The following is a 106,602-nucleotide window of genomic DNA, read 5'->3' on the forward strand; positions in this document are numbered from 1 at the left end:
AGAGGCAATTTAGGCCATTGCCTTTGAGTGGCTGTGTGGTCACTTGTTTTTACGACGAGTCTGAAGCAGTGAAATAGTACATAATGATGTCTGGTTTGAGTAACAAACAAACACACACACACACACACACACACACACACACACACACACACACACACACACACACACACACACACACACACACACACACACACACACACACACACACACACACACACACACACACACACACACACCAGTAAGAGCCAAGTCCTGAGTGAAGTGAAGTGAAACACTACTACTGGACTCCTGATCAGACGACCGGACCTCACCTGCGTTTGAAAACTCACCAAGTCTGCCAACGCCTGTTCCTGTTCAAACAACTTCTCTCTCATTTTCCACCCAGATCGTCTTGTCCCAATTTGACACATTACTTGTGATTTCACTTTGAGGTTGGTCCCATACTGGCAGTTGTTTTTTCTGGGCCAAATCAAACAATAGCCTGATCTGCACTTTGTAACGCAATAGGGGCAGGGTTTTTAAAAACGTTTTGTGTGGTGCTAGTGAAGTTCTCCACCTAATTTATTGCCTTCAGCAAGCTTATAAAACTTAAAGCATTTTGACTAATTTAACACTAAGAGGATACAGGTCTAAAATGAAACATAGAGGCCTTTGACTTCTTAAGATGACCCAGAAGATGACTCTTTGGCTCTCTAGGACTCTAGGAATCTTTGGCTCCTATAAGGAGCATAGCAGACCATTGATAAATGTCCTTCATCTCACTCAGTTTTGAGTGAGATGTTCTTCCAGGTCACACCAGTTGAGGCCGCTCTCAGTCATTTCTACCTGGATGTCTCTCTATGAGAGAATCTCAATTGCATACTTCTCGAGTCCTCTCTCATCTCTCCTCACCTCCTTCTCAAAACCCATTGGAGGAGAAGGTCATAGGGGAGGGACCTCTGGCTTTCTCATCCATTGGTTTGTGAGAAGGAGGTGAGAAGAGAGGAGAGAGGATGCGAGGGGTATGCAATTGAGATTCTCTCCAAGCCTTTCTGGGTCGAGAAGATACAGAAAGACAGTTAAAAAATACCACTCAAACATTTCATAGCTCTACATGCTTTCAGAAAGAATAAAAATCACTGTCTCTGAGCAAGTTTATGAAATGTGTTTCACATTAGGGTTATATGAGTGTTTACAGCAGGCTTAGTGCCAAATTAGATTTACAGAACTATTCATAATCGAAAGCTGTTAAAAAGTGAGCTAAGTACATAATTGAGCAAACACTGTAAAGCTGAGGATGCATCAATGGAACATTCATCCACACCTGGACTACCACCAGAGAAACTGTCTGAGAAGTGTTTCTCTCTCTCTCTCTCTCTCTCTGATTGGTTAAGTGACAGAGGTTATAAGGGCACCTCTGGCCACCTAGAGAGACAGAGGCACGATTCAATAAACGTCTTCCTCAATTTGTTAAATAGTCAGCAGTAGGCTACATGCCAAATTCAACTGGGCTAACCCAAATAGCTAGCTACACTCGTAAAAAAAAAGTGTTCCAAAAGGGTTATTCGGCTGTGCCGATAGGAGAACCCTTTTTGGTTCCAGGTAAAACCTTTTTGGTTTCAAATAGAACTCGTTTCGTGTAGAACCCTGTTCTACCTGGAACCAAAAATGGTTTTTCAAATGGTTCTCCTATGGAGACATCCGAAGAACACGTTTAGGTTCTAGATAGCACCTTTTTTCTAAGTGTATAATAGCTTGTTAAATAAGAGGCCAAACATTTCATGAAATATTGTTACATACAGCATTTCATATATCTTCTCCATTTTACCAATATTTTTCTTGCTTTTACCTGTTCGAGGTTGGCTCACTGCCGCTCTCCCTGAAAACTCCAGTCAGGTTTTGGGCGATTTCACATTTGAATTCACTGTTGTCACACGACTTCCGGTAATGACCGTCTTTGGCTTTACCTTGAAGACCGCCTCCTAGACGTTGAACTGATGTGCCCAGTGGGTAGCTAACTCAGCTTGCTAGCTGTGTTGATGGACGTATACAGAAAGTAAACAAAGAACTGTAAAGTAAGTTAAGGACAGATAAGCAAACACACAAAGAAATTATTGAAAACACGGTACATAAAAATTTATGCTTTTGGCTCAGTATATGGAGGGCCAAAATGTATTTTCTCTCTAACATGATCGATATTATGAAATGACGATCAGCCCTTTTAAGAGAGAGGGTTTTTGTTTAACAGCTGTGTGTCTAATCTAGTAGTTCCCTCTTCCTCCTCTTTTTCAGCACAAATAGTTTCAACATGCTCATTATTGGCTAAGTCTATTGCAACCATTATTCAGTATATATTGCCTCATTAATCTAATGTATCCAACCCTTTGAAAATTTGAATAAATTGTTAAATATCCAGTTAAATCAGAAGAAGACATATTTCCCATATATTAAGAGTAGTGATAGAATGTGGGATATCCAAAATCCAATTGTAAATTGACCTCAGAATTTGTTTTGCAATTTAGGCCCACACCGTGCCTCTCTACACATACCCAGCTGGCTTTCATCCCTCTAAGAGAAAAGAGGGGAAAGACTGCCAAGAAAAGCACGGCCTAACCATAATTCACCCTCTGCATTGAACAATGTGATGGTTGATTAACATTTGACTTTTACAAGTCTGTGTGTTAAACAGCGGTCCTATGCGTGTGAGTTTTGGGAAAAAATGGACATGAGCAAGTGTTCAGTGATGCAAAGGGAAGGGCCAATGGAAATGGAAACTGTCGTGTTTCCAGGAAAAATATTTCCCAGTCAGCGACCATAGTCCCATCCATTGAAATGCATGGATGAAGCCAATGGGCATAGAGAGAGAGCAAGAGAGTGCAGGTCTTTAGCGAGGAATTTGCACTTTAACTCACACGTCTTATCAGATCAATTTAAGCAACTAAAGTAAAATAATGACATCCACTGATTAATTATGAGACTGTATCTTTACATAATGTTGCTGTCTGAGAACATCATAACAAAAAATGTGCCAATTGTAATTTTGTACATTTATTAAAAGCATAAATTCCCCTCAATGTACTTAGAACATTTCATAACTAGGACCAAGATTTAAAATGTATTCAAAATAGCTTCTGAAGTTTAATGGGGAAATATGCTAATTTTTCATTTCCTGAAAACTTTTTGTATTGGAGATAAGACATTTTCATCAGACAGTGACGTAATGAAAACCAAGGTTAAATACCCAAAGGAAACAAAATGTGACATTCTAAAAAAAAACTAGGCTATATTTCCACATATTGTAGGTATAATGTATTTACTGTAAAATGTTTTCGACAAGGATGCTGTTATTGGATGCAACAGGAAGTGTCAGCTCCTTGCTTGTCCCGTTGTGTTTTTTGACAGGTACTCAAAGCCACATGGTATAGTGTAGCAGCTGACTATGGCATTGTACCACATGCTTGCTACTGTAACACAACCTCAGTTATCAAATCCATCCCCTATCAAACCAATAATGACAAAATACATCAACAAATATGACAGACAGCCTCGTATACAACAACATTAGCATTAACAGGGATCTTTTATCGCTCTCTGTTCTGCTTGAAGTGAGTGTTAACTGCTAGTTCTAAAGTGTTTGATTTTTTCATTCACTACAAGGGGATGCATGAGTTCATGGGAAGCCGTCATGTTTATCGTTGTGAGTGTAGCCTGGGCCTCGCTAGGCCCATACCTCATGTCAGCGCTGGGGAATCAGGGAGAAACCAACCGACCGACCGATGCCCTAATCAACTACAGATGAGTGGAGGGACAGAGCCCGGCCAAGAGCAGAGGAGGCCCCACTCTTCAATAACACTAGAAAAAGCAGACGGGCTGGGAGGCTGTGGATGGCGGGTCCCAATGGGCCAGAGAGGCCTGGCCCACTCTCAGTTTTTCAGCTCCAGCGTCACAGTCTTCTCCTGAAGTCACCACCTGAGAATGCTGGGACGCGGGGCCCCACAGCCCCTCGCGTGTGAACACAGTTTTTCCGAAGGAAGGGGCTCACTCTACCCACATAGAGTCAGGTAGCCCGAGCCGAGACAGCCTCAACACCAAGAATCTGCTGTTGACTCAATGCAGTCGCCTCTCCTCTCGTGTCCAGGCTACAGTAGGCCACAATGCAGTGAGGCACTGCAACACACTCATATATGAAAAGGCAAAGCCGCAGAGGTTAGGAACTTTGACTTTGTGCTGGTCACAAATAACACAACCACATGTTTGTGTTCTCAGTATAGAGTAGTATACTACTATCCAAACTCCAAAAGAGACATAATTATTCAGAGAATTTTCTCAAAACAGGTCACATTGACATTGGTCCCACAAAATCAAAACATATCAAAATCAAAACATCCCACAAAATCAAAAGTATAGACATTGGTCCCACAAAATCAAAACAGTAATGACTTCCTGTACAAAACGGGTCTTGATCTGAGTTCTTGTAGATGTGTTACGAAACACACTGAAACACCACACATGTCCATTAAAACGCATAAGGCAAACCCACATAATAGATCCTTAAGTAGTCGGACGGAAAGTGTGGCGTGTAGAAAGCCCCCAAACACAAGTGTTCCCCTTTTGGAGTGTTCCCATCTGTTGGTCAGGCTGAGGGGGAGAGAATTCCTTCACACGTATTTATTTGTGCTGGCTTTTCCAACTTCTGATTAGCCATACTGATTACTGGGCTTATGTGAATGAATGGAAAACAAGGCGTTGTTTCGACTGTAGCTACCAGCGTTAAACAGTAGGCCTAGTCTTCGATGGCACTGCTGCTGCATGCTAATAGAACAAACATGACATTTAAGTGACATTTGCAGATATTGTTTGACATTTTTTCTCTCTGTAAATATATTTGATGTAGTTGCGGTTGATCCTTAGGGGCCTCCTTAATTGCATTCTTCGTTGGAAACATTTACATGATTCTGTAAGGTGATGTCCATGCCTTTCGTTGCACCACAGCATACAGTATCTGTGCCTATGCTACTTGTCCAGAGTGAGTGGTGGTCATCAGTTTGGAAAACCCAAAGGTTGGGGATCTAGGCCAGACCCAGGTGTCATAAACCCGATGCCCTAGGACCCAAGGTGAGCTGTTTGTCTCCCTCCAAGATCACTGTAGTGCCCCACCTGCTGGATGCCACAGTTATCAGACGGTCAAGTTGAGGAAAGTAGATGTCTGAAGACTGCTGGATTATATATTACTCTGTTATTTATGTCTGGGAGATAACTGCTTTCAATTTTTTTACCGAAATTCCAACTCCGATCTTGAAAACACTTCCAGTCAGATAAACATGAGAGAAGAACATTCCTCATAAATCCCATCATCCTATCTCTCCAAGTTGTGCCAGCCAGGTAGACGTGATATTCAATATAATGAATCATTACACAGCGGAGCTTGGCAGTAGGATCAAGTGGAGTTTATTATGGGAGTTCATTATTTTGGGAACTGGGAAAAGAAGATAGGCCTATCCCACTGGGCACACACTGGTTGAATCAACGTGGAATAGACGTTGAATTGACGTCTGTGCCCAGTGGGATGTTGTTGCCCTTAAATTCTGATAGTGAAGAAAACTATGCATCTTTTCTTCATAATTCATGTGAGTCCATCAGAACTTTTATGGAGTTGAGTGAAGGAAGAAAGGGGACTTTCAAATCAAATCAAATGTTTTTGATCACGTACACATATTTTGCAGATGTTATCACGGGTGTAGTAAAATGCTTACATTCCTAGCTCCACCTAACAATACAAAACAATACACACAAATCCCAAAATGAAAAAGAAAGAAATTAACAAATATAGAAATATTAGAACGAGCAATGTCAGAGTCCGGAATATAAATATATAGTATTAGGATGTGGTGTATAGATGGTATGAACAGTATATGAATAGAAAAGGTGTTTACAGTCATGGCCAAAAGTTTTGAGAATGACACAAATATACATTTTCACAAAGTCTGCTGCCTCAGTGTCTTTAGATATTTTTGGCAGATGTTACTATGGAATACTGAAGTATAATTACAAGCATTTCTTAAGTGTCAAAGGCTTTTATTGACAATTACATGAAGTTGATGCAAAGAGTCAATATTTGCAGTGTTGACCCTTCTTTTTCAAGACCTCTGCAATCCGCTCTGGCATGCTGTCAATTAACTTCTGGGCCACGTCCTGACTGATGGCAGCCCATTCTTGCATAATCAATGCTTGGAGTTTGTCAGAATTTGTGGGGTTTTGTTTGTCCACCGCCTCTTGAGGATTGACCACAAGTTCTCAATGGGATTAAGGTCTGGGGAGTTTCCTGGCCATGGACCCAAAATATCGATGTTTTGTTCCCCGAGCCACTTAGTTATCACTTTTGCCTTATGGCAAGGTGCTCCATCATGCTGGAAAAGGCATTGTTCGTCACCAAACTGTTCCTGGATGGCTGGGAGAAGTTGCTCTCGGAGGATGTGTTGGTACCATTCTTTATTCATGGCTGTGTTCTTAGGCAAAATTGTGAGTGACTCTTGGCTGAGGAGCAACTCCACACATGAATGGTCTCAGGATGCTTTACTGTTGGCATGACACAGGACTAATGGTAGCGATCACCTTGTCTTCTCCGGACAAGATTTTTTCCAGATGCACCAAACAATCGGAAAGGGGATTCAGAAAAAATTACTTTACCCCAGTCCTCAGCAGTCCAATCCCTGTACCTTTTGCAGAATATCAGTCTGTCCCTGATGTTTTTCCTGGAGAGAAGTGGCTTCTTTGCGGCCCTTCTTGACACCAGGCGATCCTCCAAAGGTCTTTGCCTCACTGTGCGTGTAGATGCACTCACACCTGCCTGCTGCCATTCCTGAGCAAGCTCTGTACTGGTGGTGCCCCGATCCCGCAGCTGAAGCAACTTTAGGAGACGTCCTGGTGCTTGCTGGACTTTCTTGGGCGCCCTGCAGTTTTCTTCACAACAATTGAACCGCTCTCCTTGAAGTTCTTGATGATCCGATAAATGGTTGATTTAGGTGCAATCTTACTGGAACCAATATCCTTGCCTGTGAAGCCCTTTTTGTGCAAAGCAATGATGACGGCATGTGTTTCCTTGCAGGTAACCATGGTTGACGGAGGAAAAACAATGATTCCAAGCACCACCCTCCTTTTGAAGCTTCCAGTCTGTTATTCAAACTCAATCAGCATGACAGAGTGATCTCCAGCCTTGTCCTCGTCAACACTCACACCTGTGTTAACGAGAGAATCATTGACATGATGTCAGCTGGTCCTTTTGTGGCAGGGCTGAAATGCAGTTGTCACGGCCGTCGTAAGCAGGAGACCAAGGCGCAGCGTGGTAAGCGTACATTCTTCTTTATTTAAAGAACGAACACTGAACAAAACGAACAAAATAACAAAATGAACCGTGAAGCTAATATGGATAGTGCAGACAGGCAACTAAACATAGAATGAGAACCCACAAAACCAAAAGGGAAAATGGCAACCTAAATATGATCCCCAATCAGAGACAACGATAAACAGCTGCCTCTGATTGGGAACCAATTCAGGCCACCATAGACTTACAAATACCTAGACCTACTAAACCCCTAGACTTACAAAAAGCCCTAGACAATACAAAACAAGCATACCCACCCTCGTCACACCCTGACCTAACCAAAATAATAAAGAAAACAGAGATAACTAAGGTCAGGGCGTGACAGCAGTGGAAATGTTTTTGGGGGATTCAGTTCACTTTGCAATTAATTGCAATTCATCTGATCACTCTTCATAACATTCTGGAGTATATGAAAATTGCCATCATACAAACTGAGGCAGCAGACTTTGTGAAAATGTATATTTGTGTAATTCTCAAAACTTTTGGCCATGACTGTACAGCAGTAGTTATATAGGATGAGCCTCAACTAGAATACAGTATATACATATTGAGTCAAAAAGTATTACTATTGTTATTAAAGTGACCAGTTGTTTAATGACTATGTAAAGTACACTGCTCAAAAAAATAAAGGGAACACTTAAACAACACAATGTAACTCCAAGTCAATCACACTTCTGTGAAATCAAACTGTCCACTTAGGAAGCAACACTGATTGACAATAAATTTCACATGCTGTTGTGCAAATGGAATAGACAAAAGGTGGAAATTATAGGCAATTAGCAAGACACCCCCAATAAAAGAGTGATTCTGCAGGTGGTGACCACACACCACTTCTCTTCCTATGCTTCCTGGCTGATGTTTTGGTCACTTTTGAATGCTGGCGGTGCTCTCACTCTAGTGGTAGCATGAGACGGAGTCTTCCACCCACACAAGTGGCTCAGGTAGTGCAGCTCATCCAGGATGGCACATCAATGCGAGCTGTGGCAAGAAGGTTTGCTGTGTCTGTCAGCGTAGTGTCCAGAGCATGGAGGCGCTACCAGGAGACAGGCCAGTACATCAGGAGACGTGGAGGAGGCCGTAGGAGGGCAACAACCCAGCAGCAGGACCGCTACCTCCGCCTTTGTGCAAGGAGTAGCACTGCCAGAGCCCTGCAAAATGACCTCCAGCAGGCCACAAATGTGCATGTGTCAGCATATGGTCTCACAAGGGCTCTGTGAGAAAAAACTTTAAAATACTTCTTAAGTAATTTCTGGGGGTATCTGTACTTTACTATTTTTAATCTTTGCCAACTTTTACTTTTACTTCACTACATTCCTAAAGAAAATAATGTACTTTTTACTCCATGCATTTCCCTGACACCCAAAAAGTACTCATTACATTTTGACAGGAAAATGGTCCAATTCACACTCTTATCAAGAGAACATCCCTGGTCATCCCTACTGCCTCTGATCTGGCAGATTCACTAAGCACAATTTTTTTTATAAATTAGTTTGAGTGTACCCCTGGCTATTTGTCAATAAAAATATTTAATCGTGCCGTCTGGTTTGCTTAATAAGGAATATTAAATAATTTGTACTTTTACTTTACTTTTGATACTTAAAAGTACATTTTAGAAATTCCATTTACTTTTGATACTTAAGTACATTTTACTCAAATTGTCACGTTCCTGACCTGTTTTATGTTATTTTTGTATGTGTTTAGTTGGTCAGGGCGTGAGTTGGGGTGGGCATTCTATGTTTTGTGTTTCTATGTTTAGGTCACTTGTAATTAGCCTTATATGGTTCTCAATCAGGGACAGGTGTTTGACGTTTCCTCTGATTGAGAACCATATATAGGTTGGCTGTTCACACTGTTTGTTTGTGGGTGATTGTCTTCTGTGTTTGTGTATGTTGCACCACACGGGACTGTTTTGGTTTGTTTGTTCGTTTGTGTCGTCTGTACCAGTTCATGCGTTCTTCGTGTTATGTAAGTTCCATGTTCAGGTCTGTCTACATCGGTTTTGTTATTTTGTAAATTCTCAAGTTTGTTTAGTTTTCGTCTTGTTTAAATAAATATTCATGTCGTATCACAACGCTGCGTTTTGGTCAAATCCCTACTCCTCCTCTTCGAACGAAGAGGAGGAGGAAAACCGTTACACAAATAGTATTTTACTGGGTGACTTTCACTTTTACTCGAGTCATTTTCTATTAAGGTACTGTTTCTTTACTTTTACTCAAGTATGACAATCAAGTACTTTTTCACTTGATTCACAAAACTTACCCCTGCCCTTATACCTGTGGGGTACAGACTGGAGTTTACAATTAGTTGGCCCGCCATTTCCCAGTAGGTTGGACAGCAGAGATATCCCTTAGATCCCAAACCAACTCCTATCTCCTACCTCCTTGGCACTTGTAGAGATCTGAGATGACTGGATCCGTGCCCACTTCTACCGTCAGGAGACCCAGTGTGTGCGCCCATAATCTACTCACAGGAGAGAAACGTACTTTAGAGCCCTTCCATCTACACTGTAGAGGACAAATAACACACCCGAGCCTGACTATTCAAAACATGTCAGCTAGGTAGGCACTTAGGAGTACTCTACCTCACACACTGTTTAAATAAATGGTGGTCTTCAGTTTCTGTTGAAAGTATAGAGGCAAGGCTAAAGTGAAGGCTGACTTCAGTGTTTGATACAAACAAATCGTTTCCTGAGTAGGAATGAAGACTACAGTCCTAAAGCCAACTCAGTGCTCTGCGTGACAGTGAGCATAACTCACTACCCTCGCCTCCTTTAAAAAGTTCACAGCTAATAATCCCTCAATATAAAAAACAAGATGAGAAATGGTACCAATTTGTCTTCCAAAAGGCCAACCTAACGCCCACAAGGGTTAAGTCCCTTCCAATAAACCCAGTTGTGATTCATTGGGCTGGAGAGAGAAAGAGTTAGAGCTGCCATGGAAAAAGCCATGACCAGACGGTAAGGTAAAGTTTATACAATGACCTGACCGACCAACTCTTCCCCACCCTCCACCTTGTTTTGCACACACACACTATGTCGACTATGCCAACATCTGTCCGCAATCACAGGTCTCTCAAATCAAATTCAAATTCAGGATGACTATATGACTGGAAGTGTGTGTGTGTGTGTGTGTGTGTGTGTGTGCGCGTGTGCACGCGTATGCGTGTGTTGGTCCAGGGTCCAGGCCTGGACTGAGTTTGAAGAATGAGTCTCTATCAGGTTTGATACTTTAAGGTGGAGATAGTGTGTCATTTTCATCATGTTTCATACATCTATACAAGACTAAGAGGAACATTGAGAGGAACATTGCAAGGTCCACCACCGGGCTGAGTGCAGAGAGAGTGCAATACTTTATGATTTACAGCACCAGAATGACGACAGATATCCTCTAAGCATATACTCATAATATATTCAATATTATGTACAATGATACATTACTGTACCCATAAATATAACGATGAGAGCGCAGAGAGATGAAAGAACTTCACTGGGGAGAAGACTTGTATTTCCTTGTACACTCTTTATTTTCTTCTTCCACAGGTCAAGTGCTTGGCTAGATATGGCTACTCGGATCTGAGTAAAGGGTAAGGGCCACTTCTGGATTTAACAATGAATTTAATCCCTTCCTTTCTCTGTGAACCAGACAACCCCAGACTTCCCCTCTCTGCTTCAAAGAGAGGTAAACACAAACAACTTGTAGCAAATGAAACAATGCCAAATCGCAACCTTCGGCAGCCATTTTGATTGGAGGTAAGCTCCTGTAACTGTTCCCAGACCTATGTGATAGTATCAGATTTAGCTAGGTTGTTGCTGTTTTTCCACCAGTTCTGCACCCTTATAAGTACAGCACAAATTGATGGCTGGACAGGGTGGCCATCCAACAGCTTGAGTTTTGAACTTCGAGCCGGTTCAGTCTTTTGAAGATCCAGTGCTTTATTCCGTGTTTTCGTCAAATGAAGGGCGAGAGCAGAGAGAGACATTATGCTCAATTCAAAACAGCATCATCCACGCCAACTCGTCCGACTAGACTCCAACACTGTCAGACGGCATCAGTATCAGGAAAACAGCAATGCTGTGAACATGAATAACCATGGTCAGTGATTTTCAGATATACATATAAATGGATTGTGTAGAATGGTCATAGCGCCAAATTCCTCGGCCTGTGTTCTTGTAAATTGCCGACCTATCCTACAAGGGTTCTGGTTTTCACCACTAGGGGCAGAATTCCTTGCTCTAATAAGAATGTAATATCAGTCAATAACTGCAGGGTGAGCAGAGGGGACCAGGGTGGTAGCTATTACTTGAGGGTAGAGACCAGGCAGCGAAGGTACATTTTCCATCCACTTCATGCCTCAAACCTATTCAATCTGAGTATCGTACTGGATACCCTCCCTCAGCAAATCTGTTTACATTTCCCATTGTGCAACCTAAACTGTCCTTGGTTACGAAACTCACAAACAAGTATATCTTAGTCCCTTCATGCCAACAAATACTTTGAGAAGGCAGATGACATATAAATGGTATTTTCGTTTGTTTTTCCTTAAAAGCACATCAGTTTTCTGAAGCGCTATATCATGGATTCAGGTACAGAAAGATGTGATAATTGAGAAGAATGCAAAATGACACAGCGCTCATTTCACTTTATGAAGCTGGTTATAGAACTAAATGCTACCCAGTAAAAGTTCAATGGGTAACATTTAAAACTGTTTTCAACAGATTTAATAGTGTATTAAAATCATTTCTGCGTGTCTTGTGAAACACTATGGTAACAATCTTTGATTTGCCATCTAGAACTGGGAACTAACCGCAGTTTCACCCTGTCCCTGCCAAACAATATAAACATCTCTGAATTGTATAACTCTAAATATGTAATTCTTTGATTAGCTCATGTTAAGAGTGCAGTTTTGTTAATGTTGCATGTTTATTTCTTGACATGTCAGATAGAGCTAAACTGAATTCTACCTTCACAATAACCCTATAATTTGTATCATACTACAGCTATTTTAACAGCATTTTATAAATCATATTTCAGATTGAAGTAGAATTTCAGATCTGAACTCCATCATGACAATAATGGCACCGTGCTTCAAATGAATGTCAAAACAGAGAGGGTTTTTATAAACTCCATTTGTTCTCACTACAAACAGTTGATTCTTCATTTTAATTCATACAATTTACACTCCCTCTGCAATCTACATAATTACAGTGCTACCAAGACAACTTCACTAACTAAGGTCTGTGTGTCAGTTTCCTGTATGTTATCCGGACAGATTTTCTTTATTTCAAGTCAAACTTTAATTTAACTGGATGTATTTTTGACCGTAAAAGTAATTTAATGGTGCCAGATTGTGGTATATCATAAATAGCTGCTTACTTGTTACTGGTTTGTTTATAAGCACCAACAACAGTGGCTCTATGGTAACGAAATAGGTTTTCCCATGTGTTCATTTGTTCTTCGCTATGGCAGAGACTTTCCCTCCAGTGGCTATGACGGTGATTTCAAATACTTGCTTGGATAGGACACTTTAATAGGCAGCTATGCCAAATGATTTCTGGTGAGTGTTGTTAATAGGGGGGAAACAGACGCAAAAAAACAGGCACAAAATAACCAACTGGTGTTAGTTCTGGAATTGCACTCAATTTAGGCTCTGTGTTTATATCACTGTATTTCTCAACATACATTTGTCACAATTTGTATTCAATTCAGCTTTAGTACTACAGTAATGTTGACTGATATCATGTGTTAAAAGTTTCCATTATAGTGTAAACCCCAATACATTGCTTCAGTTGACAATTGGGAAAATACTTTGTCGATATGTGGATCCACACATAAACAGTGGTTATGAAATCTGTAGGAACGCTATGTCATTGCCAGCAGCTGAATATATGACGCCAAAATACATTGTGATTGACTGGTTAATCAACAAGAACAAGAGAACAGAGAGACCTTTCAACCCCAATCCTCCATTCAGTGTTTACTGACAGGGTGTAGGAGTAAAGGGTGACAGATTGAACAATAATTGAACTCCTACTTTTTCAAAGAAGTTAACTTGCGACCATGGCCTGTTGTCGTATGGGGACCTACTTTGTGGAGTGTTGATTAAGTTGATTTTACAGATTGCATATCACTCCTCTTTGCCAGCCAAGTCAAAGCTGTCAGCTATTCTGTGGTGTGCTTTACTGTCCTTTCTGTGACTGTTTGTTTTTACTGACACTGTTTCAATATGTGTGCTGCAGATAGTTCATGCTCCGTGGTCAATGTGGTCGGTCAGAGGTTGTGTGTGTCTTTCCACTCCCTGTCAGACAGCAACACCTGGGCGACCCAACCAAACCAATCACAGTCTGGGGTGTCTACATCCCTGCAGCCTGAGTACAGAACATATCAACGTGTTAGCAAACATTGGCCTCCCTGGCCCAGTCCACATGATTGGTAGTAACAAAGTCATGATACAGTGAGGCTCTATTTTATTCTATCCTATTCTATTAGTTTCTATTCCATGTGATTATAATCCTGTCCATTGTGTCTCCTTGAAGTTGTTGAATCTTTACCAGTAAGTCCCTATTGGGAGCGTTAATCATTCACTTCAGTTTCCTTCAGAATTTAATTATCCAATATTATCATGTGCTGGAAATACTGTCCTACTACTAGGATCCATTGGCCAAGCTAAGCCATCACAGAGAAAGAGGAGATGGAATAAAACAAGGCCTTGTACAGTAACTGTCCATATTTTGCAAGTGTATTTAATGGATTGTGGTTTGGGGAATTTCAAAAGCCCATGGACATAACAGCATTTCTTTGTTGAAATCAACAAAAAACTCTTCAAGACAACCCTAGGCAACCATTACCACATTCATCATTGAACCAGCAGCAATAAGTCATCTTTATGGGAAGAGTGTCTGAAAAGTTCCCAGCATCATTGAACCATGCGCAACCACATGGTAACAGGGTTATGGTAGAGCCCCGCAGCCCGGGAATACCTGGCTATCTATTATATACTATTGCATGGGAGAAAGTGGCTTTGGAAATGTTTGGTTGCCAAAGTGCATGCACTAACATAAAATTATCTGAAATTGTGTATATTAAAAATGTTTTAATCTAGCATTCAAGTATAAGATTAGAGGCCCAGGACAATAGCCAGTATTTAAATTGAAATTCGTTATTGCACATAGCTCTGAGGGCGTTCTCCATGATATCAAAGGTTGCAAACGATTATGTAAGTACAATATGTACAGTTTGTCCTCGTTGTATATATCATAAACAACTCCACTTTTAAAGGGGCAGTCTGCAATTTTTTAAATGTAAATTAATGATACTGTGTATATACCCATTGATTCTTGAATAATGTAACCTCTTGAGCTTAGTTCAACTGTCGTACTCCATCAGACCCAAAATATAAGCTTGTTTTACTCTTTTGTTTGTTAACAATGTAATTAGAAACGATCACTGTATAACCTCAAAACATGGTTACAGCTATAATTTTGATATCATGGATACTCAGTCCTTGCATCCAAAGCTCTGTGCCTCTGTCTATGAATTTCAGAGTGGATACATTTCTCCAGCCCCATCCCTCAGATGTTTACCAAAATAGTGGCGTGGTCAACCTCTTCATTATTGTTAGAAATGCAGATTGCCCCTTTAAAGGTATATCTCTCAATTCAATTCAAGGGGCTTTATTGGCATGGGCAACATATGTTAACACTGCCAAATCAAGTGAAGTAGATAATAAATAAAAGAGAAATAAACAATAAAAATGAACAGTAGACATTACACTAACCAAAGTCTCTCTCTCTTTCTCTCTCTCTCTCTCTCTCTCTCTCTGTGTGTGTTATATTTCCTGAAAGCTCTTTGCACCAATAGCGAGCAGCCCCACTGTACTTGGTGCGCGAGCTACAGTGAACCAGCGCTCTGGATTGGTTCGAGTAGCAGAAAACGCAGCCTTTATGTTCGCCCAACTGGAGGAGTGTACAGTATGTTAATGTATTAGGAATGACAGCATTTTTTAAAAAAAAAGAAAAAAAAGGAAGGAGTCAAATGTGTTCGGTTCACGCACGACATTTCTAGCTGCTGTGCAGTTTGAAAAGTTTGTTTAAACTTTTACAATCAAAAAGCTATTTTGGATTTATCGGTCTGGTCTACGAAGAGGAATAGTTTCTGCGCATATTTGGAGCTTCGACGTATGAGACGTTCTGTACATTGGCGGACTCCTTGTGGATATTTACATGATACAGAGCTTTATCTAGTCGTGTGTCTTCGAAAACTATCTGCAAGAATAAGAGGGAAACGTATTGGATAGTCTTATTCTATAGACTTTCTTAGTGAGATAGATATACATCATGTTGGGGAGTACGGCGCAGTACGCCGCTAAGAAACGGAAGAAGCCTGTTCAGAAAATGTAAGCAACTCTGAATATAATTTTCAAGTTAAAAGATACGGCTACTTTGTGTAAAAGGAATGGTTACATTGTCTTACAGGTCAACCAATGCTACTATTAAAGGTTATAACGACACAAAACAATAAACCAAATGTTTAATTTCAAGGTTATTCTACTATTATGTGTATAGTAGACTTTGTGTAGCCTATCGTATGGCACTTATTTTCACTATAGGCTATGGGTTCTGAGCTTCACTAAATCAAGTTACGCAAATAAGACCTTTTGTCATAATTTTATGGGTGAATGCATGACTGCATTTTTACGATACACACATTGATTGACGTGTTATGTATCAATCTATAATTGATCATATTCTATGAATAATATGCATATTATGATACTGGTTTTGTGTTTAAGTTGTGTTTAAGTTGGTATAGCTCAGGATATCTGCAGTGATTCTGCAGATACAACGATGCCCAGCTGATTTAGCCTACTGTCTCGTTCCAAACCATTTTCATTCGATTTGTTATCTATACAATCTCTATTTAAGTTCTCAGTATTTTCCACAGTAGCCTGCTATAAATTCTTCCTCAAGTCTTTAGGGTTACCTTAAGATTGAGTTTTGGTGTGTAGTTATGGTCTGGCATGGAAATGGTAGTCTTGCGTTAGTCATAATCAAGTTGAAAATTGGCTGCGCTCTCACTCAATGCTTACATGGGGGAGGGAGAGCAGGGAAAACTGGGTCGAAATTTTGTAATTTAATAGACCTGCGGTTTTTTTCCAATCATGAGGAACAAACTTTTTTGCATTCCAAAACTTTTTCCTCTGCAAATTACCATATTTCGAAGTCACACAAAGTTATACAGTTGTATTCTCTGGCAAAAAAAAAATACTTGAACAAATCGTTTTTTTAAAATGTTTCAATATATTGCACTATTCAGAACATTTTGGTCCCAAGATTCCAGCAAAAATCTTATTGTCGTTTATCTGACTTTCATTAATCTGCATGTCCGGTCCTTATATTTACATAAAGAGTTGCGTTCATGAGATGTCAATAAAAAAAATAAGGTCCGTCTAAGCGTAAACTTGATAAAAAAATGAATTTATATGAAAGCTGTAAGTACATCAATTGTTTGCTCACTGGGAAATGAATATCCAACTTGTCAGTGACAACTGTGTTGAGTTTGGAGTTTGTGTCAGCAATTCATTGACCATATTACAGTGTTATTGACACACGTCCTGGGATTTCCAACGATCTTCTATATTGAAGAACCCCTTACCTTCTAATGACTCTTACGTAGCTTGTGAGCAACATAGATTTTTTTTAAAAACACATGTGCGTGTTCGTGGGAGTCTTGGCGTTTCATAGAAAGCACCATTCGGACTCTACAGACATTTTTGTATAAAAAAAACTGCCTTTGGGTTCCGCCCTTGTCTCACAAATACTGCTCGAGCTCAGCCACCGGTAATCAAGCAGACTAATGGTTGGTATTTACGGATGCAGAAGAAATAGACGATTCCAATGGTACAAGAAGACTGTACCTCAGACGCACAATGTTCTAAAGTTAGAAGAGTTAGAAGTCCGAAACGCACCAGCGATACGGTGGGACTCATTGAGTTAATACGTATGAGTAATTACTTTATTATTACCTAGTTATAACCTTATGGCCCTATTCAGCAAGTATTTTACTCAATTTTGAAAAGGTATTTTCTTTCTCCAATCTCCACACGTTCTACCAGACCTATATGTAAACATGATCTTTTCATTGCTCTCTCCCTCTATCAGATTTCCAGAAGGTTGGAACAATGGCACAGGGTAACCTGTTGGCCTTTTAAAAAGAGAAGATTGATGATATTACATTACCTACAGCAGGAGACAGTGTCTACAGTTCTAGTGTCCAATAGAGTGAGCTTTTTCTACCTCCACAATGATATCATTGTGTGGCTGCTGTGTGCAGACCAGGCTTAGTCTGCCTCTTAAATGGCACTCTATTCCGTATATAGTATAGTGCACTACTTTTGACCAGGGATCATAGGGCTCCCTGGTAAAATGTAGTGCACTATATATGGAATAGGATGCCATTTGGGATGCATCGCTAGTGTTTTAGTAGACATTCCTCTGAGTATGATACTCAGTCAGCCACTATCACTAGGTCACTGACTTTTAGTTGGTGATTTTCCCGCTGGGAACAATCCCTTTCAGAACAGAAAATGCATGACTCTTTGTGATTTCTCTGTGAATCAAATGAGAGTGATCCAAAAATTCAACAAACATTTAACTTTTTATCTAAGAGACTCATAGACAGACAGACAGACAGACAGACAGACAGACAGACAGACAGACAGACAGACAGACAGACAGACAGACAGACAGACAGACAGACAGACAGACAGACAGACAGACAGACAGACAGACAGACAGACAGACAGACAGACAGACAGACAGACAGACAGACAGACAGACAGACAGACATGGAACCCGACAGGCAGACAGACACACACAGACAGACAGGCTAGACCCTGGCTCTCCAGTCCACACCAGACCCTCGGCCACCCCTCCACCCCTGGCTTGCCACTTGTCAGTGATGTCACATGGCTACATTAACTGTAACGGACCTCACCAGAAGCTCATTACGGTAACACTTGAGCCAGAAGTGACTCGGCTATTTTCGGCAGCAAATATGTCAATGGATTAATATGACTTTGATGGTGATGACCATGCATTCACATTCCCACATTTTAAAGCTTTACTTTAAGGGACCCCTATTCCCCATCCACAGGTGTGGCTACTACCTTCCCCATTACTTCACAGACAGTGTCCTGACTGTTTGGAAAGAATGTTAGACAGTATTTACCTTGTCTTTTTTTCTTCTTTACCAAACAGTTTGGAAAGAATGCTAGACAGTTTTGATGTACTTGTTATTTTAGACATATAACCTAATCTTATTCAGGGGTTGTTGCTACACTGACTCAGACAAAGTACCTTTGTTTGGGAGTCTGGGAAAGCAGTCTTGCAATAAGATGGTAAAACTGCCAAGATAGATAACACTACACATCCATTGTTTTAAGAATTGGACCTACAGTATGAGTCATGGTGAGAGAGCCAGCGAGGTGGGCAAGACGAACGCTGCAGGTTAAGCCATCTGAGTTTAATTCCAGTCTTGTTTTGTTGTGGTGGACCAGAGACAGATAGAGTTCTACTGGAGGTTATCAGGGTGGGAATGACCTTACCAGAGCCGGGCTCAAATAGTATTTGTGCACTTTCAAATACTTTAGCTGCCCTTGGTTGAGCTTGCCTGGTGCAAAATAACCAATAGAATAGGCCCAAAAGGCAAAACCCTGTCCATCTGGCACTCCGTGATGGCTATGTCAAATGTTGAAAGTATTTGCTGGAAAACAAATACTATTTGAATCCAGGCCTGGGCCCCGCTATTTCCAAATGTGCACAGGCCTCTCGTGTCATGTGTCGGTTACAACACTCAAAATCAGATTACCTAGATCTGGTTCCTCTATCACTCCTCCTCTGTTCAGCCATCAGGTTGACCTTTGGAAGACTGGCCTGTTATCTATTTTGGTTCAGATCTAGGCCGACTGGTTTGAACTGTTTATGGAAAGGTTGGCCATTTTAATGATGTACGCCAAAATGCTACAAGAAGCTAGCACCTATCTTATTATAAATACATAAGTATGTAAACATCACTGTGTGGCCCTTGCAGTGGTTAAGAATACACTACTGTAACATTGAACTACGTGCACCCGTATCAAAACATGCTAATGTCACTTGGAATTTGTCATTAACTTGTGATATCACCTGTGCTACAACAATGAAGGTGCCTCCGTCTGTGTGAGGTATCCAAGATGGAATCCAAGATGGTGGACTGACAGAGATGGTCTGAATGAAGGGCCTATTGTCCCCAAGGCCAGTCTCTGGTGTCATCACTTTCCCTTGTTTTCTGGGAATGTATAATTTGGTTCCAAACCTCTGGCTTGAGTTACTGTTGAAATCCCTTCGGGTAAGCCCTTGCTGGTGAAAATACAGTGTTGGGTTACAACAGACCTCCATTTGACAACAATGGCTTGGTTTCTCAAGACAAGGTTCTCCCAAACATTGAACCAGGAAATTCAGAAGTGGGAGAACTTGTTGCTTTTAATGATTGGTAAGAGTAGACAATGACACACTATGTTAACAACATTAATAAGGTTTAGGGTTTGACATGTCATCTATGTCTATGACAATTCATTTCTAATACATTTTTCAGTTTTTCTTCTATGTCTGAAAGTTCATTTCCAATAACATTTTTCACATCGTTTTTTTTTGGAATAGATGATTGTGATGTACAGTATATTTGACACACAAAGCTAATATTGCCTTGCTTATCAAATGCCTAAAACAACTCTGACCAGCCTAATATAAGCTCTTGGACTTAAGGCCTTTTGTAGTTAGTTGAACATTATAATGGATTAATTATGCTATTTGACAGTTTACAAAGAGAGTTAAGTACATTTCTAGGAATATGCCAGAGAGAGTGCAGTAGCTGTGACCCAAAGGTGCTTGGTGAGACTTACTCTAAGACAAAATACCTGGTACACAGAGGCCTGTATTTGTGAGGAATCAGGATGACCTGGTTCTTTACTTGAGGTTGAGAATCACATCTGCTTCAGCTACTCTTCAACTATCAAACGGGATCGAGTCTCTGTATGTATCTGAAATGACAGCGTATTCCCTATAGTTCACTACTTTTGATGCTATAGGCCCGGGGGGGTGTCATACAAATGTTCCACGCGGGCTGCATTCAATCTTCACCGAGGTCCGGAGGGCCGCAGTTAAAATTGAGCTTGCCGTCAAAATGTGCAAAAAACGTGTCCTCTACCTATCGCTTTCGGAATGTTCGATGCTTATTGACTGTCAAGCTTTCGTTTCGATGACTGTTAGCTAGCTGGACAGAGTGAAGAGACTATTCTGTGTGTACTGAGCAAAAATGTTTCATGAGCTGAAATAAAAGATCCCAGAAATTGTCCATATGCACAAAATGTTTTTTTCTCTCAAGTTCTGTGCACAAATTTGTTTGTATCCCTGTTGGTGAGGATTTCTCCTTTGCCAAAATAATCCATTCACCTGACAAGTGTTGCATATCAAGAAGCTGATTAAACAGCATGATCATTACACAGGTGCACCTTGTGCTGGGGGACAATAAAAGGCCACGCACAACACAATGCCACAGATGTCTCAAGTTTTGAGGGGACGTGCAATTGGCATGCTGACTGCAGGAATGTCCACCTGAGCTGTTAACAGAGAATTTAATGTTCATTTCCCTACCATAAATCGCCTCCAACGTTTAATTTTTTTGGGGAGGGCAGTATGTCCAACCGGCCTTACAACCGCAGACCACGTGTAACAACGCCAACCCCAGACCTCCACATCCGGCTTCTTCACCTGTGGGATCGTCCGAGACCAGCCACCCGGACAGCTGATAAAAATGAGGAGTATTTCTGTCTGTAATAAAGCCCTTTTGTGGGAGAAAAAACTAATTCTGATTGGCTGCGCTCCTGCCCAGTCATGTGAAATCCATAGTTTAGGGCCTAATTCATTTATTTAAATTGACTGATTTCCTTATATGAACTGAAACTCAGTAAAATCGTCGAAGTTGTTGCATGTTGCGTTTATATTTTTGTTCAGTAAATATATTTATTTACTCAAACCGCCCGCTGGCCTTGAGTTTGACAGGTGTGATAGGGAATAGGGTGCCATTTTGTACATTTGTGAACTTGAGACATCTCTGTAAAAGACAATTGTTCTTGGAGGTTTTTGGGTCTGGATCACATTTCCTGAAGTGGCCCTATGTATGTTTTTTAACAGCCTTAGAGTCTTCTTTAGTGCCCGAATTCACTTCAACAGAAACCCAACAGTGGACAGGGGAATACCCTAACATGAATAGCACACGGCTAAAATCATAGAGTAGATCCATAGAGTAGATCCAACTTCATTAAGGACTAAATTGATCAGGCATTTTCACATTACAATAAAAGGAAATCAGATTCCATGAAAGATATGCACTACTATTCCATTCTCTTCTTTACCAAAATATTTCTTACAAGGTGGTTTCATCATCACCAGAGAAACCAGGCTGTTTAGCAGAGACCGGGGCTGCTTGTCACACTTTCTACTTTTGTGTTTAGTTCTCAGCACCAGTATATCTTAGAAGACTCTTTTCAACAATAATAGAAAGACCAAGTTCTTGGGTTGAAACGGGGACCATAAAAAAAAAACTGCATCAATTTCAAACCCCCATCATCGAACCGTAACTTATTTTTCTCTCTTTTTCAGTCCTAAACCCCCTCCTACAGATGGCATCAAGTCGAACCCATCAAAGCGCCACAGGGATCGGCTGAACGGAGAGCTGGACAAGTTGACCGGGCTGTTGCCGTTCTCAGAGGATGTACGTGCGAGGCTGGACAAGCTGTCTGTGCTTCGGCTCAGTGTGGGATACCTCAAGGTCAAGAGCTTCTTCAGTGGTGGGTGGCACATACTCTGACTCATAGATAAACCAACACTTTAGCTGCCTCATAGGGCACATTGTAGCGAACTCTTACGACAGAGGTGAAGACTGTTGGATTGAGATCTGTAGTTTTTGGTTTGAGGCTTCTTTTTCTCCCTTCGTTTCGCCTCGCTTCTCAACTCTTGACTGCTAGTCTCTCTCTCTCTCTCTCTCTCTCTCTCTCTCTCTCTCTCTCTCTCTCTCTCTCTTTCTCTATCTCTGTCTCTCTCTCTCTATTTCTCTCTCTCTCTCTCGCTCTCTCTCTCTCTATTTCTCTCTCTCTCTCTCTCTCTATTTCTCTCAGGAAACGGTTTATATCTGTGTTGCCGTGTTAATTGCACTTTGAGTCTCTGAGGCCGATTGTTGAGTAGAGGGCAGACAGAAATATGGTACCTCAGAGTGTCACATGGCCAGACGCAAGCTTCCTTTTCCTGTCGAGCAGCAACACATGTTCTAAATATCATCACACACACACCCCCGTCCCCCCAACGCCCGGCCCCTCTTAACTCCCAAAACAGCAGAGGATGTTCTTGTGGTCGGAGATGTTAGCTAGCACTGCACATGTACGCACGCACATACACACCAGAAGGATTGACTGTCCTTGCTAGTTTCTGCCACACATAACTTTTCCTCAAATAGTTCCTGCCCTGTCCAAAATAGCATCAATTAGAAGAAGACTGCAGCCTCGTTGCAAGCTAGGCCACGACGAGAGCTAACAGACACTCCGACAATTTTTTTTTTGTTGGTCTGGGCATCCACCGACATAGCAGTTAGCTATACACACTCTGCATCAACAACAAAGGCAAATCAGACAAGGCCCTTTGCATATTGTATGTTTTGGACCTAACTTCCTTGGCAACCAAAGATGTTAATGTAACGAATGGAGACATGCGTTTATTGCGTTACTAAGTAAACGTTGCCAGGGCGATGGCCATACACAGTGCGAGTAGTCATGAGCTGCAAGCCCCAAAGCGGTTAGGAGATCCCGTTTTGTTTCCATCCTCTTTTACACCACAACACACACAGCAGCAGCAGCAGAGCCTCTCTCCCTCACCCTCTCTCTCTTTCTCCCCCTCACTCTCTATCCCCCCCCCCTCTCTTTCTCTTATGGAGCAACAGAGAGGGTCAGAAGGACAGAGAGGGTGTGTGAAGGGAGTTGGAAATCAGGCGTTGAACTCTGACTACACCCACACTCTACTTCCTTTGCAACCCCTTACCCTCCTTTCCTTCTTTTGTTCCCTCCCTTCCTCCTTCCTCATCGGCCTGTGTGAAGTTCAAGTTCACAAACTCCCCCTCCCCTCAAACAAACGCAACAGGATCCTAGTAGAGTGGTGTACTGTGCTTGCACGGCATGGTCCGAAAATGAATTGTCTTATACATTATATATTAGCATTTTTACATTATTAGTTGCTATTAAAGAAACTAGAACTTTAGTTCAACTCTATTTAAAGTGGGCTTTGTATATTTTATGCACACATTTTCTCAGTGATGCAATTTTGGTCAACCTCAAACATGCTGTGGTGGTCAACTCCCCTTGTCCGCTTTTATTTTCATGACCACAAAACGCTTTGGTCATGCCTGAGCTATGTAGATGTATGGAGAGCTCAGAGTAGGTTGAAGTGGCTGGATGTTTGGCTCAGGAGAAAGAGACCTCTGTACTCTGAGGTCCAAGCTGGACCTGCTCTTTTATTTTTTTATTTAACCTTTATTTAACTTGGCAAGTCAGTTAAGAACAAATTCTTATTTACAATGACGACCCACCCCTGGGGCCCCACAAGGGTGCGTTCTCAGCCCTCTCCTGTACTCCCTGTTCACCCATGACTGCGTGGCCATGCACGCCTCCAATTCAATCATCAAGTTTGCAGACGACACTACAGTGGTAGGCTTGAATACCAACAACGACGAGACGGCCTACAGGGAGGAGGTGAGGGCCCTCGGAGTGTGGTGTCAGGAAAATAACCTCACACTCAACATCAACAAAACAAAGGAGATGATCGTGGACTTCAGGAAACAGCAGAGGAAGCAACCCCCTATCCACATCGACGGGACAGTAGTGGAGAAGGTGTAAAGATTTAAGTTCCCCGGCGTACACATCACAGACAAACTGAAATGGTTCACTCACACAGACAGCGTGGTGAAGAAGGCGCAACAGCGCCTCTTCAACCTCAGGAGACTGAAGAAATTTGGCTTGTCACCAAAAACACTCACAAACGTTTACAGATCCACAATCGAGAGCATCCTATCGGGCTGTATCACCGCCTGGTACGGCAAATGCTCCGCCCACAACCGTAGGGCTCTCCAGAGGGTAGTGAGGTCTGCACAACGCATCACCGGTGGCAAACTACCTGCCCTCCAGGACACTTACACCACCCGATGTCACAGGAAGGCCAAAAAGATCCTCAAGGACAACTACCACCGGAGCCACTGCCTGTTCACCCTGCTATCATATAGAAGGCGAGGTCAGTACAGGTGCATCAAAGCTGGGACTGAGAGACTGAAAAACAGCTTCTATCTCAAGGCCATCAGACTGTTAAACAACCATCACTAACGTTGAGTGGCTGCTGCCAACATACAAACTCAATCTCTAGCCACTTTAATAATTAATAATTGGATGTAATAAATGTATCACTAGTCACTTAAACAATGCCACTTTATATAATGTTTACATACCCTACATTACTCATCTCATATGTGTATACTGTACTCTATACCATCTACTGCATCTTGCCTATGCCGTTCGGCCATCGCTCATCTATATATTTATATGTACATATTCTTAATCATTCCTTTACACTTGTGTGCAATGTCATACTTTTTAAGCTCGCTGCTTGTGAAAGCATATTTTGATTTGCTTTATAGACTTTTGTTAATCTTGACAGTTTAAAAAGCTCAGGCACTTTAATTGAAGTCGCTTTACAGTTTTTTAAGGTAGTTGTTGTGAAATTGTTCGATTACTTGTTAGCTATTACTGCACGGTCGGAACTAGAAGCACAAGCATTTCGCAACACTCGCATTGACATCTGCTAACCATGTGTATGTGACCAATACAATTCGATTTGATTTGATTTGGTCTCACCATGGTGGTTATCTTTAGTGTGGGACCCCAGTTCAGAGTAGAAGTGTCAACCAACCATTTCCACACTTGATATCGCTCAGATATCTTCTGATTGAGAATGAATCAGAATATGCATGACCTCACAAAACAGCTTGTAGTTGCAACATTATTCCCATATCAACAATATCCACACATGGGGAATAACAGTGCATGTTAATAGATGTGTGTGGCTGAGCTCACCATGCGTTCCCTGCTGCAATATGAACAGTGGTCCTTCAAGGCCTTCTTCGTACCATGCGGTTCCTATCTCTGTGTTTGACTCGGCTGACCCTGTAACGTAAGGGAGTGTCAGTGATAGTGTGGGAATGGAGGTTTGACACTGTACGAATCTGAACTGGGGTCAGTAAAGTCGAAAGATCACCACCGTGAATCCATGTGACTCCATGGTGAGACAAGAGACAGACTCTGTAGCAGTGGGGCCCATGCAGAGTGCAGAAACCCGGGGGAGATAAATACTGCGTGTGTGTGTGTGTGTGTGTGTGTGTGTGTGTGTGTGTGTGTGTGTGTGTGTGTGTGTGTGTGTGTGTGTGTGTGTGTGTGTGTGTGTGTGTGTGTGTGTGTGTGTGTGTGTGTGTGTGTGTGTGTGTGTCCATGTCCGTGTGTGTACTGTCAGCAGACAGGGAGAAGGCATACTGGGAACTAGTGGGCCAGTAATGCTGATCATGTTGGATCACTGGATCTATGGTTCCTGACAGTGGTCTGTGTCGATGACGAACAGCACTTCATCCAGACAATAACTCAGAGACACGGTCATGATTGTCGACCTAAAAGACACACTGAAGCACGGCTTCACCTTCATCCGTCACACACAACACACACGTCCATCTTTCCACCTCCTCCCTGTGCGTTGTCTCCCTGCCTAGCTCTGGCCTTTGTCTCTGTGAAGCCTGTTTATCATCTCTGGGATCTGAGGCTGCCTGCCTGCTGGGCATGGAAGGGTGGAGGGGCACGTTTGGGGAGGGAAGCTCTGGAGCATTGCTGGCGCTGGCTGCACAACCACAACACGAGGGACTGCTGTCGGAGTCAGCTGTGTTTGCCTAGTGATAGATCTGACATATATATATTATTGGTAGGCCTAACCCCTGTCACATTCCAGCTCTACTTATTAGAGCAGTGTTTAAATAAAAAAACGATGGATAGGCCGTGTCCCATTATAACTGAAATATACAGTACCTGTCGTGTTCTTCATGTTCCTGTGGACCTGCAAGGTGTGCAGGTTTCTGTAGTCCTAGCATAGTACTACTAACATGTCAGATTCAACTCTTCATTATAAGTTGTATTTTAGTTGAATTTGTGTTGGTGCTGGGCTAGAACAAAAGCCTGCACACCTTGTGGGTTCCTAGGAAACAGGCTTGAAGAGCACTCCTCCCCCCCCCCTTCGCTGAATCCTGTCTTGGGCCTCTGTGGTGATTTCACACACCTTCCCCCACCACCGTCCATGGCTTTCCCAGATGTTTTTCCAGCGTTGGGATTTTGCTTTGGGGAATAGGGAGGTCGGGTCGCTAGCATGCCCCAACAGAGAGAGGCTGTAAAACAGGCTAAACAAGCTACTGAGAGTCACCTTTGACCCCTCCATTCAAACCAATCTCACATTCTCCTGGGGTCATGGTAAGGTTGTACTGAGGTTGTACTGAGGTTGTACTGAGGTTGTAATAAGGTTGGACTATGGCAACTATGATTCATTTCACTTCCCGTGTGACATACATTTGGTCGTATTTGTTATTATTCTGAACTGAAACCTTCTTTGAATGGATCTCTTTCAGTTACTGTTGTTTGTTACGAAGTGCTGACAGAGTGACATGGAGCAGCTTGGCACTCAGGGATGGTGTTGAGTGTTGTGGGTGTTACTGTTGGTGCGATAGATACAACACAGGGTTGGACTCAACATTAGTGCATGTGTAGGTCAAACAAAAAGTAGAGGGACAGGGCTGCCATTTTGCTGAGAAACAAATGCTCCCGCTGAGACTAAACACACACTAAACGCTAAATCCTAAAACCAAACAGAACAATATTGACCAATGTTGGGATAATGCAGCTTTTCCTAATCAGTGCAGAGAGAAATCATGGCACAGATTCAGTATTTACACAGTTGTGATGTCACAGGCCCGGGTTAGAGAAGTATGTGTTTACATGTTCATACACTCAAATGACTGTTATGCATGTCATCTCAACATTGACCTTGTATCCCTTTGTTGATTTTGAAGTCATCCAGTCATAAATAGCTGCCTGAAGGATGGATGCAATTTGTAAAGTGCATGATCACACACCAGATCAATTTGCATTGTTATTGCCATTCTGCTTGTCGGTCGCCATTGTAACTGCAGTGAGTAAGCGGTGTTAGTGAATGGGATGGTGTCTGGACATGTTCAGCTGGGTAGTGTTTGACATTGTAGACACATTGAGGGCTACGCGCACACACACACACACACACACACACACACACACACACACACACACACACACACACACACACACACACACACACACACACACACACACACACACACACACACACACACACACACACACACACACACACACACACACACACACACACACAAATGCAAACACTGCTCCAGGACATAACATGATGAAATGGAGTGAGGAGAAGCCACAGAGACAGAGAGGAATGTTCCCTGTCACCATTAGCAGTGACCTCTAACCCCTGACCTCCCAGAACAACCTCACAGGCTTTGGCAGGCTCAAGGTTTTGACATGTTGTTGTTGTCTACCTAGACACCAGGGTTTCCCAAACTCGGTCCTGGGGCCCCACTGGGTGCATGTTTTGTTTTTCTGCCCTAGCACTACACAGATGATTCAAATAACCAACTCATCAGGGGGGGCCCAAGGACCGAGTTTGGAAAACCCTAACCTAGACCAAGGACAGGTACAGTCATTACTAAGCTTTAGTTCAAATACCTGTTTGAGAGGGATAACAGTCACTGCTAGTCTAACTCTATGACAGAATGAGGCCCCAGTCTTCGGACTGACGGTGTGTACTGAGTTTTACCTTAGATGACTAGTGCTCTCTCTGTTTCTCCCTCCTACCGCTCTCTTTCTCATTCATTTTTCTCCCCCTTTTTTCTTCCGCTCACCCCCTCCGACCCGCTCTTTACTGAGCAAAGTATGAAAGCAGACCAATACCTGAAGCATTATAATGGGACTTCTATAACCGATTCAGGCAACGGTAAGACACACCATCCTTTTTCAGATGGGTAAATATCCTAGGACATATGACAGCGACGAAGCTGTTGATGTGAATCACACTCACCTAGTGGTCGATGAGCCTCTAATGTCACAACCTGACTAAAACACGAGTCACTCTGTAAAAGTTGAAATCTGTTTTTGAAGAACTGGACTCGTCACATGAATTCTTTCACTCTGACACGTAGTTATAGTGTTCTAGGAATGTCCCCGTGGACACCGCAATAAGAACAACAACAATGGTGATAATTTAACCACAGTGATATTACCAACCCCCACCCATTTAACACAACGATGTCAAGACCGGCTTGTGATTTACAGCCCAGTACACACTGAGTAAATCAAAAAAGACATATCGCCATAAAAGCCAAATTTTAATGACATGCTCTTTTTCTCTCTTTTTTTCCTACTACAGGTGTTTTCTTCTCTCCGTTTTCTTCTCTCCGTTTTCTTCTCTCCGTTTTCTTCTCTCCGTTTTCTTCTCTCCGTTTTCTTCTCTCCGTTTTCTTGGGGCACGGTGGGTCTTTAGCGGGTGCTTGGGCATGTTCCTACTTGAGCAGCTAGCCGCTCGCTGCTGTGTTTTGACTGGGGTTGTGCTGAAGAGGGTAAGCCAATAGCCATGGCCCTGTGCTCGCTGAGATGGCTAGGAGGGAGTCCTGCATTGGGTGGGTTGGGTGGACCCGGGAAAGACCCGGAAAAATCTAGCTCTGTACAGGAGTGCAGTTCAGTGGCTGCCACAGACCAAGTGTAATTTACTCCAGTGTTGCTTCATGCCCATCTTAATCATCTCGCTGGCTTGCATGCTCAATAATTGGGCAAAGATTGGGCAAAGTGTGAACAGGCCCTGCCATTTAAAAAAAATAATTAAGTTCCAACTTATTGAGCAGCGCCCTCTCTGTAATGGCTATCAACCACAATGCCAAACAGTTGGTACATGTACAATATCTGTGACTGGTTAGCGTGAGCTCCTCTACTTTCCAGATGGTGTCAAGGTCCTGTGTTTGAGTTATGATCAAGTTCCATTGCAGGCGAAGTGCCAAGACTGAGGAATCTGCCACATGCCTACTAAGCCATATCACAAACCCAGCGGATTCCTCCAGGTATACCGACCGCTAGCTAGCTCTGAAATACTAGCCATGTGCTGTATTTGAACTAAAATGTCACCGGGGTCTCTACCCGTAGTTGGGATTGAGTTTGACAAGAGATTTCTATCTTAAAATTCCCCAAATAAAGAGTTATGCATTGTAAGGCATTGATTGCTACAACGCCTAAATATTACATTTTTGAGTAAACAGTGGTCAGAGATGAGTAAGGGAAGGGTTACTGTTAGGGTTAACCTCTTTTGGGTAGGGGGCAGTATTTTCACGTCCAGATGAAAAGCTTGCCCAAAGTAAACTGCCTGTTACTCAGGCCCAGAAGCTAGGATATGCATATAATTTGGATAGAAAACACTCTAAGGTTTCTAAAACTGTTAAAATTATGTCTGTGGGTATAACAGAACTGATATGGCAGGCGAAACCCAGAGGACAAACCATCCCTCCCAAAAAATGTTTTCAATGGCTGTCACTTTTATTATAAGGCAAAATCCTCCCAGATTGCAGTTCCTAGGGCTTCCACTAGATGTCAACAGTCTTTAGAAAGAGTTTCATGCTGGTTTTTGGGAAAATGAGCCAGGAATTGTCGTTTTTCTATGTGGCTCCCATTTTGGCTGTAGTGTTTCCAAGCGCGTGGAAGAGAGCGCATTCTTTGGTATTTTTCTCCGGTAAAGACAATAACGATTCTCTGTCTTAAATTTGATCGTTTATTTACGTATTAGGGTACCTAAGGTTTGATTATAAACGTTGTTTGGTTTGTTTGGAAACGTTTATTAGTAACGTTTGGGATTCTGTTTGTATGCATTTTGATGGAGGGAAACTGGGTGGATTATTGACTGAAGCCAGCTAAACTGAGTTTTTATGGATATAAAGAAGGACATTATCGAACAAAAGGACCATTTGTGATGTAACTTTTGGACCTTTTGGAGTGCCAACAGAAGACGATCATCAAAGGTAAGGCATTTATTATATCGCTATTTCTGACTTTCATGGCGCACCTGCCTGGTGGAAATATGTTTTTCATGCTTTTGTCTGCGGGGCGCTGTCCTCAGATAATCACATGGTGTGCTTTCGCCGTAAAGCCTTTTTGAAATCTGACACCGCGGCTGGATTAACAAGAAGTTAAGCTTTATTTTGCTGTATTACACTTGTGATTTTAGGAAAGTTAAATATTTATAATTCTGTAGTTTGAATTTTGTGCTCTGCAATTTCACCGGATGTTGGCAAGGTGCTCATAAGAAGTTAAGGTGTGCATTGAACCAATCACAGCGGTTGAGAGGTTTGTAGAACCAATCACAGGATGACCACAGGGGTCATAATGTCAGACAGAGGTCAGCAGCAGTCGAGTAAAGCTGTCTCAATCAGGCCAGGTTAAAGGTCACCATGCAGGACAGGTTGAGACTGGCCCTAATGACCTACAGCTTTCAATCTCTTTCAATCAATGTTCCTCGTAGAGCTCAAGCCCTTTTGTGTGTGTGTGAGTGTGTGTGTGTGTGTGTGTGTGTGTGTGTGTGTGTGTGTGTGTGTGTGTGTGTGTGTGTGTGTGTGTGTGTGTGTGTGTGTGTGTGTGTGTGTGTTTGTGTTTGTGTGTGTATTTGTGTGTGAGAGAGTGGAATTTCCTTTTTTTTCCCACATAAGAAATTACTGTAAGAACTTTACAAAGACCATATCCACGTCCCAAAATAACACCCTATTCCCCACCAGCCTTGATCAAAAGTAGTGCACTATGTAGGGAATACGGTGCTATTTTGGGACACCACCCATTACGTTAGAATGAATGACTCCAGCCAAAACAAATATTGATGTTCTGTCTCCCTCTGAAACAAACTGCCTCTTTTTTCCCTACCAACAATGGAGAAGCCGTCGAACTTTCTCTCGGTGGAAGAATACAATGGTTGGAAAACAAATAGTACCAGGAAAATCAATGCTTGGGGAAGACAATGTCAAAAGTTGCGATTGTAATTTGAAAAGTAAGTAAAAGAAAAAGGGGTTTTCGTAATAGTTTCCCCGCACTAGTTGAAAAGGAGTCGTCAGTTGAGAGTGAAAGTCAAAAGGGGTTCTCGTGGAGCAAGGGACTTGTAGGCCTACTCATGTTTCTTTCTGTAGGCCCTACTCCTGTTTCTTTCTGTAGGCCCTACTCCTGTTTCTTTCTGTAGACCTACTCCTGTTTCTTTCTGTAGGCCCTACTCCTGTTTCTTTCTGTAGGCCCTACTCCTGTTTCTTTCTGTAGGCCCTACTCCTGTTTCTTTCTGTAGGCCCTACTCCTGTTTCTTTCTGTAGACCTACTCCTGTTTCTTTCTGTAGACCTACTCCTGTTTCTTTCTGTAGACCTACTCCTGTTTCTTTCTGTAGACCTACTCCTGTTTCTTTCTGTAGGCCCTACTCCTGTTTCTTTCTGTAGACCTACTCCTGTTTCTTTCTGTAGGCCCTACTCCTGTTTCTTTCTGTAGGCCCTACTCCTGTTTCTTTCTGTAGGCCCTACTCCTGTTTCTTTCTGTAGGCCCTACTCCTGTTTCTTTCTGTAGGCCCTACTCCTGTTTCTTTCTGTAGGCCCTACTCCTGTTTCTTTCTGTAGGCCCTACTCCTGTTTCTTTCTGTAGGCCCTACTCCTGTTTCTTTCTGTAGGCCCTACTCCTGTTTCTTTCTGTAGGCCCTACTCCTGTTTCTTTCTGTAGGCCCTACTCCTGTTTCTTTCTGTAGGCCTACTCCTGTTTCTTTCTGTAGGCCTACTCCTGTTTCTTTCTGTAGGCCCTACTCCTGTTTCTTTCTGTAGGCCTACTCATGTTTCTTTCTGTAGGCCCTACTCCTGTTTCTTTCTGTAGGCCTACTCCTGTTTCTCCCTGAGTAACAACAGAAGCAGCTGCATGATGAGAACAAGAAAAGAGCAGCAGCCAATAGGGCACTGTAGCCTCCTATTACTTTGTTCTCTTTAGCAGACCTACACCATCCTGAAAGGTATCGGCTGGTCCATTACGTCCAGTTGAGTTGTTTTGGTGCTTTTTCTTATTATTGAGAGATCAGATTGAGATTGGTGGGAACAGAGGGAATTAGGGGTTGTTGGGTTTTATAAGGGGGGGAGAGGGGTTTGGTGAATCATCACTTCTCGTTTCTGATGCATGAGTTCAACTTTTGGCGAGGCGAGAGGAAACGGAGAGAAACTTCATCTCTCTGAAGGACAGCTGTTATGATTTCGCCCTTTTTTTTAATAAACCTCCAGTGTTATTCAGCTGTCACTGAGTCACACACTCTGAAACTAACAACCCCACAACAGAAGAGATAGTCTAGGAGGGGGGAAAAAAACGATTCCTATATTTTCATTGAATACACAGAGGATGTATAATAGAGTTCTCCTTTTACAATGTGTCATGAGAACGGTGCAAGTTAACAAAAGAAAGACCACGAGGGAACCCCCCCCTTCAAGTCAAAACTAGTCTAATAAATACATTTCATATATGCTATCGGAAAAATACTCCTTTGGTTGTGTTTATGAAGGTCTTGGGTAACATTAGAATATGAAAAAAGTAATTATTTCAAAGAACACTATATAATTTTCATTTGTTTATGTTACTGTAGGCTATCTGTTGCCGCATGCTCAAGTGTGGAGCTCATGAAACAGTGGTTATTCTTGGAAAAGGTGTATTGTGAAATAAAGCTCATCGCTTACATTTTGTAAGAGTTATTTGGCAATGTTAAGTGTTTTGGAAACTTCAGAATCTGCTCTTTCTGATACTATATAGAAATCAAAATGTCTTACCAGCATGCGACTCTGTAGGAGGATTTGAAAAAGTCCTCTTCAACTGGTTAGAACACAAATTCTGTTTGTGATATCGAAATGCTAACAACATATGTGTCTTAAATATACTTATTTCGGAAAAGTTAAGGATGGAAGTGGGTCATGACTTTAAGACATGGCAGAGATATTTCAATTTTAAATTCATATTAAGTCAAAATGACTCACTTGGCTTGTCTGGTGTTAAAGGAATTTGTTATAATATTTACATTTCTCGCAGTGCAAACTTTAATGTGCTGCACTTGTTCTCGATGAAGGCACTGAACAGAGTGGTGTGTGTGTGTGTGGGCTTGTATTACTACCCTCGTGGGTACAGGAAATCAAAAGTCCCCACAAGAATAGTAAAACAAAGATAATGCTCCCTCGTAGGGACATTTCCCACATCCACATGAGGACAGAGGCTATTTTAAGCCCAGGGGTTAGGTTTAGGGTTAGAATTAGTTTAAGGGGCCCTCCCGAGTGGCGCGGCGGTCTAAGATGCTGCATCGCAGTGCTTGAGGCGTCACTACAACCCTTGGTTTGATCCCAGGCTGTGTCACAGGGGATGATTTGGCCGGCCTGGATTTCCTTGTCCCATCGTGCTCTAGCGACTCCTTGTGGCGGGCCGGGTGCCTTCAAGCTGACATGGTCACCAGTTGGATGGTGTTTCCTCCGACACATTGGTGCGGCTGGCTTCCTGGTTAAGCAAGCATTGCGGCTTTTCAGGTTCGTGTTTTGGAGGACGCATGGCTCTCGACCTTCGCCTCTCCCGAGTCCGTAGGGAAGTTGCAGCGATGGGACAAGGCCATAACTACCAATTGGGGAGAATTGTTTATATTTTTTATAATTAGTGTAAGGATTAGATTTAGGGTTTTGAATGGAAATACATTTTAGTTCCCCACAAGGATAGTAAAACGTGTGTGTGTGTGTGTGCGAGCGTTTGCGCAAGCGTCTGTGCTAGTATGTGTTTGTTCATTCGTGCATATGTGGGCTTCCGAGTGGCACAGGGGTTTAAGGCACTGCATCTCAGTGCAAGAGGCGTCAGTACAGTCCTTGGTTCGAATCCAGGCTGAAACACATCTGGCTGTGATTGGGAGTCCCATAGGGTGGTGCACAATTGGCCTGGGTTTTTTTGTGGTAGGCTGTCATTGTAAATATGAATTTGTTCTTAGCTGGCTTGCCTAGTTAAATACATTTTAAAAAGTGTGTGTGCTCCTCAGTCAGTTATCAGGGGAAACCTGTTGAGTAATCTCCTTTATGTATACAGGAAGCTCTCTTTGTTCAGACTGAGTGGATCAACATAAGTCAGGCTGAATAGGAATGCCTCACTGTGGCCTGATGCCTGGTGTCTCAGAGCAGCAAGGTGTCTGCTAACCTCCGCTCCAACCCTTCACCTCTAGCGCTGGCTCTCTCCCTGCTCTTCTGGCTGCTGGCGAGAGACGGGGATTAGATGCAGGATGTTGGATGGTCATCCGGCTGGACTGGACAAGCCTGGATAGGACTGGACTGTGACGTTATTGTTCGGTTAGCGGCAGTTCTAATTGTATCCCTCAGGTGATGACATGCCTCAGGAAGGGAATATCCATTTCCAACAGTCCACTTCCCTGAGTTTGTACAAACAGCTGAGTGTGTTCCTATGCTGTTGAATAAGAATGTGCATCAGGATACATACCTGCAATGATGATTCATAAGAGCAGCGATGATCTAGTGTTTCTGGGAGGAAAATATGTTTCCTGACTATGGCTGTATCACATCCAGACATCTAGGCTGTATCACAACCGGCCGTGATTGGGAGTCCCATAGGGCGGTGCACAATTGACCCAGCATCATCCGGTTTTGGCCGGTGAAATTGCAGAGCGCCAAATTCAAAATACAGAAATAGTCATAATAAACATTCATAAAAAATACAAGTGTTATACATCGGCTTAAAGATTAACTTCTTGTTAATCCAGCCGCTTTGTCAGATTTCAAAAAGGCTTTACGGCGAAAGCATACCATGCGATTATCTGAGGACAGCGCCCCACTTACAAAAGCATACAAACATTTTACAACCAAGTAAATGAATGACAAAAGTCAGAAATAGCACTAAAATGAATCACTCACCTATGAAGATCTTCATATGGCTGCAGTCACAAGAGTCCCAGCTACACAATAAATGTTTGTTTTGTTCGATAAAGTCCCTCTTTATATCCCAAAAAATGTTTCGACCTCCAAGGCGGTCAAAACATGCAGACGAATACATCCTAATAGTACTGTTAAAGTTCGTCGAAACATGTCAAACAATGTTTATAATTAATCCTCAGGTTGTCAATTGTCTAAATAATCGATAATATTTCAACCGGAGAATAGCATATTCAATAGAAAGGAAAAACAACGAAGGGCGCGCACTCGGTCACATGCGCAAACCAGCTCTGCATTCTTCCTCAGTCCACTGACAAAAAGGTCTCATTCTTCTTCATTTTTCGGGAAAACAAGCATGAAACAATGTCTAAAGACTGACATCTAGTGGAAGCCATAGGAACTGCAATCTGGGACCTAACCCATTCGATAGTCTATAGGCATTCAATTGAAAATACCCACATCAAAAAAATCCCACTTCCTGGATGGATTTTCCTCAGGTTTTTGCCTGCCATATCAGTTATATATCATATCATATCTGTTATACTCACAGACATTATTTTAACAGTTTCGGAAACTTTAGAGTGTTTTCTATACCAATCTACCAATTATATGCATATCCTAGCTTCTGGGCCTGAGTAACAGGCAGTTTACTTTGGGCACGCTTCTCATCCAGGCGTCGAAATACTGCCCCCAAGCCATAAGAAGTGTGCTTAATTTTAAGAAGTTATTTGGCCACTTTAGTTGTGATACAAACCTTATCAAAACATATAGGCCTATGGGCTAGGCTACATGAGGTGTGCTACTATGATTCCAAAAAATAGGCAGATTCTTATGCTGGGCATTATTCACAAGTGATAGCCTAATATTGTCACCCATCAGACTATTCTTGATTTAATGTTGTCTTTACATATACAAAGTAATATATGTGTGAAATTTGTTTTGATTTAGAATGGACCATTATTATGCACCTGTCTCGAAAAAACAAGGGCAGCGGGGAAAAATACATGTCAACTATAAGCTTAAATATCGAATGGAGGACGCTTTTCCCGTGGTTCATTTTCATGCCTGCCAGGTAGGCTATACTCCTGTTGTTAAGATAAACAATGTGCTTAATATTAGGAAAGTTGAGAAATAAATATAGTAGGCCAAGCCTATAGAAAGCTGATGGGATCCTCCTCTTTTTAGTAGAGGCATCACTGTTTTCTTGCGCAATTGCATAGCCTATAGAAATGTTGCGCAACATGAGCTGTTTGATTAGATTTTTTAATACATTTGCATTGATGTCAGAATGATTAGAGGGACAATAGAGTGCAGAGTACCAGGCAGTTAGTAAGTTTGGTAGGCTACTAATGACCATCAGCAGCATCAGAGCTTGGAGAAGTCTAATTATCGTAACTAAACGGTAACATGGAATTTGACTGCCTTCATGACTCGTGACTGCTGGTGTTGCGGTAATACGGTCACCGCAACAGCCCTATTCCTGATTCAACTTCTTTTATTTAATAAGAAGTGTTTGCCTCTTCGGATTTTCTGAGTTTCTGAGAATTTTTTTCTGAGTTTCTTCCATGAAGACTTCCTTCTGAAACTCAAACTCAGGGTCTAGGGTTGCAAACGGTTGGAAACTTTCCGGAATATTTCCAGAAATTTTCCATTGGAATTATGCTTAAATTCAAAAAAGTTAGCTTATAACAGTGAACCTTTTTTGTGGGAGACACATAAGGCAATTATAGGTCTTGTGGCATCATTTGGTTAAACTATCCCCAATTCAATGGAATTGCAACCCTCTGCATGCACAGTGCATTCTTCCATCACATGCACAGCTGATTCTCAAGATCTTGCACACTAATGAGATGCTATTAAGCCCACACTACTACGCTGTCTGAGCCAAGGACTACATGCTTTCTGGTAAGTTTTGATTACCATACTGGGTGGGGTGAATATATTTTATATGACATACATGATTAAAAAAAAAAAGTAAATAGTAGCCTAAAGAAAAGTGTGTTTAAATCATTTCTAACTTGTTGACAATTTCTGCTAGTTAGTTTTTGCTACCATGTGGGTTTTAGCTCGCTTGAGCCTGCTAACTGAGGAGTGTTAATTCACCTGTTTCCATATATGTTTAATCTTAAAACATTTATCTTACAAAGGAGTTGTTAATCTAACTATTTATCTGTACATGGAATTGTATTTGTTGTTTTTTTACAAATTTGTTTCTAATCTTTACAGGAAAATGCCACGGTGTGGAGACATTTCACTGCAGCTAATGTAGAAGGAAAAGCTGTGTACATTTGCAATGCAACAGAGATGCAGAATCGGCTTCCGGTGACGCAACTTAGGAAATGACTGCCTAGTTTTTCGTACTGCACATCGGTTGGGAATTTCCCCCCCAAATTCAAGTATTTACTCTGAGCATTATAATAACTTACGCAAAATGGAAAAGGGGAAAATAGGAAAAGGTCGCGGAGCTACAACAACAGCCCGTAACAAGACAGCAGAAGATATAATCGTCGATGAACCCGAAATGGCTAATGCTAGCGCAAATAAGATAGCAGCAGCAAAAGAACCCTCATTTCGTGAGGTGATGAAGGAGGAATTGCGCGAAGATGTAAGAAAATAACTAAATGAGTTCAAGAAGGACATTAACCAGAAACTGGAAGAAAACAAATTAGAACTTCACAGCATATCTACAAGAATGGGGGACGTAGAACAGCGCATTGGGGAAACGGACACATGGAACTTCGCAGTCAAGGAAATACTTGAACAGTCACTGAAAAGCCAACACGCACTACAGGTAAAAGTGACAGAACTCGAAGGTTTCTCACGTCGAAACAACATTAGACTTTATAACGTAGTAGAGGGCGCAGAAAAAGACTCTATGCCCAACTTCGTGGAGGGTCTATTCAAGGACATACTTGACGACGACACTGACCTAGGAATCGAGAGAGCACACCGAGCTCTGGCCTCAAAACCCCCCAGCGGCACCCCACCAAGATCCATAGTAGTACGGTTCGTAAAATTCTCAGAGATGCAGAATCATCTGGCCAAGTGCATAAAGTTCCCTCAGCGTTCACAACAAGCAACCTCTGACAAAAGTCACTCTACTTCTATTTGAGGTGAAAATGATGAATCAGACACCTTATCGATAGCAACAGCTCATGGTTTTTTTTACTCAATGGAGGAACGTAGTCAGAGAAATGCTGATGAATGTCTTGCTCGAGCTGTGTATGCAGCTGGTTCACATCTGATGCTCACAGACAATGTGTATTGGAAGAGATTTCTGAATGTTCTTCGCCCAGCATACACCCCTCCAACCAGACATGCTTTATCTACTCATTTGCTGGATGCAGAGTTCAACAGAGTTCAAGTGAAGGTCGAGCAAATCATAGAGAAAGCAGACTCTATTGCAATCATCTCTGATGGGTGGTCGAATGGTGCGCATGGAATACTTAACTACATCAGCTCCACCCCTCAACTAGTATTCTTCAAGAGCACAGACACAAGGGACAACAGACACACCGGCAATACATTGCAGATGAGCTGAAGGCAGTCACCAATGACCTTGGACCACAGAAGGTATTTGCACTGATGACAGACAATGCTGCAAACATGAAGGCTGCTTGGTCTAAAGTGGAGGACTCCTACCCTCAGATCACACCCATTGGATGTGCTGCTCATGCATTGAATCTGCTCCTCAAGGACATCATGGCACTGAAAACAATGGATACACTCTACAACAGAGCCAAGGAAATAGTTAGGCATGTTAAGGGTCATCAAGTTATAGCAGCAATCTACCTCACCAAGCAAAGTGAGAAGAATAAGAGCACCACATTGAAGCTGCCCAGCAACACCCGTTGGGCTGGTGTTGTCATCATGTTTGACAGTCTCCTGGAGGGGAATGAGTCTCTCCAAGAAATGGCCATATCACAGTCTGCCGATATGGACAGCCCCATCAAGAGGATCCTCCTGGATGATGTATTTTGGGAGAGAGTGGTAAGCAGCCTGAAACTCCTGAAACCTATAGCAGTAGCCATTGCACGGATTGAGGGAGACAATGCCATCCTGTCTGATGTTCAGACTCTGCTTGCAGATGTAAGAGAAGTTATCCGTACTGCTCTGCCCACTTCAATGTTGCTCCAAGCAGAGAATACTGCAGATCTGAAATACATCAAAAAGCGTGAAGACTTCTGCCTGAAACCCATACACGCCGCAGTGTACATGTTGGACCCCAAGTATGCTGGCAAGAGCATCCTGTCTGGTGCAGAGATCAACAAGGCCTATGGTGTCATCACTACCGTGTCTCACTAGCGTGTCTTGCCACCTTTGTTTTTGGCAGTCTGGCGAAGTACACTTCCAAGCAAGGGCTTTGGGATAGCAAGGGCAAGGGCTTTGGGATGCAATATGGCAGTGTGCCAACATATCTTATCAGCCAACTGGTGGAAGGGACTTTGTGGATCTGAGGCTCTTTCCCCTGTTGCCTCCATCATCCTCCAAATCCCACCAACATCAGCCGCCTCAGAGCGCAAACATCCTTGTTTGAGAACACACACACCAAAGCACGCAACAGGCTAACCAATACAATGGTTGAAAAATTGGTGGCCATCCGGGCAAATTTGAGGCTTTTTGAGCCTGACAGCGAGCCATCGTCAACAAGGTTGGAAAGTGACAGTGAAGATGGGGCCTCAGAGTCTGATGTTCAAGAGGTGGACATTGAGGCGGTCCAGGGAGAAGACAAGCCTGAGAGAAAGACAACCAAAGCTTTAGTTTCTAGACTATCATTTTACAGATGTATGTTGAAAACGTTTTTGGGAGATGCAATGGATCATTGGGATCATTCAATATTCCCTTTCTTTTGTGGTTCTGTGAAATCATCCCATGTGAAGAGTCAACTCATTTAATTCAAGTTCAATTCGTAACTAAATGTTTAACTAAATTTTCATATTTTTATTTTATTTCTATTGGAAGGATTTAATCATTTGCAATTATATATACTTATGATAAGGTAAAAGGTTTATGTTTCTGTCTCCATAAGATATGGTAAATATTTCCAAAGCAAAAAAAACATCTACATTTAAATTGTATTAATATCAATTCCCATATATTCCCATTAATTCCCACAGGAAGTTTCCACCTCTGAATATTCCCCAAAATGTGCAAACCTACTCAGTTCATCCTTTATTTGAGATTTAAAGGCCTAATATTTGACAATGTGTCATGAGCAAACATGAGCCTCGAGCCTGTATGTTCTTCCAATGACACAAAATGACGCAACAGTTTCACCCACTGTCATGGCACAGACCACTAAACATGTTGCACCAGACTGCACGTATCCCCTGAATGACTGTATACAGTACACTTCGAGCTCACCTGACACATCGTCAAGACACAGGGAGGTGATTTGGATTAACATCATGGTGGTGGAAAATTACTGTCAGGCATTCCCCTCCCCCAGCGTTATGAATGAACATTTACATAGGCAGAGCCCCATGTGGGTTATTAGAATAAAGAGGTGGAGAAGTGGAAATCTATCAGCAAGGTAAGAAGTAAAACATAACAAACCAGCCTGCATGTCTTGTCAGAATCCAATGTTTATTCTACCCTCTTCTACCTCTCTCTAATCTACACCTCGCTCTCTTTGTTTGTCACTCTCTTTTGCTCGCTCTCCCCTTTCTCCCTCTATCTCTCTCTCTCCTCCATTCTCGCTCTCTCTTTTTCTCTGTCTTTCTTTCTCTCCCTTATCAAATATTTGCACCTCTTTCACCCTCTTCTGCTCGGTGTAAATAACATCTTTGAAGTGAACACACTGACACTGAAAAGCCTGTTGGAGCAGATTACAGAATTCCCCAGTGGAGTGTGATAGCTGTTTCCCGACATATCCTTAATCTGTGTAATCAAAGTCATAATTCATGGGGAAATGTACTTCTGTGGAAATAACACAGTATGGGCTTGTTGGGCAAAGATAATAGTTTATATTTCACTACCAAGCTCGTGTAAATGTATTGCGGTTACCTGGTCTTGTTACAGTACTATATATATCTCTTTTAAAAAGCAGAAGTTTGAATTTTGGCTACCAATGACATTTTGAACTTGAACTGAAAACAACTTTTCCCCTTGCAAGAGTTGTGTAAAATAAACTTGAGGCAAACTTGAAGTAGAGAAATTAACTCCAGCAGCTACAATATGTGCAATGTAAGAAGTGACAGACGGATACTTAGAATGTCTGTTCTGCCAGAGAGAGACGTTTGCTTTGGCTCTGGCCATCGCTTCCTCAGCAGAATCACTCTGGACACCCGGTCATGTCCGCTCTCCACTCTTCTCTTGCTGTCTTCCGCAAACTCTACCCCCCGCCCTCCTCAGTTTAATATACCCTTCAGACCAAGTCATAGTCGTACTGTGCTGTAGTGTTGTGGGGTGGGTTTTATTGGCGCTGCAGTGAGCGAGGCACACAGGAAGAGATAGGGCTCTCTTTCCTCTTGGCAGCCGTGGGTCCTCAGGGAGGCATGCTTGCGTGAGAGCAGGGCCCGGGATCTGTCAGTGGAGCAGGGCCCGGGATCTGTCAGTGGAGCAGGGGCTGGGATCTGTCAGTGGAGCAGGGGCTGGGAGGGGGGCGAGGAGGTGGGTGGGCTCTCTCAATCAGTTCTCTCTCTCTGCCTCTCAAGGTCTCCTGTGTTAGTGCTGGGAAGACACACAGACGAGGTGCCCTTGTCTGTCAGCGAACCTCAAGAACACACACGAATGCACACACACTCGCGCGCACGCACGCGCGCACACACACACATCACAACACAGGGTGTTGATGTCAGAAATCCAGGAGGCCCTTTTCAGCAGGGGTTCTTGGTGTTGCTGGGATGTGGCGGCAGGGAGGGTGTGTGTTATTTCCAGGGCTCCCTTCTTCTTCTTCTTCCTCATGGATAGGTCCTGTTGGCGCTCACTGGAGGATGAGGGGTAGTGTACGCCCCCCCCCCCAACAGAAAACACACACATAGAGGGAGAGACTGAGGGAGAGAGGGAGGCAGAGAGAGCGAGGGAGAGAGATATTACAGGCCTTATTTTAGCTATTGAGCACCACCGCCACCACCTTATCAAATGACAGGGGTCTGGAAAGACAGATCCAGTGGCAGAGAATGAGGCAGGAGTGTCCATTGGCCTGGTTGCCTGGCCTTGATGTTGAGACAAACTGTCGCCAACGTTTTATCACTTAGTTAATTTTGCCCCTGTTGATTGGTGCAGGCATCCCCTGGCTGTGGTTACGGGATGATAATGATTACTCAGGACACCTCCTATAACGAGAGCATTACATTACCCAGATGCATATCTGATTTATTTCTGCGTTTCAAATGGCACCCTATTCCCTACGTAGTGCACTGCATGGTGTCATTTGGGACGTAGCTCAGATCGTTTTTTTAGTTTATTGGAGATGAGGAATCTTTTTCTTTGTCTTTTGATATGAAGATTAAACAGACACGTTTAACCCTTTACACTCGCGGGAATTGGCCTATATGGATAGGGTTAAAATGAAACGTTTCTTACAAAAGAAGTATGCATAAGCACGGTAGCAATTATAAGGGATGAGTTTGAAGGTTATGGGGAAATGATTATCGTATGTTTTGTGATATGGAATGCGATGTTCACATTTGGACTGGTGTTTGGGTTCGCTTGTATGACATCAAAGCGGTATTTATTAAAATCCTCAACGTCTCATCTTTTAAAATACCTCGAGTCCTCTTAAAATGCAGCATTTCCCTCACTCAGACAGCAAAACATTAGCAAAAGTTGCCCAATTAGCAGGAGGGATGGGGGCAGCTCCCTGTCGCGTGCAGTGCTCAAGTTCAGAGTGGCTGTCAGTCAAAACCCGTACAGCGCTGTGAAGCACAGAGCTGTGACGTCATGTACAGAATGTTAGTGTACATCCACGCGTTCCAATTTAGGCACTTATCAGTGGCCAAATCTGCCATTTTCAACACTTATACAGGTAAGAGTGTAAAGGGCTACGACAAGTTGGACAAGAATGAGTGGGTCGGGCAGAGAACACGGAGATGTATTGACACGTAAGTAGCCAGAGCCATGCCTAGGTAGGCCTGCAGACATGGCATTAGTGTGTGTGTGTGTATTTCTGCATAACCTCTCAAGGTTAACCATTAACCAGGCCAAACCAAAACCAAAACCCTAACCAACAACCACAACCTCATCTCAACCTCTCTCTCACCCCAGTGGTGAACACCAGTCGTCTGTGGTCCCGTGTAGTTCAGTTAGTGGAGCATGGAGCTTGTAACACCAGGGTTGTGGGATCAATTCCCGTTGGGGACCAGTATGAAAAAGCATATGGTAAATGAAAAGACTGTCTATCAAGGCTCATGACTATTGGGCTATATATAGTGACTCAGCGATAATGTACATGTCTTCATTTCCTGCATTGATTAAGACTTCCTACATACAGGATATTTGATTCTCTCTAACTGCTATGATCTTTTTGAACAAAGACATACGCTGTGAACGTGTGCTGTGGGTTATCTTACAAACAAACACACACACACACTCCATGCAGGTGCCTTACAGTAAAGTCAAGTCTACCCTATCATACTGTAATCAGACAGGACAGGCTTCGTTCCGTTGTGTTGCAATTACACAAACCCATCCATTTCTGTTTATTTTTTTGCCGGCGGGCGGGCGCGGAGAAGGGCTAGTGCGAGCAGTTCCCCAACATGTCTGTGCAGGGAAGGCGCAGGCCCCGCTTTCAAGTACAGCCCCAAGTATGTAAACAGGATACCCTGCGCTGCCGGAGAAGAAAGGCAAGGCATGGAATCATTAAAAGTTAAAAGACAAAACTGGGGCCTAGAAATAAGCAGCATCTCCTTTTCTACCTCCCCTCCTCATCTCCTCCCTCGTTCTTTCTTCTGTATTACTACAGGACATTAGATATCAACCCCTGTGCTCTTGCAACAGAGTGAAGCTAATTGCTGGTTTTAATTACGTTCTGTTTGCGTCCCCTATGGGCCCTGGTCAAAAGTAGTGTACTATATAGGGAATAGGGTGACATTTTGGATATATCTCTGTCTTTTTTTTTACTACTAATTCATGCAGCAGCTGAGAGAGACTGAATCTTCTTGAATCAATAAATGAACAGCTGTTCCAAAATTGTAAGCCAGAGTAGAAACATATTTAGACTCGTGTTTATTTTTAGGGAGAGCAATTTAGAAATACCAAATAAAACATTTTGGGAATGTGTTATGTGTTGCATTCCTGAAGCAACAGAAATAGATTGCGGACTAGTCCTTGAATTCATTTTACTGTAAGTCTAAATTGCTGTGAATAGTTGTTATATGCATATGACATGTTGTTAAACATACTGTATGTATGTAATTCATGGATTGGTTAGCATACTGTTTACTTGGTTAGCATACTTTTACTGTATGTCGGGCTTTGTGCTTACACTACGTGTGCTTCTAGTAAAAATAGGTTCTCTTTTGTGCAATGTGCAGCACTTCCTGGTGAAATGAAGCTGTTGAACACGGTCAATCAGTCACCTCCATAATGTCTGGTTTGTTTTCTCTCCAGTCACTTAGTTTATGCAAAACTCAGAGCAAAAACAAACAGTTCATTGACACAAAGGCGCCGGTCGATATGGGTCAGGTGTTGGACTGCTGGAGAGTAGGGTTATTGCGCTCTCTCTCTCTCTCTCTCTCTCTCTCTCTCTCTCTCTCTCTCTCTCTCTCTCTCTCTCTCTCTCTCAATTCTATTCATAGGGCTTTATTGGCATGGGAAACATATGTTTACATTGTCAAAGTAAGTGAATGAGGTAATAAACAAAAGTGAAATAAACAATCAGAAATGAGGAGAGCGAGGGAAGGAGGATGGAGGCAGGGGGAGTCAGGATCATTTTCTTTGGTTGTGTTGTGAGTGCGTCATCCCCCAACCGATTGGTTCCTTTATCTCTGACTCTGGCTACTTCCCAAGACCCTGCGTGCAAGGACAAATCTATAGTCTGGCTCTAGTGGAACTAAATGTCTTCAGATTACGATAATATCCCTACTGAATATCTGGCGTGTTTTATTTTCTACACCCCCCCCCCCCCCCCCCCCCCCGCCTCTCGCTTCACCCTTCGTTCCTCTATTACTCTCTTTCGATCTTCCTTCTTTTCACCTCACTCCTCCTCAACCCTCTTCTCTCGTCACGTCTTTCTCACTTTCTCTCTCTGCCTCTCTCCCGCTTCCATTCCCTCAAAGCAAAAACAAACATGACTCTTTGGCACGGACTTGACTGTGGAGGCAAGGCTGTGTCAGAGTAGTCTTCCACTTCCAGATGTGCGCTCGCTGCTCGCCGGGGTTTTATTTCACTTTAAGATCTATGTGGTTTCCTCACTGTCTAGTCTCCTCTTATTTTATTTCCCCCTGTTTAATTTAAAAGTGCTGAACGAGTAGAAAGCCAGCAGCATACCAACTTGCATCCCACTGCTGGTTTGCTTCTGAAGCTAAGCAGGGTTGGTCCCTGTGTTAGACCAGATGCTGCTGGAAGTGGTGTTGGAAGGCCAGTAGGAGGCACCCTTTCCTCTGGTCTAAAATAATATCCCATTACCCCAGGGCAGTGTTTGGGGACATTGCCCTGTCTTTTGGATGGGATGTTAATTGGGTGTGCTGACTCTCTGTGGTCACTAAAGATCCCATGGCACTTCTTGTAAGAGTAGAGGTGTTAACCTGGGCTAAATTCCCTGTTCACTTAATCATCCCCCAGCTTACAATTGGCTCATTCTTCCTCTCCCCTGTAACTATTCCACAGGTTGTTGATGAGAATGTGTTCTCAGTCAACTTACCTGGTATAATAAGGGTAAAAAAAAAAACTGCGATTTCTTATGCTTGGAGACCATACAATTCCATCAAGTAGTCATGCGATCCACTGCCTTATGTGATGTCTGTCCAAGTGATTTAGACTGGTGCAAGTAATGTATTACCACATGTATTTAGCCCAGTGTAAGGAGGAGAGGCCATTGTGGTCTGACCAAAGACTCTAGTTAATGAGGTACATGTGTGTCCATGGAGACATGGGAGAGTTGCTGTGATCTATGTCTGTTTAACATAGCGGCCTGTGATGCATCATCCTTTGATACGTAGCACAACATACAACTTTATTGTTCGTCGAAACGTAAACGGATACGTGCGGTCTGTTGTCATCATCAACCCATTGAGGCGGCTAGAAAAGAGAGTCACATTTGATGATATGAATTGAATATGTATTTTTTTACATTTTCTTTATGTCCTTGGTTCCATTCTCTGCAACAACAGGTACGCCTTTGTAAACGAATAACACACACACACACTGTCGTAGGAAAGGAGAGGGGGAAGTGGAGGAGAGGAGAGGAGAGGAGAGGAGAGGAGAGGAGAGGAGAGGAGAGGAGAGGAGAGGAGAGGAGAGGAGAGGAGAGGAGAGGAGAGGAGAGGAGAGGAGAGGAGGAAGTGGATGAGAGGAGAGGAGCGGGGGAAGTGGATGAGAGGTGAGGGGAAAGTGGAGGAGAGGAGAGGTGAGAGTGAAGTGGAGGAGAGGAGAGGAGAGGTAGAGGAGTGGAGAGGTGAGAGTGAAGTGGAGGAGAGGAGAGGGGGAAGTGGAGGAGAGGAGAGGGGGAAGGGGTGAGGCCAGTCATCCAGAAACGGAATAAACATCCCAGCAGCTGCTTCATTAGTCTATAGCCAACGATAATTTTCCATGGCTCCCTCCGCCACCATGGCAACCTGTTGTGTGGCACACACACCCCACACACTCACACGTGCACACACACACACACACACACACACACACACACACACACACACACACACACACACACACACACACACACACACACACACACACACACACACACACACACAGTGTACGCACATCCCCTCCAGTCATTGTGGCATGCAAAAGCAGTCGGCCACTCAGGTTATATCTCCATCTCATCTTCTCTCTTTCTCTATCGTTCCCTTCATATTCCTCTCTGTCTCTCTCTTCCTCTCTCTCATCCTCTTCCTCTGCTTTTCGATTGGATTCATCACGTCAAGGCATCACTTCTTATTTCCATGTTATTGAACTCTGCTCCAAGAAGACAGGGGTGGGTGGATGGGAGGGTGATTCGGGCCTAGCTGCTAAAAACAGCCCAGCCTGTTAGATCACATTCACTACCTTCTTCCCTGAGAGGAGACCCGGGGGGAGGTGGGATGGAGAAACGAACGGGGGAGAAAGGGGAGTATGTGCAGTATGTAGACTACTATTTGCATTCCCACACTGTATTTAAAACAGGCTGGATATGAATGCCTGGGAATCCGGAGCAAGAAGGCCTTATGAAGTCATGTGTGGCTCAGTTGGTAGAGCATGGCACTTGCAATGGTTGTGGGTTCGAGGCCTGCCGGTGCCACTCATATGTACAATGTAAGCATGCATGACTCTAAGCCGGTTTGTGTGTCTGCTAAATGGTGTATGTTATTGTTATATGATGGTCTTTCGAAAGGAGAGGAATGAGATGCCTACACTTAAAAAAAAAAAACGATGCTATCTAGAACCCCAAAAAGTCTTCTTCGGCTGTCCCTATAGAAGAACCCTTTGTAGAACCCTTTTTCGTACTAGGTAGAACCCTTTTGGTTCCAGGTAGAAACCTTTTGGGTTCCATGTAGAACCATTTCCACAAAGGTTTCTACATGGAACCCAAAAGGGTTCTACCTGGATCCAAAAAGGGTTATCCTATGGGGACAGCCAAATAACCTTTTAGGAACCCTTTTTTTCTAAGATTGTACAGTTCAGGAATGTCTAGAAACACAATCACTCACGGAGTGCCTCCTATGAGGCCCATGGTAACCTGAGGAACACGTCATTGGTTATGTCTATGTGACATTGTCATAGAAATGACAAATGGCCGCCTGCTTCCGGTTGTTGGATGACCCAGTTTGTGGCTTAACCTTTCACCGCAGTGGGCTAAATCAGGGTCACCCAGAGTGATTCTTAGTAGTCTTAAACAAATCTACTTTGAAACAGAAGTATACACCTCACACACATGGTTATGGGCTTAAACAAAGAAGACACCTGTATCATATCAGATATAGAGTTGAAAGGTATTTCATTTTGAGTTTGCATCCCAATATTACACTTTATATACATCACAGAAGACTGAAATATAAAGAAAACTTTTGACATAGAAACACCGGATTTTCATTGGGATCTTTGTAATAGTCTTGATTAATTATCAAATTAGGAAATATATTGATAACATTCCACACATGAGGCCAAAGAGGGCGCTCTTGGTCATTGACTGCAGGAAAGGGCTACACATCAACCAACATCACACTTCCTGGTTTGAATCAATATGTGTTGTTGTCGAGAATCTGATTAGGAATGAATGGACAACTGGATATGATGAATGTTGAATTGAATTGAATCAACTTTATTGAGAGGGTAAACTGTCACGACAGAAGTTACATCCTTCAGCTGCTGGTTTATACTGTGTTATGTTCTGTTATCTCTGCCTTCTCCAAGCCCTCTTGTTTTATGTAACCACCACTACAAACCAGGAAACCAGTGTGTGAGGAAATAAGTACTGGTAAGTATGCTGCTTTTGGAGGATGGAATGTTGTATGGAATAGATTTGACAAGACCGTTAGCTGTGTTTAATGTGTTGTGTACACACACACACACACACACACACACACACACACACACACACACACACACACACACACACACACACACACACACACACACACACACACAATGCGTTGTGTAATCTGATACAGTGAGTCTGTCTTGTGTTGTTTTTTTTTTACTTTCTCTCACTGCCCTGAAATTAGGCCTGTTTGTGACATCGTTAAAGAAAAGCTGCTGATTGGACAACTCAGAGGCAGCTGCTGATCTCCCATGATCCTTCACACACTCACCTGTGTGTGTGTGTGTGTGCGTTAGGGCTGGGAATTGACAGGGGCCGCGCGATACGATATAATCATGATATTTAGGTGCCCATGTGTATTGCGATTCTCACGATTTTCACGATTCTATTTGTCTTATGCGATTTGATATTGCGATTTGATGTTCCGAACATATTGCTCACTATATGTCTGCTGCAGAGAGACAAGAGAGAGTGTGATAAAATGAGTTTTGATCAGTCAGGGAAATAAAACTACTGAAAACATGTTGGCTCACTATTTTAAAAGAAAACAAGCTATAGGATGAAAAGTATAGGATGAAAAGTTCTGGCGCAAGTACAGCTGGCTAGCGCTAGCCAACTCTACCTAGCAAAACATGTATCAAATCGATACTTGTAGTCAACGTTTCAATATAATTTCCCCCAAAACAAGTGTGTGCCTGCCTGCCTGCCTGCCTGCCTGCCTGACTGCCTGCGTGCGTGCGTGCGTGCGTGCGTGCGTGCGTGCGTGCGTGCGTGCGTGCGTGCGTGCGTGCGTGTGTGTGTGCAGGTTCACTGCGTCAGCTGCAGCGGTGCTGTGGCTACAGGCTTCACACACACACACACACACACACAGCTGTTTCAGCCCCATTGACTTTATGGATAGCTATAAACAACCTGTTGCATTTCTCAATACACTGATACACTACAGGACCGAAAGTATGTGGACACCTGCTTGTCAAACATCTCATTCCAATATCATAAATATCATGGGCATTAATATGGACTTGGTCCCCCTTTGCTCTTATAACAGCCTCCACTGTTCTGGGAAGGCTTTCCACTAGACGTTGGAACATTGCTGCGGGGACTTGCTTCCATTCAGCCACAAGAGCATTATTGAGGTCGGCACTGATGTTGGGCGATTAGGCCTGGCTCGCAGTTGGCGTTTCAATTCATCCCTAAGGTGTTCAATGGGGTTGAGGTCAGTGCTTTGTACAGGCCAGTAAAGTTCTTCCACACCAATCTCGACAAACCATTTCTGTATGGACCTCGTGCATGGGGGCATTGTCATGCTAAAATTGGAAAGGGCCTTCCCCAAACTGTTGCCACAGAGTTGGAAGCACAGAATCGTCTAGAATGTCATTGTATGCTGTAGCATTAAGATTTCCCTTCACTGGAACTAAGGAGCCTAGCCCGAACCATGAAAAACTGCCCCAGACCATTATTCCTCATCCACCAAACTGTACAGATGTCACTATGCAGATTCGTCCATCAGACTGCCAGATGGTGAAGCGTGATTCATCACTCCAGAGAGCGTGTTTCCACTGCTCCAGAGTCCAATAGCGGCGAGCTTTACGCCACTCCAGACGACGCTTGGCATTGTGCATGGTGATGTTAGCGTTGTGTGCGGCTGCTCGGCTATGTAAACCCATTTCATAACGAACAGTTATTGTGCTGACGTTGCTTCGAGAGGCGGTTTGGAACCCGGCAGTGAGTTTTGCAACTGAGGGCAAACAATTTTTACGCGCTTCATCACTCGGCGGTCCCGTTCTCGGGAGCTTGTGTGGCCTAACACTAGGCGGCTGAGCCGTTGTTGCTCCTAGAGGTTTCCACAATAACAGCACTTACAGTTGACCGGGGCAGCTCTAGCAGTGCAGACCAACTGACTTGTTGGAAAGGTGGCATCCATTGACGGTGCCACTTTGAAAGTCACTGAGCTCTTCAGTAAGGCCATTCTAATGCCAATGTTTGTCTATGGAGATTGCATGGCTGTGTGCTCGATTTTATACACTTGTCAGCAACGGGTGAAGCTGAAATAGCCAAATCCGCTAAGTTGAAGGGGTGTCCACATACTTTTGTATATATAGTGTATATATAGTGTGTCTATAGTGCGTCTATAGTGCGTCTATAGTTGTCACGACTTCCGCCGAAGTCGGCTCCTCTCCTTGTTCGGGCGGCGTTCGGCGGTCGACGTCATCGGTTTTCTAGCCATCGCCGCTCCATTTTTCATTTATCCATTTGTTTTGTCTTGTTCCCTGCACACCTGGTTTTCATTCCCAATCACACATCATGTATTTATTCCTCTGTTCCCCCTCATGTCTTTGTGTGAAATTGTTTGTTTGTTACGTGTAGCCCGTATTAGGCTGGTTAGCACCGGGTCTGTGTTTGGCCCGTGTGTGTTGGTTATTTTGTACCATTTCATGTACTTTGGGCGTATATTGCTATTTTCATTGGATATGAATAAAGTGCGCCTATTATCACCCATCTCTGCTCTCCTGCACCTGACTTTCCTTCAACCAGTAGCGCACACCGTGACAATAGTGTGTCTATAGTATCTATATAGTGTATCTATAGTGTGCCTATAGTGTGTCTATAGTGTGTCTATAGTGTGTCTATATAGTGTGTTTATATAGTGATGTCTATATAGTGTGTGTCACGCCCTGGCCTTAGTATTCTTTGTTTTCTTTATTATTTTAGTTAGGTCAGGGTGTGACATGGGTATTTATGTGGGTTTTGTAGTGTCCAGGGTGATTGTAAGGTTTAGGGGGTTTATTTAGAGTAGTTGGGTTTATGTTTAGTATAGTTGTCTAGCTGTGTCTATGTTGGGTATAGTTGTCTAGGAAAGTCTATGGTTGCCTGAAGGGGTTCCCAATTAGAGACAGCTGGTTTCTGTTGTCTCTGATTGGGAGCCATATTTAGGGTAGCCATAGGCTTTAGTTTGTTGTGGGGAATTGTCTATGGTGAACGTTTGTAGCATGTATGTGTGCACTACGTCTATTAGCTTCACGGTCGTTTATTGTTTTGTTATGTTGTAAGTGTTTTTGTTTCGTTTTGCCTTCTTTTCAAATAAAAGGAAGATGGCTTATTTTCCTCATGCTGTGTTTTGGTCCGTCTCTCCTCCACACGATCGTGACAGAATTCCCCACCAACATTGGATCAAGCAGCATGAGCGGAACCAACAACAGCGGCAAAGTAACCAGGACTCATGGACATGGGAGGAAATATTGGATGGAAAGGGACCATGGGCTCAACCAGGAGAATATCGCCGCCCTAAAGCTGAGCTGGAGGCAGCGAAGGCAGAGAGGCGGAGATATGAGGAGGCAGCAAGGAGACGTGGCTGGAAGCCTGAAAAGCCCGTGAGTACTACCCAAAAATTTCTTGGGGGGGGGCTAAGAGGTAGTGGGCCAAGGGCAGGTAGGAGACCTGCGCCCACTTCCCAGGCTAACCGTGGAGAGCGGGAGTACGGGCAGACGCCGTGTTACGCAGTAGAGCGCACGGTGTCTCCTGTACGGGTGCATAGCCCAGTGCGGGTTATTCCACCTCCCCGCACTGGTAGGGCTAGATTGGGCATTGAGCCAAATGTCATGAAGCCGGCCCTACATATCTGGCCACCAGTACGTCTTCTTGGGCCGGCTTACATGGCACCAGCCTTACGCATGGTGTCCCCGGTTCGCCTACATAGACCGGTGCGGGTTATTCCACCTCCCCGCACTGGTCGGGCGACGGGGAGCATTCAGCCAGGTAAGGTTGGGCAGGCTCGGTGCTCAAGGGAGCCAATACGCCTGCACGGTCCGGTATTTCCGGCGCCACCTCCTCGCCCCAGCCTAGTACCACCAGTGCCTACACCACGCACCAGGCTTCCAGTGCGTTTTCAGAGCCCTGTTCCTCTTCCACGCACTCTCCCTATGGTGCGTGTCTCCAGCCCAGTGCCTCCAGTTCCGGCACCACGCACTAAGCCACCTGTGCGTCTCCTGAGTCCTGTACACACTGTTATTTCTCCCCGCACTCGTCCTGAGGTGCGTGCCATCAGTCCGGTACCACGCACCAGGCATATAGTGCGCCTTGAGAACTCAGTGTGCCCTGTTGTTGTTCCCCGCACTAGCCTGAAGGTGCGTGTCCTTAGCCCGGTACCTCCAGTTCCGGCACCACGCACCAGGCCTACAGTGCGTCTCAGCCGGCCAGAGTCTGCCGTCTGCCCAACGGTGACTGAACTGCCCGTCTGTATTGAGCCTTCAAAGCCGCCCGTCTGCCATGAGCCTGCAAAGCCGCCCGTCTGCCATGAGCCTACAGAGCCTTCCGCCAGACAGGAGCCGCTAGAGCCTTCCGCCAGACAGGAGCCGCTAAAGCCTTCCGCCAGACAGGATCAGTCTGGGCCATCCGTCTCCTCAGCGCCATCTGAGCCATCCGTCTCCCCAGCGCCGTCTGAGCCATCCGTCTCCCCAGCGCCGTCTGAGCCATCCGTCTCCCCAGCGCCGTCTGAGCCATCCGTCTCCCCAGCGCCGTCTGAGCCATCCGTCTCCCCAGCGCCGTCTGAGCCATCCGTCTCCCCAGCGCCGTCTGAGCCATCCGTCTGTCCCGAGCCAGTAGAGCCGCCCGTCTGTACAGAGCCGTCAGAGCCGTTAGTCAGTCAGGAGCCGCTAGAGCCATTCATCAGTCAGGATCTGCCAGAGCCGCCAACCAGACAGGATCTGCCAGAGCCGCCAACCAGACAGGATCTGCCAGAGCCGCCAACCAGACAGGATCTGCCAGAACCGCCAACCAGACAGGATCTGCCAGAGCCGCCAACCAGACAGGATCTGCCAGAGCCGCCAACCAGACAGGATCTGCCAGAGCCGTCAGTGAGCCATGAGCGTCCAGAGCCGTCAGCCAGCCATGAGCGTCCAGAGCCGTCAGCCAGCCATGAGCGTCCAGAGCCGTCAGCCAGCCATGAGCGTCCAGAGCCGTCAGCTAGCCATGAGCGTCCAGAGCCGTCAGCCAGCCATGAGCGTCCAGAGCCGTCAGCCAGTCATGAGCTGTCCCTCAGCCCAGAGCGGCTATTTCTCCAGAACTGCCCCTCAGTCCAGAGCTGTCTCTCTGTCCGGAGCTGCCTTTCAGTCCGGAGCTACCTCTCTATCCTGAGCTACCTCTCTATCCTGAGCTACCTCTCTATCCTGAGCTATCCCTCTGTCCTGAGCTATCCCTCTGTCCTGAGCTATTTCTCTATCCCGGTGCTGCCCCTTGTGTCGATGTTACCCAAAAGATTAAGTGGGGGTAATATGAGGGTGGTCATTTGTAGGGGGAGATATAAGCTGGGATTGACTATGGTGGGGTGGGGACCTCGCCCTGAGCCTGAGCCACCACCGTGGTCAGATGCCCACCCAGACCCTCCCCTAGACTTTGTGCTGGTGCGTCCGGAGTTCGCACCTTAAGGGGGGGGCTATGTCACGCCCTGGCCTTAGTATTCTTTGTTTTCTTTATTATTTTAGTTAGGTCAGGGTGTGACATGGGTATTTATGTGGGTTTTGTAGTGTCCAGGGTGATTGTAAGGTTTAGGGGGTTTATTTAGAGTAGTTGGGTTTATGTTTAGTATAGTTGTCTAGCTGTGTCTATGTTGGGTATAGTTGTCTAGGAAAGCCTATGGTTGCCTGAAGGGGTTCCCAATTAGAGACAGCTGGTTTCTGTTGTCTCTGATTGGGAGCCATATTTAGGGTAGCCATAGGCTTTAGTTTGTTGTGGGGAATTGTCTATGGTGAACGTTTGTAGCCTGTATGTGTGCACTACGTCTATTAGCTTCACGGTCGTTTATTGTTTTGTTATGTTGTAAGTGTTTTTGTTTCGTTTTGCCTTCTTTTCAAATAAAAGGAAGATGGCTTATTTTCCTCATGCTGCGTTTTGGTCCGTCTCTCCTCCACACGATCGTGACAGTGTGTTTATATAGTGTGTTTATATAGTGATGTCTCTATAGTGTGTCTATAGTGTCTCTATAGTGTGTCTCTATAGTGTGTCTATATAGTGTGTCTATAGTGTGTCTCTATAGTGTTTTTATATAGTGATGTCTCTATAGTGTGTCTATATAGTGTCTATATAGTGTCTCTATAGTGTATCTATTAGAGGTTGACCGATTATGATTTTTCAACGCCGATACCGTTTATTGGAGGACCAAAAAAAGACGATATCGATTAATCGGCTGATTTCTATATATATATTTGTAATAATGACAATTACAACAATACTGAATGAACAATGAACACTTATTTTAGCTTAATATAATACATCAATAAAATCTATTTAGTCTCAAATAAATAATGAAACATGTTCAATTTGGTTTAAATAATGCAAAAACAAAGTGTTGGAGAAGAAAGTAAAAGTGCAATATGTGCCATGTAAAAAAGCTAATGTTTAAGTTCCTTGCTCAGAACATGAGAACATATGAAAGCTGGTGGTTCCTTTTAACATGAGTCTTCAATATTCCCAGGTAATAAGTTTTAGGTTGTAGTTATTATAGGACTATTTCTCTCTATACCATTTGTATTTCATGTACCTTTGACTATTGGATGTTCTAATAGGTACTTTAGTATTGCCAGCCTAATCTCGGGAGTTGATAGGCTTGAAGTCATAAACAGCACAACGCTTGAAGCATTGTGAAGAGCTGCTGGCAAATGCAGTAAAGTGCTGTTTGAATGAATGCTTACGAGCCTGCTGTTGCCTACCACCGCTCAGTCAGACTGATCTATCAAATCATAGACTTAATTATAATATAATAACACACAGAAATACGAGCCTTAGGTCATTAATATGGTCAAATCCGGAAACTGTCATTTCGAAAACAAAACTTTTATTCTTTCAGTGAAATACGGAACTGTTCCGTTGCTGTTAGATTGCACAACCTTCAATGTTATGTCATAATTACGTAAAATTCTGGCAAATTAGTTCGCAACGAGCCAGGCGGCCCAAACTGCTGCATATACCCTGACTCTGCGTGCAATGAACGCAAGAGAAGTGACACAATTTCCCTAGTTTAATATTGCCTGCTAACCTGAATTTCTTTTAACTAAATATGCAGGTTTTAAGAAATATACTTCTGTGTATTGTGTGTATTGATTTTAAGAAAGGCATTGATGTTTATGGTTAGGTACATTCGTGCAACGATTGTGCTTTTTTCGCAAATGCGCTTTTGTTAAATCATCCCCCGTTTGGCGAAGTTGGCTGTCTTTGTTAGGAAGAAATAGTCTTCACAGAGTTCGCAACGAGCCAGGCGGCCCAAACTGCTGCATATACCCTGACTCTGTTGCACGGAACGCAAGCGAAGTGACACAATTTCCCTTGTTGAAAGAAATTCATGTTTGCAGGCAATATTAACTAAATATGCAGGTTTAAAAATATATACTTGTGTATTGATTTTAAGAAAGGCGTTGATGTTTATGGTTAGGTACACATTGGTGCAACGACAGTGCTTTTTTCGCGAATGCGCTTGTTAAATCACCCGTTTGGCAAAGTAGGCTATGATTCAATGATAAATTAACAGGCACCGCATCGATTATATGCAACGCAGGACAAGCTAGATAAACTAGTAATATCATCAACCATGTGTAGTTAACTAGTGATTATGTTAAGATTGATTGTTTTTTATAAGATACGTTTAATGCTAGCTAGCACCTTACCTTGGCTCCTTGCTGCACTCGCATAACAGGTAGTCAGCCTGCCACGCAGTCTCCTCATGGAGTGCAATGTAATCGGCCATGATCGGTGTCCAAAAATGCAGATTACCGATTGTTATGAAAACTTGAAATCGGCCCTAATTAATCGGCCATTCCGATTAATCGGTCAACCTCTAGTATCTATATAGTGTCTCTATAGTGTGTCTCTATATAGTGTGTCTCTATATAGTGTGTTTCTCTATAGTGTGTTTCTCTATAGTGTGTTTCTCTATAGTGTGTCTCTATAGTGTGTCTCTATATAGTGTGTCTCTATATAGTGTGTCTCTATATAGTGTGTCTCCATGTAGTCTGTCTATAGTGTGTCTCTATAGTGTGTCTCTATAGTGTGTCTATATAGTGTGTCTGTAGTGTGTCTATATAGTGTATCTCTATATAGTGTCTCTATAGTGTATCTACAGATGAAGCCACTTGAAGCAACTGTATGTGGATCATAGAATAAAATCCAAGCCCTTTCTATGGGTTCTATTTCTATGATATGGATCCCTATTTCTACTTTCTACCATTTGCCTGACATGGCCTTTTTTCCTTCCGTTTCCTTGCTTCTGTCATTAGAATATTGTATGAGAAAATATGGCGTGGGCCTTTCTGATGCGGTGTGATAGGTGTGAAGTTTGAAACGTAGTCAAATGTATGAGTCACCACACCGCCAGGGAAGTCCCTCAGAAGCCCGCATGCAGCCACCTCTATCCAGCAGTGTCACTAGAGAGAGTGCCATGCTTACCACAGGGCCATGCAGCCACCTCTACCCAGCAGTGTCACTAGAGAGAGTGGAATGCTTACCACAGGCCCAGCCTGGTACCACTACAACTGAGCACTATGCCCTACTTTTCCTCTTTCTATTGTCTCTGTTTCACATCCTCCTCTCTTTGCCTGAAAGTCCACATTTCATTGTTTTGTGTAATGACAATTTCGGGGGAATCGAAATCAGTGATACCATTGCTTCAGACTTGTAGAGTTGCAAATTGGAAATGGTCCTTCTCTGTCTGTGGGAGGTAGGTAGCTTAGCGTTTAACGTGCGTGGATTTCCCCTCTATGCTGATCAAGGTCTGAAATCACCTACTGACTCACGTCACAGTACACACCCACCGCACTGATGATTATGGGAACTTTACCTTAACTTTACCCATGGCAAAATTAAAAGTGTAAAAAAAATATTTTGAAACTCCCCTGTGAGTGCTTATTTGAAATGCAGTCAGCATGCCCTGAGGTTTGCAGAATGTGAGGATATGTTTCTGAATGAACCAGAGGAGTACAATCTCAGTTTGGAGAGCAATAATAACTTTTTTATATAGTATAACAAACTAGCCACACCTTGTCCTTACTTTAACTGTCATGATACAATAACATGAATTAGTCTCGTCAGCCGTGAAAGCCTCTTACAATGTGCTTCGGTGACTTCAAAATGGCCGAAGCTTAAGAAGAGGAAGTACAGTATGTGATGAACTGCTTTGTCAGAGAAGCGTGGGTGACACTGTCCTGCACATGCTGCTGCTGCTGCTATATAAACCAAGAGCAGATGGCTATCAAACACGGACGTGTTGGCGCTGCGCGGAACCGATGCAGTTCAGTTAGATCAGTCAATGTGTACTCCTGTTCTCGATTTCACAATCTCCGGAGTAGCTCTGTTGTCCTCAGGGTTTATTAAGGGGTTTTTCTAACTCTCTCCCCCCCACGGTCTCTTTGGGATGTGAAATGCGTCTTTTGCACCTCAGTCTGGCTGGCACAAGCCTCTCTCTCTCTCTCTCTCTCTCTCTCTCGCTCTCTCGCTCTCTCTCGCTCTCTCTCTCTCTCTCTCATCTCAGCCACACAGCGACCTGAAATGTCTTTTGTATACTTTTGTTTTCTTAGCACCGGCGTCCGTCCTGGTCGCGACGCTGAGTGAAACTGCCTGGCCCTCTATCAGGTGCCAGCTCGAACTCACACCTGGGTTCATCAACGATTCAGTCTTTTTAATACGTTGAGTGTTTTCTCTAGCCTGCCTGGAGTTTCAGATGTAAGGGGTTTGCAGTTTGGGACCACTCTATTTGTCCATTAAGCCAGGCAAGCGCAATCAAGCACAGATAAAGTATCTGAAATCATTGAAAATATGTAATTGAACATAGGTCTGCTGGTGTACATTGCATGCTAGAGTTGAGCTGGGTTATTTGGGCTAGGAGGGGTAGGTTGGAGATAGAGAGGAGAAGTACAGTATAACAGGTCTGCTCGACCCGCACTCCTGTCCAAACAAGGAAATGATGAACTATATTTATTTACACTAATAGATTGGCAATTGCATTATTATATGTTCTGTTGCCTGTAACAACCCAGAAAAACAAATGTATTCAAACTGAAAGTAACAGTTTTGAATTTGTGCTGTCCTTTGCAGGAGAAGGAAGTTGTTGTTGTCGTTGCTGTTGTTGTTTATCTCTCAGCTTGTAAACTGGTCTGCCACAGAGTAGACTGTTTTTTGCATGGTTCCATGGAGGTTTGGAGTCAGTCATGGCAGCCAGAGCCAGGCAGAGGCCTCACGACAGACAGGGGGTTAGAGGGATGGAGGGTTGGCGGTTTGGAGGGTTACCAGACGGTTCGGGGGAGCCGAGGCAGTGGCAGGCAGGGCAGGGCGTGGAGGTGGGAGAGAGAGAAGGAGAGAAGGAGGGAGGGGAGTCAACCAAGGTTCCATGTTGCATTCTGGGAACGTCAGCATCATATTAATGGTCTATTCGGTCCCTCCAGCTCCAGAGGCCCAGTAGCTCTCCCAGTCCAAACCACCAGCCCCTAAAGGCCCCAACCACTCATAACAAACCTCCCCAACCCTTCCCTCCAATCTGTTATTTTCCTTCCACTCTCTGGCCGCGTCCCACATAGCACCCTGTTTCCGATATAGTGCACTACTGATATGGATCTGTTCAAAAGTAGTGCACTAAATGGGAACAGGGTGCAGTTTGGGATGCTGCATCTCTCTCTCGCTGCCTTTCTCTCACATAGTTTTTGCGATATCCAATTTTAGCTGACCACTTGGCCCTCCTTTCCTCCTCCTTCTCCTGGCCTCTCCCCACATGTCCCCCTGACTCATAGGAACTAGTAGAGGTTTTTAAAGGGGGCGGCAGTATTTAGGCTGGGCCAGCCCACCCGGCGGTTGGCCTGCTCGAGCCCTGCTTTCTTCCCAAAAGGCCTCTTGGAGCTGTTGACTGACAGTAATTGGCAGAAGAAATGGCGTTGCGTGTAAAGAGTTTGTTTAGCGAAAGAGAAAGAGGGAGAAGGGGGGGGGGGGGGGGGGGTGGAAAGAGAGGATAGGGTTTAGAAAGTGAGCTGTGCTGCAGTAGTAGAGAGGGATCATTCTATGTCATATACACCAAATAGGTGCAGTGAAATGTTTTTTTATTTTTTATAGGGTCAGACATAGTAGTACGGAGCCCCCGGAGCAAATGATAGTTAAATGCCTTAACCAAGGGCACGTCGAGTTGTTTCACCTTGTCAGCTCAGGTATTCAAACCAGCGAACTTTCGGTTACTGGCCCAATGGTCTAACCGCTAGGCTACCTGCCCTGTCTATGGTGTCAGTAAACCTGGCTGTTATCCAGCCGTAATCTATACTCTTGTCAAACAGCATTTGGACTGTAAGTCCCTCTAGTCTGCTCCACACTATCATTAACTCAGTACCTTCAGTACCTACAGTACCTACAGTACCTACAGTACCTACAGTACCTACAGTACCTACAGTACCTACAGTACCTACAGTACCTACAGTACCTACAGTACCTACAGTACCTACAGTACCAGTACCGGGTGCACAACTTGTTGTACTCCAGATCAGATCAGATGGCTGGCATGCCCTGCCTGGCGTGACCTTGTGTTGTTATCCTCGTCATACCAGTGTCTCCATTGGCGTGAGAGCATAGCTAACAGCCTTCATTAATGGGCTCTGCCCCGATGAATTCAAAATCACCCTGCAGAATGGATGGCTTGTTCAGACTCACTACATCCCTTGTGTAAACCATGCGGTACTTTGGTAAAGTACCCGCAGCCATTATTGAAGTATTCAACTACCTTTTTTAAGTGCCTGGCTGGCTGGCACAGTGGCAGAGGTTGAATAGGTGTGTGGGTGTACAGTTGGGGGTCTCTCGTCTGCGCGCGCGTGTACGTGTTTTACTGTACTTGTGAGTACCAGGAGTCCTCACAAGAATTATAAACCAACAAAAATGTGACTTTTTGCCGGTCCTCACTTGTAAAAAGGCTATTTTTAGGGGTTAGGCTTATGGTTAGGGTTTGAATTAGGGTTAGGTTTAGAATTAGAGTTTAGAGTTCGAGTTAGGGGTTAAGGTTTTATTAGTCGACAATGCAACAACAGTAAGAAATAGTAAAAGATAAGAATACGAACATAAAGTAAATGGCAGTAGAATAGAATACACATTTTATTCAAGTGTAATATGGCATATAAACTGAGCAGTATAATAAGAGTTTGGTAGCAGCAGTTACTACATACATATTTCACACGTCCCATTGGTGTGTCTTGGCCCATGGTGTGGTGACGGGCAGTTCACTCCTTCCCCTGTGTGTGTGTGTGTGTGTGTGTGTGTGTGTGTGTGTGTGTGTGTGTGTGTGTGTGTGTGTGTGTGTGTGTGTGTGTGTGTGTGTGTGTGTGTGTGTGTGTGTGCTAAGGTGCAGAGAATCAGAGCAGGTGGTCAGTCCAGTTCAAGCGTTCAGCAGTGATGGCTTGAAGATAGAAACGGTCTCTGAGCCTGTTGGTATCAGACCTCATGCTCTGAGGCCTTCTGCCCGGCGGTAAGGTAGAGAACAGCTTGTGGCTGGGGTGTGTAGGGTTAAGGTTAGCGTAAGGTTGAGGGTTAGGGGTTAGGGAAAATAGGATTTTGAATGGGAATCAATTGTCGGTCCCCAAAAAGTCCTCACAAGTATAGTAAGACATAGTTGTGTGTGTGTGTGTGTGCCCGCTTGAGTGCATGCATGCATGCTTGTGTGTGTGCCTGTGTCTTAGCATGTGTCTGGTGTTTCTCAGTAATCTTCCTCTTCCTCCCTTCCTCTGAGTCCTGCAGAGATCGGTTTGAAGTCCCAAGCCCCCCAGCTTTGGTTGTCCCTTTCTCAGCTCTGTGTGCAGCTGGTGCTGCAGCTAGTCTGCATCCCAAATGGCACCCTATTCCCTATATAGTGCACTACTTTTGACCAGCCATGCAGCCGAAACGCGTCCGTTTTTAAAAACTTTGTTTCTATTGAACATGTCATACTAATAAAGGCATTTTAATTAATTATACGAAGAGTGCCTTGGTCCTCCTTTCTTTTTGATGACCAATTTACCCCTTTTACCAAAGAGCACCTTCTATCTACCAAAATGTACTATTGTGTACCTTAGTAGCGCTTCCCATCCTCCTCTTTCTACTAGTAGTATATTATGTATATATATATATATATATATATATATATATATAGGGAAGCTGGTCAAAAGTAGTACACGCTATAGGGAATAGGGCGCCATTTGGGACGCAGGTCTACAGTATCAGTCAGAAGCCAGCTGCTCTCCTCTGTACTGTAGGAAACCAAGCAGCCCTCAGCACAGAGCAGCACTCCCCTGGCACAGCACCAGCATTTACCTAACCTTATGGAGATGAATCAAGAAACCCAGCCATGTTTACATAAGCTAAGTGTCTTCAGGCACAGATCCACCATCCACAAGAAAACACCCTTCAGGTTAGAGGTAGAGAGGAGACTCAGTGACATTAAGAAAACATTGGCTTCGTCCCAAATGGCACCCTATTCCCTATATAGTGCAGTGTGCACTACTTGTGACCAGGGGCAATACGGCTCTGGCAAAAAGTTGTGCACTATGTAGGCAATAGACGTAGCCAAAGAAACATTCTCCTCTTGGCTGGCTGGAAGAAGAAGGGTGTTGCGTGATGCTTCGTACTGTTACATGAGCGAGATGAAGAGAATGGAATCCTCTGAGTTCACTGACTGGTTACATGTGAAGTGGTGTGGTCTGTACATGAAGCCCAGGGAGAAGTGACAGATGGATGGATGATGGATGGATGGCTGGCTGGCTGGCTGGCTGGCTGGCTGGCTGGCTGGCTGGCTGGCTGGCTGGCTGGCTGGGTTAGTGTTGTAATACAAGGTGCTAGTGTGAGTGTATCTTGGTTGGGTTGCAAATAAGAGAGAGAGAGATAGAGAGTGAGAGTGGGAGGGAGAGAGAAATCCTGAGATTCTCCATCACCCCCCACCAATTGTTTCTGTCTTACCACCGTTTTTATGAAGCAGCCAAGTATGAGCACTCGGGCCTCAGCCAACTCCTGGAACAATGAGAGGCTTTGTGTCTCTACCTGATGCTGTCTGGCTGGCTGACGGCTAACTGCCTTCCTCAGCAGAACAGGGAGTAGGGGGAGAGGAGGTGTGTGTGTGTCTCGTGTTCTGCGGTGTGAGTGTGTGATGACGGGTTAAGGTGTGTGTGTTGGCTGCGAGACGATATTGTTGAGCTAGCTCTAGGAGTGGGAGGTGTTGTGTTGAGTAGTGAGCGGCGCGGGTGAAAGTGTGTGTGACGGAAAGGAGTGTGTGTTTCGAGGTAAAGAGTGTTGATGCAGTAACGCAGGCTGGGAGGTTGTGTTGACTAGTGGAGTTTGTTTGTGTTAATTAAGTAGTTAATTGATGTGTGTGTGCTTGTGCACCTGTGCACGTGTTTGTGTGCTTGTGCAATGTGCACATGTATGCGGGTGTACGTGTGTGTGTGTGTGTGTGTGTGTGTGTGTGTGTGTGTGTGTGTGTGTGTGTGTGTGTGTGTGTGTGTGTGTGTGTGTGTGTGTGTGTGTGTGTGTGTGTGTGTGTGTGTGTGTGTGTGTGTGTGCTGCTGAGTGCAGTTGAGTGGGAGCCGTGCCGAGTCTAACAGGGGAAGTGAGATTGAGTACAGAGTACATCTCTGCCCAATCCCCTCGCCTTTCCTTCCTTCGCCTTGCGTGAGGAGAAGGCGTGCAAACGTTCAACCCTGGCAGTCGAGGTTGAAGTTTTGGGAAAGGGAGAGAGCGAGAGAGCACAGAGGAGGGGGAACGGAGGGGGACGGCGAGGGGAAGTGGACAAGGGGGTGGGGGGGGGGCGGATCAGGGTAAAGTGTTTGGTTACACAAGGATATGGAGCTTGGTAATTAACATCAGCAGGGGACCAAATGGAGGATCCACTTGCCAAGAAAAAGAATGCCCACTTATTTTCTGGCTGCTTTTTCTGCTCCAGCCTGTGGTCGAGTGGGCAGGAGAGAGAGAGACCAGAGAGAGCGAGAGAGAGAGAAGGAGAGAGAGAGGAGAGAGAGAGACCAGAGAGAGAGAAAGAGCGAATAAGAGAGGGTGTGTCGAAGGTAGAGGCCTAGAAAGTGGGAGACAAGAACGGATGAAAGGCAACGAGGGGAGAAAAGAAAATTGGGTGATGGTAGAGGGAGAAGAAAAAGGGAGAGAGAGAGTGAAAAAGTGAAAGGGGGAGTCTGACCTGAGTAGCCTTGCAGTGCGGTGTCGTGCCACGAAGTGATTTAGAATAGGAAACGAGCCGCAGTTTAACTCAGCGGCTGCCAGAAGCGCGACATTAGAGCTGAGAAATGTTCCGTTGGCTTATCGAAAGTGTTGAAAGTAAACACTAGATATTAATAACTTGCCCTGAGATTTCGCCAGAAAAAAAAACGCCCTTCGACAATGGTTGTTGCTGGGGAAAGGGGGATTGGGGAGACGGGCCGAGGCAGAGACTCTATGTTTAGCTTTACGAGATGGGTGTGTTTGGTTTTTCACGCTCAACAGTTTCCCCGCGTCTATCAAGAATGATCCACAACTCAAAGGACATCCAACCAACCTGACACAACTGTGGAAGCATTAGAGTCGACATGGGCCAGCATCCCTGTGGAATGCTTTCGACACCTTGTAGAGTCCATGCCCCCGACGAATTGAGGCTGTTCTGAGGGCAAAATGGGGTGCAACTCAATATTATGAAGGTGTTCCTAATGTTTTGTTCACTCTGTGTGTATGTATACAATTCCTTCAGAAAGTATTCATACCCCTTCACTTATCCCACATTTTGTTGTGTTACAGCCTGAATTCAAAATTGCTTAAATATATTTTTTTCACTCATCTACACACAATACCCCATAATGACAAAGTGAAAACGTGTTTTTAGACATTTTTGCAAATGTATTGAAAATGAAATACAGAAATATCTCATTTACATAAGTATTCACACCCCTGAGTCAATATATGTTAGAATAACCTTTGTCAGTGATTAATGCTGTAAGTCTTTCTGGGTACGTCCTTAAGAGCTTTGCACACCTGGATTGTACAATATTTGCACATGAGCCCTTTTCAAGTCTTGCCATAGATTTTCAAGACATTTTAAGTCAAAACTGTAACTAGGCCACTCAGGAACATTCAATGTCGTCTTGGTAAACAACTTCAGTGTATATTTGGCTTTGTGATTTAGGTTATTGTCCTGCTGAAAGGTGAATTTGTCTCTCAGTGTCTGTCGGAAAGCAGACTGAACCAGGTTTTCCTCTAGGATTTAGCCTGTACTTAGCTCTATTCCGTTTATTTTTATCCTAAAAAAAACTCCCTAGTCCTTGCCAATGACAAGCATACCCATAGTATGATGCAGCCACCACTTTGCTTGAAAATTTGAGGAGCGGTACTCAGGGATGTGTTCGCCATGGTCAAAGGGATATTCAGTGTCTGCTTTTTTAATTGTTTTCCCATCTACCAGTAGGTGCCCTTCTTTTCTAGGCATTGGAAAACCTCCCTGGTCTGTGTGGTTGAATCTGTGCTTGGAATGCACTGCTTGACTGAGGAACCTTACAGATAATTGTATGTGTGGAGTGCAGAGATGAGGTAGTCATTCAAAAATCCTGTTAAACACTATTATTGCACACAGAGTGAGTTCATGCAATTGATGTGACTTGTTAAGCACATGTTTACTCCTGAACTTATTTAGGCTTGCTATATCAAAGAGGTTGAATACTTATTGACTCAAGAGATTTTGGCTTTTCATTTTTGTATTAATTTATAAACATTTCTAAAAACATAATTCCACTTTGACGTTATGGGGTATTGTGTGTAGGCCCGTGACGCAATATCTAAATGTAATCCATTTAAAATCCAGGCTGTCTCCCTGTTTTTCCTCTCTCTCCACCTCAATCTCCTATGTCACCTATCCCTTCCTCACTCCTTCCTTGTCTTTGTATTTCTTCCTCTTCTCCCTCTTCTCCCTGTCTCCTTCCCTCCTCCTGAGCTCGTCCGTGCTTCATCTTTGGCATCTTTGGCACAGGCTTTAGCTTGCTTCTCTCTCTCTCTCTCTGACTGTTGGCTTTGACATTGAAGGCTAATTATGTTGTATCCATCCATTCATTAACGATCCAGACAACAGTATACACGGACCTCCAGCATTGCTCTCTCTCTCTCTCTCTCTCTCTCTCGCTCTCTCTCGCTCTCTCTCTCTCTCTCTCTCTCTCTCTCGCTCTCTCTCGCTCTCTCTCTTTCCCGCTAACTCTTTCTCTGTAGATGAAACAAAAATACTTGTTTGTCTGATGATTCGGGTGCTGCTGGCTCCAACCACACTTTAACTCTGCATTTATCTACTCTGCATAAGTGGAGAGCTGGATAGAATCCATGTAGCTATAAAATAGGTATTGCTGGTGCCAAGGGGGCCTGTCATGAACCATTAATTCAACAATACCTAAACTGGAGTACAGTATTGAATCTCACTGTACAATTCTACAGAAGACACGTAGAGGGTGCTACATGTTAAAAAAAAAAACATGTTTCGTGATATTGATTTACTTGTAGTATTTGAAGAATACGGCGTAGAATATGAATCTTTCTCACACTAGACTCGATCAAAACTTCATGGAACCTGACTCAAATGTTTTATATTCTGTCCGAACTTCTGTTTTTAAGGTCTGTACGGTTTCCTCCTAACTCATAGTTTGTCGTAAATTACTCAACTTCCCTCACCCAGAATCCTTTACAAAAAATAATAACATTAACACACTCACCGAGTGGTGAAACGTCAAGGGGGGAAAAACAGAGAGAAATGCTGCCACCCACCCATTGGGGCAGCATGAATACGGCCTATCGACAAATGAAACAACGGCCCGTATATGACAGAGCATGGAGGCAGGGGAATGTAAACAGAGGGATGTCTGGGCCGCACTCTGCGCTCTTCTAAACCTTATCCCACTACACACCGGGGTCAAGGGTCAGGGTCTGTTTGTGCAGCAGGTTTACGGTGCCCACATAAGCAGATAGAGTTCTACATGGATATGTGGTGCGAAGATCGGCTCCAAATGGGATCAGATGCCAGTGAATCCAGTTATAACGAAGGCTCTTTATTGTGACACCAAAATGCAAGACCTCTCGCACACCATGTCACCCACTCACTCACTCACTCACTCACTGTCTCTCTCTCTCTCGCTCTTACTCTCTCTCTCCTTCTCCTCTCTAGATCTCTTTGTTTCTCCTCTCTCTCTCTCTCTCTCTCTCTCTCTCTATATATATATATATATATATATATATATCTCTCTTTCTCTCTCTCAGGGAAGAGAGTTGTATGTGTTTCCTCTAACAGGAAATAGCTCTGTAAACAGAGTACAGAGTACAGTTTGGCCCATGATCCCTCAGTGTTTCAGGTTTACTGTAGGCTGTAGGAGACTGTCTGATGGTTGATGGATAATGGAGTAGTATTATATAGGTCTGTATTCTGCATCGCGTAGGTCCACCGTTTGGTTCATTAACCCTTAGTCTCTATGACTATTTTAGACGTACCCTAGCCTTCACAGTATAAAGCCCTCGAATTCAAATCTGGACCTTGAAGTCAGTTCCACTGCTTTTTGTAATTCTTCCCCTCTAGTGAGGGAATGATTTAGACCTGGGACCTCAGGTGGGTGCAGTTAATTATCAGGTAGAACAAAAAGCAAGCAGGATAGGATCTGAATACCCCTGGTATAGCCTATGGGGAATGAATAATTCCCATGTTGTATAATGTACAGTAGGTTCATATTCTGCTGTGGAACCTTGAATAGCAATGTGCTGTAACACCTTAGTGTGACCTTTTGGGAACGTGCCTGCTGTGACTTCCAGGAAAGTTGCCCCTGTCCCTGTTCTATAGAGGGTGGTGTTTATGTCACCCAAGGTGGGTCTTCAAGGTCCACAGTTGCATTTGAGGGCTTTATTCTGGAGTAAATTCTCTGTCCCACCTGCTCCATGACAAACCATAGCTCTGTCCCAAATAGCACCCTATTCCCTTCATAGGCATGCGGGCCCTGGTCAAAAGTGGTGCACTACCTAGGGAGTAGGGTGCCATTTGGGATTAACGCCGATGTGGCCTAGGCATTTGCTGCCATGTCAGACCGTTATGCTACACCACACAGACGCACAAATTATATCCAAGATGGCGTAGCAGTCAGATGTCCTTTGTCCTCGTCCTGTCCCGTGTATATATATTTTATATATTTTATATATTTTTCTTCGCATTTCTTTTTATATATATATTTTTTCTTCTTAAAAACTCAACTTCAAAACACTCTCCGGCAACCCACCTCACCAAATGTGGTGCGGATCTGTTTTTTTCCTCAAAGGTATTATTCACCTCGTATCCGAAATCTACAACAGAAGCTAGCCAGAAGTTAGCCAGCTCACAAGCTAACGTGAGTAGTTCAGCTAACCACAGCTAGCGCTCATCAGCTATCCTTTAGCTCGGAAAACTATTGCCAGTTTTGTACAACGCGACTCAGACCAGAGCATACCAGACCTATTTTCTCTCCATATCCCCGGATTTTTACCGCAAGCTCTGGACATTTACACCGGGATCTTGCAGCTAACTAGCTGCTATCCGAGTGACTATTGGCTAACATCAATTCCGGAGCAAACACCAATTATCCCGGAGCTAGCCAGCTGAAGAGTTCCATCAGCCACTCCCGGGCTACAATCACCTATCCGGACCCGTTTTACTGCCGATGCGGAGCCCCACCGGGCCTTCACGACTGGGATACCGACGTTATCTGCCCGAGGGAGTTATTCAACTGGCCCCTCCATCGCGACGTAACCTGAACGCCCATATGCTAACTGCGGCCCGCTAATCGTTAGCTGTCCTGAGCATATCGGCTGCTATCTGAACAGGTCTATCGAACAATCTTCTTAGGCCACTATAACTATTTTGACAATTGGATTGGTCCCCTCTACCACACGGAACCCCACTAATCTACCGACGGAAATGCACGGCGTGGCTAAAAACAGACCTCCATCTTCTGCTAGCTTGCTACCCATGACTAGCTGTCTGAATCACGAAGCTAGCACCAGTTAGCAAACACTATTCTACAATTCACAACCTCTCTTTCGCCATCCGGCTTGGATTCTCTGTCGACACGACCACGTCTGGTCTGCAGACGATTACCCCATCCGCTGTGCCCTCAACCGGCCTCCGTCTGAGCAGACCCCCTCCGTCTGAGCAAACCACCCCCCGGGCTACTAACTTTAAACGCCGCGGGCTAGCTTAGTGGAGGCCTCACTGCTCCATCTACGGCTGCCCCCTGGACACTATGATCACTTGGCTACATAGCTGATGCCTGCTTGACTGTCCATTAATTCATGGTACTCCATTCCGTTTATTTGTGTTTTATCTGTCGGCTCTGTGCTTTAACTCAGGATCTGTGTGTAGTTAATCCGACCCTCTCTGCCTAGCCGTCGCCATTTTTACCTGCTGTTGCTGTGTTAGCAGACTAGCTGCTGTTATCTCACCTGTTGTTTTAGCTAGCTCTCCCAATCAAGACCTGCAATCACTTTATGCCTTATTGTATGTCTCCCTCAAATATCAATATGCCTTGCATACTGTTGTTCAGGCTAGTTATCATTGTTTTGGTTTACAATGGACCCCGTAGTTCCACTCTCCGTATCTCTGATACCTCCTTTGTCCCACCCCCCACACATGCGGTGACCTCACCCATTGAGACCAGCATGTCCAGAGATACAACCTCTCTTATCATCACCCAGTGCCTGGGCTTGCCTCCGCTGTACCCGTGCCCCACCATACCCTGGTCTGCACATTATGCCCAGAATCTATTCTACCACGCCCATAAATCTGCTCCTTTTATTCCCTGTCCCCAACGCTCTAGGCGACCAGTTTTGATAGCCTTTAGCCGCACCCTCATCCTACTACTCCTCTGTTCCTCGGGTGATGTGGAGGTAAACCCAGGCCCTGCATGTCCCCAGTCACCCTCATTTGTTGACTTCTGTGATCGAAAAAGCCTTGGCCTCATGCATGTCAACATCAGAAGCCTCCTCCCTAAGTTTGCCTTACTCACCGCTTTAGCACACTCTGCCAACCCTGATGTCCTTGCCGTGTCCGAATCCTGGCTTAGGAAGGCCACCAAAAATTCTGAGATTTCCATACCCAACTATAACACTTTCCGTCAAGATAGAACTGCCAAAGGGGGAGGAGTTGCAATCTACTGCAGAGATAGCCTGCAAAGTCTGTCATACTTTCCAGGTCTATGCCCAAACAGTTCGAACTTCTAATTTTAAAAATTAATCTCTCCAGAAATAAGTCTCTCACTGTTGCCGCCTGCTACCGACCCCCCTCAGCTCCCAGCTGTGCCCTGGACACCATCTGTGAATTGATCGCTCCCCATCTAGCTTCAGAGTTTGTTCTGTTAGGTGACCTAAACTGGGATATGCTTAACACCCCGGCAGTCCTACAATCTAAGCTTGATGCCTTCAATCTCACACAAATCATCAAGGAACCCACCAGGTACAACCCTAAATCCGTAAACATGGGCACCCTAATAGACATTATCCTAACCAACTTGCCCTCCAAATACACCTCTGCTGTCTTCAATCAAGATCTCAGCGATCACTGCCTCATTGCCTGTATCCGCCACGGGTCCGCGGCCAAACGACCACCCCTCATCACTGTCAAACGCTCCCTAAAACACTTCTGCGAGCAGGCCTTTCTAATCGACCTGGCCCGGGTACCCTGGAAGGATATTGACCTCATCCCGTCAGTTGAGGATGCCTGGTCATTCTTTAAAAGTTACTTCCTCACCATATTAGACAAGCACGCTCCGTTCAAAAAATGCAGAACCAAGAACAGATATAGCCCTTGGTTCACTCCAGACCTGACTGCCCTCGACCAGCACAAAAACATCCTGTGGCGAACTGCAATAGCATCGAAGAGCCCCCGCGATATGCAACTGTTCAGGGAAGTCAGGAACCAATACACGCAGTCAGTCAGGAAAGCAAAGGCCAGCTTTTTCAAGCAGAAATTTGCATCCTGTAGCTCTAACTCCAAAAAGTTCTGGGATACTGTAAAGTCCATGGAAAACAAGAGCACCTCCTCCCAGCTGCCCACTTCACTGAGGCTAGGTAACACGGTCACCACTGATAAGTCCATGATAATCGAAAACTTCAACAAACATTTCTCAATGGCTGGCCATGCCTTCCTCCTGGCGACTCCAACCTTGGCCAACAGCCCCGCCCCCCCCGCTGCTACTCGCCCAAGCCTCCCCAGCTTCTCCTTTACCCATATCCAGATAGCAGATGTTCTGAAAGAGCTGGAAAACCTGGACCCATACAAATCAGCTGGGCTTGACAATCTGGACCCCCTATTTCTGAAACTGTCCGCCGCCATTGTCGCACCCCCTATTACCAGCCTGTTCAACCTCTCCTTCGTATCATCTGAGATCCCCAAGGATTGGAAAGCTGCCGCGGTCATCCCCCTCTTCAAAGGGGGAGACACCCTGGACCCAAACTGTTACAGACCTATATCCATCCTGCCCTGCCTATCTAAGGTCTTCGAAAGCCAAGTCAACAAACAGATCACTGACCATCTCGAATCCCACCGTACCTTCTCCGCTGTGCAATCCGGTTTCCGAGCCGGTCACGGGTGCACCTCAGCCACGCTCAAGGTACTAAACGATGTCATAACCGCCATCGATAAAAGACATTACTGTGCAGCCGTCTTCATCGACCTGGCCAAGGCTTTCGACTCTGTCAATCACCATATTCTTATCGGCAGACTCAGTAGCCTCGGTTTTTCTAATGACTGCCTTGCCTGGTTCACCAACTACTTTGCAGACAGAGTTCAGTGTGTCAAATCGGAGGGCATGTTGTCCGGTCCTCTGGCAGTCTCTATGGGGGTACCACAGGGTTCAATTCTCGGGCCGACTCTTTTCTCTGTATATATCAATGATGTTGCTCTTGCTGCGGGCGATTCCCTGATCCACCTCTATCCAGACGACACCATTCTGTATACTTCCGGCCCTTCCTTGGACACTGTGCTATCTAACCTCCAAACGAGCTTCAATGCCATACAACACTCCTTCCGTGGCCTCCAACTGCTCTTAAACGCTAGCAAAACCAAATGCATGCTTTTCAACCGTTCGCTGCCTGCACCCGCACGCCCGACTAGCATCACCACCCTGGACGGTTCCGACCTAGAATATGTGGACATCTATAAGTACCTAGGTGTCTGGCTAGACTGCAAACTCTCCTTCCAGACTCATATCAAACATCTCCAATCCAAAATCAAATCTAGAATCGGCTTTCTATTCCGCAACAAAGCCTCCTTCACTCACGCCGCCAAACTTACCCTAGTAAAACTGACTATCCTACCGATCCTCGACTTCGGCGATGTCATCTACAAAATAGCTTCCAATACTCTACTCAGCAAACTGGATGCAGTTTATCACAGTGCCATCCGTTTTGTTACTAAAGCACCTTATACGACCCACCACTGCGACCTGTATGCCCTAGTCGGCTGGCCCTCGCTACATGTTCGTCGTCAGACCCACTGGCTCCAGGTCATCTACAAGGCTATGCTAGGTAAAGTGCCGCCTTATCTCAGTTCACTGGTCACGATGGCTACACCCACCCGTAGCACGCGCTCCAGCAGGTGTATCTCACTGATCATCCCTAAAGCCAAAACCTCATTTGGACGCCTTTCCTTCCAGTTCTCTGCTGCCTGCGACTGGAACGAATTGCAAAAATCTCTGAAGTTGGAGACTTTTATCTCCCTCAACAACTTTAAAAATCTGCTATCCGAGCAGCTAACCGATCGCTGCAGCTGTACATAGTCCATCTGTAAACTACCCACCCAATTTACCTACCTCACCCCCCATACTGCTTTTATTTATTTACTTTTCTGCTCTTTTGCACACCAGTATCTCTGCTAAATTGTAATTACTCGATTTATTGCCTACCTCATGCCTTTTGCACACATTGTATATAGATTGTATATAGATTCTCTTTTTTTCTACCATGTTATTGACTTGTTTATTGTTTACTCCATGTGTAACTCTGTGTTGTTGTCTGTTCACACTGCTATGCTTTATCTTGGCCAGGTCGCAGTTGCAAATGAGAACTTGTTCTCAACTAGCCTACCTGGTTAAATAAAGGTGAAATAAAAAAATAAAAAAATAAAAAAATACCAGACCCGGTCTCAGGGAGGGCTAACTCTAGAGATCCCTTCCATCTCCACTGGGTTAGCTCAACTACCTCCACTGAGTTAGATCAAACTACCTCCACTGAGTTAGATCAACTAACTCCACTGAGTTAGATCAAACTACCTCCACTGAGTTAGATCAACTAACTCCACTGAGTTAGATCAAACTACCTCCACTGAGTTAGATCAACTAACTCCACTGAGTTAGATCAACTAACTCCACTGAGTTAGATCAAACTACCTCCACTGAGTTAGATCAACTAACTCCACTGAGTTAGATCAACTAACTCCACTGAGTTAGATCAACTAACTCCACTGAGTTAGATCAATCTACCTCCACTGAGTTAGATCAAACTACCTCCACTGAGTTAGATCAACTAACTCCACTGAGTTAGATCAACTAACTCCATTGAGTTAGATCAACTAACTCCACTGAGTTAGATCAATCTGCTTTTAGTTTTTTTAGCACCTTACTTGTGGAATGATCTCCAAGGCGCTCCGAAACTGAATGAATCGGTGCCTCTAGGGCCGATTATGGATTTTTTTTTTTTACTGAAGAATATGTTTGTTTTCTACGATTGCTGTGTATACAGGACTCATCTGTAAAAGAGACGTCGTTCTCAGCATGACTCCCTGTCAAAATAAAGGTGAAATAAAAATGAAAACGCTATGTATACGTAGCACACCTATAGTCCACCATCGGACAGCTACAGCCTACTCCTGTTTATGTGTTCCGTAACAAAGTATGCCACAGGACACCTATACAGTACAATGAGTGCACATGAATGAGGGCCAGAGGGTGCGACAGTAATGTCGCTTATTAGCTGTCCTGCACATATTTTCACCAAATTGTATAATGGAAACCCCACGAAGGGTAACTTGGGGTGGCGTCTAGAGTGCCCGTCTTATTCTGCAAATAGCTCATTGGGTATAAGAACAGTTAATATTGAGAGACGTAAAGTTGAGATGGTCCTATGCTCGTTGACCGCATGGAGTCAGAGGAAGCTAAGTAGCCTTTGTGCTTACCTGGGGGCAACTGTAGGACCTTCGTCAAGACGTAAACAAATGCGTAGATACCTTGTCAGAATATCTTGCTGTAGGAACAACATGTTAAGAAATATTTCGGAAGAACAAGTATGCTAATGGGGAATTGATTAAATAATTCCAAGTCACTCTTCAAAAGATTTGTGTGAACTGGGCCTGTATACTGTATTGTACTGTACAAGGGAACCAAGGGGGTCTGTATGTGCCACTGCTGAAGAGAGAGTGTCGATCTACAGATAGATAGAGCACTGAGCTCCTCCAGAGCTCTGCAAGTTATGACCTGCCCTTGTGCTAGCCGGCCAGATGACAAGGCAGGCAGGGAAAACAATGGTTCAATTCAGCTCTTAGGTTTCAAAGTCTTCAAAAACCCCAGTGAATGGGTGTGGGGGAGAAGACAGGGAGAGACAGGGGAAGGATAAGGGAGGGTCAGAGGGTTTGTAGATACGGAGAGAGAGAGAGAGAGAGAGAGAGGGGAGAGGGTGGGGGACTGTAAGGGGTGCAAGGGGGCTTAAATGGTTTATTTTCCTCTACTGTATGTACAGCGTCTGATGCCAGGAGAAGTTGTAGTCGTATCTCTAGAGGACTTAGCATAGAGCCTAGGGGAACCCCTAGCGGCTGAGGAGGCCCCATCGCTTTACCTCTTTACTTTAAAGGCCAGAAAAGGGAGATGCAGAGAGAGATGGGGGGGAGAGATAGGAATGGGGTCTGTTGTTTTATTAGGGAACTGACTGGGGGTTTGCTAGCTGCTTTCCCCAGTCCAGCTGGTTCTAATTAAAGTCATAGGTAGTGCTACAGTGCAGTGTGGGATGGATGAAACAGAGTCGGCTGCTTTTCCAGCATCAGAATCTGAACCAGTCCAGTTGAGTTCCCACGGTGCTACTACTTCCCCACAGCCATTCCCTCTTTCTTTCTTCCCTCCTTCCCCCTCTTCCCTTCCTCTTTGTTCTCCTCGTGTGTTTCCTTCGCTCACTGTTTCCTTCTTTCTCCCTAAATCTGAAGTACTGCGCAAATGGAAAACAGCTCCGGGTTGGCCACAGAGGGCAGAGTCAGGACGTGGAGGCAGAGAGAAGCGGAGAGAAGTTCCAAGTGCGTAGACTGGGGGAGGCACCCAAGTATTACAGAGGAGGTCCACTGAGCATGCCCCAACACGCCCACAACACAAAGCCTACTAAAGAATTCCTGTAGTACAGAGTACTACACTAACTAGTATACAGTACACTAGTACAGTGTACTTGTCTTACTGTATATCATTCTAACATTCTTTCAAACTCAGTAACACATTGGCACTGTTTTGGAGTTTTTTTTTTTTTTTTGCTAGTGTGAACTGTTGAAAATGACTTTTGCAATTACTGATTTATCACCAGAAAGAAAGTTGCTCAGGAACTGCAGAGTCTACAAACCAATGTGTGCTTAGCTTAGACACCGAGGAAATCAATCGGCCGTAGCCTAGACTTTATTTCACGTGTTAACAACAATCTCTAACATAGCTCAGCCTCACAGACAGAGAAAAAGGTGGGAAGAAAAGGTGGCTGATGATGTATGTGAAATTGCAGAGTGCATCAAATCTATCTTTAGCGTTATGTTTTGCTGTAAATAGCTACATAGCCGTCTTTGTATCAAAGATAATTGTGTAGTTATTGAGGTTCGCTAGCCAGCTATTTTCGTCCTAACGTAACGTAACGTAGTCAACACTGCTAGCTAGCCAGCTAGCCACCGAATAGCAGCACTGTAGAAACGATTACATTACAACGGAACGACTTGATTAGTGTAGTGTAGTGTTAGCTAGCTACATAGTTGTCTTTGCTATCTTTGTATCTAAGATAATTGTGTAGTTTTGAGTAATTATCGGTTAGCTAGCCAGCTATTTTCGTCCGCCGCGCTGCCGTTCTCCTACCTAGTCAACACTGCTAGCTAACACTGCTAGCTAGCCAACTTCTACCGAATAGCAGCACTGTAGAAACTTACATTACAACGGAACGACTTGATTAGCGTAGTGTTAGCTAGCTACATAGTTGTCTTTGCTGTCCTTGTATCCAAGATAATTGTGTAGTTTAGAGAAATTTAGAGAAATTGTCGAGGTTACCTAGCCAGTTAGAGGTTACCTAGCCAGCTACACTTTCAAACAAAGTCAACAACGCAGCCACTGCTAGCCAGCCTACTTCACCAGCCAGCAGTACTATATCATTTTAGTCAATAAGATTTTATTTTTTTTTGCAACGTAAGCTTAACTTTCTGAACATTCGAGACGTGTAGTCCACTTGTCATTCTAATCTCCTTTGCATTAGCGTAGCCTCTTCTGTAGCCTGTCAACTATGTGTCTGTCTATCCCTCTTCTCTCCTCTCTGCACAGACCATACAAACGCTTCACACCGCGTGGCCGCCGCTACTCTAACCTGGTGGTCCCAGCGCGCACGACCCACGTGGAGTTCCAGGTCTCCGGCAGCCTCTGGAACTGCCGATCTGCGGCCAACAAGGCAGAGTTCATCTCAGCCTATGCGTCCCTCTAGTCCCTCGACTTCTTGGCACTGACGGAAACATGGATTACCACTGATAACACTGCTACTCCTACTGCTCTCTCCTCGTCTGCCCACGTGTTCTCGCACACCCCGAGAGCTTCTGGTCAGCGGGGTGGTGGCACTGGGATCCTCATCTCTCCCAAGTGGACATTCTCTCTTTCTCCCCTGACCCATCTGTCTATCGCCTCCTTTGAATTCCATGCTGTCACAGTTACCAGCCCTTTCAAGCTTAACATCCTTATAATTTATCGCCCTCCAGGTTCCCTTGGAGAGTTCATCGATGAGCTTGACGCCCTGATAAGTTCCTTTCCTGAGGATGGCTCACCTCTCACAGTTCTGGGTGACTTTAACCTCCCCACGTCTACCTTTGACTCATTCCTCTCTGCCTCCTTCTTTCCACTCCTCTCCTCTTTTGACCTCACCCTCTCACCTTCCCCCCCTACTCACAAGGCAGGCAATACGCTTGACCTCATCTTTACTAGATGCTGTTCTTCCACTAATCTCACTGCAACTCCCCTCCAAGTCTCCGACCACTACCTTGTATCCTTTTCCCTCTCGCTCTCATCCAACACTTCCCACACTGCCCCTACTCGGATGGTATCGCGCCGTCCCAACCTTCGCTCTCTCTCCCCCGCTACTCTCTCCTCTTCCATCCTATCATCTCTTCCCTCTGCTCAAACCTTCTCCAACCTATCTCCTGATTCTGCCTCCTCAACCCTCCTCTCCTCCCTTTCTGCATCCTTTGACTCTCTATGTCCCCTATCCTCCAGGCCGGCTCGGTCCTCCCCTCCTGCTCCGTGGCTCGACGACTCACTGCGAGCTCACAGAACAGGGCTCCGGGCAGCCGAGCGGAAATGGAGGAAAACTCGCCTCCCTGCGGACCTGGCATCCTTTCACTCCCTCCTCTCTACATTCTCCTCTTCTGTCTCTGCTGCTAAAGCCACTTTCTACCACTCTAAATTCCAAGCATCTGCCTCTAACCCTAGGAAGCTCTTTGCCTCCTTCTCCTCCCTCCTGAATCCTCCTCCCCCTCCTCCCCCCTCCTCCCTCTCTGCAGATGACTTCGTCAACCATTTTGAAAAAAAGGTCGACGACATCCGATCCTCGTTTGCTAAGTCAAACGACACCGCTGGTTCTGCTCACACTGCCCTACCCTGTGCTTTGACCTCTTTCTCCCCTCTCTCTCCAGATGAAATCTCGCGTCTTGTGACGGCCGGCCGCCCAACAACCTGCCCGCTTGACCCTATCCCCTCCTCTCTTCTCCAGACCATTTCCGGAGACCTTCTCCCTTACCTCACCTCGCTCATCAACTCATCCTTGACCGCTGGCTACGTCCCTTCCGTCTTCAAGAGAGCGAGAGTTGCACCCCTTCTGAAAAAACCTACACTCGATCCCTCCGATGTCAACAACTACAGACCAGTATCCCTTCTTTCTTTTCTCTCCAAAACTCTTGAACGTGCCGTCCTTGGCCAGCTCTCCTGCTATCTCTCTCAGAATGACCTTCTTGATCCAAATCAGTCAGGTTTCAAGACTAGTCATTCAACTGAGACTGCTCTTCTCTGTGTCACGGAGGCGCTCCGCACTGCTAAAGCTAACTCTCTCTCCTCTGCTCTCATCCTTCTAGACCTATCGGCTGCCTTTGATACTGTGAACCATCAGATCCTCCTCTCCACCCTCTCCGAGCTGGGCATCTCCGGCGCGGCCCACGCTTGGATTGCGTCCTACCTGACAGGTCGCTCCTACCAGGTGGCGTGGCGAGAATCTGTCTCCGCACCACGTGCTCTCACCACTGGTGTCCCCCAGGGCTCTGTTCTAGGCCCTCTCCTATTCTCGCTATACACCAAGTCACTTGGCTCTGTCATATCCTCACATGGTCTCTCCTATCATTGCTATGCAGACGACACACAATTAATCTTCTCCTTTCCCCCCTCTGATAACCAGGTGGCGAATCGCATCTCTGCATGTCTGGCAGACATATCAGTGTGGACGACGGATCACCACCTCAAGCTGAACCTCGGCAAGACGGAGCTGCTCTTCCTCCCGGGGAAGGACTGCCCGTTCCATGATCTCGCCATCACGGTTGACAACTCCATTGTGTCCTCCTCCCAGAGTGCTAAGAACCTTGGCGTGATCCTGAACAACACCCTGTCGTTCTACACTCACATCAAGGCGGTGACCCGTTCCTGTAGGTTCATGCTCTACAACATTCGCAGAGTACGACCCTGCCTCACACAGGAAGCGGCGCAGGTCCTAATCCAGGCACTTGTCATCTCCCGTCTGGATTACTGCAACTCGCTGTTGGCTGGGCTCCCTGCCTGTGCTATTAAACCCCTACAACTCATCCAGAACGCCGCAGCCCGTCTGGTGTTCAACCTTCCCAAGTTCTCTCACGTCACCCCGCTCCTCCGCTCTCTCCACTGGCTTCCAGGTGAAGCTCGCATCCGCTACAAGACCATGGTGCTTGCCTACGGAGCTGTGAGGGGAACGGCACCTCCGTACCTTCAGGCTCTGATCAGGCCCTACACCCAAACAAGGGCACTGCGTTCATCCACCTCTGGCCTGCTCGCCTCCCTACCTCTGAGGAAGTACAGTTCCCGCTCAGCAAGGTCAAAACTGTTCGCTGCTCTGGCACCCCAATGGTGGAACAAACTCCCTCACGACGCCAGGTCAGCGGAGTCAATCACCACCTTCCGGAGACACCTGAAACCCCACCTCTTTAAGGAATACCTAGGATAGGATAAAGTAATCCTTCTAACCCCCCCTCCCCCTTAAAAGAGTTAGATGCACTATTGTAAAGTGGTTGTTCCACTGGATATCATAAGGTGAATGCACCAATTTGTAAGTCGCTCTGGATAAGAGCGTCTGCTAAATGACTTAAATGTAAATGTAAATGTAAATCATGTTAAACATAGCGCGCCGTGAGAGAAGTTACAACTTTTTGGCACGGCTCAGAAAAAAACTCCAGTTGAGAAACGAACAAGTGGTTATTTAGAAGTACATGTTTATACATCCCACACACTGGAGCTCTCCTCTCTCTCCCTGGGCTTTAAGCGTACCGTCGGGGAAAAACCTCACACACCGCACACACACATACATGCACACGTACACAATCCTCCGTCTCATGTTGTGTACAGTACTTCACTTAAACTGCTACGAAAATGACATACAAAACAATTACGTTGTTGTGTTGTCGATTTCTCTCCCCGTTTGAGTCGAGAGTCGAACAACAGGATACGGACCATCTGTGTGGGTCTCTCGTTACCTCTGACTGGTCTTGGTATTGTAGTCCACCCACAGTGAGTGCTACGGCCACTATCACACATTTGTTTACCTATGAAGTGTATGAATTTCTTTATACTTAGGTTTAGGGCAGCAAGTGGGAGGGAGTCATTAGTGCCAAACACCATTTACACACAAAAAAAGAGAGCAAAGAAAATACTGGGAAGTGGTCCAGTTTGTTAGCTAATAGGGTTCAGGTGCTGTCAAGGTTGCAGTCTCGCTCTGCACGCGATGGTCATTAACTAGACGGCCATACAAGAGCAAGAACAGATAGGGGAGGATGGGCTTCCCTCTCTTTCTCTCTCTCTCTCCCTTTCAATGTATGTCCCTCTCTCTGTCTTAAACTGTAACTCCTCTCCCTCTCTTACCCCGTCTCTCTTTTTATCTCCTCCGAGTCTCTCTTCTCCCTCTATTACCCCCTCTCTCTCCTCCTGCTTTCTCTCCTCCCCCCCCCCCCCCCCCCCCCCCTCCCTCGCTCTCTCCTCCCTCGCTCTCTCCTCCAGTGTAAAGAGTATGAGTCATGGCTCCCTGGCTCTGTCTGGGAAACATCAGCCATTCAAAGGGGGATGAGCTAGTCACACGGCAGTCGGTGTGTGTTCCTATACTATACACCAGAGTTGGAGGGAGCGAGGGAGAGAGGGAGGGAGGGAGGTAAAAGAGGGGAGGAAGTGAAAGAGTGAGCTGGAGGCGTGGTAAAGAGGGAGGTAGAGAGGGGGTGAAAGAGGGATGGAGGTAGAGAGGTATAGTACAACACAGCTGAACTGCACTGTAGGTGGCTTGTATTGGGATGTATATATCTATTTGTGCAGGTAGACTTTTTGTGGGTTGAACATTCCCTCTTCGGTGTGACAGGAAGCCGTTTATCTTGGGTGTCATTATTGTATCTGTACTGTAGCAGTCCAAGAGAGGCCCTGCTCTGTAGTGATTAGATGTGCGTGCTTTCAGAGACACTTCTGTATACCGGTTTGAACATCTGCAAGCTTATTATATCATTCACACACACACACAGCATTTTACCCTTTAACCTTTCGGCAGGTAGCTCAAACCTCGTCATTCACACACATACGCACGCACGCACACACAAACACACACACATACATACAAACTACTGTCGCCTAAGCACGTCATCAACAAGGCATACAGAATCGTCCTTCCACCGCCTGATGACATTACACTGAGACAGTTTGTCTGTGTCCCAAATAGCACCCAATTCCTTATATATAATGTACTACTTTTGACCTTGGTAGGCTACTTGTTGATGGGGTAGACTACATATCCCATTACTGTCACCCTGGGATGATATATATATATATATATATATATATAGACCATGCTCATCCATTAGGTGCCCAGACCATCCCTGGCTCCCTGACTCTCTGGCTCCCTGACTCCCTGACTCCCTGGCTCCCTGGCTCTCTGACTCCCTGGCTCCCTGACTCCCTGGCTCCCTGGCTCTCTGACTCCCTGGCTCCCTGACTCCCTGACTCTCTGACTCTCTGACTCCCTGACTCTCTGGCTCCCTGACCCTGGCTCCCTGACTCTCTGGCTCCCTGACTCCCTGACTCTCTGGCTCCCTGACTCTCTGGCTCCCTGACTCCCTGGCTCCCAGACTCCCTGGCTCCCTGACTCCCTGACTCTCTCTCCCTGGCTCCCTGGCTCTCTGACTCCCTGACTCTCTCTCTCTGAGTAGATCTGGTTATAGCGGTGGGTGGGTAGATTGTATTCCCCTTGAAATTAGAGACCTTTTATGGTTCTGTTTGGTCCTACAGGAGACTGACTGGTGGGTTGACCTTCTAATACTAAAATAATGATGAGGCTAGACTGCTGCCCTCTGCCCAGTGTGGACAGCTGTGGTCGGCGGACCGGCTGCCTGCCCTGGGGTGTTGAGGTGGCGGCGGGGGTTGGTATGTGTGTGTGTGTGTGTGTGTGTGTGTGTGTGTGTGTGTGTGTGTGTGTGTGTGTGTGTGTGTGTGTGTGTGTGTGTGTGTGTGTGTGTGTGTGTGTGTGTGCGACTCTGTCTTACACTCTCTACTCTCTCTTCGTCACTAGGTTGAGTAGCGATGGCTTGAATGTGAGAGTGCCAACTTTGTGGTTTTGAAGGGATATGTTGGCATTTCCCTAGTATTGGAAACATTCAAAATAAAATATCAATGGAATATTTTGTTTTGAAGTAAATGACGAGAAATGATGACGAGCGCGTCATCAAACGAAATGCCATATCAAAGTGCATAGGAGGCGTACGATGGTCGGTGACAGGCGATCATTAGGAAAGAAGAACTGGAGCTAGATGACTCCAAAGCCTCTGATCATAGGCTACTCTCCATAATATACACTGGCAGCAGTAGGAATATCATTTGAATGGTAATTCAGTCCTGATGGATTGAGTTCCGCGGGCCGGGGCAGAGTTCCCGCTGTACGGTCCTACACTGACCAAACCACTTCAGACCATTCTCATTTTTAAAACTTCGTGACTCCCGTCCATTTCCAGCTCTCGGGGTTACAGTCAGCCAGTCAGTCAGGAGAGAATAGAGGAATGTGGTGTTGCTGTTGCTGCTATCTGACCGGCCAAGTGGCAATTTTGCGGCCTGGTCTGTTTTCCTCGTTTGGCCTCCCCTCTGCGGAGGCCTTTGTGTGTGTGTGTGTGTGTGTGTGTGTGTGTGTGTGTGTGTGTGTGTGTGTGTGTGTGTGTGTGTGTGTGTGTGTGTGTGTGTGTGTGTGTGTGTGTGTGTGTGTGTGTGTGTGTGTGTGTGTGTGTGTGTGTGTGCGTGCGCGCGCGTGCGTGCGTGCGTGCGTGCGTGCGTGCGTGCGTGCGTGCGTGCGTGCGTGCGTGCGTGCGTGCGTGCGTGCGTGCGTGCGTGCGTGCGTGCGGGCGGGCGTGCGGGCGGGCGGGCGGGCGGGCGGGCGGGCGGGCGGGCGGGCGGGCGGACCGGGCTGAGACAGCCCTGCCAGTCATTCCTTTGCTGTGTAGTCAGAGCTTCGCGTCAGTGTCGAGGTTAACCCCACAGACCTAGAGGCCAGGCCACAGATTTTCTGATAGGGAAGTCGAAGCTCGTTTGACTGGTTAAACCCAGTGAACTGTTCCAAGGGTTTGGTTTGGTCTCTGTGCTCCAGTAACAGCAGCAGGATAACAGCACCACAACACATCTAGTCCTGCCAGTGCTGGCTCCCTTTACGTGGGACAGGCAACTGCTATATTGGAGTTCTGGGCCGTATTCATAAAGCATCTCAGTGCTTTATATATAATCATATTCATTATGATCTAAGAGGAAACATTTATCCTATATCAGCACTCTGATGCTGAGACTCTGTGAATATGAACCCTGGCCCATATTCTCTCTAGTTGGTTCACTGAATTAAACAGCAGTCTCCCTGGTCCACATGCCAGCTACACATCATATATATGCTACTTAGCAGGCATTTTTACCGAAAGTGATTTCGTCATGCTTGCATACATTTTACGTACAGTGCTCCCAAGTATCAAACCCACTATTCTGGCATTGCAAGCGTCACGCTCTACCAGCTGAGCTGTAGGGCCACAGTCATGACCAAGTCATGAGCCCTCATTGTCAGCCCAAATAGAAACACTGTCTTCTCTTCCTCCCTTAGTCATTACTGGAACAAACATGGGAAAGTAACCATACCGCATAGCCACATACTGTACATGTCTGCCAAACCCTGAAACGGTGCTCTCTCTCTCTTCCTCCCGCCCCTCTCTCTCTCTCTCTCTTTATTTTTCTCTCTTTCTCTCTCTCGTTCGCTCCCTCTCCATCCTAACCCTGGTGTATGCTATGTGGTTAAGTACTCTGCAATTTACTGGGCCTTATTGATAGTCCATCGTCCTTTTAAATGGTTTGCATTTGACTTTGCATTTCCCCCAAAATTATCTCCCAACATCTGTGTCCTGTGGGAAAGGTATTTTGGGGTTTTGTTGCTGGAAAGAAACACTGTTGTTTTTGTTCTCTCTCTCTCGCTCTCTCACTCTCTCGCTCGCTCTCTCTCTCGATTTCTCTCCCTTTCTTTTTTCAAAATTCTTCTTCTTGTGATACAGAGGGCTTGATAACGGCTGAGGGTCCAGAAATAGCATTGGCTGCAGCCTGTAGCTCACAACACACACAGGAAGTGACTGGGCGCCCCACCCAGCTTGCAGCCGACCGTACCTCAGGGGCAGAGCTTGCTCCAGGCTAGCCTGTACAGCAACCACACGCTCTAGCTAACTCCATTGTAGACTATAGCAGTCAACCAAATGCTCTTAGGCCGTACCTCAGAGCCAGGGTTAGCTCTGTGCTATAGCCTAATGTTTGCCTGGCTACCCAGACTCCTTTCACGCCCACAGACATTAGTTTCTTCTCCGCAATGGGTCTGGATCTGAGTACCTCCCCGACCCTTCATCGAATGCGAACACATTCGGGGCTGTGTGATTGGTCCAGAAACTGATAGGTTGGGCCAGAGGCAGAACACACGTGGGTAAAGCATTGGCTTCGATACTCTGATTGGTTTGAGACGATCCAATCACTGTTGACTTTGTCTCGTGTACAACACCCCTCGTTCCCCTCGTCACCACAGACGATGAAAGTATGTAGTGAACGACAGAGCACCGTAAGAATTCAGTGTGAGTTGTCAGGCAAGCCTAATGTAGCCTACAGCAGCCAATCTCCCAAGCTAGCTCTGGGCTAGCCAATGTACAGCAGCCACTCTCCCAAGCTAGCTCTGGGCTAGCCAATGTACAGCAGCCACTCTGTCTAGCTAGCTCTGGGCTAGCCAATGTACAGCAGCCACTCTCTCTAGCTTGCTCTGGGCTAGCCAATGTACAGCAGCCACTCTGTCTAGCTAGCTCTGGGCTAGCCAATGTACAGCAGCCACTCTCTCTAGCTTGCTCTGGGCTAGCCAATGTACAGCAGCCACTCTCTCTAGCTAGCTCTGGGCTAGCCAATGCACAGCAGCCACTCTGTCTAGCTAGCTCTGGGCTAGCCAATGTACAGCAGCCACTCTCTCTAGCTTGCTCTGGGCTAGCCAATGTACAGCAGCCACTCTCTCTAGCTAGCTCTGGGCTAGCCAATGCACAGCAGCCACTCTCTCTAGCTAGCTCTGGGCTAGCCAATGCACAGCAGCCACTCTGTCTAGCTAGCTGTGGGCTAGCCAATGTACAGCAGTCACTCTCTCTAGCTTGCTCTGGGCTAGCCAATGTACAGCAGCCACTCTCTCTAGCTTGCTCTGGGCTATCCAATGTACAAAGCAGCCACACACTCCCATTCCAATTGGGAAACTTATAGACTTATAGCAAGGTACTTTGAGAGTCACTTATGTCTGTGATTGAAAGAATTTGTGTTGGTGAAGCAGCCCCCAGCCAGCCCAGCCAGGCCCAGCCCAGCCAGGTCAAACCAACCCAGCCAGGCCCAGACCAAGCTGTAGTTCAGGCTGAGCAACATGCTTTATTGATTTGGGATCTGTGGTGAAGGAAGAGAAAGCCCCCGGCTCTTTCAGCCCTCATCAGAAGTGGCTGAGCACAGTGGGTGTGTTGTGTCCAGCCGGGTATGAGGGTCGAGGGGAGGCTGCGAGTGGGAACAAGGAGGCTCTTGTTCTGGTCTGGAGCTACAGACGGGAAAGGGGAAGGGGAGAGACGGGAAAGACGAGAGCTCTACGGTTCAGTCTGGACTGCAGTCTGGTGGAGTCAGTCACCAGTGTGTCCGACTCCAGCATGTACAGCTATTTGTCACTGTCCGTCTCCTCCATTTGTTTGTCTCCTTCTCTGTCACTCTGTCTTTGTCTGTCAGCCTCTCTCTTCCTCTCTCTCTCTCTCTCTCTCTCTCTCTCTCTCTCTCTCTCTCTCTCGTCTCGCATTCTCTCCCCTTTTCTCTTTCTTTCCCTATCTCTCTCTCTTTCGATTCTGACCTATTTTAAGAAGACCACCTTTGAGATATTAGACTAATGGACAGAAATAGTCGCAGGTCAACCGACAATTCTGAAAACAATTGGCTATGTCTGCTGCTCTGCTTTTAGGGGACACAAACATAGATTCGAGGCCTTTGGACATCTGGAGTGTGTCTCAAGTCTCCAGGTGAAACATATGACGTACACGCCCTTACTTAGTCCCCTATGAGCCTTGCTCGCTGTCAGGGCTTCTCCTGGGGATGAAAACAAATGAACAAGGGAAGGAGAAAATGGAGTTAGACAAATTGGGAGGGAGGTCTTATAATCCTATCTATTAAGTCTGAAGTCAAAGTTAAGTCCCAAATGAGCCCAAAGCCAATCCTGGCTGACACACAGACACATGCAAGAAAGCACATACACGTGCACACACACAGACACACACACACCATATGTTTTACTATCCTTGTGGGGACCCAAAATGTATTTACATTCAAAATCATTTTTTTCCTAAACCTAACCCTAACCTTAACTCCACCTTTAACCCCTAACCCTAATTCTAACCCTTTACCTAATTCTAACCCTAAACCAAACCCTTAAACTAAGCTTAAAATAGCCTTTGTTCTTGTGGGGACTGTCTTTTACTATCCTTTAACCTCCTTGTGGTGACTTTTGAAGATTTCCGGTATCGACAAGGATAGTAATACAAGCCCACACACACACACACACACACACACACACACACACACACACACACACACACACACACACACACACACACATACATACAAACACACACACACATATACGCACACAACCACACACAACAACAACAGCAGGGGTTGGAGAGAGGGAGGGAAAGCTGCCTTAGGAGGCAGCTGTAGGAGGCAGCTCTCCTTCCCTCTCTCCAACCCCTGCTGTTGTTGTTGTGTGTGGATGTGTGCGTATGCATGTGTGTCTGGGCTTGTATTACTATCCTCATTGGTTTGGAAAAATTTGAAGAAAAAGAGTTACAGACGTTAGCAGAGAGCATGTCAACAAAGTATTTGAGAAGTCAGTTCCATGCTGCTTTCTCCCACTGTCCGGCGCGTATTGCCTTTCAGGATTGCGTGCCGGTGTGAAGTTATGTTTGTCTCTCTGTTCTGTTTTGCAGCGACCATGAAGAAAGGCGGTCCAGGGTGGGGGGTGGAGAGAGCGGTGGTGTTCGGAGGGAATGGACAGATCACTCTAGCGAAGAGCACACCCACCACAACCTCTGGGGATGCGGTCACGCTTTCCGAGGGAAACCTCCTGCTCCAGGTATACAGTGTGTGTACTGTCTGTCTGTCTGTCTGTCTGTCTGTCTGTCTGTCTGTCTGTCTGTCTGTCTGTCTGTCTGTCTGTCTGTCTGTCTGTCTGTCTGTCTGTCTGTCTGTCTGTCTGTCTGTCTGTCTCTCCCTCCCTCCAGCCCTAGGCCTCTCTCTCTCTCTGTCCCTCTGGGGTTTACCTGAGGAAGCTTAGCTGACGTGAGGGGCAAGCACCGACCTGTCCCCCAGCTCACACACACTATATGACGGCTCTCATGCCCATCTACATGTAAAGAAACCAACCTCACTCCTTCCCCCTCCAGTTATACGAAAAGCTATTTGTTTTACGTCTTGACATGACCGAAACTCCTCCACCTCACGAGAGTTAGGGATTACTGTCTCACGTTATCAGCCTATATATCACGCATACTGTATACCATAGATATAGAAGCCCTGTATACAGTCTTGAACGAGGATGCCCGATTATAAACTCTTTGATATTTCGATATTCCTCCATAAAATAATAACCTCTCGTGCATGTATGTTCAATGCCAACAAAGGAGGGAAAAAGAGGAAGCGGATCCAACCACTTGTCTAAAGCACACATCTTCCTGGAGTAAACACCCAGAGTCCCTGCCCTCCTGACTAAATCCTGAGTTTGACTCTCTCATTTCATTACCCGTGGGGCAATGCCTCTGACAGCACTGTCCCATTTCTCATTGGGGGCTAATGCTAGGAGTGTTAGCGTGCTGTCCCATTTCTCAGTGAGGGCTATGCTAGTTCTCATTAGCATTAGCTTTATTGCTAAAGATAACCATCGCCATCTCAAGGGAGGTCTCAACGCGGACCACACACACAGCACTATTCTCTCCAGTAGGGACTGGTCTAATGGAGGATGGTGCTAGACTGATTTATGACTGATTCTCTGCCTTGATAGTTTGGTAGTGCTGGGCAGTTTGTAGTTTAGTCTTAACTGTCTTCCCCAGTCGCTGTCCTGGTGACTACAGTAAATCCACACAGAGAACAAACACTGCTCTTATGAGACACAATTGTGTGTTGTATTTTTTATTTTTTATTTTGTAGGTCTAAACACCAGACAAAGATTCATGGGGATAGTTTTTTCACTGTGTTTCACAATGTGGTTGATTCACCATGCAGAAAACTTGTTCAGTGCAATCTGGGAGCATATATCGTGAAGATGTTACAAACCACGTTATCGTCTTGTTGTCCTGAAGTCTTTTTCTGGAAATAAGTAGGTGGGTTAGAATCACTCACTATTACCCTCAAACACACACACGGTGGTGTAAAGTACTTAAGTAAAAATACTTTAAAGCACTACTTAAGTTGTTTTTTGGGGTATCTGTACTTTACTTTACTATTTATATTTTTGACAACTTTTACTTTTACTTCACTACATCCCTAAAGAAAATATAGTACTTTTTACTTCATACATTTTCCCTGACACCCAAAAGTAGTCATTACATTTTTAATGCTTAGCAGAATAGGAAAATGGTCCAATTCACGCACTTATCAAGAGAACATCCCTGGTCATCCCTACTGCCTCTGATCTGGAGAACTCCCTAAACACAAATGCTTCGTTTGTAACACAAATGCTTCATTTGTAAAAATGTTTTTACATTTAACCTTAATTTAACTAGGCAAGTCAGTTAACAAAAAACTCTTATTTACAACGACAGCCTACACCGGCCAAACCAAGACCACACTGGGGGGGAAATTGTGCGCCACCCTATTGGACTCCCAATCACAGCTGGGTGTGATAAAGCCTGGATTTGAACCAGGGACTGCAGTGACACCTCTTGCACTGAAATGCAGTACCTTAGACCACTGCGCCACTCGGGAGCCCCGGAGAGACTCAATGATGTCTGGTTTGCTTAATATAAGCAATTTAAAATTACTTGTACTTTAGATACTTAAGTATATTTTTGCAATTACATGTACTTTTGATACTTAAGTATATTTAAAACCAAATACTTTTAGACTTTTACTCAAGTAGTTCACTTTTACTTGAGTCATTTTCTATTAAGGTATCTTTTACGTTTACTCAACTATGACAATTGGGTACTTTTTCCAATACTTTGGCCTGTATTCCTAAACCTGTTAGCTAATGTCTGTGTTTTAAATGCTGAAAATTTGCAGCAGCTTCCAGTAAATCCAGATAGGCCCTTTAGTGTGATACCAAAATGCAGGACCTCTCGCAAACTCTGTCTGTCTGTCTGTCTCTGTCTGTCTGTCTGTCTGTCTGTCTGTCTGTCTGTCTGTCTGTCTGTCTGTCTGTCTGTCTGTCTGTCTGTCTGTCTGTCTGTCTGTCTGTCTGTCTGTCTGTCTGTCTGTCTGTCTGTCTCTCTCTCTCTCTCACACACACACGCTCTGGTGGTCTATTGTTTACAAGGTCCAGGATCCTGTGCGTGACAAGAAGCTATATTCCCCCCTGCTCCGTTGTATTGTCACATTTAACACCTGAACAAAGGAATGGCTAATTACATGGGATGTTTACCCAAACCTGAACAAACACATAGACACACACACACCATGGCTATTCATTCTTCTTTCTTTCAGTTTAAGTTTATTTGCCCATCTTCATGTCAAATAACGAAGTGTGTCTTGTTTGACGTGTGAAGTATGAACATATGTTAACTTCATAATAATATAATACTATTAAGTTCATAAATAGTAAGTTCATAGTGTTTATTTTTGTCTGACTGTGCCTCTCTGTGTCTCTAGGCCCTGAACGGTTTTGTGCTGGTGGTCACGGCGGAGGGATACGTGTTCTACTCCTCTCCTACTGTTCAGGACTACCTAGGCTTCCACCAGGTAAAATAGGGCCTTTTGATCCACACTGACTGACACACAGACCCACATTATGCATATACTGCTTATAAATGTGTTATGTATGGGTTATTCAAGACCCTATGTAGGTACATTTCAAGTCACCTCATAGCAGCCGCATCACCTAGCTAGCTGATGGTATCCAACATGTCAGCTTATAGTAGCCGTATCACCTAGCTAGCTAATGGTATCATACATGTCACCTCATAGCATCCAATATCACCTAGCTAGCTAATGGTATCATACATGTCAGCTTATAGTAGCCGTGTCACCTAGCTAGCTAATGGTATCATACATGTCAGCTTATTGCAGCCGTATCACCTAGCTAGCTAATGGTATCATACATGTCACCTCATAGCATCCAATATCACCTAGCTAGCTAATGGTATCATACATGTCAGCTTATAGTAGCCGTATCACCTAGCTAGCTAATGGTATCATACATGTCACCTCATAGTAGCCGTATCACCTAGCTAGCTAATGGTATCATACATGTCACCTCATAGTAGCCGTATCACCTAGCTAGCTAATGGTATCATACATGTCACCTCATAGTAGCCGTATCACCTAGCTAGCTAATGGTATCATACATTTCACCTCATAGCTGCCCATATCAACTACCTAGCTAATTACTCCATCATATATATACACTAAAGAGAAATGTCAATATTGTCACAGTTGAATAATTTGCTGGCCAGCTGACCTTGTTGGACATTCTAATGTGACGCCTCAACTTAGATCATCCCCATAGCATATCAGTCATAACTGAAGTAGCAAGGCTATAATCGGAAGCAGAAGTGCATGGAGTTGAGATTCATATGGCCTTGGCTCTCCTTCCCATCACAGACATTTATACAGACCACGTTTAAATGGATGTGTTTATAAGTCAGAAGTTCATCGACAAACAAACTCCAAACTCTCGTTCCGTACACACACACACATCATTCCCAGAGAGAGACCTTGACTGAGGCCAAGTACACGTTTTTAGGAAGCCTAAGGGAGAAAAGGGAAAAGAGAACGAGCATCTAATCACACAGCTCTCTCTCCGTCAGACCTACGTTCTCGGCGTTTTTTTCATGGAGGAGCCATTAATGGATCGAAGGGAATGGGAAAACACATGAGTCATGTGTGCTGGGAACAATAAAGTGTAGCGTGACTGCCGCTTGGCACATTGGGCCCAGAAGCACTGCTTGCCCTCTGTGCAGGCGGTCCGGTACGGCATCCCGGTAAAATTCTATGATTAGGCCCATAAGCGTGTGCACACATAGGACGTCCCGTACTGGGAAGAAATTAAATCTACGTTCACCCCTGCTTACAGTACACACACACACACACACACACACACACACGGTGCATGGCCAGGTCACTAGCCTAAAGACAGACGTTACACTGCGAGAGAGGCTCTAATGAATATGTTTTTTAATACGTTGATGACTCATGCTCCAAACAACACACACGTACGCACACACACCCACAGAGAGTCCTCTTGGAATATGGGGGTTGTTTGTGCCTCTGCACCTGGTGAGCTTTGCTCTTTAACGAGAGATGTACAACCCATCCCACTCCTTTCCCCTTCCCACAAAACATTGAAAGAAGCAGACAGTGGAGTATCAGGGCTTCCAAACCACTAGAGGGCAGCACCTGTTAGTTCGTATTCCCAGGAGACATTTGGAAATGACTGAATCTCATGCACTTCATATATTCCTCTCGAGTCTGTACTGTAGTTGTTGTATATCGTTTTTTACACTCTTGTCTCCCTCTTTGTCCTGTCTCCCACAGTCAGATGTGGTCCACCAGAGTGTGTTTGAGTTGATCCACACGGACGACAGGGCCTTGTTCAGACGTCAGCTCCACTTCGCCCTTAACCCCAACCAGTTTGATACAGAGCCAGGGACAACAGAGAGTGAGTAATACACTAGTCTGCTATGTTAGTACTCACACCCTGGTTTTCGACTGCCTAAGCCAGGGGTGTCGAACTCATTACACGGAGGGCCGAGTGTCAGCGGGTTTTGGTTTTTTCCTTTCAATTAAGACCTAGACAACCAGGTGAAGGGAGTTCCTTACTAATTAGTGACCTTAATTCAGCAATAACGTACAAGGGCGGACACTCGGCCCTCCGTGGAATGACTTTGACACGTGGACTAAGCCAACCTTTGTGGAAAGATTTGATATTAATTGAAAAAACGTTTTGTATAGTTAGCTGAATATACAGGATAATAAACAGGCGGCCTCGCTGTTAAGAGCATTGGGCCAGTAACTGAAAGGTCACTGGTTCGAATCCCAGAGACAACTTCGTGAAAAATGTGCCCTTGAGCAAGGCACTTAACCCTAATTGCTCGTGTAAGTTACTCTGGATAAGAGTGTCTAATAAATGACTAAAATATCAAATATATTTAAACATACATGTGTCTGTACCGTAACTGTGTGTACTGTAGGCTTGCAGCCTAACAACAGCAGTGACATCACCAGCAACATAGTGAGCTACAACCCGCAGCACATTCCCCCTGAGAACTCCTCCTTCCTGGAGAGGAACTTCGTCTGTCGCTTCCGCTGTCTCCTCGACAACTCCTCTGGCTTCCTGGTACAGTAAAACTAACAGTCCAACCCCACACGTCAAGAGGTCTAACGTCTACAGATTCACTTTGTATTAGTAGTAGTGGTTAAAATACTTTTGCCTCCACAGAATGAGGCAATACGCAAAACAAAAACTTACCTTGGTGTAGTTGTATTTATGATTTCTGTTTATCCTCATGTGATCACACAGATTGAGAAGTCCCTTACCTTTCCTCCTCATTTCCCTGTGTCTCAACTCCAGGCCCTAAACTTCAATGGGCGTCTGAAGTACCTCCATGGCCAGAACAAGATGTCAGATGACGGGACCATAGACCATCCCCAGCTGGCCCTGTTCGTGGTGGCTACCCCCATCCAGACCCCCTCTATCCTGGAGATCAGGACCAAGACACTTATATTCCAGACCAAACACAAGCTGGACTTCACCCCCATGAATGTTGATACACGGTAACACTCCCATCCAGTGTTATTATTAAAGTACACTACAGTATGTGCACATCCCTTAGTGGATTCGGCAATTTCAGCCACACTCATTGCTGACAAGTGTATAAAATCGCGCACATCGCCATGCAATCTCCATAGACAAACATTGGTAGTAGAATGGCCCGTACTGAAGAGCTCAGTGACTTTCAACAAGTCAGTTCGTCAAATTTCTGCCCCAGTCAACTGTAAGTGCTGTTATTGTGAAGTGGAAACGTCTAGGAACAACAAAGGATTAGCTGCAAAGTAGTAGGCCACACAAGCTCACAGAACGGGACCGTTGAGTGCTGAAGCGCGCAGCACAAAAAAATCACCTGTCCTCAGTTGCAACACACACTACCGAGTTCTAAACTGCCTCTGGAAGCAACGTCAGCACAATAACTGTTCGTCTGGAGCTTCATGAAATGGGTTTCCATGGCCGAGCAGCCGTACACAAGCCTAAGCTTGCCACCATTGGTCTCTGGAGCAGAGGAAATGCGTTCTCTGGAGTGATGGATCACGCTTCACCATCTGGCAGTCCGACGGATGAATCTCGGTTTGGCGGATGCCAGGAGAACACTACCTGCCCCAATGCATAGTGGCAACTGTAAAGTTTGGTGGAGGAGGCATAATGGTCTGGAGCTGTTTGTCATGTCTTGGGCTAGGCCCCTTAGTTCCAGTGAAGAGAGTTCTTAACGCTACATCATACAGTGGCATTCTAGGCAATTCTGTGCTTCCAACGTTGTGACAACAGCTTGGGGAAGGCCCTTTCCTGACATGACAATGTCTCCGTGCACAAGGCGAGGTCAATACAGAAATAGTTTGTCGAGATCGATGTGGAAGAACTTGACTGGCCTGCACAGAGCCCTGACCTTAACCCCATCGAACACCTTTGGGATGAATTGGAACGCTGACTGCGAGCCAGGCCTAATCGGCCAATATCACTGCCCGACCTCACTAATGCTCTTGTGTCTGAATGCAAGCAAGTCCCTGCAGCAATGTTCCAAGATCTAGTGGAAAGCCTTCCCATAAGAGTAGAGGCTGTTATAGCAGCAAAGGGGGGGACCAACTCCATATTAACGGCCATGATTTTGGAATGAGATGTTCGACGAGCGGGTGTCCACATACTTTTGGCCACGTAGTGTATATCTAACTTAAGATGACGTTATTCCTTTGTGTGCATTATAACATTGGCATTCATTTCTAAATGATTTATAAGCATTTGTGATGATTTATTCATGAACGTTACTATGAATAGTAACCACAAACTGTAGAGAACCGAAAAAAAACTGAGCAATTAGCGAGTGTTTCTGATGTTATTCCTCCTGTGCGTTATTGTGTGTCAGAGGGAAGGTGGTTCTGGGCTACACTGAGCTGGAGTTGTGTATGAGAGGCTCTGGATACCAGTTCATCCACGCTGCTGACATGATGTACTGTGCCGACAACCATGTCAGAAGTAAGTCGTTATCACGTTTCCCAATTAATATTACAACTTTCCTCTTTGGATGTTTGAATTAACTAACGAGTGATTGAACGGACGAATGAATGAATGACTGAACTCACAAATGGATTAAACCACGAATGAATGAAATTAACAAAAACGAATGAGTTCTCTGTATTTGCTGTACCCGTCCCTGTTGTTGACAGTTCCCTCGTGTCTGTTTCCCTCCTTAGTGATGAAGACAGGTGAGAGTGGTCTGACTGTGTTTAGGCTCCTGGCCAAGAATGGTGTGTGGATCTGGGTTCAGGCTAATGCCAGACTGATCTACAAGGGAGGGAGGCCCGACTTCATCATGGTCAGACAGAGACCGTTATCGTGAGTAGAGTCATCATCTGGACAATCCAATCCAAGATTACTCTGCTCTGTACTCTGCTGTACTCTATTCTATTTTGTTCTAACACTCTCCTTTTTATTCCTCAAGAAATAAGGAGGGTGAGGAGCAGCTTCGCCAGCGGAGACTCCAGCTGCCCTTTAACTTTGCCACTGGGGAAGCTGTTCTCTACGAGGTGGGCCCCTCTCTGGACGTAGTTGACATTCCAACCCAGAGCAAGGGCCCTAAGATCAGGAAGATGGCCGAAGAAATGGCCCTGGACCCCGACTCAATGCTGGGCTCCATGCTGAGGCAGGACCAGTCCGTCTATATGCAGGTACAGCAATTTACTCTGTTTTACCGTATTCCCTATATTATACACTATGTTTGACCAGGGCCAATAGGTCTCTAGTATACTATGTAGGGAATAGGTTGCCATTTTGAACACTGACAATGTGTCAAATAATCCCGTAAGGGATGGGTCGCTAAGGATGACTTGACACGAACAGTATTTTATTAATTGAATATATTTATTCATCCATACAGACCAGCCCCAGCGAGCCCTCCAGCGACCCCCCCAACCCTCAGGAGCTATGCTCCTGGGAAGACCAGGCCTTCAGCAACAGCCACGCAATGGCCAACGTGCCTGGTGATTCCTGGGAGTCCCAACACCACACTATGCCCAAGCCGGACACGGGCATCAGGGAGGAGTCCACTGTCCAGGACCTGATGGAAACACTGCAGCAGATCATCGGGGACAACAGCCTGTGTTCAAGGTTTGACTTCTACTATAAAATAAATAATAGAAATGAATAAAAAACAATAGTAGATTATAAAATTGAAAGGTGAAAGTAGTTGCTTTGTCTAGCAACACTATCATGACTATAGCAAATACGTAGGTTTTGTGTGTCAGAGTGCAGTATTTATTTAGTTGCACAGCACAAACGTTTGTTAGCACGTTTCTCACACTGGCTTTAGCCACAGAGGGAGCAGGCCTGCCTAGGCAAGTGTAGGGGGGTTGCCTAGCAACATGTGCCTGGAGGTAGTCAACTTCTGCATAGCGCCACAAATTTGTGAATTTGTTCGGACCGAACAGCTAACATGACAGCTAAAATAGCTTTGAAAAAATACGATTTCAGCTAATAGGGAGAAGTATGTAACTATTTACATATAATGAAAATGTGGGTACATTTGTGGACAGAACTTACTCAACCTTTAATTTTTTTTACTTCTTCAACTACCGCAACATGTTTTCCTCACTAACAAACTTCTAAACTTCTTCCACTAGATGCATCATCATACTTCTCTCTCCAAATGATAACCTTAAACATTTCTAATTCCTTATGAGTAAAAGTGTAGTAGTCTTAGTGTAATTGTTTGTGATTAAATATGTGCCCCACAGTCCAAAGTAATGAGGTTGACATAGTCTATCAAAGTAATCAGACCAGATATTTTAATAAATTAAACTTCGAATATATTTCACTGCTTCACTTAAGTAAAATGTTTAAACTTCTTGTACTACCACAAAAATACTTTCAGAGCTGAAACAAGTCACACAATTTTTGTTAATGGAAAATTACCATCTATTTTCTATTATTTATTGTATCTATTTCAAAAAATGATGTGAAGCACATTGTATTGTATTGCTATACTGTAGCTTGTATGAAATGTGCTATACAAATAAAGTTGGATTTGATTTGATTGCAGCCTGGAAGTGAACCTTATCTGATCTTATCTTGTTGCAGCCTGGATGTGGACCCCACAGAGCTGAAGGACTGGGAGAACACTCTGCTGAAGATGAGCTCCAGCAACTGTGAGATGTCCGAGGACCTTGATGACATCCTCAACCATGACATCCTGTCATATGTGGAGGAACATCTCTTCAAGGAGAACGGAGGACTCAAGATGCCCGAGCATCTGGGCTCAATGCTGGGGTCCGTCAGTGTCAACAACCCCGTCCTGGAGGTCCCAGAGTGTCTTACAAATGTCGACCTGCAGGGAAATACCATGATGCCTGGAGGAAAGGGCTTCAACTGGGGGGTTGATCCCCAGCAGAACCAGTTGCTTGGGATGGGAGGCTTGAGTGCGGCTGAAACAGTGAGTAACGTTCGGGGCATGATGAAGCTGACACACATGGGCTCTCAGATGGGATTGAACGGCCACACACTCCAGCAGGCTTCCTCCAGGAACACCTTTGCCCAATCCCTGGGAAAGAACCTGGGCCTGGAGAGCAACGCTAACCCTCTGGCCTTTAACCCTTCCCTGACTGGCTCCTGTGCCCAGGTGCGGCAGAACCAAGCCAAAGGTAGACAGCAAGGCCTCCAGGCCTCTCCGATCCTGTCCAGCCCTGGTAACGGGCTCGCGTCTTATTCCCTGAGACAACAGATGCAGTCAGGCCTTGCCAATCGGAGCTCTGCCACTCAGGTCATCCCTGCTGCTATGGGTCTGCCAATCCAGAGCCAGCTGCTGGGGTGGAACATGAATGATCAGCTAATGAGATTCCAGGACCAGAGCTCCATAAGCCAATCAGATCCCTTTGCAGTGCCCGGTCAGGAAACCATGTGGATGCCCTTGCCCTCCTCCATGCCCAATACCAACATGGTGGCCGACACCCTGTTGGAAACCTTTTCCCAGAATATTTCAAATCAACCAAAAGACATCATTCTAGATCCCAACCCGGCTAGCTGCCTACAAGGACACTTTTCCCTGCAGACCCAGCAACAGCAGCAGCAGAAAATGCTGCCCACGATGTTACACCAACAAAATGGACACCAACACAATGTCATGGGCAGCTTTTATAACAACCAGGTGTCTGACTTCCAAATTGCTCCCCAGCTCCCCATCCCTGGGCTCGAGGCCCATCCACAGCAGAACTCTCAGGCCCAGAACTACAACAGCGATCAAACAATATCAGGCCAGTACAGGCCTCAAAAGACCTCTGCTGCCGTCACCCCTCCTCTCGTCTCTTCCAACAGCTGCATGTTCAGCAGCACCAACCCCCCCTCGGTTCCTGTCAACAGGGTCTGTTTAAACCCCAACACGGCCCTTGGTTCCCTGGTCCCATCCTCCTGTCAGAGGGCCACGGCCCCCCTCCACGACCACAGTCCCTCCCAGGCCTCCTGCTACTTCCAGAGGAACTCCAGCGGGCCCATCGTGGGGTCCTCGGCAATCCCACAAGGTGACACCAACATCAGCCCTCTGTCCTGTCAGGTGGGGCCTGGTCTAACCCCTGGGGGCCTCACACCAGACAGCCTGCTGGTCCAGCAGCAGTACCTCAACTGCAACGGGCAGACACAGGTAATACAGGCACCAGTATTTTAATGTAACCTTTATTTTAACAGATTGTCCCATTGAGGTAAAAATACCTATTTTTCAAGGGAGACTTGTTTCGTTATTACAACCAGATTACAGTGTTTCTAATTGCACCAGTGTTTAGGGTTTTACTAGTAGGACAATTATTACGAGCCACGAAGGGGCCTTTGGGAAGAAGGTATCTGTTTCATATTTGTCTTTGACGTATATTGAAGCATTTAGAGCTAATTACTCTGTTGTATGTACTTATACACAAATTTGAAGATTTTCTTTGTCCATTGTTGGTGGTTTCTTTGAGAAGGGTATAATGAGGATTTTAAAAGCACTCAAACAAGCACAATTTGCTGTGGGTTGCATGCATTACATCATCCCCTTGTCTTTCTGATCTGTTGTGGCTAACTTCTTCCTAATTGGTCCATTATTTACCATCCAGGTCACAAACTGTCCAATGGAGGAAAACATGTCGTTCCAGTTCCCGCCCCTGCCCCTCCCCAACGGAACCACATACTTCTCAGAGAACAATCAAACCAACTGTTGCGACTTCTAGAAGGTTCTACAAGGAGGAAGAACCCGCCTTTTCCGCGGCAGAATGGAATTTGTTAAGATACTGATGATGAGCCGTCTTCGCTAAACAAATAAATACACGGACACATACAGACTCACACAACCAGGTGCCTTTGGGGATTCTACCACCACAATGCCTTACTTCACCAAGGAGACTGGCCAAGATGGCTTCCTTCATTTTTCTTCTATGCGTCTCAAATTGAATGTTTGGATGCAAGATACAAGGCGTTTGGACCAGAGGGTCGTGTGGCTTATTTTTCTTCTCCAACCAGACTGACTGTCACTGGAGCTCCTCCTTGACTTGCTTTCACCTTGGGTGTGCATGCCCTGGTTAAAAGTAGTGCACTATATAGGGAATAGAGTGCCATTTCAGACGTACACTCACGTCTGGTGGATGTGGACGAAAGACAGAATATATTTATTGGTTGTTTTGAGTTGTGCCCCCCGTTTGAATTGTGCCTCATTGTGCCTCTAAAGAATTGCCAGAAGATTTTGGAAAGGAAAGACGAAAGATAATGAAGTAAGCAGTAATAGGGATAAAGAGATAACACGTTGAATGAGATTCCTGGGATTACTTTTAAGTTGTTTTTTAAAATCCTGAAATGCATTTGAATATATAGGATCTAGATGAAGGTGAGAGTCGATGCCTGGTAAATTGACTACAGTATGACCATACGGGAAAGAAGAAGAGTGTTTGCATTTGGAAAATGCTAAATATGTTGGCATATGATATTATGGACAGGATGGATATCGTTACGTACTGTACAATATGTATGTATGAATGATATATAGTTTAAGCTGTATCGAATGCTATTCCCCAGCAATCATAATACTTCAATGGCCTGAATGAAAATTGAAAAACAGTTTCCCTTGTGATGACCTTTGAGACTTGCCACATGTTCTTGCATCACAAACCATGCTCCATTTTGATATCAGCCTATTATTACAACAAGATATGTTAATCAGAATGTAATGACAACAACAACAAAAATACATTTATTTACTCAGCTTTGTTTAGTTTTTTGAAAAAAATGCATCTTTTGTATTTTTATAAGCATTTAACCAAAACCATAAATATGTAATTGAGCCAGTTTTTTCTTCTCTGATATTTTGTGAAGTGTCCCACTGGGCACACAATGGTTGAATAAACGTTGTTTCCACGTCATTTCAATGAAATTGTTGAACCAACTTGGAATAAACGTTGAATTGATGTCTGTGCCCAGTGGGATTCCTGTGCAGCTGCAGTTTTATTTGCTTCTATTGTGCTTCTATTGATACAAAACACCCAAGAAGGGGAGGTGCCTTGCTAAAGTATTCATGCAGAAATGCATCAGATAGTTTAAGTGCCTCATTTGCATAAATATGCAGATAGGAAACCAATTAACCAGTCATGGAAAAGCATATAATCACCAGTCAATTTGAAAAGAAAAAGTAGAGCCACTGTTCAAACTGCATTGTTGATATGCCTATGTGGGAATATCTTTCACTTTCATTTCCTTCATTAATTATTTTATTGCCCTGCAGTTCTACAGGGAAGTAATACAGTATTGGCAGCTACAGTTTCAGAATGATCAATGATCCAATTCAATGTGGATTATTCAATGTATTCTAGGGGGATCGGGTGCTTTCAAAAATCGTACAAAAATACAGAATCGATAATGAACACCGTAAGTGTCCATATTGAAAGTATATTTGTCTGTATTCTTGTCTGCATGCTTCTGCACAATGTAGGCACTATAACTATTGCACTGAGCCCAAGGCGCCTTTCTATATGCAGTACCATTTTAATGTGTACATACTATTTTTCATTTGTATTTTTAAGTAATGTGGCCTTTATAAGATTCACACCTATTATTATACACTATTTTATACGTAATGTTTTCTGCACACAGAACAGTTCATGTCTGTAAAACCTTTTTTGACCTGTTTCCTCAGAACAGTATTGATAAATATACACCTTGTGGCTTTTGTTGTTGTTTTTCTGCATCTAACAATGTGTCAGCCATGGCGCTTACGTCTCAATTATACTTCATCTCCACATTATTAAAGAGGTTTAATGACTTTTCACAGGTTTGTCTGTTCTTATCAGAATCACTTTTACTCGACAAGTACATTTACATGTATCAGGAATTGTTTGCGGACTCCGGCCGCAAAACCTAAACCTATAGGGGAGGGTCTGGGTGGGCATCTGTCCGCGGTGGCGCGGGACGTGGACCCCACTCCACCATAGTCATTGCCCTCTTCATTGGCCTCTTTAGAGCGGCGACCCTCGCCTCCGACCTTGGACCGAGGACCCTAATAAAAGGCCCCACTGGACTGAGGAGCGCCTCTGGACTGAGGGGCAGCTCCGGACTGAGGGGCAGCTCCGGACGGAGGGGCAGCTCCGGACTGAAGGGCAGCTCCGGACTGAAGGGCAGCTCCGGCAGCTCAGGCGGCGCTGGACAGACGGGCGGCTCAGGCGGCGCTGGACAGGAGGACAGCTCAGGCGGCGCTGGACAGACGGGCGGCTCAGGCGGCGCTGGACAGGAGGGAGACTCTGACAGTGCTGGACAGACGGGAGCACCTGGAGGAAGGAAACGGAGAGACAGCCTGGTGTGTGGGGCTGCCACCGAAGGTCTGGTACATGGAGGAGGCACCGGATAGACCGGACCGTGGAGGCTCACTGGAGGTCTCGAGCACCGAGCCTGCCCAACCCTACCTGGCCGAATGCTCCCCGTAGCCAGGCCAGTGCGGGGTGGAATAGCCCGCACTGGGCTGTGCTGGCGAACCGGGGACACCATGCGTAGGGCTGGTGCCATGTACCCCGGCCCGAGGAGACGCACTGGGGACCAGATGCGCTGAGCCGGCTTCATGGCACCTGGCTCGATGCCCACTCTAGCCCGGCCGATACGAGGCACTGCTATGTACCGCACCGGGCTATGCCTGCGCACCGTGCGCCTCACGGCATAACACGGTGCCTGCCCGGTCCTTCTCTCTCCACGGTAAGCACAGGGAGCTGGCCCAGGTCTCCTACCTGACTTAGACACACTCCCCGTGTGCCCCACCCCCCACCCCCCATAAATTTTGGGGGCTGCTTCTCTGTCTTCCAGCCGCGCTTTCGTGCTGCTTCCTCATACCACCGCCTCTTGGCTTTAGCTGCCTCCAGCTCTTCCCGAGGACGGCGATATTCTCCAGCCTGTGCCCAGGGTCCCTTGCCGTCCAGAATCTCCTCCCAGGCCCAGGAGTCCTGCGATCGCTGCTGCTGCCCGTTACAACAAACAAAAACAATACCGACAAAATGAACGAAGACGAAACAGTTCCGTAACGTTAACACAAACACAGGAACAGGAACAATCACCCACAACCCACAATACAAAACAGGCTACCTAAATATGGTTCCCAATCAGAGACAACGACTAACACCTGCCTCTGATTGAGAACCATATCAGGCCAAACACATAGAAACAGACAAACTAGACATACAACATAGAATGCCCACTCATATCACACCCTGACCAAACAAAACATAGAAACAAACAACGCAAACTATGGTCAGGGCGTGACAGCGGCAGAGAAGTCAGGCGCAGGAGAGCAAAGACTGTGTTACAACGGTGCAGTTTAATAATAAAAATCACCGTGAACAAAAACAAATAAATACAATGGGACGAAACACTTCGCACGCCAGACGTAACGTGCACAAACTCTTACAATCAACAATTCAGGATGAGGACATGGGGGGAACAGAGGGTTAAATATACAACATGTAATTGATGGAATTGAAACCAGATGTGAGGGAAGACAAGACAAAACCAATGGATAATGAAAGGTGGATCGGCGATGGCTAGAAGGCCGGTGACGTCGACCGCCGAACGCCGCCCGAACTAGGAGAGGGACCGACTTCGGCGGAAGTCGTGACAGCCACGGGCCAATTCTTTCTTGAGCGGATGGTCAGGTGGCCAGAAAATAATAAAAAATATATTTTTAGACTGCAAATTTACCGCAAGAAGCCTAAACAGATATAGTATTTGACTAAAACATAATCATTTCAAACCTTGATTACATTTGGGAACATTGTCCTGCATAGGGTGCTGTCTTTCGGATGGGATGTTAAAACGTGTGTCCTGACTCTGTGGTCATTCAAAATTCCATTGCGCTTATTGTAAGAATAGGGGTATTCATCCCGGTGTCAAGGCTAAATTCCCAACCTGGCCACATTCCATCATGGCCACCTAACCATCCTCCTCATTCCTAATTGGCATACATCACTCCTCACCTCTTCACCTGATAGCTGATGTGTGGTGAGCGTTCTGACACAAAAATGGTCGCTGTGCATCACTGAGGTGGGTGCTACAAATTTCCCCTTATTATGTAAAGCACTTTGAGTAGCTCAGTTGGTAGAAAAGTGCTATATAAATCAAATAAATAATTATTAATTATTATTATTTGTTTATGATCACATACAGTATGTCTCTCTATTATACATGGGAACACTTGGGAACAGATTTTTTTGAAAATTAAAATCACTTGGAGCTGATTTCCTGTTGTTTTATTCCAACAAGAATAATTCAACAACAAAAAATATTGTAAAATTTGCTTAGAAAACTTAACTTAATATAACCACCCACGGGCCGCCAGTTGGGGTACCCTGTTCAAGATGTTACCTCAAATCACACACCATACACCCAACAATGATCAAATATTTATAATGGCTCTATGTATTATATCCAGGAATCCCAAATTTTTTGTAAGGACTGTGGGCTACCTTGCATATCATATGTTATTTTTTCTAGTGGCATACAAGAACTGACCTCATTAATCCATTGAGTGATATTGGGAGGTACCTCATCGTTCCACTTAAAAGTTATACATCTTTTGGCATCAGTCATAGCTAAACTAAAGAAATTATTAATTCCCTGAGAGGTGAGTTGTAAATCGTATATAGATCACCAAGTATTGTCATCGTGGAAGTTAGATGTACTTCCTTATGAAGGACTTTGCGTAAAATACTTTCAATCTCCAGCTACCATTGTTCAAATTCAGAGCAGGCCAATGTCCTGTGTAATAGAGAACCTGTCTCTGTTTTACAGCGAGGGCAGTGTGGGGACAAGTCTTTTTTAAAGAGGTTCATTCTTTCAGGTGTAATATAAGCTCTATGAATGAATTTGTACTGACAAAGCTTGTATCTTGTGTTAATGCGAACTCTCTGGGATTGCTCATTCATTTCAGACCATTGATCTTCTGTGATGGCCGTAGGGATGAGGTTCTTAGTGTGGAATGCGGTGTTTGGTTTTTCGTTTGGTTTTCACCAGACATAATGGGACCCATAATGGGACTCATCTTGCCCAAAAATTTGACGCAGGTTTGCCAAAAAGCACCTGGAAGCACCTGGATGATCATCAAGACACTTGGAAGAATGTTCTATTGACAGATGAGTCAAAAGTATAAACTTGGTCTCAGACCTGTTGTAAATGTAGTATTGAGTGAAATTGGGATATAGTGGGACAAATAAGTATCCTGCCCCATATGTCGATGAACATCATTCCATACCTTTACAGATTGACGTAAGAATGGGGTTTCCAGTAAACATCTTAATATTCTTGGGAGTAAAGCAATATGGAACATATTACATACTGTATCTTGTACTTTTAGAATATGCCCTTCAATCTGAGTCCATGTAGGAGGGTTAATCTCATTTAACCAGAGAAATAGTCATCTAATATGTGCTTTAGATATTGGAAGGACCTCACTCTTAGACCAGTTAATTGTGTAACCAGAGAAAGTACTGAGATAATCAATCACATGCAACAGTACCCTCAGTGATGTGTCTGGTTTTGTGAGAAATACTAGGATACAAAGAAATCTTGTGCACTATATCTCCCACTGAAAATCCTGTGATGCAAGAGTTCTCTTGAATCTTTTGAGTCAGTGGTTCCTAAACCAAAGCAAACAGCATGGGGGAAAGAGGACACCCTTGTCTCGTACTACGACCAATAGGGAAGCAGAGCAGACACCATTTAATTCGTGCTCACTCTGGCTTTTCGTGTGTCATATAAAAGCTTAACACAGTTACTGAAATATGCACCAAAATGTAAATGCTCCAAAACCTTGAAGAGATAGTTCCATTCAACACGATCAAAGGCATTCTCTGCGTCAAGTGATACTACAACTGCGGGTTCATCTGACTGTCTTGCTTCGGATAAGATATGAAAATGGCGCCTTAAGTTATTAATGACATTCTATCTTTAATGGACCCTTGTCATTGTTAATCAATGTTCGTAGGTACCCTTCCAGCCTGAATGTGATGGCTTTAGCAATCAATTTCAAATCAACATTAATGAATGAGATTGTGCGATAAGAAGACGGCATAATGTGGTCTTTTTCCGGTTTACAGATCAATGAAATCAAGGCCTCTTGTAGAGTTGGAGGCAACATACCCTTGTCAATAATATGTTGATGCATTTCCATTAATGCATCTATTAATTGTTGTTGAATTTTTTTGGTTAAATTCTACAGTGAAACCGTCATGAGCCTTCCTGACTGAAGGCTCATGACTGCCCTCAGTATTTCCCCTTTGTTTATTGGATAATAAATTCTAATCTGTCTCCGATAGCTTGGGCAGGCTAATAAATTCTTATCTGTCTCCAATAGCGTGGGCAGTTTTAGTGACTTCAGGAAAAGTTATGTTTTTTTATTTCAGATTCTAAATTTTCCAGATGCTTATGTGACTCCTTTTCACCCTGGAGGTGAATGATATTATCTGTCATCTCAGGTATGCCTGAGGGCCCTCATGATTCCCACAGGATAGGGGGAGAGGAAGCAGTCGGAGTATTTATTTCCAATAATTATTTTATCTGTAAAGACATACATTTTTCAAAGATGTATGTTATGTTATGCTATGTTATGTTACGTTATGCTATGTTACTTTATGCCATGATATGTTATCTGTGAAAGTAGAAGTAGTAGTTTGCCCCAACAACTTATGAAACGGTGTTATGTCATATTCATTTTGGTCACTAGAGGGGGCATACTCACATAACATTACCACAAGCCCTCTGGTGTTATACAAAAGAGAGATAATATCATGTTTGCACACAACTTACTTTATAGTAATACTGGACTGAAATAGGAAAAATGTTTTTGGAGGTTATTCAAGAGTAACTTTTTTTCTTGTAGTTCTGGAGAAAATAAAATAAATAAATAAAAAAAACTTTTAGAAGGTTTTGAAGTTTAATTTTCTCACCTGAGGAAAGGTCCTCATGGTTATTTTAGTTATAGAAAGGCATACCCAAAATGAGTAAATCAAGATAAATAAACTTCTGCAACGTTTTCCGACTTCACTAAATATATAATTGCATAGCCGAATAGTCAACCAACTTTACAAATAGTTGACAAGTTGTGCCAGTGACCAAATGGAACCTTGAGCTGATCCTATTTCTGTTAATTGCACGCGCCCTCTAACCTGAGGCCTAATCCTTGCGCGCGCCCTCTAACTCAAGGCCTCTGATTCGCGCGCCTCCACCTCTGATCCTTGCGCGCTCTTGCACAAATCTGTGCCGGTTGCCTGGTCAGTCCAGTCCAATGCGTGTTCCCTGGAATAACTGGGTTGTGAGGGGGGCTGTGGGCTCAGGTTGAGAGCGCGCTTTAGCTGCTCGTGCCACAAGAGATTTGCAAAGAAGCGTTAGCGAAAAAGCTGCAACATATTTCAATGTCTTTATTATTTCCCCCTCTATTTTTTTC

At 44.8% G+C, this 106,602-nt stretch overlaps 1 protein-coding gene across 2 annotated transcripts; it reads left to right on the forward strand.

The window, feature by feature from the left end:
• Positions 1 to 15,692: 15,692 nt before the first annotated feature.
• LOC120051250 (aryl hydrocarbon receptor-like) lies at positions 15,693 to 100,953 on the forward strand. 2 transcript variants are annotated; one of them, XM_038998010.1, is made up of 13 exons: positions 15,693 to 15,751; positions 22,056 to 22,243; positions 87,190 to 87,335; positions 90,065 to 90,154; positions 91,949 to 92,072; positions 92,605 to 92,750; positions 92,985 to 93,187; positions 94,546 to 94,655; positions 94,874 to 95,015; positions 95,122 to 95,347; positions 95,557 to 95,786; positions 96,756 to 98,307; positions 98,756 to 100,953. In XM_038998010.1, exons 1-13 carry the CDS (start codon positions 15,693 to 15,695, stop codon positions 98,867 to 98,869), a joined length of 3,330 nt encoding a protein of 1,109 aa, XP_038853938.1. In that variant the 3' UTR covers positions 98,870 to 100,953. The 2 variants fall into 2 exon arrangements, with proteins under 2 accessions (XP_038853938.1, XP_038853939.1); XM_038998011.1 differs by lacking the exons at positions 15,693 to 15,751; positions 22,056 to 22,243 and adding an exon at positions 83,138 to 86,226.
• The last annotated feature ends 5,649 nt before the right edge of the window (positions 100,954 to 106,602 follow it).

This window comes from Salvelinus namaycush, chromosome 7, assembly GCF_016432855.1.
Source record: "Salvelinus namaycush isolate Seneca chromosome 7, SaNama_1.0, whole genome shotgun sequence".
Taxonomy (NCBI): domain Eukaryota; kingdom Metazoa; phylum Chordata; class Actinopteri; order Salmoniformes; family Salmonidae; genus Salvelinus; species Salvelinus namaycush.

Coding starts and splice junctions, on each gene's coding strand:
- LOC120051250 (XM_038998010.1), top strand. CDS start 15,693: ATGTTGGGGAGTACGGCGCAGTACGCCGCTAAGAAACGGAAGAAGCCT. Junction 94,656..94,873: donor TGCCGACAACCATGTCAGAA/GTAAGTCGTTAT, acceptor TTCCCTCCTTAG/TGATGAAGACAGGTGAGAGT. Junction 95,348..95,556: donor ACCAGTCCGTCTATATGCAG/GTACAGCAATTT, acceptor TCATCCATACAG/ACCAGCCCCAGCGAGCCCTC.